The 121,896-nt window shown below is 39.0% G+C and overlaps 1 protein-coding gene across 1 annotated transcript; it reads left to right on the top strand.

The window, feature by feature from the left end:
* Nucleotides 1-254: 254 nt before the first annotated feature.
* Nucleotides 255-65,832, top strand: cbln1 (cerebellin 1 precursor). The gene is made up of 3 exons (XM_041796127.1): nucleotides 255-977; nucleotides 2,239-2,358; nucleotides 64,464-65,832. Exons 1-3 carry the CDS (start codon nucleotides 720-722, stop codon nucleotides 64,659-64,661), a joined length of 576 nt encoding a protein of 191 aa, XP_041652061.1. The 5' UTR covers nucleotides 255-719; the 3' UTR covers nucleotides 64,662-65,832.
* The last annotated feature ends 56,064 nt before the right edge of the window (nucleotides 65,833-121,896 follow it).

Raw genomic sequence — 121,896 nt, 5'->3', positions numbered from 1 at the left:
AGAGAGAGATGGAGAGAGAGAGAGAGAGCGAGAGATACGAGGTAGAGTGGTGGGGCGGAGAGGGGGCGGGCGGCACGCAGTGATTGGAAAAATATCGAAGACGCGCACGCGCTAATCCGATGATAGGTCTCCGTTACCGAGGGGAAGGAGGGGTCTGCAAAAAAAACAGTAGGACCGGGGCGGGAGCATCTTGCGCCCGCGCGCTGCGTCCCTTCCTCTCGAGCCTTTTGTGTTTGAAACTCTCATATCTCACATATCAATAATTCAAGCCCGGGAAAGAGAGAGAGCAGACGGAGCTCCCCCCGCGCGCTATGAGTTCTGCTGCCTCGTCACTCGTCCAGGGCCCCTCCGCACCGCGCGTGAATCCCGCGTATCGTGTTTCCAAGTGACAGAAAAGCTGCTGAGAAGTGAGAAAAGAGGAAGAGAGCAGGTGAAAACTGGTGACACGAACGGAGGTACTGGGTTAATTGACAGAATTTCGTATAAAAGGAGAGTCGCCTCAAAATAACGGGTTTGTTCTCCTCAAGAGACTCCGCGAGGGAGAAAGTGTTTTCCGTAGGCTAATCTGTCCAAGCTGTCGGAGTGGCGTCTAGCTGTAGTTACAGAGTACTTTAGGCTCGTCGGGGGAACACGGGGAAACTCTTGCCACCTTACTTTTTTAAAGGGGAATAGACCCGGGCTTTGAAGGCGAGAGAAGTTGTCCATCGGTCTGGTTCGGTATGTTGGCGTTTTGCCTGCTGAGTGCCGTGTGGCTCACGGTGAGCCCAGCTCGCGCTCAGAACGAGACGGAACCAATCGTCCTGGAGGGGAAGTGTCTGGTGGTGTGCGACTCCAACCCCACCTCGGACCCCACGGGCACGGCGCTCGGGATTTCGGTGCGCTCGGGCAGCGCCAAAGTTGCGTTCTCTGCAGTCCGGAACACCAACCATGAGCCCTCCGAGATGAGCAACCGAACCATGGTCATCTACTTCGACCGGGTAGGAAAACTACTCTGTTCTATTTTATACTGTAATTTAAAGTACAATATAAATAATCAGAGAATGGTGAAGTTCTAACTGTGTGTGAAGGAGTGATCCAGCCTTATGAAGGCACACAGGAAGTTTTACATTGTGCACTAGAGGCGTGTAAAACCCACGTAAGAGCAGGAGTGAAGGCAAAGGAAGCCACGAATGGATCACAAGTCAATAAATAGACTATCACAGCCTTTTTAATGTGCCTTTATCTCCTCTGTATTTGAAATAAAAGAAGAAACACTTCAAAGTCTGTTAAATTAAGAGTGAATTCAGCCTTTGGCTACAGCTGTTACGATATTAAAAAGCCAGTTTATCTAGGAATGCAGCTTAAATAAGGCATAGAATCGAGGCTTCTTGGGCTGGACGCGCGCGCAGCTTCTGGTTATGGTCTCGTGGAAAGCAGAGAGCAGCTCCTGAACGACTTAAACTGGAGCGGAAATGATCCGTCTCCGTAACGATTCTTTTTATAGGCAATACGTTTCCAAAGTGCCTGCATGAGAAAGTAAAGCTTGGTAGACAAGCCCTTTGAATATTTCAACTTTTTAGAGCTGCCAATGTGGAATACAGCTAAGTGACATCTCGCCAAATAATTTAGTGACGGCGGGTCGCGAGGGCGAGGTCCTCCCGTCTTCCGTTAAAGGTTAATTCTCCCTGAAACTGCCGTTCAATTACACGCCATAGTTCGCCTCCCTCCATAAAACCAGACATTTGGCTGCAGAAATGCATAATTAAAAAATTCATTTGAAAGATTGATTAAGTTCCCTTTCATTCCCTGGAAAGTTCGGAAGTTTGACAGGAGGAAGAGCAGAGAGTTATCTCTGTACAACACTGGATCTGAATATGTGGTTCAGGGCCAAAAGGTCCCTTTGGAGTGATCTATAACACAAAAGATACGGTAAAAGACGGGATAAGGGTATCTAGAACTACAGAAATGAAAGTACAGCAGCCTGTGGCAGGAGGGGACGTTTTAAATAAAATAAGTCTAAACTACATCATTCAAAAGTAGACAGTTCGTTGTAAAATTACTGTAAAATTCACGTTAAAACATTTTTATAGCATACCTGTGTGTGAAGATTTGGTTTACGTCTTTATAAAATGGCGTCAGTGCCTCTGTAGCTAATGTTTGCCAGGACGCTCTGGTTCGGCCTCTCATGTTATCGCCGTAACTTTGAAGTGCAACTATTCTGAAATGCCTCCCTTTGTCTTTCTCTCCTTCTTTGTTTAGGTTCTCGTGAACGTTGGGAGGAATTTCGACGAGGAGAGAAGTAATTTCATCGCGCCACGCAAAGGGATTTACAGTTTTAACTTCCACGTAGTGAAGGTCTACAACCGCCAAACTATACAGGTAGCACATTTTCATGTGTGTTTGTGACATGTTTGTGTGTTTATGAGCGTATTTACAACACTACGCGCTGTTTTCCCTCCTAAAAGTTGAATATCCCTCGCAGTGGAAGTCATTTTGTAGTTGTTTGAAATGTCTTTCCCGCGGGAGACGACGACGAGGGCGGGCGTTAACAGATGAAAGCGAGCCGCCCGCCACCCGCCGGCCCAATCATAATTAATCAATACATGCACAGAGGATAGAGCCAAACGAAGCGCGTGCAGCCGGCAGGGTGCTTGGGTAAGGGGGGGGGGCACGCGACTTCAGCAGCTTTACTTTTCAGCACCATGGACAGCGACTTTCCCTTCTCTCTCCCTCTTCTCATATAGAGAGAGGCAGCAGGCAGACTGAGGTTTTTGATTATTTAGAAGATTAAAACATTAAGTACATTTTGAACAAAGCAAACACAGGCAGGCATTTTAATTTTCTCTCCCTCTTTCACACAAACAAACAAGCACTCACATGGGTTTTTATGTAGAGATAACGTGTTTCCTGCTTATTTGCTTCTCACTTTCTCTCACACACACAGCCTGCAGTGTGCCCCATCTCATACCTCCTTTTATCCTTGTTATCATCACGCCTTAGATGCCCTCCTCTCAGTCTTTTGATGTGTCAAGAGAAGCTCTTGAGCAGTCTTAAGCTCATTTCCAGCGTTTAACATGCACTTGATGAAGCTTTACAAGCAGCATAGCGTTAATTACAATGTATCTCTTGCAAATTAAACTGTTGTGTAATTATGCTGTTTGCTCCCTGCGGCTTCCGCATTATGTTTTGCTACTTATGCTTTATTATTGGAGTCTTGAATTAATTAGCAAGGCAGCGACAACAACATCAACAAGTAGGGCGGGCGATATGTTGGAGGGAAAAGCTATGTCAAGCCCACCGCTTACTCCCGGTCATCTTTGTGTGACTGAATGCTACACTTGACTCATAGCTCTGCAGTAATTAAATCTGTCAAATGGCGCAGAACACAATGGTGACAACGCGTGTCACACCATCATTAGTGCTGCTGTTTGTGGTGATTTGTTAGGCTTGCAGTTAGAAACACTAGAATTAGAACCTGTTATTTTAGCTGCCAAATCAGAAAAGAGGGAACAGAGGATTTTTCAAACTGATGGTTGCTTGACCAACAGACTTCTGACGGCATCTTAAGAACGCCGCCTTTAATGGGAAGTGAGTTCAGTAGTCCTTATTGTCCAAAACACTTTCTAACAAACTCAGTATTTTCAGCTTATGACTAAAAACCACTGGCATAAACGACCCAGGCCTAGACACTAAAAAATGGTTTGAAACATGCAAAAGGCCTTTAATTCATAGGGCTGGAAACACTTAAGATGCACAAATAGATTTTTCATTTTTCTAGCCCTATAAATCAAAGACCTTTCACAGTTTGTAAGCTGTCTTATGTGCCTGGACCTCGATCATTTATAACATTGTGTTTTTTGGTCTCAAACCCCCCTTTTGAACCCCCCCCATTGTGCACTGGTGGTTTCTGGGATATCAGAAGCATCCTCATTGTCTCTCGTTTTCAAGAATACCCCTCAATTCTAAACCAGAAATTTGAGGTTTATGTGCGGCTAGAGAAACCTGTGCGCTGTCACGTTCATGACATGAAGCAGACAGGTGTACTGTAGGTTGTCCTCTCTCCTCCAAGCATTCAACCTGCATGCTGCTCACCTTCAACCTCTTCCTCCCATCCATCCAGCGCATCTGCTGTGTTGAAAACTCCCACTGTTTGATTGCCTTAGAGGCAGCTACTGCAGAGCATGCAAGAGATGAGAGACAGAAGGGAAAGGAGGGCGGCAGAGATGATGAGGAGTGGAAAAAGAGGAGAGGATGAGAGTGAGTGAGAATCAGTGGAAAGGAAGAGGTAAAAATAAAGAAATCAAGTAGGGGGCGTGAGTGAAAAGGAAAACAAAAGGTGTGCAAAGTAAACAAAGTGAAAATGGTGTGTAAATGAAGAGCTGAAAGGTGGGAGGATTGGAGAGAAAGTCAGGAAGTAATAGAAAAAAGAAGAAGAGATAAAAGGGAGAAGTCACATAAGAGCAAGATGGATGGATGGGGAGAGAAAGAAAAGGTTAAGGCAAAGAGAGAGTCAGAAAAAACAACAGACATTGTGAGGAACTATTGATCAATAGATGCTGCTAGATGTACAAAGGGAAGAATAACATTTTATCATCTCTCATCAGTAGTTTCCAGTCTAGGGATCCGTCTATCTGTTTGTGAGGAATGTGAGAAGTGATGTGAGTGTCAAAAGTTGTACCAGCCTAGCACACTTTACTTTTTTCCCTGCCAATTACACTCAGCTATTGTAAATTCAGTGCAGCTCACTCTGTGATCCATGGGGAAAACTATCAAAGAACCCACAAGGCCACCCATCAGCTGTGACTACTTCCACTAATGGAACGCTTTCTTACATTACACTCGACAATATACATATCAAAAACTTCCTTCTGTTACAAGCTTCATTTCAAGTGCAGCATTCCCTAGATGTAGCTGTGCTGTCTAGTCTAAATTAAATATAATCAAATGAATTCCATTTCCGCCAGTGAGCGTTTTGCACCCAGAGTTTGCAGTTCAGAAAGACCTTGCACAGTGTGGTAGGTCTAAGTCTTCAGAGAAGAATATTGAAAAAAGATTAGGAGAGGGATATTAAGGTAAAAGACAAGTCATAGTGCTGTTTATTTGGGTTTTTCTTATAAATAATTGGTATTTCACTGTGTTTTTGAGATTTTGAGCAGTCTGAATTGGCATTCATGAGGCCTCAGGTCACAGCAGCACCGTAGGAGTGAAAGCTTTACAAGGAGCACGTCTAAAATGCTGCATGCTGTGTGTGTATTAAGCCTTTCATTTTCCCATCAAGAGAAGAAAACCTGGAGGCACTGCCTCAAGCTGCTGATAGCACACTGCTCTGATAATAACTTAGTTTACCTTCTATGCTGCTGCTCTTTGGTTATAAAAACCCCTTTTACATTTTGACTCAGAGCAGATGCATCCTCTTTCTTACAAAGCAGAATCCTTTCAGCTGATTCACCGCCAGCCCAAGTTTGTGCTTCGACTTCCAATATACACATTTTTATTCTCTAACTCAGGTCACGGGGTCATCCCATGTTGTAATGAGATATTTCTCTCCTGAGAGAGAGCAGACATGCTCCTTTTTCAAACGTTATCTAGTTCATTAAGAACAGCAAATACTATCTCTGTTAATTGTAGAGCATAAGGATGGTAAGACAGAACAAATAGTCGAGTATAATTTCAATTTACTACATGTACAACATGATGATCAATCCTCATTCATCAAACGCTCTGTAGAAAAAGTTTGTTCTTAAAACTCACTAAGAAGATTCTGACATCCACCTACATTTCCTTATCTTTCTCAGAACATGAGCATTCTACACTCTTTTGAGTGCTGATATGACCGGAAAGAGGGATAAATTGGTACTTATCCTCGGTTAGATATTCCACATTAAGAATGGCACAATAAAATGTCTTTTTAATTATATTTTACTGTTTTTTTAATTCATTTGACAAATTTATATTATTAAATAACAGGTAAGATTACTTATATTTTATAGGGTAAATTTTTAATGTAACCATGCAATGCTTGAATTTAACTACAAACTATTAAATTATGAATATAAACCCAGAAGTTAAGTGGGAATTTTTCATTGAACTCTTACTCAAAACAATAAAAATTTACCTACACACAATGTTCTTGAATAATGTTCAACCAGGTTTCAACCAAATTACATTTACTTTGCAAAAATATGACACATGGTTTGTGTCACTCTTTTCATTCCAAGTATTTCCCCCAGATTTATTTTTTTCTCCACATATTTTTATTTGACTTTTTCCACTTCTGACACATTCAAACACTTTAAACAGTACAAAAAAACAAGTTCTTATCTAAATCCGAGACACATATAAATGTCACAGTTGTCATTCCCTTTCACACCAAAGTCACCAGTCTTTTACCAGTATATCTAAAGAAGGGTGCCCAGCATAGGGAGGGGTGGCTTATGGGGCTTAAGCCCCAAATGTTTTCCCAGAAGCCCAGAATCTTTTAGGATGGTTAAAAGTATGTTGCTTATACATTTTATAATGTATAAATGCAGAGGGTGATAAACCATTGGGCCTTGCTGGTTACATGGAAATTAAATTCTTAAAACCAAACTTTATAATATTCATAAAATGTATTAATTTTTTTTTTAACCATTAAGAACTTATGCACTTATTGCAGTATAAAAGTACTTTTTACATTGCTCTACAAATACAATTTTTCAGAATTTTTCAGAAAAAAAAATCAGTATTTGTGACTTCATATCTGCTTTTAGCATTCTTTCTTGAAAAAAAAAAAAGTTGCAATTGTTATCCTTTACATCAAATTCCTACCCTACCTATATAATGCAACATAAAAAAATAAACATCGAACATTTTAGAAAGGCTTGATGTATCATGATTTAGAAAAATAATGTCTCTTTTTGCACAATTGGATTTAAAAAACTGATGGAAACACATGTTTTGAGGTTGAACTGCTTCACTTTTGCCTAAATGATGTTTAGATTTGTCAGCATTTTAAATCAAAATTTCTGTTTATAAATGTATAAAAATAGTGCATACAATTGCCTGATAAGCAAAAGATATCTGGGGAACAGCCCCCCTGCACCTTTCTTTGTTCGGGCTTAGCCTGGGATGTTTAAAACATCTGGCTCTGGCCCTGGTGCACAGATTTGGAAAAAGTCTTCAACTTTGCACTTGAAGCTGTGTGGAAGATACTCCTTTGGTATGAGATCAAAGATCAGTTTGTGTCACCCTAGGATTGTAGATGGTGTATCATCAATCCATCTGATTAAAATATTTTTACCAGCAACGAATGTGAGGATATTAAATAACTTTCTTTGATGAAAGCCCTCAATCTGAGGACTAGGTAAACCCAGGAGATTTAACTTTTTCACTTCATCTGGTGTGTGTTCTGATTACAGTATGATGTGCATCATTTCTGAAGACAGGGCTGTCTGAACAACTGATAACAAATGATGTTTATTTTACATATGTCATTTAATTAGCCAGTTTAGATGTAATTTGGAGCAGCACTACATCCACTTTAGAACTACTGCAGTATGTCTAACTCCAGTGCATAATCATTGGAATTTGAAACCTATTGCATCTTCCTTCTTCCCGTTCTTTCTACTCTCTCTACTTCTGTGTGGCATGTGCACACAGCCCTGAAGTCTTATATCTTTATAAGGGCATTAAAGGGGCGTGTCTTTATGCTATTAAGGAAAAACATGCACAAGCTTAAAACTTTGGAGCACAGGGCATTCATTGGTTTAAAACACAGGGGACAACATTTCAGCAGTAAAAGAACATGCCATCCAACAGAGATGTCTCTTAGAAACTTATTCAAACAAATTTAGAAAAATCTTAAGAAAACACTTAAATGGAACTGGTGAATAAGGCCCTTTGTGTAAAATTCTTAATTGGTGCATCACCTGAGGTTAAATGATGAAGTTGGTTTTATAAGGCAAAAGGGAGATTTCACAGCATTAAAAAAACAAGTACAGTCACTGACTTAATGGGAAAGTTCGATATTTTACATTTCCATTCTTTGGTGGAGGTGGCTCTGGGGGAAGACCTGCATGAAAATCAACATTATTTTTTATTTCTATTTAACTTTTATTTAACCAGGTTAGTCCCACTGAGATGTGGGATCTTTTTTGTCACAACATAATTTACAGTTTTTTAAAGGTGGTTAAAAAATGCAAGAGTATTCTTAGCATAGTGTAACTTTTTTAATACTGATTGTACTGGAAAGCCTTTATTGAATGCTTTGTGACTTTGACACATGTGCCACTTCCCTGGTTAAAGCAGCCATAATGCTGTCAGGATCTACTTTTGCCATGTATGCACTACTTCATTAAAGTGTTAGTAAAATCCCTTTAAAAAAACATTCACTTTGAAAGATTTATTTGTAATGAACCATTGAGATAAAACTAAGAAAAACCCACATCCCTTATAGACATCCTTAAATTTTAATCAAACAGCTTATTTAATTTAACTTGATTCCCTTTGCAGCTTTCCACAGCATGCAACAGACTGCAACACACTGGCTAATCACAAACTGACAGATTTTATGTAAAATGAAAGAAAATGAAAGCTTTTATGTAAAAATGAAAGGAAAGCACACATGTATTAATAAAATCATTGCATTTGCATATTGTCATAAAGCAAAGTGGAACCCATGTGTATTTGGTTTGCATGAAGACCCTAGATGATGCTTGTTTTCATGAAAGGCTGACTTGCATAATTGGTCTTGAATCATTAATCCTAATACCACTGTCCAGCTCATGCTGCTGTTCGTTTTATTGGTTCTAGGTGGTACTGAGGCTGGGCATTATGGAGCAAAAGTCACATCTTGATGTCTACTGATTTGCAGACATCCCCGATCAAAAGTTATCTCCTGTGTCGCTACTTTAAGGTTACATTCACACTGCAGGCCTTTATGCTCAATTCTGATCTTTCCTCAGATCTGATTGTTTTGTTTGCCTGTTCACACTCCAGTCAACTTCAAAAAGACCAGATACGTACCTGATTTAGACCACATACGAAAGTGGCCTGAATCTGGTTTAAAAATGTCAGATTCAGTGTGACTTGTGCTGTTCACACTGTGGTAAAAAAAAATCAGATTCATGTCACTTTTAACTGCAATGTGAACATAGCTCAAAACGCCGTAAAAAGGCCCAATGCTGCTCAAAAGCACATTCTTGTGCTTAGTACTTTTGTGACGTCACTAAGATGAGTTTTGTGCATACTCGTGAATGAAAACTCGGTCATGGGGAATAACTTAACTTTTCAGAGTAATAAAACACCAATAGAGAGGGTGAGACACAAAAGAGGAGGCAGACTGAGAGCAGAGGTGAGCCTACAGTCAGTGTGTGTCTGTGAGGGGGATAAGGAGGATGTGACGTCACAGATCAGATACAGATAGTTTTGAATTCTTCATTAATTATTTTAGAAAAATAACAAAATACGGACAACAATGTATCATCTATACATATATTTAAATTTATAATCAATTACAGACATGGTTATATAGAAACCTTCCTGTAATGCAGTCATGCATATATGCAATTAATCATGATTAATTAATCACAAAGCCTGGAACTAATTTGATTTTTTAAATCTCTTTAATGCACAATTCCCTCTTTCTCTCTCTTTCTTTCTGTATCTATCTCTCCATCTATATTTTTTAAATCAGATTTATTTTATTTATCTTTCTTGAAGGTTGTTTTTATGCCTTTATATATTAAGAAAGAAAGTAGATGGAGTCAGAAAAAGGGATGATAGAGTGAGAGAGAGACATGAGGGAAAGTAGCCACAGACCACACCTGAACCCGGGCCGCTTCGTACAAGGGGTGACCTTACTTATCTGCATCCCAAACTTTAATAAGATTCTAGTTAAAATCACATGATGTTCAACCTATTTCAGACCACAAAAAGAAAAACAGAATCTTGCCAGTCAAATCTTTGGCTTTATTTTTAAAAATTGCGGAAAAATTCTTACACACTGTCTAAAATGTAAATAAAGGAAATAAAGGTAGCATATTAATGTCTTATAATACATTTTAAATACAGGGGATTTCAAAAAGATGAATTCTCCATTATTTTAATGATCAGTAGTATTAAAAATAAAAAAGCTTGAGGATTTTCTGTCATATTTTGTAAAATGCTCCTTGCCAGTTCCTGCACATTGTCCATGAACTTGAGCCCAGTAAGCAGCTGGCAATGTCAAATTTTGAACCAATACAGATCAATTTGATGAAAAAATGCACTTTTTACCTCCGCCAAGGAGGTTATGTCATTGACAGGGTTAGTTAGTTAGTTAGTTTGTTTGTTAGCAACATAACTCAAAAAGTTATGTATAGTTTTTGATTAAATTTTCAGGAAATGTCAGAAATGGCATAAGGAAGAACTGATTAGATTTTGGGAGTGATTCGGATCACCGTCTGGATCCAGGAATATTTCAAAGGATTCTTTACTATGGGGAGATAGGGCTAATGGCAGAGGTCTGCGCTCTCTGAGTGTTTTTCTAGTTATTCATTCATTCCTTTTAAATTTTGCAACATGACAAAAGCACATCAAAAACACAGCAACAGAACTGTATTTGAACATAACCTGAGGTAGCAGAAATGTTTTTTCACTTGAATAAAAATAAAACAAATAGGATGGAGAAAGAAAATGAAATTCTGTAAATAATCATTTTGGTCACATCTTTCCCAGGCATATCTTAAAGTGCATAAAAACTAAATTTGCACAGATGTAGCTACAGTTGAAAAGGACATGTTTTATACTTCTGTCAGCATTGCTAGCCACACTTCAAACCAACACAGTGCATTGTGGGTAGACTGTTGCTAGGCTATGTGGAGTGTTGCATTCACAGTCTGAAATACTGTGGGAATTTATGAAAACTTGCAAAACTGGTTGCCCTCTGCATCTCTGGCATGACCACAGGCTGGGCCACTTGGGGGTTGGTTCTGGGCCGCATGTGGACCCCAGGCTACTAATAGAATAGGCCTGTTCTAGACAGTCTGCCAGAGTTTTCCTGCTAGATTTGATCAATAAAAAACAATGAAACTGAGGAAGGTTTTCTGCTTTTTTGCTGCCAGGGTATCAACCAGATATCAGCATCTTTTGAATTTTACTTATTATTTCAGTGCCCTTAAGTTAGGTAAGATAAATGAAAGAATAACGACTAATTAAGGCTACACATTCATTAATGGTGTTTTGTCTGTGGCCACCTCAGTACTACTCTTAAAGACTGTCAGACCAGTGATACACACTAGTTATGATTCTTTATTAAACAAATACTACAAAGTGTCACCACAGAGCGTACAGCTGTGTATTTGAATGGAGTGAATGGCCAGCAGTGTGCCGATGTGTTATATAAGACGAGTGAACACAATGAGCAGCCGGAGCTGTGCTAAAAAAACAGAAACCTCTTTTCTAGTGTTATTGGCTCAGACAGTGCTCATCCTGTACAGTGGAGATGCAGGGAAATGAGAGGCAAGTCAGAGCCACATAAATAAGTCCCTTATCTGTTCCTGTGTTCTCCTGCCTTTGAAATGGTGGAAGGAGAAAGGCGGAAGAAAAGACAAGATAATGGAGTTGGTTTGTCTGCAACTGGCTGGAGCGACAGTATATTCCAGGAGTTGTCAGGTTTTTCACAAGACAATGCATTTCAGCTGTTCCTCTGTACGCTTGTTTCAAGGACAAGTATGAACAATTCTGCTGTGGGGATGTTATTTTGTATTTCCTGGAAGAGTTTTAGGGACTTTAGGTAGATCAGGTGTCATCAAATGGTGGACGGTGGCCCAGGTCCAGAACCAGTTACTATTCTATGCAGACCAAGGTTTATTCTGCTGAGAGTTTCTAATACAAACAGCTTATCACTGTAGTCTATATTCATTTAGACAACTTCTCTTACATTTATGTTAGTTATTTCAGCTGCCAGGTGGGTCGTGTTTGTCCAAAATTATCCGGTGACACTACTTAGCTAATGAGATCCTTTACTCAGACCAGGGACTGCTAGTGAAACCGGCATGTGTGGGATGAAACAGAAACTCACAGGACGGCCAGAAAGGAAGGAAGAAACACAGTGGGAGAAATTATGTGAGTCAGGGAAAAGAAGAAGCATTGTGTTTTTAAATAAGAAAATAAATTAGCTTTTAATCTAGAATGACTCTAAAGCATTCATTCTCCCCACAGACAGTTTGTGACAATACAGCCCTGATCACTAAGAATCATTATGAGTCTCAAGTCTTGCAAACTGAAATCAGATCTGAGGACAGAAATTGAATGAACTAAGAGTCTTTTTTTTTTTTTTTTTTTTTTAAATTTTTTTTTTAATTTTTTTTTTTTTTTTTTTTTTTTTTTTTTTTTTTTTACATATGCCAGAAAAAGCCCCAAAGTTTAGGCAGACTGTGGTGGTCCTAAACTCTACCTATTTGGGCCGTTGGCTCCAGCACCAGTGTTGCTAAAGCTCTCAGAGTGAAGCAGTGCAGGTCTAGGAGAGGATGGGAGTGGTCTCTGAATGGTAAAGTCTGTTAGAGGTGGTAACGTTCTACCTTTTATATAAAGTCTGTGACATAGAAACCCACTGATAGTAGGTTTCTGTCACATAAGCATTGCCTTTATAGAAAAGATATTTTGTAAAGCAGATGTCTGTTTGAGCTAATTAAAAGTCGTAAAATGTAGATTTTTTATCAGTTTGGTGCAAATATCAGAAATAACACCATCACTGATGTGTTTTATCATAGTTCAGTCAGATACCTCAGTGTACAGCTGAAAATTTTTTAAAGTGTACGCTTCTTCTTTAATGATTCCATGATCAGTGCCCGTCTGTTTGATGGGCACTGATCATGGAAGGACTAAAACACTACTGTATTTATTTTGGACAGAAGTTCTGTAAGCTGAGTGGAGCTTGTGTTTAAAAAAATAAAGGGCCTCAATCTTTTATCGATTATATGCATTTTATATTTCTGAAAGAACAAATATTTATCATCCTTACAATTAGGGATGCTTGTGAATAGCCAGCAAAACAGTAAAATTCAGATCCCCCTGTTGTTGGCACCAGGATTATGAGTCGGTTAAACCAATTAACATTTTTTCAGCTCAGGCTCAAATCTGCTGTCTAAACTAGAGCTGTACACCTTTGCTGGTCTCGTGATTTGATTTGATCATGATTATCAGGCCAAGGTTTGTTTTAATTTCACGATGCATCATGACTAATCCATACATGTAAACATGAACTCCCAATGCCAACCTGAATTTCTTTACAAAAACATATTTTTATCACAGCTTAAGACAGAATGAAATTAAATAATTTAATTTAAAAAGTAGTTAAAATAATATTAATTTATTATTTTAAGTAAAAAGTCAGCATGACTTCTAGAAAAGGAATGATAAAATAAATTTGACATTATATATAGGGTTTTCTCTTTTTCATATTTTATAAGTTAACTTGTTTTATAAAACATTTTCAGTAAACAATATTGCATATTAAAAGTCCTAAAATGTCCTAAATATGTCAGGTAGCCTCCTGTGTCATTAAAATGTTTTTTTGTAATGACTCAAACTGCTGTGATTTCAAAGAACATTGTTGGTACGTTGTTAGGCAGCGTTTGATTGTGTCAGGCTTCATTTAAAATGAACATAATGGGCCTGTTTATTTCCCATGTCACTGTATGGTACGATCACTCCACAGACGTGTGTGTGACTTGTAGTAATGCTCGACATGACTGTATTTAAGGAAAGCAACTTTAACAAAACATATGAGACACACTGGTGTTCAACTGTTGGTGAGAACAATGAGCATAACAGTCATAAAAGAGTCCGTCCATCCTCGATTTAAAACGTCTTTTCACTGCCATCTCTGCTGTTCTCCCTGACTTGTGCTCTTTCTCCTTTTTCAGTCAGCAGACAGCACCCATCTGCATTTGTTAGGCCGGTGTTAGAACACTTCCATCTCTAACGCTGGCCTTGTAATAACACTGGAGATGATAGGTTGAGAAGTGGTACATGCAATTGGTACTACCGCAGAGACAGGAAAAGTTGTGCCATTTAAAATAGACTAGTGTTGATATGCACTGAAAGCAACCTGGTATGGAAGAGAAACAGGGTCATTTCTAGAGTATTTACGGTAGAGCTACATGCAAGAACACAATAGCTAAGCTGCATCCGTCTGCATCGATTAAGATCTGCCTCTGCTTTATGCAGAATTATCTACGTCCACATTCTGATGCATTTTGGAAATGATTAATTTTAACACCACTAGTCTAAACTGTAGTGCACAGCAATGTGGATGTCAACCATCAGAAAGGGTCGAAGGCCTGCAGTGCTAGTACTGCTAACGTTAGCAACAAGTGGTTTTTCTGTTTCTGGTGTCTATACAACTTAATGCTTCTTAATTTTTGTTGCAATGGCTGTGTTTGTTGTGCTTCCTCCTTCCATCAGTTTACTCTCTGATTGGCTATTGCTCCGTTCCAAATAACAGTCCTGCTCATGCCTGCTTGGCTGTCCTTGGTAACTCACTGCACATCAGGATATCTGATTGTGAATATTTAATATTTATGATCATGGAGCGTCTCTGATCGTCCTCCAAACAGATCAGACATGGAAATATCACTCTTAACACATGTCATTTCACATTCCAGGATAATCTGACAAGATAATCTTCAGAACCATTTGATAATCGGGCTAGTGTGTGCCAGGACTAACACAACTTTTTCAAAAGTATGGAAGTGCTTGACATAGACTTCCTAAGCAGATGAGAAGCTGAAGCCATTGAGGGCATGCAACTCCAACAGTCAGAGTTATTTCTTCTCCCTTTGGTTTAATTGGATTCATAATGCTGATGTACGTTGAGCTTATGACTTCATCAGCATTAGCTAAAGTGCTCCTTATTTGTACCTCTCATCGCCCCGTACTCTGACAGACAGCACAGTTCCATGGTGCAGACGACAGAGGAGGAGAGAGACAGCGATATCTCCTCGTCTCCAGTCAACCTGCAGAGATCTTCCACATCTATCTCAGTAAACAAACCAATGCTGCATGCGGTCTGGACATTATTTACTATGACATTAAAGCACGATTATTGCGAAAGGTTTTAATGATAATTAAAATTTGAGTAGTATAACTAGCTGTGAGGGAATATCATTGTCATCATTAAATTAATAACCGTTTCCTCCCTAACGTATGACCACATGCCTTTTGCCATCATTTTCTCTTTATCTAGTGCTACTATCACATAAAATCACTCTTGCAATGTCCTACTTGCAGATTGAATCTATTATTTTATGGTTTTGAGAAAACATTACACCAAATGCTAAACAGAAAAGATGAATAAAGTCAACATGGCAATATTGTCATCTTGCTTTTCAACATTTTTTGGTGTTTTATCTTGTGTTGTAACCCTCCCTCACATCTTCTTCCCTTTCCTTTCCTATAAATAGAGATCTTGACTACAAAGAATGATTTTTCTGTTAAATCTGTTAAAAGTTACACTCAAAAGCAGTCTTATCAAATTGGTCAGTTTTCTGTGAAGACGAAGGATTTTTTCTGTTGTTTGAAAAAAAAAAAAACCCTCAAAAGGTCAAGTATAAAAGCCCTCCTCTCATCTTATATAATAGCACCGTTTCTTTCCTCTGATGTGACATCTTAATGGATCTACTTGGGGGAAGAAATATGGCGGTGACCATATTGGTGATTCATTCATCAAAATCATCTGTTGTAAGAAGTTGAAGGATCACATTAGTGAGAAGTATGTCTTCTTCTTTAGTGAGGAATATAAAATCAGGATGTTAAGTAGAGGTGGTTTTATTCCTCGACATACCGTTTTTGTTTGTTTTTCTTTCCAGCAGTGTTTCAGTGGGATTCATACATTCATGTAGAGAAGCCTCTCTGTTGCTTTTGTTCATTGATTTTTGTGTCCTGTGGTTCACTGAGATAAAGCCTCTAATCGCCTGCTTTTAAAATTGATGCTATCGTCTGCTCCACAACCACACCTAAACACCTAAAATAAAGCATGTAAAATATCAGAGGGACTGAAAGACAGAGGTTTAGTTTCATTCAGTTAATCTTTGTGCATGTAAGACTTGAAAGTTGTAGTTTCCTTATCTTATATGAAAGAGGGTGTGAGGGGAAAATATCAGAGAATACAGTGCATTCAGAAAGCCCACTTGGCTTTCATTGGGAGTTTTTTTGCAACCTCTGAAGCTTTCATTTGGGGTGTGAGCAGGGCCGCCCCTCAAAGGATCATCACTTGCAATGATGAGCTCCTCCATTGTTGCTTTGTTTACTTCCGTATGGTGTGAGCGTCCTTAGGTAAACGGCTACGTATGCAGTGATGTACTGATGTTTTAAGGTGACGCATGACTTGGCTCCTTGCCGGTGGAAAATCAAACTGGTTCTTATGAAGAATGTAATTAGAACCAACTAAGCACTAGCACTAGTACTAGCATCGAACAAGCACCTGGTTCTTTTGATGGAAAAGGGGTAAAAGTGAAGCCCAAAGCAGACTCTGGTATGAGGCCCCCAACACTAACCCTGCCCCCCCCCCCCGACATAATCACTTAACATTACTTATATGAAACAACATTGACATGTCTAGAAAAATATAATACTACAATAATAAAAAGATCAAGAACAAGATCATTCCATGTAAGTCCAAGTGTCTGAGTATATATAAAAGAGACCAAATATCAGGCCTCCTGTTCAAACATTCTGACATTATGTCTTCACATGCCTGCCCAGGTGTCTCACTTTGACAGTTAGTTGGGAGATAAATATAAAAAATAGTTAACCGGTCCATACTTGTAACTTTCCTGGTCTTTTTATCCTGATAACAGTAAAAACTGTGTCCAGCTCTGTTTATTATCATGTTTGTGGGCTCAGACATTGATTATGCCACCAAATCAATCATTCTGAACAACACGGTTATAAACCCTGGGAATAAAATGGGCAGTCAATACCGTGATAACAGAAGACTTCCCTGAGTTTCAACTAAGAAAACTGTTCATGTTTGGTTCTGTTTGTGCTACGTTTAGTATTAGCATCTAAGCTAATCTTTAGCTCTGCCATCTCAGAAGTTGAGTTTTATATGCTGCCGTTGTACAGGCGGACATTTGGAAAGTTGTCCTTCCTTCATATGAAGTCCACATGACTTGATTCCTGAGGGAGAGAACTGTAACTGTAAGAGGTTTTGGTGATGACCAGTGAAACACATCCAGCTACCTTCCAAGCACCTACGACTACTGTAACTCTTGTGTAAAGGTGAAAGGTCACTGCGGGTCACCCAAATTAGAGACGCTGATCCAAAGCATGGTGGAGCAGCTATGATAACAAGCAGCAGAGCCTCAGTGGACAGGTCCAAAGACAGATTCATGCTCCATTTTTTTAGCTCCACAAACTAATCAGTTCTTAAGTCAGGCTGGACATTAGTCCAAAGTTTGGAGAAAATCCACGAAAGCGTTTTTGAGCTATCGATTTCACAGGCATAGGATAAAGATAAGGCCCAATAACCTTGACCTCTGACCTCCAAATTCAAACCAGTTCATCCTTGAGACAGAGTTGACACTTAAAAAACAATTTGAATAGAAATCTTTTAAAGCCGCCTTGAGATGTATTTGCAAACATGGTCTGGACTGGTATCCGTTAAAAATGCCACCTCCAATGCAAAAATTACTTTTCACTCTGTACTTGTAATCCGAAGCTTAGTTCTTAAAAGTTATAGACCACAAATGCAAATAAAAAGTCAGGTCTGTCATTTGATGCACATATGTTGTGCAAATTTTCTTTGTATACAAAGTTAAGAGTGCATGTTGTAAATCCAGCTGCAGCTGAGCAAGAGGATTTAAATATTTTGTCAGATGATTATTGTGTAATTCAATCCATGTTCAGGATATCAAATGTTTACCAGGATGGAATATGAAATTATCTGCTAATTAATCCACCTTACAATGTTTTTGATAAGAAGTAATGTCGGATTTAATGTAGCATTACAATCTTAATGCCTTGATTATTTTTTTAACACTGATGCAGCATAAAGAATCACAGGAGCATCTGGTCTAACAGACTTTCTCAGCTGACTTATCAACATTTGGCATCCTCTGAAGTTTAAGATTTTCCTTCAATATAAGGAGATGTATGAGAAGTGAAGGCTGTGAATAATGTTGACTAATGATGTTGTTCCCTGAGGCAGTATTGATGAAGACTGGTAGATCTTTGACACTTTGTCATTTATAAGATCTGTGTTTGTATCTCAGTCTTTAATATAAATCTCCCTTTTACACCCTTCACTCCTTATGTGTACACTGATAGAGGAGGTTGCTATTGTATTGTAGTATTAGTTCTTTCGTTTTGAAACACTTGTAACTAAATCCATCCAGTGTTACTGCAGATATGCTTGAGGAAAGAAGCCTATATATAAGCTTTAGTATGCATGCTGGTGATAGCGAGGACCAGAGGCATTATGTTTTAGGTGTGTCCATATATATATATATGTGCCATCTTTGTGAGGGCAATGTGTCAAAAATGCTTTAAGGGATTTTCTTCAAACTTAGCAACAATGTCCACTCTGACTTAAGGATGCACAGATCGGATTTAAGAGGTAAAAATGTGGCCAAGTGGGTTTGAGGTGTGTCCCGTGTTTATGAATGTGATATCTCAAGAATGCTTTGAGGGATTGAAGGAGAAACTGAAAACATTTTAGAGGTGCAGTTTCAATGTTACTGTGACCTCAAATTGTGTGAGCAAAAAGTTACAGTTTTATACACAGGCTGTATTTAACACGCAGAAAATTGCATAAAATGAACATAGTCACCGACCGCTCATGCTCTTTCTGCTCCTTAAAAACAATTGGCTTGTTTATACATGTGCTTTGGAAATGTCCCCCTGTGGCAGCGTTCTGGAAGTCAGTTGCGTCTCGCCTCCACAATATTTGGCTCGGCACTGCCCTGTTTACCTGCTGCTCTGATATTAAATGACCTCCCACTGGCTGGTATTGCAGTTTGCAAAAATTGGGCATTACTGGCTGGGCTTACGGCGACAAAAAAGTTGGTGGCTACATGCTGGAAACCCCCTCACTCTTTTTCTTTAGGGCTTGGCTCCTTATTTACTTAGATATAGCAAATTTAGAGATATCCATCGGCCACATTCATGGAGCAGAAGACTGTCATCGAGATGTGGTCTACTGTAATAAACGACCTCCAAAAGTGTCTAAAAAATAGGCTTTCTAAAAGGATTTTTTTTTGTAAAGGGGCCTGGATTGATGCGGGATTGTGTTTTTGGTAATTTTATTTCTTCATTACTCCTGCTGCAGAGTTTTTGTGCTTACGTTAATGTGAGTGGAAGTTCGAAATGCTTCAGCTATGGAACTAACAGTGTCAACGACTTTTCCACACCATGCACCTCAGCAGTCGTTGACCCCTCTGTGATTTTACATGGTCTTCTGCTGTGTGGCTGATTTACTGTTGTTCCTAAACGCTTCCACTTTCTAATAGTGCCACTTTCAGTTGAAAGTGGAATCAGCAGGGATGAATTTAACCGTCTTATTGCAAAGGTTACATCTGTCGCAGTACCAGGCTTGAAGTGACTGAGCTCTTCAGAATGACACAGGTTGTATCACAGATGTTTGCAAATGGAAACTGAAGTCTAGGTGTTTTATTTTGTAAACTTGTGGCAGTGGGTCTGATTGAAACACCTGAATCCAATTATTAACAGGTATGGCTAAATACTTTTGTCCGTATAGTGTATTGGTAATTTTAGTGAAGTTTGTCTAGAATAGTTCTCAAATACACTATGGCCATGATGTTAAAGTGCATCATCACTGTGTATGCTATTCACAGATGGGCATGGCCTCTGAACATTTCCCATGAGAACAGCAGAATTGTTACTCCAATGTTATATAGGATTTTTCCTGCCAGCCCTTGGCTTGGGCACAAAGAACTACTTCCAAAATGGACTTCTGGAGTCCCTGGACGTCCTTAGCTAGCTACTTTTTCAAACTGGCTGACTACTCCATATGTCTGTGGAAAGCCCTGTAACATCTGTCAATATAGACTCTGCATTCAAGGGAGAAAGTAAAGACAGTATGAGTCAGTGTTTAATGGAACAGAGCAAATTTGTGGGAATATAAACCGCACTACCAGTGTTGTGGTCTCCTGTCTGCAGCTAGCAGAAGCGGCAGCAGTGAAGTTGTGCTGGTGCAAAACACAGATGAGCTCACCTTCACGTTCACAAGCCAATTCTTGATCCACAACATATTCCCAATTTGATACAAAGAGAGACTTATTCCAGGATCTGCTCCAGTCTGCTGTGCACTAAGGAGCTGTGTATTATTGACATTAAAAAGGTATGTTTTTTTTTTCTAGATAATGCAGCTTTCAGTGTATTTGCAGTGTTTTATCAGCTTATTAAATAAATGTAAATTTTCATTTAGCACAAAGACAACATTTATTGTGCTTAAATTAATAATCTAACATGAATAAAATTTACGAGCTTATGACCCAAAAACCCCAAAATTATCAGAAACTTAGTGGCCTGAAAAATGATCATAAATGATAATTCTAAATTTACTGTCTTTTAAATGAAGCTGTTGATGGATCTTTTTATTTCCTTGTCTATTCATAGTTGATAGACCCGTAATGATAGTCTGCAGATTTAGATGTTGTTGGTTTATGAAGTGAACTCACACTTTTGACTGGTTCCTGAACTGCCTGACTTTCATTCAGCAGCCTTTTCATATTAATCAGGTCATGCTTCCTCTTACCAAGGGAATTTTAGAATCCACAGCATCTGAACACTTCCTTTCGTGAAGAGGGACAGGATGAGTGTCCCACAGCTCCATAGACACTGAACGTCGGCATGTCAGACACAGCCATGGAAACATTACCAACTCTGAGAGCTAGCGGTGCTAATGCTAACAGTCCAGCTAATGAGGCTGACACACCTCGAGCAGCAAATGTTTGTCCCAGAGAAGATGGAGATGGTCCATGGTGGAAAACATCAGTAGGGGTGTTTACAGTACTAAAACTGGCTTCTGTTGAAAATGTAGTAAGTATAGTATGTTTTAAAAAGCAATTTCTGGACATTTTAACCTCCTTAGACCCTGCATGTACACATGAGGACATTTTGGTTTTCCTGCAACATAGTCATAGATTCTGCAATTATAATTTTTGGTATAATTGTCCAGAATAGGGCTGGCAAATCAATGGAAATGGAGATTAAATCACAATACGCCCTACTGGAATTTACAAATCGCAGAAGAAGCAATATTTCCTTGACGTGAAATGTGTCTCAAAATACCAGTTTATTACTTTTATTGAGGCATAGATGTTATGCTCTACACATCAAGAAAACAGTAAAGTGTCAGTTTTTATTAGTATAATTTTCACTTGTTCATAATGATCATGATTAGATTTTTTTTTCTTCAAAATTGTTCAGCCTTCGTTAAAATGACCAAATATTGTGTTGGTGTTTGTTATATATAAATATATATAAATATAAACTGCTTGTTTGTTGAGATATACATACAATAAGGACAATCACAATATTCGGGGAAAAAATTAGATTATTTTCCCAAATTGTTCAGCCCCAGTCCAGAATTCCAGTCAAGGTATAAGTATGTTGTTTGGGATGTCGAGAGAATTTCCTCTTTTCAGGACATTTTTGTTTATTTTGGAGAGTTTGAATCGAACATTTTCTCTGATATTTGTGTGTACCTACATGGTAATTTCAGGATTAATGTGGAAGATTTGGGGAATTTGATTATATTTTATTTATTTCTGGAATTTAGAAATTTTAGATCTTTTAAAAATATATTTTAAGGAAATTTTCCGGAGTTTCACATGGACTCATGGGGAAATTTATCGTAAACTGTGGGGATTTTGATTGTAAATTTTGTGGAATTTTCATAAAAGTTTGGGTAAAAATTTTATTCCAATATTTCAGTATTTTCAGAAAGTTTCACTGAAACGTTTGGAATATATTTTAGGAAAATATGGGGTATGTTTAATGGGATTTAAAAAAAAAAAAGTCTTAAGATTTTTTAGGAAAATTTTTGTCAAAGTCTTGAAAACTCTAGAGATTTTTTTATTTTTCGAAATCTCTAACATTTTCCAATAAAATTTTCCAAGACCTACCGAACTTTCAGTGGAATTTTGTTTTTTACTTGGCTTTAAAAAGTTCTTGTGGTCCATCATCAGAAAAATGACAACACCCTCAGTCTCTTAATGACTGACACCATTTCTTACCGACTGAACGTCCCCTTACCAACTGGCTGACACACATTTCTCAGCGCTGTGATGTTTCTGCAGAAACTGGGTCTTCTGGAGATGTGGTACTTTTTATGAGTTTGTCTTGGAGCCATCTTTATCACATCAGAAACATTTTCTTTGTGACAATGACTTCCTACAAGTAAAGGAATAGTTTTGTTTTGAATTGTACATTAAAATTAGCTCGTTGCCATCGTATTCAGACATGATGTTTTGGTTTAAACTACTTTCCTAACAAGGGTTAGGTTTTATACTTATCAGGTCCTTCTTAACCCAGATAAGTGGGAGAAACTAAAAATGCATTCCAAACAAAAGCTCGGCTCTCAGGCAGTTAAATCGATTCAGAATTGTAACCCTAACCCTAATGAACAAATGTGTGATTCTAATGTGAATAGATTTGCCTCAACTCTTAAAATAGAAAATGGAATTGGAATCAATTATCAATAAGAACTGGAATGATCAAGTTGAAAATCAGAACTGCAAGCAATAAAATCAAAACGGTACCTGACTCTAGCCAGTAAGTTATGCTGATGTAGGAATGCAGCAGAATCTATTCAGGAAAATTCACAGTGAATGAGTGGGAGGGCTGGCTTATATCCTGTGAGTGTTGCTGTCAGACTCCAATGAGTTGTTCCCAAATTCTATATCATCTCTTTATGTCATCTCTTGCCCTCTGAGACCCCCCATCCCTCCTGTCTGAGTTGCCGTGGGGCGACAGTGGCTCCGTGGGGGGAGTCTGTCGACTTGGAACTTGGAAGTTGAAGTTTTCATTCCCTAGCTCCGACCAATGAGGGTTGTTTCTTGTTTATTTTCTCTCTTTTTTAATCATAAAGGTCCAGTCATAATAACGAGGGTTACAGAGAGAAAGAAACATTTATTGGATGCATTAAAGTAAAATGAATATTCATAGCTACTATTGCCTTTAATAGCAGATGATTTAAAAGCTGCACAGATCACTCTGGCACTGATGGAAGATAAGTTTATGAGTAGGAAGAAGAAACTTGTTTTCAGTTCAGGCTTGTGATGGGAGTGTCACATCCAGTATTTAGGGAGAGTAATCTCATCCAGTGCCATGCTAACTTTTCTGGATGGTACTGCTGGATTAACAACAGCTTTCAGTGAACAGGAAGAGCTATGTGGAGTTGAAATAGATTGATCAGCTCCTTTTTATCACTTACAGGATGCATTCACTGAGGCAGTGGTGTTTAAATATGTTTGAAAGTCCTCTTAGGTTTTTTCTATTCTCTCTGCAGTGATAATTTTAGATCTCTGTTATTACAGAGAATTACACTGCTGTAGAGCAAACTCTTTCCATAGACACAGAAAGCTGGGAGAATTTTCAGCAATATAATAGTTGACTCCATCTTTCATGTACAAATTTAACTAAGTTGGAAAAAGTGCTCATTAAAAAAGAGTTACAAAACCTAGAGATGTCCCACTGAGAGTTGCAGGGTGGTAATTGCCTTTCTGGATTGTATTTCTCGAAAGCTTCTTTTATGTGTTTCCTCAATGTGTGCTTAAAAGGTGCATCAACAAAGACAGAAATCTGAAAATCAAAAACACCACATGAACACTCAGAGATGACCTACATAAAGTCTCCTGGCCAGCACAGATGTTCCACATTCAAATAATGAGTGTCTGCTGCAGGAAAAGACTGTTTTTCCTTAAAATGCAGAGCAGACTACAAGAAAATATGACATTCCAGCTTGCTGGTAGCTGGTTGTTGGTAATAACAGACATCACTAATGTTTACACTAATGATGCATCAGTGCATCTGTCTGACATCAGTATCGACCAAGGAGCATTAACAAGACAACCATCAGCCGATGTGAATAATGTGACATGATGGAAAACAGACAGCTCTTAAGTGCATACTGATGAGAGAGATAACACAAAAATATGACAAAAGCGATGCAAGTTTTGGCTGGTTAGTGCACACCCTACAGCTAGCTGTGGCGTTTGCAGCCACTGCAGCATCTTGGATGTAGTTGCAAATATAAAATAGTGAGATTCTTTAAACATTCTCCCCTTGCTTACTCACGCCTGCAGGTTGTGAAAGTACAGGTAGGAATGAAACCGTAAAGACTGCAGCAGGGCGTCTCAACCATGTAAAATAGAACATTTTACATGATGCAAAGTGTCTTGGAACAAAAACGTGCTTTCGACACATGCCTCAGAGTACGAGCTACGCACAACTTTAACTGCACAGCAGTGTGGATAACTGAAAACTTTATCACACTTCTCTCTCCATTAGAACAGCTAACAAGGGAAATAAGGGCATCAGATTCATTGGATGCTGATGTGATCCACTCAGTAGGAGCCCTGGAATGTCTTTTACACAAGGTGGCAGCCACTGATCATGGTGTTTGAACAACAAAGACTACTTTGTGAGAGGCTATTAACAAAAGGTTTGGGCAAATAGAGTCGGATTTACTTTTCTGCACCTCCTCCTTATTAGATCTCCATTGTTAATAGCACTATTTTGATGAGGATGTGTGCAATACCAGCTTGATGAGCAGCTGATTAGCATGCTCACGCTAGTTCAGGGTCTGCTTCTCACATCCAGGATAAGAAGAGAAATGGACTGAGCTGCAAACAAAGCAGAGAGGCTAATCTTTGTGGAGCAAAACCATACATGTAACCAAGATGTAGATTTTGGGGCAGGGCTGGGCAAAATATATATATGCAGAAGAATTAGACGTATTTAGACTATAAGGTAGGGCTGGAAAAACACAGATTTTGTTTTTAATTATGTGCAGCTGTATTTTTAAATAAGATATGGGGTAAATAGGATTGTTTATCTATGTCTATGCTGCAATTATTATTTATTTATTTTACGTATCTTTCTTTGTGAAATAAGTTGAAGTAAAAAGTTGTCCATGGTTGAATTTGTCCCCTCTAAAGTAATAAAGAACAGAATTATACTATTTTACAAAAAAAAAAAAAAAAAAAATGGGGATACTTCAACATTTCGGCAAATTTGCCCATTGCCATGATCCCTATTGTCTTAGTAATAGGTTCGTTACCTTTAGTTGTCAGTGCAAGCTGTTTTTAGATCGACGGGGCTGAGATGTGAGCTGCTTTGCTAACGCTATGGAGACATATGGTATTTCCGACTTTCCCTTATCAAACTCATGGAATACACAATCCAACAACTCCAGAACGCTCTTGTGGACAAGTTATGACCTGCACATGCACCACGCTATGAAATAATCATGGAACATTACCAGGCGGAGTTGTTTTAAAGGCAAATGCAAAGCCAGAACTACCAAATAACTACGGCACTGCCTGAGGTGCGCACTGTGTCACTCACAGTGGTCCAAGCGGTGGTTAGAAATCCACAGCCCCACATCATCCATCCCGCTGGCGAGGGGGCAGGCACCTGGGGAGAAAGAAGATTAGTACGACAGGTTTGTGTGGGGCTGCTCTTAGCCTAGCCTGCAGCCCAGCTTGTTTGCCCCACTTCCACCTTTACACACAATGCCATCGCTGCCTCCTCCCCTCTGGCTGTAAGTGTTGTGCTGCTCCACACCCTCCTCCTTTCATTCTCTTGGTGCCCCGTTCTCCAAATAATCTCTGTTGGGACAGTTGTAAACTCCTTGGGCACACTGTCAGTTCTGGTGTAAGTGTAGGGCTTTGATTTGCTGCTAGTGATGGAGTGCTGGGCCGCTGCGTTCGTAAGCGCCGCCCCATGCTACCTCAAAAAAATTCAAAACTTCAAATACCAATACTTCAATCACCTAAAAAAAATAGCATCGATCACAATCACTAGTTTAAACCGGTAAAGTAGAGAACTATTTTGCTGTCCAACTGTTTTGATTTTTATCATAATAAATGGAGAACATTAAAAACTGACATACTTTGGCTTTACAGAACAATTACCTTTAAATGCAGAGAGTTAAATACAGATCAAACATTTCAGTCTACTGATAACATGTCAAATCAGACCTAATATCATCTTATGAAAATCAGGTCATCTTCAAAAGAAAAGAGGAATCCACTGCACCAAAATAAAGACACTGAAAAGCTAGTCTGCACCAGCTAACGCTAGCCTGTGCTCTGTAATTCTGCAGTATTAAAGGCTTATAGCTACGGAATCATATAGCACTCACATAAAAAAATAAAATAAAATTGCTCTGTTTTTCTGAGTTGATCTTTATCTTCATCTTTATCTCTGAATTATAAGAAAGTATTTCATGAAGACAAAGAGAAATAATTTTCTCATGCGAATGCAGTAAACGTCTACATATGAGACCGTCAGGCCTAATAAATGAAGAGGTTACTGAACATCTGTGCTACTTTTGGTGCACGGGTTAGAGCAGAAGGCTTGAGTTTTTTCCACATTGACTACATGAGCAGCAGAAAACCAACACTCACTGTCAACACTAGTACAGTGTTTCCTGCAGAGCTTCATGGTAATGGTGGATGCATTCTCAGCCTTAGCTACGATTCTAGAAAAGACCAGAGCGCTGTTCGGAAGTGTGTTTCAAGCCATGGTGCGTGGGTGTATATGAGTCGTTATCACTATTAAAACATCTTCACACACATGCAGTGCTGTATCTCCCAGAAACAGAGCCATATTTTCAAGGCATTTATAAGAAATGTTTGCCCATGACACAGCACTGTCCTCATCACGGTAATTAAAGCAATACTTTGGCTATTTTTTAATACCACATGATACAATATTATCATATTACTGCCCATGATCTCCAGGTTAAAGCTTGGCCTGTAGGCTGTGGAGCAGGCACTGAACACCTGGTCCAATTTTAGTCTGATTGAGGTGTATACGAGGGATGCAATGATACCAGGTCTGCATACTCCATATCATGTTAAAGCATTGTTAGCCTCTCATTATGTGAGTACCAGGGTGAGAAATTAGCATCCGGCAGCAGCCAAATGTGGGCATTTTTGAGCAGGGTCAAGTGAATTTGCTCAACCAACTGGCCACTGTGGCCAGTAATAGAAACATAACAGGTTTTCTGCTTGTTGCTATTGACATCTTGATCAGAACTGAGCAGACCTACATGCTTACCGACCAAAGAGCCCTGCCTTCTCCTCCCTGCGTCCCTGTCAAAAGTTTACAGATGACTGTGTGCTGGGATGGTTTGACTCCATATCATATAAGTACTTCTGCAGCTGGTGTATCTGCTAATGGTGCATTTTAACCAATGTTTGGCAAAGATAGGCCCGAAATCCAATGCAGGAGATTGCAGGAATCATGCACAGAAGATTTTTTTTTTTTGCAAGTCAGAAATGCCATGGAAACTTTTCCACTTCATTGAATAGCCTCAGACTAATTTAAGTCTTCATTCTATCATACCTCATCCCATTATAGCGATAGTTAACCCTTTAAAACGTACGGGAGAGCTGGTGCTCCCATTTGCATATAAATTTTAACCACGGCTAGAATTGTAAAGAAAAAAGACAGAGCAATAATTCTTTTTGCATATGAAACCAGAAGAGTAACACTAGCATATCACACATTCAACATTGTCCAGAGTACTGTTTCCTTCTAGAAATATCCTTCCTTCTTTTGCAGAAGTTAAGTACAAAGCACACACATCACAAACTATATAATATAATACACTCTGGGCTAGAATCGTGTATTTTTCTTGCAGGTCCCGAGTTGCACTTGTTATTGTTTGAAGATGGTCCTCTGCAAACATTTGTAAGCTCAAAAGTATCTGGCACACTTAGAGATTTGATTGTACTACTGTAAATAGTTTATACTTTATAAAGATGCTGTCTTTTTGCAAACTGAGCACAATTTTATTTAATTTTCGTTTTTGGCCCCAGTTTATAAAGATGAGTGTATTTCAAAAATGAAGTTATGAACATACTTGAAATAATTTTTTGTGGTTTGGAATGATCTTGTGCAACTTTTTTACAATCACAATATTGAGGGGTACAGATATGACATCTCTGTATTTAGAAAAATATGTTAAACAAACCAAAAGGTTTTTATTCATTTTTATTTAATTTTTTTTACACTTTTGAGTAAGTTATTTGTTACTATGGACTTAATACATACATATCATTAACATTTGGGTTCTAAGGGTTGTGTTGATGTATAGCCAATTCAAATACTTAAAAAAATGGCCCCACAGCATGTAAATATGTACAGAAATGCTCTGGTGGACTTGTTTTATGGTAGGTCATAAAGGGTTAAAAGGAGATGGCTGGTAAATAAAGTGAGCAGATTTTTTAATCCAGCAGCCACTGTGGCAGGGAGGCAAAAAATGTAATTTTCAAACTCTGGTGAGTACGTAGTCAAAGTTGGAGTCATGTCTGCTGTTTGTTGATGTTTTAACATAAATGAGGAGAGGTAGAGGAGAATGAACACTATGCATTGATAAATTGACAAGCGGTCTTTGGTCTGTATTCAGTTATGAATAAAGTGTTGTCGGTGCATCCCTGGTGAATACATGCAGGAACAAATCAATGCCCAATGATTTGAGTGTGTTATTCCAATTTTGACTAGTTCAGCTTAGTATGATTTAAGTCAGAATGAAAAGCCAGCAACAACCACCTCACAAATTTCAAGTTCAGTCACGGTGGGGAAACAGGATTTTTGTTTCTCCAGTATTAGAGAAGACAGTCCTGGGATTGACAGACATCGTCAAATCAAAAGCACAAAAAGAATCCCAATATGAATGTGATAATCTTGCGTGTGTCTGAAGAAGAGGAAAACTTAATCATGTAAATATTAACAAGAAATTGCCTACCTCATTAACTGTTTAGAGTCTTGCCTGCTCTTCTGTGAAATCAGTATTCTCAAGGATTAAATCCTACATGTCCAGAAAGGAATCCTAGTTGATGTTTCTCCTAGTTTTCTTTGTTTGCAGTTCTTTTGGCCTGTTGTTTGATGTACAAGCCTGACTAGATTAAAGTAGCAGCATTTATACCTAGGGTCCACGACTGCTGCAAGGTAGCACAGCAGCTTGGCATGGATGTGACTGAATGGCTGGTTAAGTGCTTGTAAAAACGAGCTCTTGGAAGTTTCTGCTCCCTGGTCTGTTGCAGCAGTCCTATCCAACAGGGGTTTTAAGGGTTTGATAGAGGGGATCATGTCTGCTGCTGTGACTGTACCTGAGCTGATATCTTGAATCAGCTGTTCAAATGGGTTTAGGATGGTTGATGAAAACACAGTTGGATACTCGTCTTTGCCCAGGACAGCTTCATTAGCTGGATGCCACAAAGTGTGAGGCACATAGCCCAGGCTGTTGACACCATACTCTCAGCTATATTTCTTGGATTGCTTCCTAACAAAACATGCACTCTTTCATTTCTAGCCTCCTCTACCTGAGGATGGTTTAAAAAGTGATGCAGACCAGAGCAGTCCTGTGAATGCGTTAATGTCTTTTCCATATTAATGTCTAAACCAGCCACAAGGCCATCTGATCATTCTGTACTCACTGGACAATGGTCTGTAATCTAAACTGACTGATTCTGCTGTTTATCAGACTGTGACTGTGTGTGAAGGCAGACCACAACAAGCAAAACAAGCATGGATGCAAAGTACCATCCCTGGAGACCATACCTGGGCTGTAAGTGTGCTGTTAGCTTGATGAATCTTTGGTCTTCAACTACAGAGAAGGATTGATCATGAAGTGCAATAAACTCTTATTTTGTCATGAAATATTTTCTTATTTTGTCATGAATTATTTGAGCCTCTGGGCTGTCTCTGGCAAACTTTCTGCTGTGTTCAAGTCCCTGTTGAACTGCACTAGCTCAACTTGGGATAATAGCGGCTACCATAGCTTTGTATTTCTTTAAGATGTGATAATCTCCTAATGATCCAGAGAGGTAACCTTGCCCAGTTAGAAAGTGACAGGACCAATCAGCGTCCAGGGGCAGTAATTTGTGGCACAGCAGAGTTGTGATGTAAGCAAGCAGTGAAAAGAGTCCGGTGCATTTGACCTATGGCTAAGTCCTGCCCTCAAACGCGATGAGCCAATCACAGTGCGTATACCACTCCAATACACTTGGACATCGGCTGCCTGGATGTCCATTGAAATGAATGGGAGAAAGTCAGTTTTGTCCGGTTTTATGAGGTTTTTTTTTTTGAGATTTTAAGTTTTAAAATGGTCAAACAGTGTTCATGGGGTACATGCGACTCCAGCACAAGGTATCCTGAGAGGCTGGGCGATGGAGTGTATTCTTTACCCTTTCCTAAGCCACATCTAAACCGAGAAAAGTGTCTTCTTTGAATAAAAGTTTTGCAGTAGACCATAACATCAGCTCAACGTGGATAAAATTAACAACATCTGTTCTAAGGTAAGCCAACATCATATTTGAGGCAACATATTGTCACTTTGCTGGAAAGGAATATAAAGTTATCTTTAACATCTCTAACGTTAGCTAAAGTTGGCCTAACATTAGCTCCTAGCTGCGTTGTTTTGGTGATCGTACATCATTGTTAGCTGTTGTCCAAAGCGCTCTAGTTAGACTAACGTCAACTTCTGGAGCTTAGCTTCGTTAACTTATCTGTAATAGGGGAGATAACAAAGGTTGGCAAATATTATGCTAAATGATTCAGTGTAAATATTGTAGCACCAAACTACCGTAGAGACACTCTTAGTAGAGATGGTAAAAAGGCCCTTATATTTTTTGTCATATTATGAGCCAAAAACCTTAACTTCAGTGGTACTGTGATTCTGATCCTCTATCTTGTGGTCTGACATTGTGATGGCAACGAGATGAGGTTTATCACATTTGCACTGGGACCTGTAAATTTGGGCTTGTAACTGAAGCTTTTTATCGACCTTCTCGACGATAAAATGATTAATGTATCCCTCCATGAGTAGTTTAGACCCTTTTGGTGACTTCTAGATGATATGTGATCTTTCTGTCTCCAAAAATCATCAATGGCCTCCAGTGAAATGTCTCCTACTGTGACAACTGCAATACCGTCTGTCAGTGAATGTTCATTGTTTGTCCGAGTGAGTGGAGGGGGTGTGGCTTAACCATAGGTCAATTATGGTGGAAGAGCTTAGCGTGGATGCTGCTGAAGTGCCAGTTTTATCAGAACTTGATGACAATTCTTCATTAAAATACAAACAAAGACCTGAAGACTTCTTTCCTCCTTTAGGAATTCTTGCAGCACATTTTTTAAACTGCCATTGCGTTATCCTCTGATAAAGTGAGAGGCATCCTCAGGGGTGAAGCCATGTTGACTCTCTCATAAACTTGTTGCAGCTGCACTTATTAGTGTTCTTCTTCTTCAGTGTATTTGATGATGCATCACATATTTTACCACCCACTGTGTCTGAATGCATAGTCTTGTGATTATTTAAATCCACATCAAAAGACAGACAAACTATACAGTTACATTTATATCAGGGCTGTCAAAGTTTTACATATTTTATGGCATTTAATCCTAGAATTGTGATAGTTATTGTTCACCTTTCAATGCTTTTATGAATCCTTGGTTTTGCTTTTCAAAACACACAATATAAAGTCTATATTAACTATGTGACGCAGCTACTACAGTAGTCTTGATTTGGGAGTGGTTATCTTGAAAGGAGTTCTTTAGTGCTTGGACTTTATGGGAACATTTTTTGACAGAAGAATGTCAGAATAAATCCCCCATGGAGTCCAGACACTGCTGCTGGTAGCTGAAGACTTTAAGAGATGGGTAGGTGAGGGCTTCATGGCTGGTGATTCTGTGAAGACGGCCAGTGATGGAAAGGTTAAACATCAAATTGAGACACCTAGGAGCACAGAAAGATCATATTTGAAATGGAAGCAGAAAAAAAAATAATTATAGGCCAACAGTGAGGGAGATGCACTCTGTTACTGGTTGGAAGAGGCCAGTTGATTTCTTGGTGATAGCCCCGGACAATAACAGCCTCCAGACTGACAGTGGAAAAGTTTGTAAGCATGCCAGAGAGTGACTGACAAAAGAACTATAGCTGTGAAAACAAGTACTCCTGACAGAACATCTGCAAGAACTTCATTTAATGATGTTGAGTTTAAGATTTATTTTAATTTAGATTAGTGCCACGCCTGTGTTATCTGAAACCATGATTTTTTTAAGTGCTCAGTCTGAGAATAAAAGTGTTTATTTTAATTCTGAAAGGAGAACTGTTCACAAAATAAACTCCATAACTCTACTGACTGAGTTATGTGAGGTAAACAAAAGAAAAACTACTGATGTTACTTCTAGTTCCTTTTGATTGCACACTGATATCCAAAAATCCTAGGATAATTTGCATTTGCAAATCTTTTGTTGCTCTTTCTGTATCATAAATGTCCTGTAGGTTTGTGCAACTACTAACATACATTAGTCCCAGGTCTTCCAACACGTTCACTGGCCTGCAGTCTGTTGCCACCCATCTAGCAAGTGCTGGAATTGACTTGAGGACTTAGTTTCATTCACAAGGGCTTAGACAAGAAGCTATTGCAAACGTGCAAAAAAATGCAGTTCCTCAAGTGTCCACTAGAGCAGTGGTTCTCAACTGGTCCAACCTCAGGACTCACCAGTCTGCCTTATGACAAATCACAGCCCAAGTTTACAAAAGTTTTCCAGCAATGCATTTTAAGGTGAATACAGTATTCATAGGTAAGATGATGTCTGCGTGTTGGCATGGTGGGTGGTAAGAGCCAGCATAGAGGGGGGTGGCTCTGGGACGCTGGAGATCACTGTTCAGCCTTCTGGAGGTGTCGTAGGACTAACTGGACAAAACACTGAAGAAGGAGGGTTCCCACTTGACAACCCCTGCGAAGTGCTGGTTTCTTACTACCCATGGGTCTACATGGTTGACTTGCGGGGGCAAATAGTGATGGATTAGGGATTTCTTCACTGAGCGCTGATCCTCTTTATAGGGCACAAGTATCTTGTGTTTCTTTCAAATTCATAGTATGATACTATGTTGCAGTTTGGAGCATGACTGGACCCTCTTTCCCCATCATTATGTGTACATTTTTGCTAGTTTTCCAGAGATCTTGAGAAACTACTTCAAAATCATGGGAAAAATAGCTTTTCCATTGCAAGAAAAGGAGATAAATTTGTTGAAATATTGATCAAACATTTAAATTTACCAAATTCCACAGTAAAACAGGGTAAAATAAAAGGTGTTGATGCATGTTCACTAAGGATTTCAGGACTTCTTGCCACCATTTCTTGTATGGTCACCTAGTCAAAACCCACTGAAAACTGCGAGAGTCCTCCCTGGCAACTCTTGAACACACATTTGGAACAGGCTAGCGAGTGTGCGTAATTATGTCACATGACAGGTCATGCTCATATACACAGCGGCGGCAGAAATCAAAATGGGAGGGGTACTAACAACAACTTTCACAAGTTTTACCCTGCGCCATCTAATAAGCTTGTGCCGTTTCTCATGCTGAGGTATGATTAAATTATTTATTTGATTTATTTTCCGTCTTTTTTTTTTCATGCAATGTCACTTTTGCCAAATTAAGTGCATTTGTTTTCATCAGAATGAATGCATATTGGTTCCAAATATCAGTTATTGGTCTCATGAACTACAAATAATTGCCATCAGCCCTGAGAAACTAATTACGGTCAAGCCCTATTAAGAAGATACAAGTTAGGGCATAATTCGACCAGAAGGTAGCATTTTGTAGTTTTTTAATCAGGAAGCTTGAGACCCACCTCAGATCCACTTCTCAATCTATTTCTAAGTTGATCTAAAGTTAGTTTTAAACAGCATTTTTAATATGGCAGCTTCCACAGGTTGGACCTGAAAGACTCTTTTAGTATCCAAATGGCTGAGGTCACCCAGGCTTCATCCATTATTTTCAATTGTTCATTGACTTCACCTATACCTAGTATCTGAGGTCATATTTCACTGGAATTCAGTTAAGTTTTTAAATTCCAACAAAACTGTAAAACTTTAACCTTGCTAAGATGATGAATTAGCCAGATTTCATGTCTGTCATCAGGCAGATTGAGCAGGGGGCTGGGGCCTTTCCCTGCTGTCATTGGACGAGAGATGGGGTACACCCTGGACTAGGGCTGAAGGATTTGCAAAAAAATCTACAAATTCAAGCAATAAATATATGTTTTTTAAGTTATTTATTTTATTTTATTTATTTATTTGTGACAAGGGACAATGCACATTAATAGACAAGAACATGTAGGTTAAATGTGCCAGATTGTAGCCATAGGCTAGTTTCCATCTGTAATTCCTGGCAGGTTGATGGTATGTACAACAAAGAGTCTATTAAAAATCTTCATAAAAATCAGACAACACCAAAATCAGACAACATGGACAGTACAATGCAATACAAAGGATACTTAGCTTAGGACAGACCAGAAATAAAGTGACCATTACAGTTAAAGTGCATAAGGCAGATGATAAAGTGCTTTAGTGCTAAAGTGCTGATATATTGCACATGATCATGAGTGTGCTTAAAGAAAAAATTGCACATCAGCCTTGGCCTGGTTAGTTAAAGTGCTAACATTATTGCACATAGCCCTATTGCACATAGTTAGCATTACAGATGTGTAAATAAGACCGTGTGCATTGAAAACAATGAAATTATTTCAGATGCAATTAATCCATAGTAGCATGAATCTGAATATAGGGCTGCAACAAGCTTTAAGCTATAAAAGAGGCAGCTGGGGTGGTGGACGTGAGGCTGGCTACCAGCTGAGGTATGACTTTTGTGAAGTAACACTAGGCTTCATCAATTTTATTTAGAATGAGCTATTTTTGCTCATATTGCAAATGTGATGTCATTTGCTTTGTTTAATGACATTTATTAGCATTTTTATGTCACTCATTTTGATTAAGAAAAACACACAAAAGCACATAACCATTTTTAAAAAATGACGAATGTTTGCATAATGTGCATAAAATCTCTGCTGCTGCAGTAAAGGATTTATTAATTATTAATTTGTATATTGCAGACCGTATTTCGATTTAATCTAATTTTCGATTAATTGCCCAGTCCTACCCTGGACTGGTCGCTAGTCAATCATAGGGCTGTCATATAGAGACAGACAACCAGGCACGCTCACACTCACACCTACAGCCAATTTAGAGTCACCAGTTAACCTAATGAACATGACTTTGGTTGTGGGGGGAAGCCGGAGTACCTGGAGAGAAGCCACGGGGAGAACTCCACACAGAAAGGCCCTGACAGGAAGCAAACCAGGAACCTTCTTGCTGTGAGACAAAACCCCTGCGCCACTGCAGCCCCTGTAACACGCAACAGCTACATATATTTAACCATCCTAAAAGATTCAAGGCTGCTGAGAAAAGATTTGTGGCTAAGCTCTCTAAGCCTGTCTTTATCTATGGTTTAAGCTCTGCCGTTTTTGGTGACATTTTTACCTGCTGGCTTTAGCCTGACCTGTGGTACCTGTATGCTTTACTTGTAGGTTGAAACTCAAGCTCCAAGTCCTACACAGGTATTTAAATTCTGTCTTAAATAGAGCACATTACTTTGGACTTGTTAACAGAGCTGTTCAGTATCTTTTAAAGGGGAAATGTGCATTTTAAAGGCACATTGGTGCCATTTTTATTCATTAGCAGTAGGAAGACTGCTTCACGACAGTACAGCCCCAAAAGTGACAAAAAGACTGCGTTAGATGTGCTGAAAGGGACAGAACATGACAATGCGATCATCACATGATCACATCAGTCTGATCCCAATCAACGCGATAACACTGAGGGCCCTAGTTTATATCCAGTGTGATTTTTACCAGACTGTAAATATGGATGCAAAGTTGTGGGAGAAGGTAATACATCAGGATAAAGAAGAAAGAGTTGGTCCCAAAGAAATGAGGAGGGATAAAATATGGAAAGCAGAGTAATATATAGATGTTAAATAAATTAAAGTGAACTTGACTAAAGAAATAAAACTGGACATAAAAAGACACAGACGAAGATAAAAAAAAAAGGATAATAACTGTCATGTCAAGACAGCCAAAATGACAGAAATTGATGATGCAATGACAGGATGTCATCATGATGTTGGCTTTAAGTGCTGCACTCAGAAGACAGACAATTTATATTTACATATGAGCCACATTTTCTTTCCTTTCTTTGTCCCCATCCAACCTTCCTCTGTATTTTATACCCTCTGTAGCTCTCTTTGAATACCCCTCTTTCTCTCTCCCTGTACGCTCTCTGTTACTCAGCCACTTAATTGGTGCTTATGCATTAATGAACGCGGATCGATCGAGGCCTGACAAGAAGCTTGGCCCTATTATCATGCTTTCATATTTATGGCTGGTAATTGTACGCCTCTTGCTCATGGTGTAAATGTGTGCACATCTCTGTGTGTCTGTGGCCGACAGCTGCACACAGGCATAGCCACACCATGCTCTCCAGTCACACAGGTGTGTGTGTGTGTGTGTGTGTGTGTGTGGATGTGCCTCCATGTGTGGTGACCACAGTCTCATCCGTTCAAAGCCACTGTCATGGCTTTATTAGAGCCATACATCACTGGGACAGTGCACACGCTGACCCGCTGAGGCTCTGTGTGTCTGAGCTGCACAGAAGAAGAGAGACGGTTAAAGTAGACACAAAGAGAGATATCTGATCCTCTTTCAGCCTTGTACACTTTTCTTTAAATGCCCTCTGTTTACATGTTGAAATGATGTTGGAAAGATAACATAATTTTCTGGCAATTTTCTACAATTTTAGGTAGTACCTGAAGCGGCCTTAGACACCATAATAGATTCTAACCAGGAGGCACAAAGTTACACAAACTGTGTTTTGACCAGTGCCATCAGTTTGAAGCAACGGATTTGACTCTGAGGAATGGCTCATAAAAAATGAACTTTTGTAAAAAAAAATAAGGCTTTGGTGTGATGCCAACATGGAAAAAAGAATGGCTCTGTGTACCAAAATACTCTGTTTAGGATGTTGCGCAATCTGCCTTTAAACATCCTGTCTTCACAAGAGATGTGCCAACTGTAAAAAATGACACAAGCTCTTTTGCTTCATGTGATAAAAGTCTTGTCATGTTTTAAACCAGTCTTCTTGGCAATTCTTTGCAAGAGACTTTTGAGCTTAGATTGGGCCCAAAAGTTCCAGCCTGACTCTACACAAGCCTGAGCAAGTTCTCCATGGCCCAAGCATGATTTAAACCTGACTGTTTTTAACCAGTTGGCTGTAATATTCAGTTAACTTAGCGAGCATAACAAAGGAGCATGTGGTACATGTGGCCTATTTGTAGTTTGTGCTAAAAACAGAAGTGAGGATGAGGAGCAGACGCGCAGACATCACTGAACGCTGAAAACACAGAGCTTTTTGGAGCGCATCAGTCTCTGAAGGACTACTACAGTCTGTACTGCCTTCATTCTTTCATTGGTAAAATGAGTTGCATAAGAACTCCAACTGTAGGTAACCCCTGCTCCTGTTTACTGCTGTAAAATACTGCATTTATTCACTGTGTGTTTGTGGAATGGAGCAGGCTGGTAGCATCAAATTTTTTTTTAAAATCCCCCCAAGAATCAGAAAAATCCATTCCCTCCCTCCCTTTCTTTTTCCGTCTTTCAGAAAACGTGTGCTGAAACAAGCCATTCTCAGATTTCCCCCTCATGATGTCATGTGGGGAGTTAGCACCGCCCCCGGGTTTGGTTGGCCCTCCCCACCTGGAAGAAAGTTCTGCCTTCCTCACCTGATCTTCCTCTCTGCTCTCAGCAGAGAGCAGGATCAGGACAGCCACATCCATTAAGCCACACCCATTTCCAGAGAGGGGCGGAGTCAGACAGCTCAGTAACATTTAAAGCCACAGACACAGAAACAGCTCGTCCTGAGCAGGGCTTAAACGGAGGGGTTTTCAGACATGCAAAAATCCAATACTTGAGTGTTTTTTCAGCAACAACTTACCTAGGCATGTTTTGGGGACCTCTGAGACCAACATAAACTTGTCTTAAAAGGGTAAAATATGTGACCTTTAAAGAAAACAGTAATATAACACTCAGTATATTAAACCTTGGTAGGAGGCTTGATTTATAATGTCACTTTAATTGGTTTTAACTGTTATAAGGCATTATAAGGTGTTTTATGAAACATTAAAAGTATACTTATGTTATAATGCGTTATAAAGAGGGGCATTGAAATGACACTTTAGTCAGTAGCAAGCAGTGAACTTAAGACGTCGCTTATTAGAGACTTGCAGCAGTTGTGAATACCCAACCATGACACTTGGTGTGACTGTGAACCAGGTGGTTTGAAACTGTTAAGCCTGAGCCTCTTTTATTAGGCTACTGCTCGAAATTTCCAGCCTATCTTTAAAGGAGTATAACTCTGTAAATACAAGGTCTATTTGAATGATCAAGGTACCATTATGAAGAGGGAACTTGTGAAATTTGTTCAGAAGTGTAAATATGTGTATATATGTTACTGGATCAGAGAGAATGAAGTTGGCAAATGAAAAAATTTCATTTTCGCCTTTTTTTTTGTTTTTTGTTTTTTGTTTTTTTTGCAATTTTTGCATTTTATATCTCATAGAAATAATGCAGTTAAAGCCCAAAACTCTCCAGGAGGCCAAAGCACCAAATTTTGACATTACCTCTTTCAAATCTCATGCCATTAGGGGATTATCAGGACAAAATAAGAGAGATTTTAGTCAAAAATATCCAGGCGAAATCCCCTCTTGTGCCATTTGGGCACAATTTGGCCTAATTTGGCACTATCTCTGCCATTTGAAAAATCACAGATATCAAAGGTTTTTTTTTTACTCATATGCCAATATAGGTGGTCACTGCATCATGGAATCATGGAAGTTACAACCTAACTGGTTTCAGTGCAGGGTTTTACTTAGCTAACCTAGCTGGTGCAACAGGCTATCAATGCAATCACCGAAAAGTTCATTATCTACCCGGCATCGAAGAACAAAAACACAAATTCTCTCGACAAAAAGGTGCAAAAGAATTCCAACAGAAAAAAAGCCTATATTACTTGTATACGAGGAAAAAGTAAACCTTGTTCTGATCCATGAGAAACATAACTCTTTGGTCAGTTTTCCTTTTTTTAATTTCCCAGCCACAACATCCGTGTGAAAGGAGTGGATGGGAGACTCCTTCCACCTTGTATACAGCTTATTGGTTTGGTTATTTTTGCCTTTTATAGGTATTTTTTAAGACAGCTTGCTCCACAGTTTTTTACTTTCAGGCCCTTATTCAGTGGTACGCCTGATCCGTTGTCTCCTCACGGTCACTGGGCTTCTCCGCCAAGACATCCTCCCCGTATCTCTTCTCAATCAATACGTCATTTTAACCATAGCAGCAAGCACCAACATACACACACATATAGCTACTGGGAATTACTTTTTTGAAGTAAGCAAAGAAAAACCTGCCGTTTTTTATGATTATCCTTCAATTATATACTTTGACATCAATCCAATTAAATTTATACTTTAGGTGACATTGACAATGATAAACATACCCATGGGGGCTACAGGAGTGGAAGTTTATTTGCCATCTGAACAACATGAGCACAACATGAAAGTGACAACTGAACACCAAGACACTCTGTGTGATCGGGCCATGGACTCTAGATCTGTCTGTTGCTTAAAAAATCAAGACAGCAAAGCGACATGCGCATTACTGGACTTTAAAAGAGATTGTGCATGTAATGTATACATGAATGCAGAAAAACACAAGGGTTTAGGGAGACATAGAGGCTGAGTAAATGTGAGTTCCACATGAGTGACCTTGCTGTCTGGTGGGATGGGTGAGAGTGTGCGTTTTGACGGCATGATTTGTGTGTATTTGAGGGTAACAGTGATGTAGCCATGCTGGCTCGTCTTTGCCTGCTGTCTCTGTCTAGCATTACATGCACACTGGAAAGGAACCCTCCCAAGCCCGTCCCCTCCACCATCACCACTATATCCCTGGTTCCCTTCTCTGTCGATCTTTTTCTCCCTTTGGTAAAATCCCCACCTCTGTTTTTTCAAGTGTTTTTTTTCTCTGTCACAGTTTTCTTCTGATTATTGGCAACAACAGAGTAAGCTTTCCCCTCCATTACAGAAGTGAGAAGTTAATTCTGCAAATAACTTATGATAAATTGTGTTTTGGGGGGGTGTCGGTGTAGCACAGTAAATGCATCAAGCTACTGAAAGAAGAGCATGCCGTATGGGTAGTTTAAGTTTAGCCTGAGTATGGTTACATCCATTGACTTCCATACTATAAAGGAATGATTGAATGATAGTTAGCATGGACAACACAGTTGTGTTGGTACAGACTGCGTGTTGGTATTATCTCTTAAGAAACAATGTCTTTAACTGGGGGAAAATTACTGCTGTATGATGCTAATTCTGTTAGACTGCCAGTAGCAATTTCAACTATGTATTACCATCAAGCTAACAGACTGAGATAGTCATCCTGGTCGTTTATGAGAAATAGCAGACCCCCCCCTCCCTGGAGGGTTAATGTACCAGCCACTGCTGTTTTTCTCTCCATCTATGCTGGTGTCTCCTGTGCTTTCTCTCCTCCTGTTATGTCTGTTTTTCATTCTGATCTTGAGGTCAATGAGGTTAAGTAGAAGTCCTCCTTTCTACATGTAATGACCTGATTAGCCTGACGGTCTTTTATGGACATTACAGAAACATTAGCTCAGCCTTATAATTTATATTTGTGAGGGAATTCTGTCATCATAGTCGTACTTGATGCTGGATTTTCTGCAGGAGGAAAGTCAATTTTAAAAAAGGAATGTAAATGTTTCAGTACATTTATATACGGTGCCATGAAAAAATACCTGCCCCCTTTCTGATTCCTGATTTCTTTTGCATATTTATCACACTTAAATGTTTCAGATCAGATTTTAATATCTCACAAGACAACACAAGTAAATACAAAATGCAGTTTCCAAATGATGGTTTTATTTATGAAGGGAAAAATCCAAACCTATCAGACCCTACACATCAGATCAAAACATCACAAAACACTTTCCTTCACACCCCTCAGCTACAGACACAGCTACTGTTCAATGGTAGAACAGTGATGTTTTATACCAAACATCATGCAAAGCAATCCATGGTTATTATACTGAATAATTGTGTAATTGTATTTTGCTGATTTCATAAAAGCCAGAGCAACGTTTAAAAGTTTATAGCTGAAAGAACCTGCTCTTATTTCTGTGCTACAATGTCACAATGTCATTTAGCAGACGCTTTTTTTCCAAAGCGACCTACCTCTGGGGCAGGTATTCCTTGCGTTAAGAACCCTGCCTAAGGACCCTCACTGGACACGGGTGCTCTGACTGGGATTTGCACCCCCAGTCTCCCATACCACAGTCAACAATGTAAACCACAAAGCTATCCAGCTGCTATTTTTGTGCTGATCAGAAGATCCAGACAAAAAAAAGAGCTAGCATTCCCCTCTTTAGCTGATGGAATATTTGTTGCTACTTAGCTGCGAGTTGTGTTTGCTGGTGATGCTGTATGTATGTGTACATTTGGGACTGTGGGAGCCATTTTAGTCGCTGTCAGTAGCTATTTGAGTCTTGCAAACAACATAACAGACCTGACTTTAACTTCTGTCTTGTACTCTAAAGGAATCTTCACTGACATTTGCCACAGTCTGTCTTGAATTCCCTCGTACATCTCATCCTACAGTGTTAGGATTGGTGAGCGTTGGTTGTGTGGATTCAGGAGTCAGTTGCCCAGTGTAAGCTGACATTTCGTCACAATTATTATAATGTTGGCTTACAATCTCACCAGTACTCCCAGCTTAACCCTGATTCTAGACAGAGCTGATTTTTTGGCAAACATAGATCACAATGACATGCCTTCACTTTAATCCCTTTGCTAATTTGTATTTGGATGTGATAGAGCTTTTGGCAAGGACCTCACCACATAAACCACTGAGAATACAGGTTATTGTTTTGCAGAGTCAAGACTATTTTATTGAAAATTTGTGACAATTTGTTGAAAGCACAATGTTTTCACAATGCCAGAATTTTGAAACTCAGAAAGAAAATAACAAAAATCAAACAATATTATCACTTGTTTTGATAGAATGGCAACAAAAATATAAACTGTGAGACCCCCAAATTGTGACTTTTCATATTGTTTTTTAATTATTAACGGCGATGGAAAAACCCACAGAAGAAATGCTAAATCAGTTCTGTCAGTGCTCATCAGAGACCTTTCTTCCCCTTACTCGGAGCACTGTAGAGACTGGTGAGCTAAAAACAGACCTTTGTAGTAAAAACTCGGACTGAACTGTAGCTTTGTTTTTGGTTATGAAACATGACAGGATAAAAACGCTAGAGGTGGACTGTCAGACATTCAAAATCCATTATATTTCCTCTGCTGTGTGTCTTCTGTGTCCATCAAAATTCAAGCTAGAGTACAGAGAGATGTGTGTGTTTGTGGGTCAAAGAATAAGAGTAACAGAGATGAGGAGCTGACGTGACAACAAGCTTTTAATATTGGCTTGGTCAGGCAGTGAGTGTCATCCATAATCTCTGAGGTCTCTTGTCCTAAAGATGTATTTAAAGTTTTTTGATTTGTGTGCCACGAATGGTTATCTGCCCAAATAATCCTCAAGTGTGTGGTGACCGCCAGGATTGGATGGCATTAATTTTTTAACACTGTTGAACCTTTAACGACACCTGTTGAATGACATCACATGACCCCTATCCTCGCTTCCCTCCACTGGCTTCCTGTTACTTTTAGAATTGATTTTAAGATTTTACTGATCATTTTTAAAGCTTGTATGGGTCCAGCACCAGGTCACATTTGTGAAATGCTGACTCCTTATGACCCAGTGCACAACCTTAGATCCTCAGGTGGGGGCTTCCTGGTCATTCCAAAGTCGAGGCTGAAATCTAAAGGAGACAGGGCGTTCGCTGTCAGGACTCAACCTGCCTGAGGAGACAAGGCTGGCAGATTTGGTGAAATCTTTTAAATCACTCCTTAAAACTCATTTTTACAGTCTTGCTTTTATGTGATGTCCCTTCAACCATCTATCTACTTTATTTCTTCTCTTTTATTTACACTGCTACTCTTATACTTTTTAAAATCTTATGCCCTTCTTTATTATCGCATGTTTATTTACTTTATTATCTCGTGTCTACATATCTAAATTTTACTTGCCTGTCCTCGTTTCTATTGTATTCCCACACATCCTACAATATCTTTCAGAATATTATCATACGAATCATTTTATTTTTCACTGACTCCATTATATTTTAGATTTTATAATCAACTACTGTAGCTACCATTCAAGATCTACTTGTGTTATTTTCATTTCTTTTATTCTTGTTTGTTTTCTGTGTCCACATAATGTTCTTTCTTTCTTGTTTGAATTTACAGAGCTTCTCTTTTGCTCTGATTGTTGATGTTTTTTTCCCTGGATTTTTGCTCTTGCTGTGTGTAAACAACTGTTTTTTTAAAGTGCTATATAAGTTAAGTTGTTATTATATAAATAAAGTTATTATTTAAGCGGACCCGTATATACGGTATCACAGACAGGTTTTAAAAAACGCCTTATATATATATATTTTTTTTTATTTAGCATTTATTTGACATAGACACACAGTAACATTGATGCTGTGACATTTAGTCATACACAGGCCCCAGATGCACTGCTGTAAGTGTTTATGGCAAAGAGCTTGCAGGTCAACACCTGTCCATGGGAGGTTTTTAGAGATTAAAGTTGTAAAAAAGGGAAATATTAGAAATTAACAGACACCTAAAACACAGTACTTTAGCAGATACATCAGAGTTAAAATATCCAAGACAGATAAAATCTACAGGTCAAACAAGCAGTTGCCTGAGTGCAAGGACAGCAATTAGAGTGCACACCTTTACTTCATAAACTCCTTTTAAAAACGTCAAAAACAACAACACTGAGGACGCTTAAGACAGAGGTGCTGGAAGTGATTTACAGTATTTAGTGTAAAAATACTGCAAAGGACTAGTGGTTGACAGTGAACTGGTATCAGTATCGTCACCAGTAAAATTTCTGCCATGGTATCTATTTTTGCACCGGTTTAAACACTTGTTTTGTGTTGTGTTGTCGTGCACACATCAAGCATAAATGCAGTTAGCATAACAAAGTGGTATGTGACAGACAGTGTTGAGTGTGCTGTGTGCTGAGTGCTGTGAATGAATGAATACTGTTTAAACACCTGCAAAGATATTCTACTGCCTGGACGTATTTCTCTATCAGGTGCTGTTTTTTTCTGATTTTCACAACTTTGTTGTTACCTTTTTTGTAGTAAAGAGCAGAAAGGAACAGCAACTATCTTTTGTTGACTTTATTAACACGGCTTGACTGAACATAACATGACAGACACACTCCACTGCTGACTAACCTCTCATGGAGCACATCCACACAAAGTCCTGACTCATAACATCATTTCATCACTCACGTATCCTTACACCTTTGATTGCGTAAAATAGTGCCACTAGATTATATCAAATTGATGTGGGAGTGTAAGGTTTAGGATTGTTTTTTTATTGGCAATTAAGTTACAGAAGATCTCAGGTGACAAAGAATAATGGAAAAGTAATGTAACTGGTAGTGCAATCAGTTACTTTTTGCTTTGAGTAACTAATGTAACTCATCCCTTTTTTAGAAAGTAACTAGTAATGTGTGATGGATTACTTTTTTTGAGTAACTGTCCCAACACTGGTGACAGACAGCAGCTCAGTCTGAGTCCAGTAGGCCAGATAAGAAGCCAAATGCTCCCTGATTTCTGTCTGTGTGATAAATGTAAGGTAAATAAAGTAAAAGTTGTGTTCCCCCAAAGTTTGATGTCTGTAATAACAGCAACATGAAGTCAGTGTTCACTTTCCACAGCATCTTCAATGTGCATACTGTCTTGAGCCCAGCTTTGCAGTGATGGCCTAAACAACTGTATAAAAGTGTGTTTAAACTGATGATTGATTTAAGTCAAAGTAGCAGGCTGTGGCATTAAATGAGGTCGGAGAAGCAGTCCTGCTGCTAAAGAGCAGTCAATGATAAACATGGTACCACTGACCCATCCTTCATATTTAAAGACCATATGTTATTTTCCCAAAGGGCTGTTACTGTGAAAGCCACATCAGGAAATATAATATTTTCAGTAGCAGATTGACAACTTCATACAAGAACAGATACAGTTATAAAGAAATGAACACAGAGAGACTGATAAAAGTATTTTCCTGTGATCTTATGCTCAGACATGACTTTAGTGTGCCATCACAGGTTTATTTAAGAGGGAGATGGAGGTTGTAACTTCTGAATATGCATTTAAATATATATTTTAGTTTTGTAACACTGTGATATAAAACCATTACCAGGCAGGGAAAAATAAATGCCGTGATATGATATTTGAGCCATATCACCCAGGCCCAGTTGGGACCAAGAGACAACCTCCGGTCCCGAAAAATGAAGCCAATGCGAAAGTGCAATAAACTGCAATACTGTGAGTGTTCACTTGAGGCTGGCTGTAGGAACACAGGGAGTCCAGTACACAACACAAGTTAAAAATCCACTTTAGCTCTAGAAACAAACTGGTTTACAGCCTGATTAAAAAAACATGTCTCATTAGCAAATGTCTTCATGTGCTCTCACTGTACGGGGATGATTTGTTTTTGGACCTACCTTGTTTTGGAGAGGAGAAACCTCACTGCGCAACGATTGGTGCGTCTCATTTGATTGACAGATAGCTTGATAGGCGGAAGCTACGTTTCTGCCAACCAGAATGCTAACTAACTAGATGACAGGAAGTCGAGTTAGTGGGCGGGCTGTTAGGTTGAGACCATGATTTCAATATAAAAGCTGCCGTGGATTGGCTTCAAAAGCTGTTTGAGTCGGCCTATTGTAAGCAGACGGCTGATGTCACACAGGATTTGCCCAATTCTTTTACAGTCTATGGTTGGGACGAAGTGCAAATGAAATGATCAGGTGATTTTCCGTCTCTCTGCCTTGTCGGCTTGTCTCTGCCAGACTTGTACGCTGTTTATTTCAGTGAGATGGTGGAGGACTTTGCAAACATCTGTATTTGCAGAAATTTAAACCTTCAGTCAGTGTTTGGGTTGTGTCTGACAGAAGGTGATTCAGACACACACTCACAGTGGGTAGTATGAATTGTGACGCATGTGGACTAAATCAAATTCAGTCCATGCTGGTGTAAAGCTGTCGATGTGATTTTTCTTTTTATTTTATCGAAAAAAAAAAAACCCTCCTTTTCTTTTTTCATTCAAGCTTTCCTTTCTCAAACTTGTTTCCCTTTTTGTATGTCACTTTTCCACTCCTGTCCCTTTCCGACTCCTACAGTGTGTGTGTGCATGTGTTTGCATTACAGACACCTGAGAGGGCTTATTTTAGTGCAGGCTTCACACTTTGAATGTTGTAATACCTTATCCTGGGGTATTACAAAACAGCCACAGTATTGCTTTATTTACCGCCATGAAGACGGTGCTGCATGAAAGATGTCCTCAGAGTATGTGTCCATTTTAACCTGCAGTCACACTGTGTGTAAAGATGCTTTACTTATGATTAAAGAAATTCTGTCACTGATGGTCTTCTCTTGTCAAATTGCTAAAGCCAAACCGTAACCTATTTAACATGCATCAGTGAATGTAATGTGATCCAAGACACCTGTGAGCTTGCCTGATGAACACTGTTTTTTTTAGACTCAAATCATTTTGATAGAGGATTAATGAAATGCTGGTGGAGGTGCTCGCTCTGCTTGTGCATCCACGCTGTATAATGAGATTTTTGAACACCTGGTGGTAATACCATATACCCCAGTAAAATCTGAAGAGGATACGTCAGTTTTTTAAAAATGAATACCACCCTTCAGTTGGTGGGTCAGTTGATGAGCTCTCATTCGACCCAAATCTAATTGGAAGGACATTTGCAGAGAGAGAGGGCTTCGTGCAGTGGGTGATCAAATAGAAAGAGAGAGAGTGCTGGTGATTGTAAACAAGGCAGTGACACAGAGGAATAAGGCAGTATTTTCTGACTGTTTCACAGCGGTTCACTTTTAAGAGCATAGAAATACTAACTTTGTAAAGCAGATGGCCTGGGGCCCTTTACCGCATGTCTCTCCCCCACTCTTGATCCTGTTTCAGACTCTATCCACTGTCCTTCTCTATCTAATAACGGCACAAAAATGCCCAAAAATAAATCTTAAAAAAAAAAAAAAAGAAAGTGACAGGACCAATCAGCGACGAGGGGCAGTACTTTTAGGCGCAGCGGAGTCGTGATGTAAGCAAGCAGCAACAAGAGGCCACTGCAATTATGGCAGACGACGTTAGCGTGGATGCCACTAAATCGCTAGTTTTATCAGAACTTGACGAAATTTCTTCATTGAAAGAAGAACAAAGAACAGCAGTGAGTTGTTTTCTTTTCAAAAACAACAAAAGTCGAGTACTTACATGTCTATAGTTGCCTGTTTCAAGTTATTCCTCAGTAGCTGCGCATGCGCAGCTCGATAGTGGCTATGTCATGTGTTTTGTTGCTCTTATTGGCCCGTAGAGATGTGACAGACAGAACGTTCATTCAGTCACACTCTGAGTTTTTTTCAAAGCCTCTGCCTTTTCTCAAGCGTTTCCTGTTGAAGCTTTACCAGATGGATGTGTGAAACACATCCATCTGGCGTGTCAGGTTATAGAAATGCATCAACAACACCACATAGGAGCAGGATTATATTTGTCTCTTCTCCTCCCTCCGTTACAGCCTAAAGTCTTTACAACTGGTTCATTCACAGGTGGCTTTTACGTTTTATCAAGTCCCTTTATTGTCTATTTAAAACTCTAAAGTTAATGTTAGTGTCTGTTACAGATAAAGAGCAGACCATAGAGAGGGTTGAAATTATTTGTTATGGTCAAAAACTTATCTTAAATTTCATGACTGTTGTACAATAAGGACATCATCACAGATTAGGTTGATCTAGAGGTAACATGTGTTTTCTTTTCTTTTCCTCCACCATCCACTCATTTGGTCGGTGTGTGGGTCTGATTTCAGTTGACAGTGTTTTTCTCTGGTTGACTACAGGCCTAATCCAAATTGATGAAAGAAGGAGGGGTTAGATTTGAAATCAGTAAAAATTACTGAACCCTCCAAACTCACTGAAATGCTGATGACCCCAAGCGGTAGTGCATGAATTGTTTACAATATTTCAGGGACTGTAGGATGGATCTCTGTGGATTAAATTGTGATCAGAATTCGGTCTACTGAGGGCTCCTCGTGTTTGTATCCACTCCAGAACATTTTTAATCTAGGCACAAAGCGTGGAATTTATGTAGAGCTTTGATACTACAAATCCACATTAGTAAAACCATGATAATATGACTCTTTATTACATTTTTCAGGAAGAAAAGTTAGCACTCTTGCTATCAGTCCCCTATTTGGACACTAGAAGTAAAGAGACAACAGCCTATCAGCCAATCATGATGCTCCATTTCCTTCTTTCATTGTTAACTCTGCCATGGTAACCAATCAGGACTAGCCAAAAATCAACAAGCGACTCAATAGTTATCTGCTAGTTTGGAAAGGTAAGAAAAAAAACATTCTCTATGGCCCAAATAATGAAAAAAGGATGTTTGTGCTCACTAAATGGGATTTAGGCACACTTTATGCTCTGGAATATCACATGTGCCCAACACTTGAACTTGACAGAGATAGTTGATAGTTCCTGTTGTGTGTTTTATAAGTAAGTAAGTTATAAGTAGTTATTTATTCTGATAGACAAGGCCTGTGGATAGAGCTGCTCAGTGCAACATATGTCACCTAGGCTGCAAGACAATTGGTCTGTGCTATGAGGTTATTCATCTTGTTGCACCAGTGCAATGAAAGAGTGGGAGAGAGAGAGGTATGTGTGTGTGACTTTAAACCTAACTTTAATTAGCCTCTCAAAGACTCAAGACTCAACTTGGAGTTTGCGATGTGAGACTTGTACAAACTCTTTTGATTTTGTGTTTGCAGTATGACATGAAATCAAGCTGTCAGTCCCTCACATCATGTATAACTCTGCACACGGAGAGCATGCAGCCACTGTGAGGATAGACGGGCCGGCTCAAGGCATATGAACATAGGAAGGCTAGTGTTGTACTCAAGACCTCACTTTCTGAGACCAGAGTGCACCAAGACCAAGACAAGACCAAGACTTTTGGGGGTAGAGACAGAGTCTAGACCAAGACCAAGACAAGACCGGGACCATAGAAATGAATTTAAAAAAAATATGACAAGATTGAACAGTTAAAGAGCATTCTCTCTTTAATTTTAGTTTTCTTTTTAAAAAATTTCACAGATAAAAACAAGGTTTCTGCAACTCTGACAAAGCACAACATGCAAAAATCTCAAATCTTAACAATTTGTTTAACTAAGTTCTTGTAAAAAATAAATCCTAGTATGTATTTAAAAGCCACTGAAAAGTCCTGTGTTATATTAAATTTCAGAAAATGAGATGTTTATCTAGATTTGTCAGGTGAATGAGGTCTAACGTAAGTGTTCAGAGGTATTTCTGACTGGAAATAAGATAGACTGATGTCTGAGTTTTTGCAGGTGTAGCTATTTGTTGTTTTAGAATGTGCTTCTCCTTATTATCACATTAATGAAGTAGAAGAATAGCAGATCAGTGCTGGTCTAGACCTGTCTTGATGGAAAATCCTGAGTCCGACCAGTCCAAGACAAAGACAAGACCGAGTAAAAATGCTCTCAAGTCCAAGACAAGACCAAGACATCCAAAATGTGGTCTCAAGATCAGGACCGTTCTCGAGTATTAACAACACTAAGGTAGACGTCAGGTTTAAGAGGAGCGCTGCCTGAAACAACCCCAGAGTGATTTTATTAAGGTGCCTAGGCGAGGTGATGTTAAATATGAATATCAGCCAGCATAATCTCTGTTGTCCTCCGCTTCTCTCTCTCTCTCTCTGCAGCTTGCTCAACCGACCCCTCGTTTTTGGCCTGTCTCAGATATCAGTTGGTGAAATGACAGAGTGCTGGTTGAAGTATAAAATAACACATTTTCTCTTCATTGATATTGCGTCTGCATTTAACGTAGATGTCCAATATGAGTCACACTGACAGACAGACAGCAGTATGAGATGCAGAGAGAGAGGGAGGTGAGGTAGAGATAGTGACAGGAGTTGAACAATGAAGCACCGTGCTGCATGAACTGTAAGCATATACAGTAGTTAGAGTAAACACAAATTTAGATTACAAGTTTATCACAAACCTTGTGACTTTAATTTTACCTTATTAAGTTACATAACTATGGATTTAAGAGAGATTTGTTACTTTACATTAAATTATAAGTATTAGTCAAAATATTGTGCTACAAGTTTTTTGTCTCGTGCTACAAGACTATCAACCCTGTAGCTCCAGTGCTATGGGGATAAAAAATTCAACAACGTACAGCCCTGCCTGTAGGAACGAAATATAGATGTGAAAAGGCTTAGTCATGCTTAATATGGGTGTAATTTGTATAACGTATAATGTTCTATTAGATTCATTTTCACTTTTGTTGTTTTTGTTAAATAACTACTGATGCATTTATCTGCCATCATTGCAGCACACATATCCTGATGGGCAAGGTTGTCCTGAAAATGTCTAAAACTTGATTGTTTTTGATAGGGTTGAGATTCTACAGGCAGTTTTGCATAAAAAATTCAGGGGGTCCAAAAATAGTAAAAACTGTCTTGGTGTTTCTAGGGTTAAAGACCCAAACAAGTAAAAATATAATTCACTGATTAAGAATGAATGAGATTTACATAAAATAGACTGCATTTATTTGGTATAAGTTCCTTTTTTATTGCCAAAAAATGCAACATATATCGCAAAAGTAAAAACATTGCAATGTCACTGTTTTCCCCAATATCCCTCAGCTCTTTTCTGCTGGTGTAACCTTGTCACACAGAATCACAGATTTTTACACAATATTTTCACATGATTTTAGCTTTACAGGTTAAAATCACACCATACTGAAAGCTTTGTGATTCCACGGCAACAGAAAATGATCTACTGGGCACCAAAAACTGCTTTATTTGGTTATTTTCTTTACTTTAACACATACACATAAGAGGATGTAAAAGTAAAATCTTTTTGAACTGAAACGGTCAAAAAAGGAGTCAAAAAGTCAGATCCTGGGGTGCAGGTGGCCTGGTGGTTTAAGGCGGTTCTGATGTACGTGGTCGGCCTGGGCTTGAATCCAGCCTGTGGTGCTTTCCTGCGTGTCTCTCCCCAGCTTTCTCTTCCCCGTTTTTAATTCTCTTCACTGTTCTCTTCTGTTAAAAAAGGCCTGAAAACCCCCCAAAAATAATTCTTAAAAAAGTAAAATCCTTAATTTTAGACATAATTGTGAGCTGCAATATTGAAAATATGAAAAGCAAACAAATTATTTTCCTTTCCCTCATTCCTGACTTTTTTTTTGTCTGATTATTTTTATTCTTTACTTCTTTAAATTTTATGACTTAACAAGCGTATTTTGAATAATCAAAGATAATTTTTTATACTGAAGGAAATCTGCAGAGCTCATCCCAGTTTAACAGTTATAGTTTACCAGTTAAAATAAACATATGATGTGATTTTGTGGTCTGGGTGTCAAGGTTATAATAGTTTGGGATTTTTCATTAGTTTTTATTTTTATTTCGTTTTCACTTTCTGTGTTTCATTTCAGTTTAGTTTTTGTTAGTTTTGACTGCTGGTTTGTTATTTTAGTTCAGTTTTTATCCTGCAAAAATGCTTCATTTTAGTTTAGATTTTATTAGTTTTAGTTTTTTATCGGTACATGTCGAGGCTGAGTGAATGTCATACATTTTTAAAAACATATTGAAACAGGCCACTCTTCACTTATCATTTTATTTTCTTAATGATGAAGTTTGAGTACAACTCCAGACATAAAACTACCACTGTCATTTTTTAGTAAGCCTTAGTTTTTATTTAGTTTCAGTTAACTAAAATGACTTGTAAATTTTAGTTTTAGTTATTTAGTTAGTTTTAGTTAACTATAATAACCTTGCTGGGTGTATATCGGTGAAGGCCAAGGTGCACCAGGCACCTTGGTGGCTTTTTTTTTTTTTTGATGTTGGCTTTTTTTTTATTCCTGCCTGCTGCCGTTTCTCTGACTTTTTTCTTCGTATAATTTATTTTATTTTTTGCCCTATTTCACTACTTCTGGCACAAAAAAAAAGCTGAGAAAATGTTTATATTTTTTAATCGTAGAATGCTTGGCATAGTTGTAAACAGCTCAAAACATGGCCTTTTTGGTGAATTTTTCTATGTAGAAATCACGTCTTCACCCATCAATATTCTCTGCTGCTGCATGACATCATCTACAAAGAACCTATAGTTATAAGAAGAAAATAAATGAGAAATGTATAATGGAGGGCCTTCCTAAAACCATACATTTTCTCTGAATCATCATAAAACCAGGTGTAGTGTCTGCAGTGATTCAAATATTTTCATGTTTAGTTCGTTTTATTGGTGTCAGTGTTTGTGCACAGCTGTGCGCCGTCATCGGTCCATACGCTGGGATATAAAGGAGAGAATACATTGCAGTCTTTCTCCACTGCTCTCCATTCGTCTGTGACATTGACATGTGCATTTCTATGAGATGCTAAATGAGACTTAATAACACTAGACTAAACTAGAACAGTTTGAAACTTGCTGACTGGTGATTTCTCCTCCATATTGAGCAGCGTGTCATTCCCCTGTGTGAGTTCCTCATTCTTTACTGCAGAGAGAGGACGACCGTGGATGAGAAAAGGGAGAAAAAGCTGCCAAAGTGAAGAGTTTGATGCTGTTAAACTTGTATAAGAAGGAGACTTATTTTCTCTGTGGTTCAATATGGGTTCAACAGGAGCCAAGTTTAGGTCAGGTTAGCCAAAACACTATTCTCTAACCTCACACATGCCTCATACTGTACAACACTAACTCTCTCCGCGGATGTGTCGTGGGCCTAAATGACTTAATTTTCAGCATTTTCAAATGTGTATTCTGCCATGACCCCAGCTTTTGATAATTATAAAAAATTGTTTAAGTATAGTCTGAGTGTTCTCATCAAATTCACAGTCTGGCTGTTCAGAGCGCACACACACTCAGGGACACACACTTTGTGTGAGTCAGCCTGTGTGGATGTGTTCAGTTTGCTATTAAGAGGAGAGCCTGGCCAAGAGAGCTCTTGACTCTGACAGGCTCTCCATCTCGCTCTCACACACAAATACACTCTCTCTCCTGACCATTAGCTAGAATGAGTTGGATAAGTGTATAATTATGGGATGTTTATGACTGTGTTTCATCAGCTAGCATCACTTTTACAATTACTGACTTCCTGGGTGTGCAGAAATATTTTGACAGATGTAGTGCTCAGGTGTGAGAGTCAGTCAGAGCTGCTGCTGAACTCCAAAACTCAACATGGTGTGTGAATTATGAAAAGGCAAAAAGTGTTGCTTAAGTGACAAGAAAGTGAGAAGGAGGAAGTACTATTCATAGAAACTTCTGTGAATAACAGCTCACGTGTTTAGACTCATTTAAATCAGTAATAACAAAGTGCTCTCTCTGAGCAACATGTAGCTTAGAGTAGTGGTTCCTAACTGGTGGGTGGGGACCCAAAAGTGGGTCATGAAGCAGCTTTCAGGGTCATGAATATGTGTCTGGACAAAATGATGTTGTATGTGATAATGGGTCAATTTAAATGTTTTATTCATTCACTCATTTTACTCATTTTCTTGCTATAAAAATCTGCTTTTTCCATGTTAATGAAGTCATTTCTCAAGATCCCTGGAAATTAAAATTTACACATCATCAGGGGGAAAGGTGATGCATGTCAGTTTTGTCCTGTCTTTTTCCTGTCATGGATTCTGCTCCATCCAGGATCTTAAGAGCAACATTCTTATTTTCTAAACGCACATTGTTGGACAGTTTTGGAAATCTGGGTCATGATTTGTTATCAAAGGTATTGGTGGGTCCTGAGGCTACACTGAAAAAGTACAACAATGCTGTTGTTGGATTGGTGTAATTTTTTTGTTTAATAACGGCCTAAAATTATTGATTTGTTCATTAAATCTAAACCTTCTAAATTATCTTAATGGTTGAACCTCTATTTTTTATTTAAACTGGCAGCTGGACACCAAATTAAATTCTGTCAATGTATTTTTATTGCATTAAGCCTGCTGTGCACATGTGCATTCGTAAAAACATCCCATAGGTCCCGAGTGGATTCAAAAAACACTTGATGCAGCAGCAGCCGTCACTTTCTGAGTGGCTCTCCCTCTACACTCCAGCACAGGCATCCAGCGAACTGACTGCGACTGAGAAGAAAGTGCCAAGTTGGAAACAGGAAGGAAAAACATAAGCTTTTTGTGCAGTTGATCTAATACAAATATAATTCATCCTTAGCCTTCATGGCCCCCTCTAAGAGATTGCGCTTATTGCTGAGGTTTATCTCCAGAGGTTACAAATATGACAGCCCAAATTCAGAGACTGTCAGCTTCTCGTTTTCTGAGATGTTCTTGTTCTTACATGATTGTAATTTCACTGCAGTATTTTAAAGGGGACATATGCAAAAATCCCTTTTTCAGGTTTTTCTAACAAAAATATGTGAACTCTCTTGATCCTCCTCTCAGCTACTAGTAGAGATACTGGATAGCTCAATGGGTTACCCTGCTGACTTTTGAATGGGAGATTGATGGTTTGAATCTCAGTCTAGCCCTAAACTTTGAAAAGAAGTGCCTGAAACATCAGGAGAGTGACATCCATTTCCTGCAAGAATCCTATACTACTGTTTTTCCAGCAATAAACTTCACAGGCATGGCTTGGGGACCTCTGAGACCAATATAAACTTGTCTTAAAGGGCAAAATATGTCCTGTTTAATACATTTCTGCTCTCCCATCGGGCCAAAGTAGCAAGAGTTTTTAGGAAAAATGTGTTGAGTTGACTTTCAAGACTTGTGGGAGACACAGCAGCGCAGTGGCAAGCACTGTTGCCTCACAGCAAGAAGGTCGCTGGTTCACTTCCCAGTCAGGGCCTTTCTGTGCGGGGTTTGCATATTCCCCCCATGCATGCGTGGGTTCTCTCCGGGTACTCCGGCCTCCTCCAACCTCCAAAAAAATGCTCATTAGGTTAATTGGTGACTCTAAATTGGCTGGGATAGGCTAAAGCCATCACCACCACCTGCAACCCCCAATGGGATAAGTGGTATTGAAAATGGATGGATAAAGGATTGAGTGCTGTATTCTCTACTTAAAACATTTTTTAGAAAATTTAATTTGCTTTACTTTACATTTAAAATAAAAACAACTATTATTTCTTAATTGAAACAACCTAAAAAATTACATTTCTACAACCTTTATGAAATGGTTGTATGAACTTAAACATTTTAAGTTCAAATGAGGGGAATATTTATATTGGGTGGGAAATGAAACATTTATTTTTAGTTAAGGACAATTTAAAATAATTAGGTTTGCTCAACCTTCAAACATAGTTTCTTTGCACTTAAAAAAATTACATTTACCTAATTTAAAAAAGATAATAATAATTGATTCAATTCAAAATGTTTCGTGTGATTGATTACTTCACTTTTTTAAGTTCAACCAATGTTTTACTTTTTTCAGTGTACCTAAAAAGTGACTGTGTAAATCGATGTTTTGATTATCTATCGATCTGAATGGATTATCAATCAACTGATCGATGTTATCAATATACATCGATTGATCATTACACCCCTAGTCACTATGGGCGTGGCTTTGATGTACTGCAAGCCTGTGAACAATGGCAGCTTTTTAAGAGACGACATTTCTTAAGTCAAGAGCAAAGAACCGCACTGAACATTTTTTCGTGGTGGAAAAGATGTTTTTGCTCTTCTCCTGACTCTTTTTTATCAACTCAAACTGATAGTGAACAGCAATAATGACTGCCTGTCAGGATCCCTATGGATTTTATTCTCAAGGTCGGGGCTGTAAACTAAGAGATGCACGCCTACCAGGGCTGAAAGATTTGGCCAAATAATCTAATTACGATTTCTAGCCACAGTATTATGATTGGGATTTAATACTATACTGTATACTATACCAGTGCTGCAATCATTCCAGTGATGACTGTAGGTTTATTTGGTGCAACAGACATTCTCAGATCCTCAGTGCAGTTGTGAGACTGCCACTCTCAGCTCATGTTTAATGTCAAGTTTTGATCTGTGTGTGTCTTGATAGAGGCAACAGCAGAAAAAGCTGTCTCACACAGGTAGGATGGTGCAAAGAGGAGAAGTGTGGCCAGGGTTCTCCTTCCCAGTAGTGAGGACTCCTTTTCCACTCCAATCCAAATTGAAGACCACATCTTGGGCTTGAACTGGAACCACATCATTGAATCTGAGGAAGCATCAATAAACGGATCCTCTTCTATAGCGCTGAAGTCAGCAGATGGTGGCGCTTAGTCTTGCCGCACCCCCCTGGGCACTCCCACTTTGGGAACAGCCCACTGTAGGTGATTGTTCTTGAAGGTCCTCATCTTATATATTTCTCAATAAACAAGCAATAAATCAATCAATATAATAACAAAAGATATTTGGTAGATTCAAATAAGGCTGAACTATTTATATCTAAGCAGAATTATTGTGACTGATTGCAAATTCATTAGGATTTTCATAATGAACTAAATAATGATTTCATGTCTTCCTCATTTCTGATAAGACAAACATTTACAAAAAAAAAAGAAAAGTAGCATTTTTACAAATTATTCTGGAAAAATTGACCCTTGAATGTTTGCATGATGTGTTTGTCATAACATCTTTGCCTCAGAAAAGCTCTTAAACTGGTATTTTGAAACATATTTAAGTCAAAGAAATGTTGCACCTTCTCTGCTTTGAAAATTGCAGTTGGAAATATTGCATTTTGATCTAAATTTTGATTAACTGCCATGTTCTAGTGCCTACTCCAGGATACATGTTTTTTTTATTGTCATCAGCCACTCATTTTTTTTTTTAAAGATTCCTCCCTTTCCAAACACTGCCGGTGGGGTGTGACATACAGTGCTTAACAAATTTATTAGACCACCCTAACCCTAACCAAAGTAAGGTTTATGCCACAGCTGCCCTAAATTAACAGCATTGGTAATTACCAAAATCATTTTTGATGTTTCTGCAATGGTTAATACACCAATATATAGAAGCTCTTTAACCCAAATGATATTTTTAATGCTAAAATATCATTATTATTGTTAGCCATGAATTTTCAAATTTACTGATTTATTAAAAAAAAACTGACAAAATAGTAAAGTACAATATTATTTCTTGATGAATATGTCAAATGATAGTTATTTTCTTGCATTCCTGAACAGAAAAACGAGTTTTAGTGGTTGAATGTTATGCTTGATTCATTTCTGACTTCTCAGAGAAGCCCAGTGAGCCGGCTCAAATTTGGGTGAATTCAGTTTGTAATCCCTCATTCCTGTTTAAAATGGTAAAACGTGGAGAGCTCACTAAAAGGGAAAAAGTCTGCATTAAAGCACTTCATGATGCTTGATGGTCTCTGAGACAAATATGACAGGTGGTCTAATAAATTTGTTAAGCACTGCATATCCCAGGACATGGCTATGTGAAACAGTCCATGTGGGCTGTCAGGTTATCTGTTCATGTTGGTGAGTAAAACTATTCTAAGAGGAAAGACAGCACTAGTTTTGTATGCGAGCCCGTGTCTAAAATCACATGCTATTTACTATATTTTAGTGCCTTTGTCCTGATTCAATTTGATCTCAAGTCTTGGATGTCAGCTTATATCGATTATATTTTATCACAAATCTATTCATATGATTCAGAAGGAACCATCTTTCTTAGTTTCATGATTCAATATCATTATTAAATAAAACAATAGGAGAAATAATATTGTGAATAATGTTTTCAAAAACACTGCAAATAGCCTTGAAGTCAGTCAATCTTTGCTACTCCATAGTCTATTTGCTTTATATACTATTGATCAAACACTCAGCAGAGAAATGTTTCCACAAATTCATTTTCTCTGTGATGATCTGATTTTGCCTGACAATGACTAAACCAAGACAGCTTTGTCATTTTTGTTTGTTTTTAAAAGTTTATTTACTTCATAAAGTTTAGAAGTAGTCTACATTTTAGATACGTCATGCTTAAAGATGTGATAAGTGGGTCCAGCATGGCCAGATAAATGTTCATCCTTTGTGTGTATGCACACAAAGTTCATGACACTCATGTTGAAGTGTGTTTGCCCTCCTCTCCTCTTGCTAGTCTGCATTCACTTCAAGCCCAACCAGGTCTGAGCACGGATATCTCATCACACCATAATTTGACCCAATCACTTTCAAAACGTGCAGTCCTGAAGTCAGCACAATGGATAAATACTTTGTTAAAACGACTTTACTCACTGTGTGGCTTATTTTAAGTCTGTTAAATTCATCCGGTAACACTTGGCCAGTGTTTAAAACGATTGTCAAAGGAAACTGTCTTTCTGGCTATGCATCACATGGATATTGCACATCAATGCTTGGGTATGTGCATGAACAATCATGCAGAATCATGGAGAAAAGCTGTTAAAAGGTGTCTCTGTCAGTCCAGTTTAGATGTTTCCTAGTATGTTTTGAGAGGTAAAGTTGCTGTCATGGTCATACAATCACTGGGGTAAATTTCAAGATGCCTTCAGTGCGTGATGGTGACAGCTGCACAGGGTAGTGATGGCACACGTCTCAGCATTTTATGCTGGTATATTGCTTGCATCACAGCCTCCCTCCTTAAAGGGGGCATATTATGCACCGCCCCCAGGTTTGGTTGGCCCTCCCTAGCTGAAAGAAAGTTCCACCCTTCACATCAATTAAGCCACATCCATTTTTCAAGTATTACAGAGCGTCATGTGTGATTCCATTATCTCATGTTCATGCAGTAAAAGCTGCGGTGCTGACTTCAGTGTCTGTCTCTCAGCTGTTTGAATCTCTTGAGATCATCAAAAAGTTTGCAAACTTTGTAAAGAATAGTGTTGCTTGTAAAACTGTCTGTTGACAGACAGTTTTACATGGCCGTGATCATGGAGTCCATGATCACGGCAGCGAGATTTCATCATCCGCTACTTTTGTCATGATAGCATGAAAACAAAGTCATTTTGCATCGCAATCACTTAGTGTGGAGACCGTGATTTTTGAGCTTTCTTTCCATTTTTTGTTTAATGTCATTAATTTGACACATAGGGGACAGTGGACCATACTAAACAGGACTGGCACTACTATTTTTTCACAATTTTCGCATTTTGTAATTAAAGAAAACAACAGCAACAAAAAACACTATATTGCCTCGAATAAAAAAATTTAAAAATCATGTTTTTAGGGGGGTTTATAGTTTTCATTTCTTAAAGTTAAGGTAGTGCAGAAAAAAGAACCAAACATGAGCATGGTTTACATTTTCTGGTTTATGTTGTCAAAAGACAAGTATTGACAAGATGGCAAATAGCCAGTGAACCTCTTAGGGTTCAGAAAGACCAGAAGCAGTTACATATAAGTAGGGCTGGACGATTTTGGGAAATAATCTAATTGCAATTTTTTTTTTCCAATATTGCAATTTTCATTTGATATGCAATTATTCCTTAACTTTCTTTTGTTCCTAAACAAGCTCTGAACAATTCTTAAAAAGTGTCTAATTCTTATGATTCTGACTCGTATTTCAAATTGGATATGAATTATTTCAGTTAAAGGGTTTTTGTCATTTTTATTTTTATTAAGTAAAAAGTAAGAAAAATGAGGATGTAGGATTGTTCTGAAGACTATTCTAAAACTATAGCACCTGAATGATTGCATAATATGTCATGCATAACATCTCTGTTGCAAAAACAATTGTCAGCTGGTACTCTGACACAAATTTCAGGTCAAAGAAATATTGCACCTTTTGTAATTTGAAAATTGCAGCAGGCCATATTGCGATTTAATCTAATATTCGATGAATTGTCCAGCCCTACAAGACTGTCAGAGTTCTTTTTAAGGATGAACTCTTAAGTTTCATTTTCAGCTATCGATCCCTCTAGCAGTTCGCCAATAAATTCTGTTTTGTCACGATGTAGGATCATCTTTTCAAGCACCCCTAGCTGGAATACAATAACGTAAGAGCCACCTCATGTAACTGAGCATCTGCCTCGAGTGTCATGCTGGTGTATCTGTGTTGGCAGCTGTGTCAGCAGTACTCTGTTCATTTTTACATGCTGGAGAAACACCAGCTCTACATGCACAGGGCTCAGTCCTCTGACCATCAGCAGTAGATTAGTCAAGAAAACTGGCACCTTTGAGTTCCAACAAACAACACTGAAGTTGCAGCATCACATGTTTCATGACAAATGTCACATGTCCTGTGATGTTTGCATCACAGTCACACCTGAGAACAATAAATCATTCAGCCTTGCTCTATACTCCCTCATCCCCTATGTAGGGAGTTGGTGAAAAGAATGTAAGGTTGGGCACAGCTCAAAACTGAGTTCCTAAAAACATGTTCATGATAAATTAATACAGCAGTCTTTGTATGCAAGAACTCAACAAAAATACACAACATAGTGCGAATCATTTTGTTATAATGTAGACAGTCCGGGGAGAAATTCTCCACACTGTTCCTTTAACCAATCAGAGTCCTTCCTGTGTTGGACATTAGTAATAACCACAGCCTGGTGGTGTCAGTTAAGAAGAAAACTGAGGAGTCTTGGAGACTGAAATCTTGATATTTTTTTACCATAAATTTCCAGTCTTTAAATCAAAGACTGTGAAGATGTTGAGCTTGAAAAAAAAAACAGAGCCAAAAATTGTGAGCATATTTGGCCTCTTCTTCATGCTCTATCAGCCTTCATGCAGTGATTGTCTTTACCACCACACCTAGACATGCAGATCACACATCGTGTGTTCTTTCTCATGCCTTATCCAGGAACTAAGTTTGCTCACAGGAAGGCAGTAATCTCACAGCTTTTATAAAGTGTGATCCTGCATAAACAGACATTTCTCCAACATTCATCTCAGTTTGTTTTAGTTCTACACTGGTGCCAGGGTAGGATAAAATCTTTTTTCGTGTGAAGCATACGGGCCAACTAATCCAGCAAGCGCTTTTGTTTCTGCTGTTTCTCAGAGAGAAAGGATGAAAGTTGCTGGGTGGTGTGTGTGTGTGTGTGTGTGTGTGTGTTGTCTGGTCTGGGAAGAGAAGGAGACACATCACTGACAGCTCCTTCTCTGTGTAACAAGATGTTATTCCCTGTTGAAACATTTGTTGAGTCAGACACAGTGTGGGTCTGCTGTGTGTGAAATTTTTTTCTCTCAGGCTACGAGCCTTCGTGTTCTTTTCTTTGGGGTGTTCACATTATTTTTTAAATGTGGCATGTATCAGACTCCTGTGTCAATAGGTCAACGTCCTGAACTGACCTGCATGCTGCACAGAACGACAGAGACATGCTGGTGTGAAGAGAGATCATGTTATTATGCACAATTTAATAAGCAGAGTTGAACTACTGTAACCTCCTTTCTGTATGATTTTCCATTTAAGAAAATATAATAATGAGGATATTAATAATGCTTAACACGTCATACTACAACAGACTATGCCAAGCACTGCAGCCTTCTATTTTTTGAACATAAAAATAAAAGAGGAGTTTTTGTTAACATGTTAATCGAGGTGACATTAAGGCCAAGAATTAACACATTCAATTTTTAAAATCACATTAATTTTACACTATTTTGTCCTGAGGTAGGTGCACCAAAGTTAAGCTGCTGTGGTGGTGCAGCAGTTGGATGATCCTCATCAAAGTGTATCTCTGCTCTCACAGTGACAGAATAAAGAGTGCTGCTCCTATAAAGGTCACATATTTTACCCCTTTAAGACAAGTTTATATCATTAGTTCGTGCTGGTGTTAACTCCCCACATGACATCATGAGGAGAAAACCAGCACACATTTCCTGAAAGGTAGTAGAAAGAGAAGGGGGTCTGGATTTAGTGGACATATTTTTGTTAGAAAAGCTTGAAAAAGTGTGTTTTGCATAATATGTGGCCTTCAAGTGTCTCATCTCACTCACAGACAGCTCAGTGGACAAGTCAAAAGCTATCTGATAACAAATATTTCCTTTTTTTTAACTGTTCCCTTTAGACATTTTTATTCACTTTTCAATCTGTAGCAAGTCCTTTTTTTCTTTTATTAACCAGATTTCATCCCATACTAGAAGTTTGTTTTTTTATTTCAAAATAAAACATGTTCAGTTGAACAGAAGGTTTGAGGTTTGAAGGACAGTCCAAATTACAAAATGAAAGCACAACAAAGAACAGCTTCTTGAGAAAATCTCTTTATTGAAGTAACTTTGATGTAAATTTTAATTAGGAATTGGAAGTTTTCATTTTTCTAAATTGTCCATCCTTCACCAAACTCCCCCGAGTATAAACGCTATTACTGTCAGGTGTTAAGAAACCACATTATTGTTTACAGATGTGAACGCACAAGAACAGTGAGCAGAGCGTGTGCTGCTACAGGTGTTAATAATAATAATAATAATTTTAATAATAATAACATCTTAAATTTATATAGCGCCTTTCAAGAAACCCAAGGATGCTTTACAAAAAACAGATAAGACATGGACAAACTATGTGAGAGGAAGGATGAGAGTAAGGGGTGGTTTAGTGAAGACTGTTGGCTGTGGTGAACAGGTGGTGCTTGAGACGTTTTTTGAAAATGTCCAGAGATGGAGCGCTACGGATGTCTGCAGGAAGAGAGGAAGGTGTTAACAAATGCTTCTGCTCTAAAAACCCCCGACATTTATAAGACGATGTTTACTGGAGTGCTGGACGTTATTTGTAATTGAAGATTGTTTTAACCCCTTACAGGTAAACTGAGTTACAGTTTACTGAAGTTTCTCTCCTTATATGGCACATAGTCGCTCTCTTCTCGTCCCCTTTCCCTCCCTTCCTCTCAGAGATAAAATGAGTAATAACTTTCCAAAACTATTATCATAGGGTGTGGGGATGTGCAGAAATGTTCCATGTGCTTTTAAACAGATACGTTTGGCCTTTAACATTTTTCATTTCTGCACTGTGCATCAATGTCGAGCTCTGTCCAAGCTGTAAGTTCACCTAACAGGAAGCTTTTAAAAAGTTACAGAATTCGTCAGTGCCTTAAAAAAACAACAAGTAGCGATTAACTTCTTCAAATATTTCACATGAAATGGGGTAAAGGAACATTCAAACATTTTAGTTATACCTAATGTTGCTTCCGCAGCACACTGCAGGTATGTGATTTTAGTCTGGGATATGTTTACTTCTTCAGATTTTTCTAACAGTGTGCTTTCCTCTGAGTATGTAAACTATGTTGAACTGCTAATGACAGGTTGTTGTTCCACTGATATAGCACATTTCCTGCCATTGAACCTCTGATGGTGGATCAGGGTTGGGATGACTTCACCCCATCATTCTGCCTTTTTTTCTTACAAATAGCACACAAAGCATAACAGGAGCACAAGTGTTCTGTCTTCAAATGGTTGTCTGAAAGCGCCATGTGATAAGTCACATCTAGTCGGGCCTGGCTGTTCAGACTGAGGTTGCACTGCAGAGGCCAGATCTGTATCTGATTTAGGACTATAAATGTGAGTAACCCAAGAGGTCAGATTCAGGCACTGGCTTGGCTCAGGTAGTAGAGCAGGTGCCCTTTTACACAGGCTACAGTCCTTGATGTCTTCGCCTCCTCTCTACCTCCATATTCCCTGTCTCTCTTCAGCTGTACTATCCAAATAAAGGCAGACAGGCCAAAAATAATCCTAAGAAGAAAAAACAAGGTCAGATTCCATGTTTGGGCTGCATTGTCGTTCAGTATTTAATGCTGTCAAATCACAGCAAGAAGGTTCCAGGTTTAAATCCTGGGCAGGGCTGTTCTGTGTGGAGTTGGCATGTTCTCTCTGCATGTGTGGCTACAGTCTGGGTCCTCCTGTTTCCTCCCACAATCCAAAAACATACTGATTAGGTTGATTCGTGATTCTAAATTGCCCGTAGGTGTGAGGGAGAGATGTCTAACTCTGTCAGCCCTGTGACTGACTGGCAGCATTCCAGGGTGTACCCCGCCCCACCCACTGACAGCTGGGATTGGCTCCAGCCCCCTGAAACCCTAAAGATGATAAACTACTGTAAGTAGTTGATGGATGGAGATCCCAGGTGACCTGTGCTGTTCTTTATCCTGCAGTATTGACAAAGCCTTAGCCACTGTAGAATCTTAAAAAAGCAGTAATAAAAACAAACGAAGGAGAAAAATTGGGGTGAGATACTGACTGTGCTCCATGCAAATAAACACTCTGTTACAGGTCATAATTTCACAGATTTGTGCATATGTTTCATTCACTCTTTCTCCTCTTCTTCCTCATCCAGGTGAGCTTGATGCACAACGGCTGGCCGGTGATTTCAGCGTTTGCAGGCGACCAGGATGTGACACGCGAGGCAGCCAGTAATGGCGTTCTGATCCAGATGGAGAAAGGAGACCGGGCCTACCTCAAACTGGAGAGAGGAAACCTAATGGGAGGATGGAAATACTCCACCTTCTCTGGCTTCCTGGTGTTCCCCATGTAAAGGAAGAGGAGGAGGTGGAGCAGGGGATGGAAACAAAAAGAGGAGGAGCTGATGAAAGAGTGTGATGATGTAAAAAAGGCAGATGGAGGAAGACGAGGGGTGTAAGAAAAAGAAGAGGACTTGAATAAGACGGTGGAAAAGGAGAAGACATCAGAAGAGGGAATGTGACAACAGACTCTGATTGGACACTGCAGGGGGAGGAGGGAAGAGGAAGGATGAAGGATGTGAGAGAGATGTAAGCGTGTGGCACAGAGTGATTATAAAAGGATAAAATGAGAGATTTACGAAGGGAGTACATGAAAGTGTATGGCCAGCTTTTTCACTCTCCTCCTTTCATCCGTCCTTTTATCATCCTCCCTCTGTTTTCTCTGTGGCTTGACTGCAGCTTTGGACAGCCAAAACTTTTTTTATTCTCTGCCGAAAGACGCAATTGATCATTTATATGTTCCAGAGTGTTCTAAAGCCCGAGTGTAACCCCCCTCCCCCTCCACATTCATTCATTCAGTCATTAATTCATTGACGTCTATCAACACAAGCTTTGAAGAATGTTTCTTGAAGAACTGCTCCCGTCATCCCCATTTAACTGTGGCCATGTTTTTGTCTTTTTTTCATGCTGGAGATAAAAAGCACTGATTTGATTTGATCAGCCTCAACTGCAAAGCCAAACCAGATTTTTCATAAGGGATACAAATCTGTTATCACAAAATCAGATGCCAGGAAAAATATGCAGTGTAATGATGAATTTTAAAGACATCCCAATGAATTTTGGCTTTCGAAAACTTTGTTTGGAAGACTTATCTGTCTCCTTTATTCTCTCATATCCATGTCTCCTGCATCCACAAATAACATGCAAGTATGAACCTCATATCATGGTAAATTGTCTCCCAGAGAATATTTTAATACCTGATTGCAGAGCAAATGGCAGTTTGTTGGAGACAAGCTTTGCATTTTTTTCTGTGTTGCCACAATTAGCAAATGTGAAGTTGCAAATTTGCCAAGTCACAAAATGTTGAAACTGAATGCATCACTTCACAATAAGCTATACCAGAACAAGAGGTGTAATGGAATTTGTATTGGTGATGGTTCAGCCAGCAAGGTTAGGTCACATGATCAGTATATCTAAACAGAGGAAAAAAGACTGATGCGCACAACCTCTATACCACTGATCATCAACTGGCGGCCCAAGGGCCAAATCAGGCCCCCCCCAAAGCTTCCTGTTTGGCCCCCAGAAGATCATTAAATCCAGAGGAGGACAGGAAGATAGTGTGGTTGTAAGAGTGTCTTTAAAAAAAATCACATTGAAATATTTTGAGAATGATTAACATTAGATAGGTTTTTATAGAAATTCCCTTGTAAGTCGTTATTAGTAAATGTTAAAAAAAACAATGGATTAAGACTGGCAGAAGTGTTGCAAAAATGGCCCAATTAAGTGATGAAAATGGGTTAGAGAGTGGCAGAAATAGGTGATAAGCGTCAGAATGGCTTGTGTAGCGACACAAAGGAACACAAATTGGCAGGAAAAGTGGTGAAAAGAGGTTAAAATGTGGCAAAAATTGGTAAAAGAGGAAAAAGGGGCAAAAAGTTTGAGAAGGGGTTAAAAAGTGGCAAAAACAGATGAAAAGTGGAAAAAAATTAATACAAGATTGTCACAAACATGCAAGAAATGTGGTTTGAAAGGGGATAGAGAGTAGAAAATATTGGGTTGAAGTGGCAAAAAGTAAAAAATAGCCTGGAAAAGGACAAAGGAATGAAAAGGGGTTAAAGAGTGGCAAAATGGGCAAAAAAAATTGGCAAAAAATAGGTTTAAAAGTGTAAAAATGATAAAAAAAAATCTGTCAAGAGGGGCAGAATGTTGCAGAAATGGCCAAATGAAGTTGTGAAAAGGGGTTAAAAAGTGTCAAAAATGAGTCTACTGTGCTTCTTAATCACAGAAGGCCCATTTTATGGGACTTTCAAGGGCCCAGCCAGTTCTATGGGCAGAATTGTCTCTTTGTGGCCTGCTGCATTATAGATAATAAGGATAGATCTGGTAATGCCTAAGAATTGTCTGCATTTTGAAAAGATATACAAATACTGATACCATCCATAAATAAAATATTAATTTAGCTTTCGTTTATTTGAAAGTCCGACCCCCAGAGTCTGTGTCAAGACTAAATCTGGCCCTTTGTGTAGACGTACTTGATGACCCCCTGCTCTATACGTTGCCAGCACCCAAATCCAGGTGGCGGTAATGCTCTTTGCAGTTTGCTAACTGATAATAAACAACAAACAAAGAAGCAGCAGTCATAACAAAAGACATGAAGAAGAAACTAGCTAGAACACAGCAGATCTAGGAGACCTGCTGGCTTCATTTACCTCTCTGAAACTGTTTTTTAAAGCCTCTGGATATGAAGGTAGAGAGGGTTGAAGACAATACCAGTGCAAGTAGAGGCTTTCAGTTTATATTTAAAGTGCTCGAGCCTTGTCACAACTTTTCTTTGTGTTTCCGTAAACCAATATGCCGTCTGTTACTTCCTCACAAAAGCAGTGATTTAGCATGAATAACCTGTCAAGTTTCCTGATGCACATCCATAGACATTACAATGTCAAGCTTTTGTCAAGAGGTCGTCTCTAAAATCTTCTGAATGGAGGCTGGGCCCACCATTTCTGAAATGTTTCATGTAGTTAGAGAATCTCACTGCTTATTGACTTTAATACTGTTGTGCAGCATTGTTGCTGAAGTTCCAGAGTTTGATTTGCTGCTCTTTAATGCATATGTATAGATAAATAAATCAGATGTAGAACACTGCTGATGTGAGCTGGTAGCTTCTCACAAAATCTCTGCTGCAACACCTGTTCAAAATATTTGTAATTGAAATATGCAGTTAATACATGATTGTTATATGACTAAAAAGAATGATAATTTATCTGCAGGTTAGTAACATCTTAAGGAGAGAGCTTAAGAAAAAAAGGCAAAGTCAACAACAGTAATAACATAGGGATGACTGACCAGTTACAACTATTAGGTTAGACCTCTTATCACAGTGTTTCTTCCCATTTGAAACAAATGAAAATACACCACAGTTTGACTTTTATTTATACGCAGGGTGGGAATTGCCAGGGGAATTTCCTTCCTTCTGCCTCTCATATCCCCCTCTGATAAAACATTTTCATCTCTGGAGGGCACAAGTTTCATCCTTGCCTCTGCTCAGCCTGAATGCATCTAATGCTTTAAGATTAGAGGTCTATTGTCAGCATTTGCTGTGAGACGGAAATGTTTATACCACCCATAATTGAGTGTGCTCTTACTATGACCCGAAAGTCACGAAGGGCGTGAGTTCTCACACTGTTGAGTAAAATCTCAACAGACTGCAACAAATGTCAAAAAGTTTCCCTTTTAAAGTCGCATTCATGTAAATTTCAGTTGTTTCTTTTTGCTTTTACAACTAGCAGTTAAATAATGAGCAGTGCCATCAGCTGTAGTGATGGGAGTTTAGCTCTTTTTAGTGATCCAGAACATTTGACTCAATCCTCTCAGCTCCCAACCACTTCATCTGGTACCCAACCACTTTAGCTTTTATTAAATCGACCAAATTCAGCAATGATTTGACTCATGATTGATTTATGTGCATTTATGAAACTGAAATTTTGAATTTTGAGAATCTGCTCATGGCTCTGCTCTCACTGTTGAGGGGTGTGCAGCCAAAATATCAGACATGTCAGAAAATCATCCATGTCAGGAGAAGCTAATCAAACTGAGGTTGGCTGTAATGTCCCCAAGAATGAAAAGATGCACAGCAGAGCAGTAACAAGACTCATAAATCAGATCAGAATAGGCTTGAAAGCACAATGTGTATACACGGCTATAGATAAAAGGCCAGTTGCAAGATGCAACATTTTTTTATTAGCTTGCAGGCCTTGGCCCATTCTTGATTAGCTTGCTGCAATTTTTAAAAATTAAATGAAATATGGCCCATATTAGAACATGAAGCTTGTGCTTGTCTGTAGTGTACTTCTTAGTTTCAGCACTAGGCTGTGCTAACATGCTAAGTCTGTAAATAAACATTTTGATGGGAAGAATTTACTGACAGCCACACAGCCCCTGAAATCTGGTTGGCCTCTTAAAATTCTTCAACACAATCATTTTTTTGCTTTTTCAGCTGGTCACTAGCCATTTAAGCATATCTAATCACTAAGCATATCTTAACCTACATTTTACTACCTCTAATATCCTAAAGCTTAGGCATATGAACCCACCATCCTCATAATTTTCTGTATATGGACCTCAGTGGAAAAAAGTTTGTGCACCCCTACTGTAGGATAACTCCAGATCCCTCTAAACATGTTGAAATCATTTTAAATCTTGTCAGTGCCTGCTGCAAGTGATGTCACCTAGCATTAGCTCTCCTCCTGCTGTAAATTAACAAAGTGCTGGATTTTTAAATAATTTAGATCTGGGCTTTTGCGTTTAATGGATAGGACAGCTGAAGAGGGACAGGAAACATGGAGAGAGAGAATTGGGGAAGACATACACCAAACATGTGCCGATCCAGATCAGGAATTGATCCTGCAACAAGTCCGATGAGGACTCAGTAATGGGCTCCTGCTCTACCAGGTCAACATAATAATAAAGTTAAACAGACCATCACACTGGTCAATGTTAAAAATGTTTTCTCTTACCTTCAAGCATTTATACTTTATGCTGATAGATGGCTTGAACTGCCAGCGTTGTTCTCCATAGAGTCAAATACAAAAAGGCATTTTCCACTAAAATGGATAAAAATACTTCCATATTTCAACGCGAGGTGCTCTTAAGAGACACCTCAAACATACCTTTAACCATGAAAAAGTAACAAAATTAAAGCATGACTTAAGTGTGACATGGTCTGGGTAAAAGTATGCTAACCATACTTAGATTAGTAATGTTTGCCATGGGAGGGGGGCCTCTTATTGGTGGGTCAGTGGACCAATCAGAGAGCCAACAAAGGGTCCATTTAAATATAGATGATCCAAATACTTTCTCCAGTCTCCAGTCATGAACTCAGTACTTCACCGTGACTTTTGTAAAGTGTGTAATGAACCTCAAGCTGGTGCTGATCCAAATCACACAGAAAGCATTGCTTTACTTCAGAGACGCTGACGTCTGTCTGGCACCCTGACAAACATTCGACCTCCATCCCCTCCATCTACATCTTCATCTCCCTTCCTCGAGTCTGTTTATTCTTCCTCTGTCACTGCTGCTGTTTTTCAGACATGTGCCCCTCCCTCTACAGGATCCTCTCTTTGACTATGCTGTTTACCCACAAGTGCAGATTTCTCTCTATCTCGTCCTATTTTGTACACGCCTGTTATCCCCTCACTCAACTCTCTTTCTTCCTTTCCTTAAAGGTCCACCCCCCTCTCCTTCCTCATGTCTGTACTTTATCTGCTGCTGTACTTGTTTGCCTCCCAGCACGGATCCTTCCTTGCTTTTCTTCAACGATGGACTTTGGGACAATGAATCCAACTTACAACCACAAACTCTATAATATAAATATATATATATACACATGGTATATATAAAAATGAATATATAAATATATCGAAATCTAAGCCACCATTTTTATTCTACTGATATTATGATGATGATAATGATAATACAAATATTGAAAACTGAATCTGGTTGATGACTATAATATCTGTATTTCCGTACTTCAGTGTTATATAAGAGAAAAATATTCTAAGAGAAACTTACTAGTGATTGTGTGTGGAAATCTGAGGCTGCTGTCCTTCTCTTCTGATTAAAAACATGCTTCTTGTTTTTGTTTTGGGTCAAACCAAGTTGTGGCAAAAAGTGGAGACTACTTCTAGAAAAAGATTCAGCTTTGGAGGACTTTTATTTTTTATATTATTATTATTATCATTATTATTATTATTATTATGATCAAACAAATCGGTTTATCTACTGTTTTCTTATTTATTTGCTCTGATGAAATCAATAAAATTCAAATGGTTCTTTTATTTTTCTTAAACCTACTTAAAGCCTGGCCTGGCACTTTATTTTGTTGACGCTGGCATGACTACTGAAAGCAGCAGACAACAAACACAGCCCCAGGTGCGTGGATGTGCTCATGTGTAACAGGGTGGTGTCTCCTCCTTTCTTCATCTCCGTGGATCTTTGCTCAACATCTCCAGCATTTCCTCGTTACCTTTCCATTCCTCCATCGCTTTTTCCTTCAAAATTCACTCGACGAGTTTCCATGTTCCACCTTTCTTTTCCTCCTGGTCCCTTGAAACGTTCGCTCACATTCCTCATTTTCTGATTGTTAATTTTGTATTTTCTTTGGATCCCCCGCCTCTCTCTTTCTCCACTCTGTTGGTTTTTAAGGTTTTGTGGTTTGTTTCTCTCCAGACTCTAATGAGCTCCAGGGGGAAAATTAGAGCTGGAATAACAAGCAAACATAAACATCTTCTCCCCTCTTCTTCTTCCTGTTCTTTCCTCCTTTTTCTTCCTTTTCCCTATCATCCCACATCGGTTCTTCTCTTTATGCTTTGCTTTTATGCTCTGCTATTTTCCCTCCTGTCCTTCCTTTTAACATTTCTTCTTGAATTCTCCTCTGTTTCCAGTCTGGTCTCTGGTTTGCTGTCCTCTTCCACTCAGCTCACACCTTTGGTGTTTCTTTTTCTTCTACCTTTTTCTACAGGAAAAAAGCGTTTTTCTCTAAATTAGTTTTTATTACGAATGTCAACAGGACTCTGACCTACAAAGCCCTTTTACATCGCTAGTTCAAGACAGGAAATGTAAACCCCCGTAACGTCTGGCCTTACATGTTAATGTCAAGGAGGCATTATGGCCTCTTCCATGACTGCAAGAGAGAAAGAGACAGAGGAAATTACACTGAAAGAAAAACCAGCAAAGATGGCACTTTTTATTATTCTCATGTGTGATTTTTCAATAAACAATTCAGTCAACAAGGCCCGTTTTCTAAACATTAAAACAACATTTCTGTTACATAGATACATTTCACAAATTGAGGGTGAAAAAATATTAAAGAGTGGCGCCGCCTTCTGATGCACACACCTTCAATGTGTAAAATCCCTTCATAAAAGGGAAATGTTTTGTGTGATTAGTAAATACTAGGACTGTCTGCATTAATAGATTAAACTTGATTACTTTAGGCTCATAGATATTGCATCAATTTTCAAAATTAGGATTAATTATTTGCTTAATTGTCCCTTTGAGCCCACTCTGGTTAAGCCACTGCAACTTCTCTCTGCAGCCACAGTGATGTAAAATAAGTCTACCACTGCTCCTTAATATTTAATTTTACTTCATAAAGTCACAAACAGCAATAAAAATCAAAAAGAATATGCACCTTGTTTTGTCAAACATTTACTTTTGTACTGTTCCCTTATTTTTTTTTCTAGTCCTTCAGTCTACCTGAAGTCCCTTTTTGTCTTTCAAAACTAGAATGGCTGTCTGAGGCGGTAGACCCACGCCTAAGCAGCACCACCGAGGAACTCATGCTCCCATTGATTACTATGGTGTTCAAAATTTCGAAGTCTGAGAAAAACCCAACGGGTGCGAGGATCATCACCAAAATCTAATCGATTCTTCCCTGTCACCATCCCAATATTCCCTAAAAGTTTGGAGAAGATACGATGTTTCGTTCTCGAGTTATCTTGTACACATACAAACAAACAAACAAACAAACAAACAAACAAACAAACAAAGATATGGAACCCTTTACATAACCCCCTGCCGATTTCGTCGGCGTGGGTAATAAAAGCAGGTCTCAAAGCAGCAGGTCAATGACCCTTATTTGAAGACATTAAAACAAACCCAGATGAAACAAAATCAATATTAAATGCAAACGAGTGGAACTCACAGAGGGCAGTTTTTATTTTAAAAAAAAATCCTGAATCCAAAAAAGAAAGTATGCTATGATAGTGAGCAGAGTGAGTTTTATGAAACTCCCACTGATTTTGCAGCATTGTAACTCGACCAGTAATATGCAGTTGCAGAACTGACGCACAAGTGCAAACACCACTGCTGCAGGATTGCAATCTGAATGGGACAGAGTTGTCTCAGTGCTTGGGGTAGTAACAAAAGTATAACCCGGTGAGACTGGATCAGAACCAAACATAAGAGCTGCTGGGACACAACTAACCTGATAGGCTGTTCCATAAATCCATCATGAATATACTTTACATTCATCTAAGAAACCTCCCATACAAAGCATTTGAGAAGGGCAAGACTTTTCAAAAAATCTAAGAAGGTGATTGGATGAACATTGTGTCCGTCACATTCATTACGGGCCAATCAGAGCAACTAGACAGATTTAGGTAGAGGGCATGCACAGCTGTTATAAGTGGAGCTCATAAGAAAGGCCCTGCTATAGTTTATCAACAGCTTGCCGGTGGATAAAGCTCAAACTGAGGCCTGTCAGGAGATTTACGAAAACATCTTCCTTGCCAAAAGAAGTTTTCAGTGTGTCTCTTTGCTCTTGTCTCAATAAAGAAACGGGACCAGTTCTAATAAAATTGCCCCCAATGTATTGCCACATCTGAGCTAATCACTACACCAGCAGCATCCATTGCTACCCCAGTACAACTAAATCCTCCTGAAGTGATGCTGATTAGTTAGGTCCGTTTTCAGACCAGGCACAATTATTTCAGGCTGGAGCTTTGCATGATGGATTTTCCTGATGACAGACATGGAATCTGTCTAATCCATCTGCTTTGTGAGGTGTAAGGCAGAACAGCACTGTATGTGCATATCTTACCCCTAAAAACCAAAGCAACCATGAGTAGCTGGATTTGTTTTTTTGCTCTGTTAAAGTCTGCCATCATCTATCAAGTCTATGTCTGAAAGTTGTGTGAGAATGGGCAAGTGTTGACTGTGTGATAACTGCAAGTCAGCTTTGGACCACATTTTTGCGGCTTTTATGCCAGGTTCATGTGTGCTGTGTGTTGGCTGCATCGCTCTGCCATTCTTCAGATGTATTACCTCAGTAAAGATACTGACAATTGTCTTTATCACTGAGTGAGGAAATTTTCAGAATAAAAGCTACCATACAGTAACCTGACATGCCAGATACTGTTCCCCATATCCACTGCATGGGAAACATCTCACATCCATCTGGGCACCACCCATAGTCTATGTCTTGTTTGGGAAGGGCAGAACCCTTGAAAAAAATCTTTGAGAGTGAATTGGAAGACCTTTCTGTCTGTCTCATTCATTGCATGCCTGTCAGAATGGCAAAACATATGCTACAGTGGGCATGCACAGCTTCAGAGAGTGAACTCTATAGTAGATGCTATTAGTGGAGCCAACTGGTGAAACAAATTCATGCCAGAGTCAGTAGAAAAGCAAAAACATCTCCTGTGCCAATTAAATCGTTCAGTGGGGTTCTTTGCTCTTCTTGAATTAAAAAAAAAAATGTTTTGTTTTGTTTTACGTTAAAAAGCACAAACCTGAAGAGTAACCACACTGTGTTTATCTTCCCTGTGACACCAATGTGGATGTACATACCTGCTAAAACAAAACTCTCTGTTATAATTCTGTCTATATTTGCCTAGAGACATAGTCTTGCCTGCTTTACATTGTTAAAAAACAAGAATTCTGCTCACAAGATTCTTGGAGTGTCAGATGCTGCATTCAAGCAGGAAGTCCAAAAGCGCTGAGATGTTAACATGCTCACCAAAACGAAAATCGAGCAGTGACACAGCAGTTACGCAGCTGTCACGCACCCAGTCATTGGGAAATCACAAGATCATGCTGTGAGCAAGAGAACAACACTCTACCTTTGCTGTCCATTCGGTGCCTGTTTTGACTTGCTGTAGTGTTTACATAGCAGTGAAATATACAATCTGCAGTTTATATTTTGAAATTGAATGGATACTCTGTGTGTTTCCATGTTTTATTTCATGCCAGGGTTTATCTGCTCGGTTCAGCTTGGTGTGGTGGAAGCAGGCTGTGAAAGTAGACAAAAGTAGACTTGTCATGTATCTGGAGTAGAGCAGAGTAGCACTACTGGCTTCTGGATGGACAGCAGCACGTGCTGTGGAAACACATGTTGACTTTAGCGGGTGAGATTAGCCAGCACACATAGCAGCTGTAGAAAATGTGGTTCAGTGTGTTTATATGTGTGTAGCTGCCTTTTGTGATTCTACAACACTGTAATGCAATATAGATATCACACACTAGGAGGCTAATATTATGCCTTTGCAGATTTGTTGTGAAAGTACAAAGGTGGAAGGACAATTGAGCATGAAACTGCAGCTGCAGACGGTTAAGCTAGAAAAGTGCTTTTTCTCCTTCCTTGTGTTGATCTCACAAACTTTCCCATTTTGCTTCTCAGTTGGCACCCTAACGTTAAACTCAGCATGTCGATATTGATGCTGCCAATCGACCAGTGTAAGAAAGAGAAACTAATAGTGTGCTGCAGAAACATCCTTTTTTAAGATTACTATTTCAAAGACTCAAAGCTTTTCATGACAAGGACAAAAACCCTAAAGTGTTTTAAAGATGATGAAAACTTTTTAACATCCATTCAGATGAGGTTCAAGTGTAGCTAACAAGCCAGGGCAGCATAGACATTAAACAGAATCCAAATGACCAGGATGGCCAAAGACAAATCATAACCTTCAATTTCCACATACTGCAAGCACGCCGTGATCTGCTCGTTAATCATACTGCAAGGAAAATCACTTCCTCTCAGGTCAATCAGAGCAGTTCCACAGCCTGTGCTCCAGTCTGGCAGCAGTGCGTGCCTGGAGCACTGCTTCACTCCACTTTGTTCGAGATACCCTGCAGGTCTAGTTTCAGCGCTGGCCGCTGCCAAACCCCGTCAATTCTTGTTGATCAGAATGCTCCAAACAGGAAGTCACAAGTGTATAATATCCAGTTCTTTCAAAATACAACACAATGCATGGACCCCCGATCATAAATCCTCACTATATCAACATTACATCTCATCCTGCAGCGACAGCAAAAGGTCACTGAGAGGTCAGTGAATTTTTGAGGACAGTTAGCCAAAGAAGTTAACATAAAATCACAGATCCTTTAAGCAAACATTAACCTTTTCATTTCCTAATGTACTCAATAATATCATGGACTTATATCAGAAAGGATGATGAATTAACCCCAAAAAGTAAAATAGCGTGCTGTTGACATACTATTCCTGCGTTGACTCGCAGTTCTCCTGTGATCTCTGCCCGCTGATCAGAGCAATGCACCGCAGTGCAGCACTCTAGACATGCTTCCAGTGGGAGAAGTCGCTCGCCTTTGGTCAGAGCAAACCCACGGTGCTTTGATGCAAGATGCAGTCGTCCTCTGTGGCAAGACGCTTAGCTAATATTGATGGCCAATTCTCCATAGAAACTTCTGCCATCAGTGTATGACTGGGTAGATGTGACCTTTGGTGTAAAAATGTTTTGAGTAGTCAGGTGACAAGAAAAGCTTTATACGAGCTGAATTCAATTTACCATTTGATTCTGCAGAAGAAATACCAAAATGAAGCAGCAAACCAAAATCTTAACAAACGGAGGCCTAACAAACGTTTCAAAGTCTAAGATGAAGGCTTCCAAGTGTCTGAGTAAAGTTTGATCAAGATGCTTATCATCCACTCCTTCAGAGTTTTATGGATCTATACAAGTGAGGAGTTTTATAAGTTAAACTGATAAAAAGAGAAGTAAAACTGGATATCATCCCAATAAAAATTTATGTGAAGAAGTGCACTCTAATCTAGGAACCAGGGAAAGTAGAATAGGAAGAAGATAAGAGGACAGAGGATTGAGGCCCGGGGATACACCAAGTGTTAGCTTATAAGGAGACACATTAAATGTAGTCACTTTTGTATACCCACCTGCTGAGGTCTGCTTAAAGAATTTGATGGTCTACAGTGGCAGAAGCTGTCCCTGGACCTGATATGGGCTTTATGGCTGAGTGGCTAGATGGAAGTTTTTGCACTAGTCAATGCTGGCTTTCTTTTCTTTTTTTTTTTTTTTAAGTAAATTTGCAAGAATTTCTAAACTCTGTTTCCACTTTGTCCTTATTCTTCAGAGACAGTTTCCATCAATATAAGTGAATTTGTGCAGTCATACAGTGTCTATTTAAAAGTATTCACCCCTTTGGATGTTTGACCCTTTTTTTGATTTTATAAATTAATCAAGGTCGATTTAATTAGGCATTTTGACAAAAGAAAATTACAACAAAAGCTCTCTAATGTCAAAGAGAAAACAGATTTCTACAAAGCAATTTAATTGAATAAAAACCTGTAATGTAAATTAAGTGACTGATTAAATATTCACCCCTGATGTCCAGCCAGTTGGTGCTAGTCGCACAATTAGTGAAATGTCACTAGTTATTCAGTATTCCCGGCTACCATTACACCATGAAGACAAAAGAACACACCAAGCAACTCAGAGAAAAGGCTATTGAGAAGTATAAGTCAGGGAATGGATGCCAAAAAATATTTCCAAGGCACTGAACTTCAGTTAAAACCATCATAAAAAAATGGAATGAATATGGCACATATGTAAATCTGCTTAGATCAGGCCGTCCTCACAATTTGTGTGACTGGGCATGAAGGAGACTACAGTGAGAGGGGCCACCAAGACACTGAAGGAGTTACAAGCTTCAGCAGCTGAGATGGAAGAGACTCTGCATACAGCAACTGTTATTAAATAGTGGCAGACAGAAAGCCACTGGTGAAGGAAACTCAGATTAAATTTCAACAGGAGTCTGCCAAAAGGCATGTAGGAGACTCCATGGTCAAGTTGAAGAAAGCTCTTTTGTCTGATAAGACCAAAATGGTGCTATACGGCCATCAGACAAGACGCTATGTTTGGTGGACATCAAACCACATCACCACAAACACACCATCCTCACTGTGAAGCACAATGTTGGCAGTATCATGATGTCGGGATGCTTCTCTGCAACTGACCCTGGAAGGCTTGCAAAGTTAAGAGGGTGAATTAAATGTGGCAAAATATAGGACAATCCCGGAGGACAATCTTATTCATTCTGCAAGAGAAGTACAGCTTCAGAGAAGTTTTATTTTCCAGCAAGACAATGACCGTACAGAGAAAGCTAAACAGATAGTTTAAAGACATCGAGGTGAATGTTCTGGCATGACAGAGTCAAAGCCCAGACCTCAGTCAAATAGAGACTTTGTAGCTGGACTTGAAAAGGGCTGTTCATACCTGATCCCCCTGCAACAGAGCTGGAGCAGTTTTGCAAAGAAGAATGGAGTTCAGCTGCAGTATCCAGACTGAGACCCTTCCACACAGACTCAGAGCTGTAAATGCAGCCAAAGGTGCAGTTACTTATTTTGCATTAGATATTTTTTGTTTAACTGACGACTTTGTAGAAATTTGTTTTCACTTTGACATTAAAGAGTTTTAATGTAATTTTTGTCAAAAAGCCAAATTATTTTGAATAAGATTGATTTATAAAATCAATAAAAGGGTAAAACATGGTGGGGGGGTACTTATATAAACACAGTATATGTGTGTGTAGGTGTGTGAGGCTATGGTGTGCTTTTGTAAGAGAGTGTGTTCTCCAGAGGCCTTGTCCTCTAGCAGTAATTTGATTGTGGCAGAACAAGGGAGACATAATTGCAGCAGGTCACTGCATAGCAAACAAAAAAGTGTCTACGTGAGAGTATATGTGAGGTGTTTGTTCTGGCTTCTGTCCTCCAGACCAGTGTCTCTTTCACAACAGTATACACTCCTCTCAATGTCAAGAGAAAGCTGACAGTTGGGTCTGATGCAGCATTATATTTTCAGCTCTATGAAAATGTGTGCACACTTATGTACTGTTGCCAACAGCACCCTGTCCACCAATACACAAACACACTTCCTGCTGCCATACACACTTTTGCCCCTTTGCCCTCTCATTCAGCCAGATGGGCATGTAGGCTCTTGGACAGCCAATGAGAAGGGGCAGCAGAGTGGGAGTCAGACTGACAGATAGACAGACTAAAAGAACAGATCAGCATTTCTTTGGTCCCAATGACAGACAACCTTTGAGCCCTAACAGCCTCAACCACTCCTCAGGTCACACATTCTCACACAAGTGCATACATATCCATGAACACTGGATCCCAACCGTTCTCAGATCATCTGACACAGAGTCCCTAATGCCCTCCCCCTTCGCCTCTTCCTGTGTCACTCAAACGACACAAGAATACACACGGTCTTCGTTGTTTGGCCTTTAAAGCCAAAGTGAGACTATATTCATTCAAAATTCCTTTCATGTCACAACAGAAAAGTAACTATGGCAAGAAAAAGTTATTCAACATGCACAATGAGGCAGAGTTGATATGTACACAGAGCATGGGGTTGCTTGTTTTCATGCAAGAAAAGCAGAGTAAAATATTCATGTATTGCAGAAACAGCTGTTGCATTGTTCTGTGTGGGAGGTGGGGAGTTAGTAGCAGACTTACTGAGATATATATTTTAGTTCATTAGCTTACTGCTAACACATAGCAGCATTTGCCATTAACAAGTTAACAGACTTAGCATTGTGATTCTGACAGTACTGACGTGTCTTGGGCTAAAACATGGTCATTTTACTTATGTGCATGACTAGTCGACTAAACAGTTCCACTTTTAAATTCCCTTTGTTGTCACTACCAGACTTACAAGTCAGCTACATTTGAATAAACTAGGCTAGGGGTGTAACAGTTCATGGCATGAATGGAAAACCAGTAATTCCTGATGATGACCAATATAGCTGACAGTAACCCTTGTTAGTGATAACTACTTTAATGCAACCAACAAAGAGGAAGAAACCGACAAAGGAAAAAAATAAAGAAGAAATGTTAACTATGGGTGCAAACAGCCAAAACGTGTAAATAGTAATCAAGTTAATCACATCACTATGCTGTAATTAATCATGATTAATCACAGCATTTCTTTAGTTTTAGTAATTTTTAGATTTTCAAATGTTCTTATTATCAGGTGTTTATTTACATTATTTAAACTTTATGTACAGCCCTTTGAAAGTGCTTTTTACTAAAAAATGTATTATTATTATTATTATTATTATTATTATTTGTATAACTCTCTATAAATTAACATTCTACCATTTACTTGAATTTTTGGTTGAGATAAATTAGTACAAGTATGGTGTTTAACCCTTTACCTATGGAGCCAGATGTGTTGTGTGATGTGTTTTATATGTCTGGAATATTATTACCATAACTCTGTCAAAGTTTGTCCGATTTGAAAAATTCCAACGGCGTTTGAAAGCTGACAATTGTGGGCATGCACACATATATGGTTCACAACCATATTACGTGGGCATTACATTACAATACACCAGAAGTTTGGAGAGACAGCTACACAGATTCTCAACACCGTAACTCCTCGGAAGTTTGCTCAATTTGAAAAATTCCAACTCTGACAGAGAGCTGAGAATCTGTGCTTTCCAGCAATATATGATGTGTGGTATATACATTACAGTAATGTCGAACAGCACCACAAAAACGGCAGTTTTGGCAGAAGACGAGTGAGAAAGGAGGGTGAAGGAAGAGAGTAAAAGGAGAGCGAGCGAGAGTGGTGTTTTGTTTTCAAAAAATAGATAGTAGCGTTAGATAGAGGCATTTGTGCATGTCTGTGTCTTATTACACACATTTATAATGTTTGGAAGACCATCAAGAACGGTAAAACAGCTGCTACAGTTCATAGAGGAGGACAGCGATTTGGAGGATGCATCTTCTGACCTGAGGTATGTGAAGAGCATATATAGTTCTCTTTTGCACACCCAGAGTCCTAGACTCAAAAAATGATTAGTGATTGTTCTAAACATGTATAGGTTTACATTTCAAATGTCAAATCAAAACTTCATGAGCAATAACAACATTTCCTCTCAAAAAAGCCATGAAAAACAAATCAGTTTTTCTTGTTTTTCTTCTTTTAAACTGCTGACAATTCCATATAATGTGCAATAATCATTAACCAGATGTTGAAAAGTCAAGTTCAAGTACTCCTGGGAAAAGGGAGCAGAGCTCTCAGACTTAGGGCATTTCCTGACTATGTAACAGCCATGATAACAAACTATGTCCAAATCGCCATTTTTAGCCTCAGTAGGTAAAGGGTTAAACGAAGAAATATTAAACAAACTAGAGTTTTTAAACATATTTGTGGTTTGTAAACCAGAGTGTCTTCATTCACTGAGCAATAATATTTATGAACTGCAAACAAGCCCAGCAGACAAACACATCAGGTACAAAATAACTTGTGCTGTAACGTGAATGATCAGGTGTGCTGTTACACCGGGGTAGCTGAAGTGACTGATGGCCAGTGGTCTCTCGTCAGTGTAATAAATGAAGCTCAGGCCAGCTGCTCCACTTTAGTTGTCTTTTTAGCTGTCATACAGTTCATGGATTCTTGTGGCAGTAGTTCTCATGGGTGTTCTGTGGTACGGTCATCCACCTGGATGATGTCTTGAAGCCCCATGTCGTCACCGATGTTGATGGGTTGCAGTTTCTGGCGACCCATTAGTGATTGCATTAGTTAGCTTAGATGTTGTTGTTTAGGGGACAAATCCAGGCCTGCTGGACTTGCGCTGGTGTAGCTTGACGTTATGGCTTGACCCCGTGTTGTTGTTAGCGTCTATGCTAACATTAGCAAAATGAGCTATCATGGCTTAATCCTGTGTTATTGTTAGCATCTTTGCTAACATTAGCAAAGATACGTTTTGCCCGGAGGTAGTACTTCAGACTCATTGTGCTTTGGTTAAAGACAGTTCATCACTGCAGTCTGTACACACAACTTTTGTTTCATCCAGACTTCCATTAACCTACTGTGATGCTGCTCTATCCGTCCCATGAACTGGAGAAAGCACGGTCCATCCTCTGCTTGCTTGTGCTCTTGTAGCTGTCTCTCTTTGTGCCCAGGTGAGCTAACATCATTGGTATGTTTATATTTTCTAATAACTCACTCATTATTCATGTATATTTCCTCAGAAAACTTGATTATGTTCTTTCAAATGTTGCCTTTTCGATCTTTACGTACATTCTATAGATACTTCATTACTTTTTATTTATATCAAAGATGGACTACACTTTCTCTACATTGATATTTGCAATATTATTTAGCTGCAAGCAGTGATGAGTGTGACATGATGGACTCTCCAGTGTGTGATGTGGCTGTATTTTCACAGGCACAGTCTGACTGTGTTGGTTTTGTGTTATGAGCCGAGGTGACGGGGGAGTGCAGGTGAGTGAGCAGAACACAGAGTAAGAGACAGATATAACACAGAGCTAAGAACAGAAAATAATGAACACTGACAGATTCTCAGTGCTGCCCAAACTGTATGTAGCAATGACTTTCAAACTCGACTGGCTTTATGTTTGTTTTTAATAATACTAAAGCTGTGGTAGCTCCTCTTTTTTTCACACAGTGTCACGTACGACATGATCGGTACAGTTAGTGCTGTAAGACTAAACCTACAGTCACACAATCCTGTTTTTATTCCAAACACAATAATTCAGGCTAATCATTGGTTGCTCATGAAAATGTCTCGCTGCACAATAAGAGTCAACATGTGTGGATCATTTGGCATATGGTGACCTGAGCAGAGTACTGTTTAAATGTGTGAATGAGGCAGCTGTAGTGGCTGTGTGTTTGTGCGTGAACAGTGAAATCATAACAAATCTGTGAAAAAACACTGTGGTTCATTTCATTCATAATACTGCTTGACAGTATGCCTCAGCAAGGTATAAAATTATCTGACTGTTAAAGTACAGTGGTGGGTATATAATGCTTCTCTGTGTTTAAATACTTAAAGGCCACATATTATGCAAAAATCACTTTTTCAGGCTTTTCTAACAAAAATATATGCCCCTGGCCTGTCCACAATCCCCTCAAGAATCAGAAAAGTCACCCCCTCTTTCTTTCTCCACCTTTCAGAAAAGATGTGCTAAAACAAGTCGTTCTCAGACTTTACCCTCATGATGTCATGTGGGGAGTTAACACACCCCCCAGGTTCGGTTGGCCCTCCCCGCTTGGAAGAAAGTCAGTCCTCCTCTCCTGATACTACATCCATTAAAGTGGTAGTGATCACTCTAACATTTTTTTTCAGCTGTACACTCAAGTATCTGACTGAACTATGATAAAACACATGCTGATGTTATTTCTGACATTTGACCCATACTGATAAAAATCTGCAATTTATGGCTTTTAATTTGCTCAAAGGCGGGGCTTATGTGACGTAGAATCCTACCATCAATAGGTTTCTTTGTCACAAACTTTATATAAAAGGTAGAACGTTACCACTTCTAACAAATTTTACCATTCAGAGACCACCCCCATCCTCTCCTGCACCTGCACTGCCTTGGCTCTGAGAGCTCTGGCTTTGGAGCCACGCCCCAAAACAGGTAGTGCTCAGGACCACCATGGTCCACCACCACCACACTACAGCCTGCTTCATGGGACTCTGGATAGGGAAAAATCCTCCACCTCAAAAGATCGCTCTGAGGCAGCAGTGCTGCGGTACTCTGTGTCACTTTCTGGCTAGGGGAGTCACTGTCCCTCCTGCCTCGTCTGGAAAACCCCGTCCTTTTCCCCTCCCTTCTCTCAGTACCAAACTGCCCAGTTTTTGTGCGTCTTTTGAATTCCTGAAGTGTGCAGAGTTAGCTCTGAGCTGGGGGGTTTACTTACACTTTAAGGTCATGCCAGTCAACTCAATTTAATTTAAGTCAGGACTTTGACTCAGCCACTCCAAAACCTTCATTTTTTTAAGCCATTCAGAGGTGGACCTTTTCCTGCTGCATAACCCAAGTGTGCTTGGGCTTGAAGTCACAAACTGGTAACTGAACGTTCTCCTTTAGCATTTTCTGGTAGAGAGCAGAGTTCATGGTTCCATCCAGGTCCTGAAGAAGCAAAGCAGCCCCAGACCATCACTCTACCGCCCCAACGTCTGACTGCTGGGATGAGGTTCTTTTTATGAAATGTTTTGTTAGCTTTACTCCAGATACAACAGTTCTAAAGATTAATGTTGTCTTGTCAGTCCACAGAGTCATCCAAATGTCTGGGGATCATTAACCTGTTTGTTTTTTTGGGCAAATGTGAGACGAGCCTTTGTGTTCTTTTTGGTCAGCAGTGGTTTTGGCCTTGGAACTCTCCCATGGATGCCATCTCTTTCTTATTATTGAACCAAGAACACTGACTAGCTGAGTCAAGTGAGGCCTGCAGGTCTTTAGATGGATTCTTTTGTGGCTTCCCAGATGACACACTGATACACTTTTAGAGTAATTTTGGTAGGGTCTCTTCACTACTGTTCCAAGTTTTCTCCATTTGTGGATAATGGCTCTCACCATGGAATCCCAAAGCCTAGTAGTGGAAAGCTTTGTAACTCTTTCCAAACTGGATGTCAATGACTGCATGATGTAATGCTTTTTAAAATCCTTCTTCCTATTTACTTTGTCAGACAGGTTTTATTTAACGGTGTTTTTGATTTAACAGGACTGTTGTTAATCACAGGTAATTTGCACATTTAAATGTGCAAATGCAAAAAATTAAGCAGGAAGAAGGCAAATACTTTGTCTAGCGCTGTAGATCAAGAGAAGACTAATCAAGTGCACAACTTAGATGTAAAATGTATATAATCGGTATTCATTTGTTTGTTAGGTTTCAATTCCCAAATGTATCATTGTCATTTATTCTAAAGCAATTTTATGAAAGTAACAGTGAATATCTTCTTACATATGACTATCAGTCATGCACACATGAAGTATGTTTTCAAAAAGGACAATACATTGGCAGTTTACACAGTGAGAAACAGGTTTTCCAAAGTTTAAAACCTGAACGCGCTTTAAATCTTTATGTTCTTGGAGACCAGCCAGAACATGACATAGGGTTTCTGTTTTCAGATGAGTTTGTTGTTGTGTTAACTAGCATAACTGAGACTTTGTCAAGAGAGGCAGAACCAAGCAGAGCTATGTAACCAACTTCAATTAAAATGCTTTAAAAAATACCAGACAGCTCAGCTATAGCTCTGGGCTTTGCATAGTTCCAAAGACTAAAGAGGGACATGTTGAATTTCTGTTAAGTGTCCAAAAACATGTAAGATAGAAATTAAAGGGCAAAGTAGCAAAGAAACTGCTAAACTTGTTTTAATTAGACAAAAATAAACCGTATAATTTTCAGAGATGTAATGGGTGAAAATTTTGTAGATAAACAGTTTCTTGACACTCCAGACCAAGACCAATAAATAAACACCTGAGCTAATAAACTTGGTTTATAATTCTTAACATTTTGGTGGTAACTGCAAAAGTTTACAGCTGTGGGGTGCAGGTGGCCTGGTGGTTTAAGGCGCGCCCCATGTATGCGGATGGTGGGGATCAAATCTGGCCTGAGGCTCTTTACTGCATGTCTCTCCCCCACTCTTGACCCTGTTTCCAGCTCTATCTAACAAATAAAGGCCCAAAAATGCCCCAAAACAAATCTTTAAACAAAAAAAGTTTACGACTGTAAGAGCATCTAAAAGATCATGATAGTGATAAAAAAAAGAAAACCATGGATGAGCTAAAAAAAAAAAAAAAAAAAAAAAATTAAGTCTAACATTTACACATTTGTGTTTTGTTGCTAATTTTTTCTAGGCATGCAACTATGTTAACACCCACAGCTAGATTTGGTTCCAACATGACCACCACCATCACTGGGCTTCTCCTCTCTTTACACATGAATGGGTGTATCATTGAAACTCAATCCATTTTAATGTAATCTGTGGACTTCACCCAGGTATAAAAATGCACAGAATCTGACAGTCCAATTCCAATTGGCAGAACTGGGAAGAGTGTTATTTCAACCAGACCAGATTTGTCCTGCTGGTTCACTCCAGGGAGCAGGCAGCATTACAGAATGTGAAACTTGTATCACTCCTACGTTTTAGGCTCCACTTCAGTCTGGAAACACACTGTGTCCTCTCCTACCTGCTCATCATCTGTGAGTGATCAGAAAGAAAGTCATTCACTAAAGAATGCAAGTGCTGATGTCTCTCCTCCAGAATCAAATGCAAAAAGAGCAAATTGCACAGAGCAGCTGGAGTGAATGGCTGTGTTTATTTTGAATATCATCAGTCAAATATCACATTTACATCTGACCTTGAGATGGGATGATCATGCTTACATGCCTGTATCTGACATTCTGATGAACTGCCAGCACTGTATATGGATCTGTGAGACACTTAGCTCTCTCTGTTTACATCAAAGAGTTGGGCTGAAGATGAACTAGTGGTTAGGTCTTGCCCCGTGTATGTTGTCAACCTGGGTTCAAGACCGATCTGCAACCTCTGTCTCCCTCCACTCTCTCATCTCTATTACTCTATTAGCTGTCCTTCTTTCTACATAAAGGCATACAGCACCCACAATATATCTTTATAAAAAGGGAAGTACTTCAGGGATGAGTTAAAAGAGTTAGCACATGTCATCCACCTGTATTTCAAATAGGCAGGACAGAAAGCCTCTGTGTTTGTCACTGTTTTGCAATGCAAGCTTTAGCTACTGGCTACAAGCTCTTCTGCCTCAGCGTATCTGTTCAACCGCTGATGTGAGCGTATGAAAACTGTAGCCTGTCAGCCATTAGAAGAATAAAGACACTGCTATAAACCTACCTGTATGGCATTTTCTGGTTGGGGTCAGTTTCTCCAATTTGTCTTTGGAAAGTTGAAGAAGGCTGGTTAAACAGCAGCGTTCAGTATGGTAGGGAACTCTGGATGGGGAGTGATGCAGACTGCAGGCATCTGTGAGCCACTACTTTATGAACAGAAATTTCATGGAGAAGAGTTGTGAAGTCCCAAAGCAGAAGCTCTTCGAGATCTTGGGCACAGGCATCTCACACACATCTCACACACCTACACCAGGCGACTTGCCCTCCAGTTTTCACTGTTTCTCTTCCATCTATAACCAAAATACACAGATAGTATTCTGGCTCATAAAAGTATCCCCTCATATCCACTGTGAATGGAACATCAACGTCACTTGAGTCTAAATCGCTCATTTTGGTTTGGCTTTAGCTCAGTTTGCTGTTGTCTCTGTCTAAACCGCAGACTAAAAAACCTGATCAGGAGATGATGATGCACTAAGGCGGAAAAACACAATAGTGCCAAACACAAGAGGCTTTCTGTGGGAAAAATAAAACACTTCAAAACTTTCTGATATAGCAAACAATTGGGCAAACATTCTCTCTTGGCCCATTTTTACCTTAAAGACCCTGTAAAGTAAAAATCAATCTGTATTTAGGTTTGTTGTATGACAGGTCTCTGTGCTATGTATCCCCAGGTCAAATTTCAGTCAAAGAAAACATCTCTAAATTTTTAGAATTAAGCTTTCATGAAAAGTGAGGCAGTCAAATCTGCTCTGTGTGGTTTGAGCATGTCTGTTTAATGAGCTGAAGCCACACCCACTCAGGAGAAATACAATCCTCCCAAATTTATAAAAAGCTACAATCTGAATGGAGGACAGCACTCACGCTATAAGCCTGCCCCTTGACTTTACCTTGGCCTTATGATCAGAGTGCAGCTGCCTGGCTCTGGTTCAGAGAAGAGACAAAGTCTGTTTTCTGGCTCAAATATCTGTTATATGATATTTTTAATGATCCATAGGCTGAAACAAAAAGGCAGTGGCATCAGCTAATAACAGACTGTACTGAGATGAACTGCTCTGTGATTTTATAATGTAGTGTTAGGGGGGCAGGGTTATTCCCCACTGTGGGCTGGTGACATCATCAGCCCACACATTTGCCCCGCCCAAATTAACCAACCAGGAAAGAGGTGAAAAAAAAACTTTCTACTGGGCTTAAACCGAAAATCAGTCACACATAGATCTTAACGTTTTCACATGTTTACAGCAACCCTATTCCAACATATCTAGTGTGTTAAGACACAATTTTCGGATTTCATGTTACAGGGTCTTTAAACTCTGTAAAACAAGGACCATGTCCCTGTCTGCTATGCTGTACAGCCTGGTTTCCCTGTTGTAACAACTAGTAAGTCTTCTTAAAGGAGAAATGCTCACTGAAATCCCTGGAGGCTAATGCCACTCCTGTTGCCGAGTACCTCTAGGACCCAACTTCAAAAATACATAAATATCCTTTAAAAAAGCAGTTTTTTCTGCTCTCACCTCTACAATGAGTGTTTACCTATTTGAATGTGTGCATCTATGATCACTGTCACTCTTACCTGAATCAATCAGATGAGACTCATTCCTAGAAGTCAAGATCAACAACCTCACTGGGCAGGATCAATGACCAATTACAGTCGAAGGACTAAAGGATGCAGCAAATCAAGACAAGTCCAAAATCAAAGCCAAATTTAAATCAGACTGAGACTTGAGTTTGACAGTCAAGAAGAAGATGGATGTTAGAAAAAATGAAGAAAAACCATGTACAGAGTGATATAATGATGAGAGGAGATGTGAGACATGAGTAAGGAGAGTGTGGAGTAGAGGAGAGAAGAAGAGAGCTGCAGTAAGAGGCTCTCACACCAGACTAATGTGTTTTGCGGCATCCAGCAGGTGTGTTTCTTGGACGGACGCCCGATCTGGCTGTTTAAGTCTGGAAGAGAGAGAAACATGAACAACTCTGGGCAGCTAGTGTTTCCTGAGTAACAGTCCTGTTTATCTTCTGCATACACAATGTCAGGTTACTCTCAGGCAACACCTCCAAGGTTAGAATTGATTTGACATTGAAATAAAAGAAAAACAGATCAGCAACTCCTATCAAGGTCAAAGTATGTGAAAGGTTTGGGATGCAAGTCTGTTTACAGTAAAACAAGGAGAGAGAAAAGCATTTTAGTCATATTTAAAGAAATGGTTCGTTCTCAGCCTTTCCCCTGGAGTCCCCCTTCCTTAAACGTGTACCTTGAGACATTCATATTGATAAAGCATGAGATAATGTGTCCTCGTCTGTCCATTTAAAGTGTGTTTCAGCTTTGTAGGAGAAGGAGATTGCATAACCTAGAAGGAAGTCCACATACAAACACGGTCTGACATGGACACAAACACAGCGCTGTGCTCCCCCATGGGCTCTGCTGATCCTGTTCTTACTTCTGTTTTTTACTTTCTCTTTTGGCCTTTTGCCTTTGCTATGAACACAGCAGAGGCAATGTGCTAGTGAAGGCAAAAGGTCACAGGGGCGTAAATATCACGGCTTTAAATGGCACAGTGAATTGGGCTTTAAATTAGCTGAGCCCCCCAGGATCCACCTCACAAAAAAGAAAATAGAAACATTGCTGACTAAGAATCCTAACTTGTTTGGCTAAAGATGCAATTTAAAGCAGTTTTATCAACATGCATTTGAGTAAACTGTGATGGTGGGTTCTTATTATTTTATGCACAAATAAAGTTTGGAGTCTTATAGCAAACAGAGCCTCATTCCACCCCTTAATCTTTAGTTCCCCCCTAAGAAGACTGGAACCCTAGGTTGGAAAAGAATGTTATGGGATCCCAGGTTAGGCATCATTGTTAAAGGGAATGAGTGATATACATTTAAACAAACAATAAGATGCTATGCTTAAGCAGGAGTCAGATTCAAAGCCACTGTTCACCACTTTGGTTTATTTTGCACAAAATAGCTGATGTTAGATGCTTTTATTAGGTGTTCGTTTTTTATGAGACAGGTTAAATACATTTAAAACTTTAGGAAAAATTCAAGCCTTCCCACTGGATCTACGACCTGGATGTTGTTAATCCACATGAACAGAGACTTACTTCAGGAAACTTGTAATTATGACGATTCCCTAAAGACATAAATGCAGCATAATTGTAAGGCTTTGTCCACACAGAGATGAAAACGATACATTTCCGTTTCGTTTTGAAAAAGTTTTCCATAAACACGGGATCGTTTCAGGAAATGTCTGCGTAAGCACGGAACCACAGAAAACAACTGAAAACGCTGTAGTATATATGCCAAACCTGTAAATAGCGCCATGGAACCGCTGCCATGGAAATGCACCAAAAGAGAGAAGAAGATTACTGAAAACTGCCCAAAACTTTCTCCTGGTTTCCCTTCTGGTTGTTCTCTGCGGTGGATTTAAGAACATCTGGTGTATGCTGTTCGTGGCAGTGGTAAAGGAGCATCACTGGGACACTGGGCCATGGTTATGATGGAAAAGAGCCTTCCCCAAACTGTTGCCACAAAGTTGTAAGCAAAGCATTGTCCAAAATGTCTTGGTACATTGAAGCATTGAGATTGACCTTTTCTGGAGATAAGGGACCAAGCCCAAACCCTGCAAACCATCTCCATATCATTATCCCCCCTCCACCAAACTTCACATTTAGCACAATGCAGCAAGGTGGGTTATGTTCTCCCGGCATCCACCAAACTGAGACTTGAACATCCTACTGCCAAACAGAGAAGTGTGATTTGTCAATCCACATAACACATTTCCACTGCTCAACGGTCCAGTGTCAGTGTGCTGTACCGATGCTTGGCATTGGACTAAGGCTTTCATTCAGCTGCTCGGCCATGGAAACCACAGTTTTTGTGTTTATATAGATGCCAGTGGAAGTTCGGAAAACTGGAATCAGCAGAGTGTTGGCGACTTCCACACCATGTGTCTTAGAAGTCCCTGACCCCATCCTGTGATATTACGTGGTCCTCCACTTTGTTGCTGTTGTTACTTAATGCTCCCACTTTCTAGTGGTATCTGTTACAGTTGAATATCCAGCAGGGATTTAATTTCATTAACTCACAGTACCATGCTCAAAGTCACTGAGCTCTTCAGAACGACCCAAATTGTATCACAAATGTTTGCAAATGGAGACTGCATGATAGGTGCTTAATCTGTGGCAGCAGGTCTGATTGAAACACTTGAATTCAGTAACTAACAGGTGTGGCCAAATATTTTTGCCCATATAGTGAGTGTGAGTATAAACCAACACAGCCTCTGGACAAGTTTATCTCTTCCTTGCTAGATCAAAATAGTCCTAATCTGCGATGTTCCTATGAGATGCTATCAGTTCACTGTTGTTTACGTCAGATTAAAGTGATTGTAGCAGCAAGAAACTAGTTATTAAGACATGATGACATCTTCCTACAGATGGGGCTTATCTGTGTTGCTTTTGCCACTGCCGATGCCCAGTACTGACACTGAAAATAAAATTTTGGGTCGTGGAATCCCAAAATATAGATGCACTTCTTCAGAGTAGTGTGCAGGAAGACTCTTCTCTTTCTGTGCTCAGGAAGATTAATGATATATTTTGTCAAAGGAATTGCCTTTAGTCTGCAAAGTAACCACTATGTAAGAATTTTGGCAACTCCATATGCATTACTGATGAGTTACTCCAGACCAGGCAGCAGCAAAAATCATCGATGTTTAGTGTGTTTTATTTTAGGCTTTGGTTCAGTTGCAGCTGTATCGATCTCAGAGCCAGAGAGGTAGACTGAAAGAGATGAGACAGGTGAGAAAGAGAAATCAGAAGCAGAGGCAAACAGAGGAGAAAGGGAGAAAGAAGGAGAGATGTCATGCCTTCTGGCAGCGCTCTCGCTCATGCTCAGATTTGGCCCTGAAAGATCGGTGGCAGGAGGACAAGCTGGGAAGTGTGTACGTACATCTGTGTCTACTATTAAGGGAGGGGGGAGGAGAAGCGAGCAGAGAGGAGACAAAGGGACTGTAGGGGAGTAACAAACACAAAGAAAGGTGCTAAGGACAAAGGGTGAGGAAAGGAAGGGGAAGGTGAAGCGAAGACGAAGAGGTGAGAAATGTGACTGGAAGAAGAAAGAGAGTGAGAGAAGAGAGCTTGAGACGCCATATGGCATCACTTCAGGAAGGAGGGCTAGCAAGATGATTGATTGAGGAAGAGGTGACTGTGTGCACATTCAGGCCAGTGGGTGACCATCAAACAAAGAACCCACTCAAGGCCGGATGGGCTGTTTATTACCCAAAATAATAAGAGGAAAAATGCCCATTAGAAAACACATTTAACTGTTAAATTCAGAAATAATGACACCAGAGGAGTGATCAGCATTCTTTTAAACCCACTCCAACCCTTTTTACAGCTCCTCCATTTCAACTAATGCCTTGTCTGTTTTTCATATTATCTTAAATTACAGGATTTTCTCTTTTATTTCCTTGCCCATAATTTTCTCTTTTCTGCACTGAATGAAACATGGCCATTTAATCACTGACAGAAGAAACAGCTGCATCCTTTTTGAGTCGGTCTTTTGGATACTAGAAAAAGTACAGTAGTCTGCTTTCTTCTTCTACAAATAGAGAAGATGTGTAAAAAGTCTGGAATATTTATGTTGATTTGAAGTAGCTGTACTGCACAGGTGGCTGCCTCAAACAAAAAACTGAAGAAATTATTTATATCTCAGGATTGATTGTCTTCATTTTTGCTTAGCCATAGATTAAAATGTGTATCACAGTAATCCTATCAGAATGTCCTGTCATGTGTGAGAGAAGACCCAATTTTCCAAAATTCCTGCAAGTTGTAGTGATTGAGTTGACCTGATATAATTCATACACTGAGCAAAGGGTCACTTACAGTGTTTTCTGTCATTTAAACTTTCACTTTTCTCACGTCTCAGGCATACGTCCACAGCTGCTGTTGTTTTTCTGCTGGTGGCACCCATGTCATCAGTTTCAGAGTGCCTCTTACTAGTGTTGCACTCAAGACCACACTATCAGAGACCAAGACATGACCAAGACTTTTAGGGTCAAGACCAAGACAAGACCGAGACCGAGACAAGACCAAGACCATAAAAATACATTTAAAAAAAACATGAGAAGGTTGAACAGTTAAAGAGCATTTTCTCTTTCTTTTAAATAAATTTGATAGATAGAAACAAGGTGTCTGCAACTCTTTCGAAGCACAACACGCAAAAATCTAACCTGACATGCCAGATGGATCTGGTAAACCTCCCATACACAGCGTTTGAGAAAAGGCAGAGCCTTTGGAAAAAAAAAAAAAAAAACTTGGAGGGTGACTGGATGAACGTTCTGTCGGTCACATCTTTACAGGCCAATCAAAGCAACAAAACACATGTCGTCGTAGCCCCTTCTGAAGTGCGTCGCTACCGAGGAGTAAACTCTATAGATACCTGCATAACGTGAACCATGACGACTGTAGACATGCCAGTACACGACTTTTGTCATTTTTTGAAAAGAAAACAACTCACTTTTGTTCTTTGTTCTTCTTTTAACGAAGAAATGTCGTCAAGCTCTGATAAAACTGGCACTTTAGCAGCATCCACACTCATCTTTCTGCCATAATTGCACTGGCCTCTTGTCGGTGCTTGCTTATGTCAAGACTCTGCCGCACCCAAAAGTACTGCCCCTCAATGCTGATTGATTGTCACTTTCTAAGACCGGAGCTTTGCAAGATGGATTCGCCAGTGAGAAACATGGAAACAGGAGAATCCATCTGCTTTGCAAGGTTATCAAAAATCTCAAATCTTAACAAATTTGTTCAACTAACTTTTTGTTAAAAAATAAATCCTTTTATGTATCAAAAAGCCACTGACAAGTCAAGAGTAATTTCAAATATCTAAAGTAAGATGTTTATCTAGATTTGTCAGGTGGATGAGGCCTAAAGTAAGTGTTCAGAGGTATTTCTGATGGACTGATGTCTGAGTTTTTGCAGGTGCGACCAGTCTTTATGGAAAATCCAGAGTTCGGTCAGTCCGAGACTGAGACAAGACCGAGTAAAAATGCTCTCAAGTCTGAGATGAGATCAAGACATTCAGAATGTGTTTTTGAGACCAGACTGAAGACCAAGACCGTTCTCAAGTACTACAACACTACCTCTTACCACCATTTCTTCTTGCTAGGCTACAAAAGTTGACCTCTGCCTCTCTCTGCATTAACCTCAGAACCCTGTCCTCATAGGGGGTGGAGGAGTTGGGAAGGCCAATGTCTGACAAGCGAACACACTTGTTTTGAAAAAAGTGCACACCTGGTCTAATCATACATGTTCATGTGAATGTTTGTGGAGAAGTGAGAGCTGCCAAGAAACACACTTCCCATTGTTGTCAGATAAATATTCATGAATCTCTTATGGGGTTTGAAATGCCCTCGCCCCAGCTTCACTGTCTTGTATCATGTCTTTTCAATCAGATTATCATCCCACATGTTTTTTACTAACTACTAGTGTATCACTATATTCTTTGAATGATAAATATGATGCAAACCACAGAGAAAGAAAAAGGAACACACTAGAATCAGCACCTGCAGGAAGGGGACTGCTCTGTGTCCCCTCCCTGACACGTCCCATTGCATATTTTGAAGATATTATTCTGTTACACAAACAGAGCTCATCTGCTAAAACAAAGCTTTCTATCAGCTGACTATCCTGGTAAACTTTCAAGTCCGGGTGACTCTTTCTAATCTTCATACATTTTACATTTATAGAACTGTTAGCCAGCCTGTGTCACTTAGCCTACATTTCATGACTACTGCTGTATGTTTTCCGATCATATTGCATCAGATAAATCAGTGTTTTAAACTGACGAGATCAATGCATGGTTTGAGAACCAGATGAAGTTTAAGAAATCTCATGGCGTTAATAACACCCTTGACACTGAGATTGTCCCAACATCTGACACTAAGGAGGAGACTCACATCCTTAATGTGGAAGGCTTTCTGCTTTACACCTACAAACCTTTGATTGACATCCTGGACCAACGTTACTTTATTTCCATCCCTTATAAAGAATGCAAAACGAGGAGGTGCTCTAGGAACTACAGGGCGCCAGATCTACCCGGCCTATTCAATGGTCATGTCTGGCCTGTGTATTTGAAACATAAGAACATCAGGACTGCCCCTTATCACCGAATCTGTTTGTGATTTTCATGAATTGGAGAACAGTTATGCAAAATTATTTTTTATGTTCTTTTCCTTACATTGTCTGAACATACTCCTTACTTCCATGAATTTTTCAGGGTACTATCACACACAAGTTTCCATCATCAGTAATGACTGACACTCAAATGGATGGACCAACACATCAAATACAGTTTTTTTGGTGCATATCTATCATAAATAGGTAAGACTGATGCAAGAACCACAAAGGAGCAAAAACTGTCTGACAGCTTATTTATTTTAGTGGAACTAAAATCAGCTGGAAGTGATGTTGCTGTCAGTCAGCCTTCAACTGATAGTCAGAAGAAAAGTTCTGCAGAGGACTGCTTTTTTAAATTTATACTTTCATCACTTCATTTCAGAGCATTTCTGTTTCAAATCAGTAGAGGAGTTTGATCTTGACTACATCTCTTGGGAAAGGCATTTTTATTCAATGAACTGTACATCTAAGAAGGGTTTGTATGTTTTACTACTGTAAGTATGGATAGCACTGCGGTCAGGCACAAAGAGCTTCTTTAACAGAACTAAAAAACAAATTTCGATATAAAATAAACAGATTAATGTGGTTTGGTCACTTCTGGTGCTTTGTTTTTCCTATGATTAGACCTTAGGGGGACAACAATGGAGGCTACGTAGGATAAATTCAGGTAAACTAATTACTTTAAGCTAAGCTATTAACTGCAATTAGTTTCACATTAGCACCATTAGCTCCCAGTTAGCACAATAGCTGCTACCACAACTGACCATCCTCCACCTAAAACACCTACAAATCATCCAAACAAATAACTAAGCAGTGCTCCGTTTACTCTAAACCAGTGGTTCCCAACCAGCAGTCCCAGACCTCCTAGGGGGGCCGCGAGGCTTTGTCTGCTCTGAGGTTGTTAAAATAAGAGTTGCAAATATTAAGTAAAATCATAATGAAGCATTAAATAAACATTTTTATATAATGGTCTTTGGTGAGAAACCTGTGAAGAGCACTTCTTAGGGTTTTATCAATGAAACACTTAAGTTTATGTTGATTTTGGGCAAAAATATGAAAATTTGAATTTTTGTTTGAGTCTTGGGGGCTCAGCTTGTCTTTGAAACAAGTAGGGGGGCTCCAAGTAGAAATGGTTGGGAACCACTGCACTAAACTGTATCAAAACTCATTGTTACCTCTGCCAAGGAGGTTCTGTGATCAGCAGGGTTTGTTGGTTTGTTAGTTAGTTTGTTAGCAACATAACTCAAAAAGTTACAGACAGAATTTGATGAAAAATTTTCAGGAAATGTCAGAAATGGCATAAGGAAGAACTGATTAGATTTTGGGAGTGATCCAGATCACTCAGTTGTCTCACACTGGTCCTCATGACAGCTGCTGTTAAAAAAGAAATGAGCCTTTTTTTTTATTTTTTATTTTTTTTAATTTTTTTATGAGGAACAGCTGGAAAATGATTAAATGAATCTGACTGATATTTAATCAACTGCTATGGAAACTTGAGTTCTGATACTGCAAGTAATCGTTTTAACCATCTGTGTTCCAGACAGTATGAAATATTCTAGCCCTTGGTTTGTTGTGACTATTTGATTTTATTGTTACTGTGGTAACAACCAATAAAATAAATGATGATTTCAACTGTAAACTCCACTAAAACAATAAATCTAAACATTGTTGTTTATTTAGAGTAGACCTGAAGAAAGACAAAAGTGTCCACTGTGGATAGTTCAGTCCAGTCTCCTCTCATTGATGGCTCTTCCCACACTGCTGCTGACTAGCCAGGATGCCCCGTGCATGAACACCAGGCTACGGAGAGATGCCATGGTGCTGGCCATCAGCCCCTTATTCTGTGTTGAACACAGTTCCACTATCAAAGAAATTGGTCATAGATTTACTTACATATCGAAGTCCACAACAACTCTGCTTGCTGCTGGCCTGTCCTTGTATCGGCGACTGCATTAGTGTTTATGCCACTCAGCTGACTGCAGTTCCCTTTCTTTCGGCTTCTTTGTCACCTGCAGTGACGATTAACTTAAAATCCTTCCAGATTTTTTAACCTTTATTTAACCAAGACAACCTCACTTAGAATAAAGTCTCTTTTCGAGAGTGTCCTGGCCAAAATCTCCCTGCCTTCAGTACCTCTAAACTCCCCAAAAGGAAAGCTTTATTGGATGTCATCTGCACTGATAACAATTTGACTACACCACACTGAACGTGTGTTGTAGTAAAATTTCTTTGAGTTTATATTAAAGGATTGTTGCAACATGTCTTCTAGCAGTATATAATATGATTTACATATTTATCAGCTGGGTTTCCACTTGTAAAACCAGCCAAGACCAGCAAATGTCAACAAATGGAAACTCTGCCACTCTTTTCCCAGCCTACTTTGGCTTGAGTTTGTGACAGCTACAGGTGAGATTCAGTTCTACTGCAAGCCATGAGTTTGATCCACCAACAGGCTCCACCATTCATAAACTATGGCAGCACCTTACTGTTGAGCTCATGTTATTAATGCCCTCCTTAAACCAGAGGACTTTGCTAAAACTCTTAGAAGACTCTGAAAAGACTGACACCTGAGACTCTCAAATCTAAAGACAATTTGTCAGCAAGCCAGTGAGTTTTTAGTCTGAGACTAAGATCTTGCAAAGTTCGGTGGTCACTAACTGCAAGAATACAATTCCTTTTAAGATTACTTCCCATCATGCGTCTGGTTGAAATTTACAACAACAATTTTTGAGTAGAGAACAATATGTAAAAGAAGATGGAGACCACATTTAAGGTAATATCTCTTAAAATACAATTTTTTAAATTCGTTTACATCGAGTAGAAATGACAGGAAAGTTAAACACAGAAGCGACTTTGCATGTTACAGCAACAACTGAGGAACAATCCCGGAAACACAGAATAAAAGTACCATATGGAAATGCGAGTCGTCTCACTACAGAAACAAACTGGTCGGGCTTTTACTTTGAAAATCCAAGTGGTGGTTTACCGTACCTGTCATGTCAGCCTGGAATGAATTGACAGACAATTCACACACACAGGTGCAGAGATCTGACTGCAGCTCTGAGAGGAAAGGTTTTTAATCTCTTGAGTTCTGAGCGGACATTCAGCAGCTCTAGAATGATCTACGCTTATGTTCATATTTTGAAGAATGAAGTGAATTAATGTGGTTACACTCAACACCAGCTCCCATCGATTGTGGACACATCACTGAGAAACACAATTTGCATACGACCAGACTTAAAACTTACGTTGTGATGCCAAGACTGAAGAAAGACCGCCTTAAAATGGCTAAAATCGAGTCTTATGACCGACTTACACCTAACGACTGAGACAACAGGAGCGAGCTGCAACTTTAGCAAGACTCCCATGATTTTTCTCTAACTTTTGAATTTTGCCTGTGACTTTCAAATGAGAGAAACAGCCGTTAGATGTAAGGCTGCCTTTACCAGAGATGCGCACGCCTACTTCCTCATTGTGTCTTGTCTTGATTAGCCTGTAAAAAATATGACAGACAGAATGTCCATCCAATCACCTTCTGAGAATTTTTTGAAACATCTATCTGACATGTCAGGTTGCTACAGTAGGAGTGGGTCAGCTAACCCAGTGGCTCAGCTTACCCCACACTCCCCTACTCTTTTGTATTTTAAAGAGGTGTTAAATTTTTACTCAGTGAATGAAAAAAAAATACTCTGCTTGACTTCACTTGTCAAAACTTGAACAATCAGTGGATCCAAACAACAAACAAGAGAACTTGACACTTGAGAAGGACAACTGTGTCAACACATGATGCACTGACAGACAGCATCCTGCTGTCTGAGCCGCTCTTTATACTGAGCATTCAAAATGACTGGAGCTCTGCGGCTGTGTGTGTGTGGGTGTGTGTGTGTGTGTGTGAGAGTGTGTATCCAGTTGGTATTTGGAAATTTTCTCCATAACTGCTGATCCATGAATAGCCCAGCTAGCTGCTTCACCACATGTCCTGTCATTGAGTGCCTAATTGGCAAAAACATACACACTGTTGCTGAACACACACACACACACAGGGATGAATAAGTATGCCTGTGCACATTCACACATAACTGCACTCGCAGACACGCACATTTAGTAGAAAGAGGTTTTGTTGTGCAGCCACGCACACAGAGTGAAACAAATAAAAACACACACTGCAATCCTGCAAAGGGAGAGGAAAACACAATTAGAGGAGAAAAATGTCAGGTCTACTTCACAGTGTGCCGACTTCTCAAGTGCCCCCCTCCCCTCCAAACCCTTGCTGTGCCGGGAATGGGAATTAACGGGACCCAGTAAATAAGGAATGCATTCCTGGGAGAGTTGCCCCACGGTCACCGTGCTTCCAAACGAAGATGCTTTTAATCAGAAACACTCTTGACACTCGTGGAAAAACGGAGCCTTCACTGTTAGAAGGGAAAGATAAGGCGTTACTGCTCCTTTTGAAGTAACCTATTTGATCACTTTGCCATCAAGATCTTTTATACTGAATGGAATAGCAGCAAATGGATGAATTATGGGCTTTTGTGTTTTCCTTTTTTCCTCAAGTTGCATCTTGATTTGTTATTTTCTGAAACGGCTGTGTTTTATCTTCTCCAATTAGTGTGATAAATTGAAGTAGCAGAAAGAAAGACTGTGTAAACAAATGTAGGAGCATAATGATAATGTTGCCTGTTTCTAGGAGTGGACGCCTTGTAATCCATCTAATGAGATTTGTTGGTTGTAGTAATACACTGTTAAGCTTGTTTTACTTTAGGTAAACTGATTAGGATAATTTAAAGATAATGAGGCTCACAGGTGTGGATACAAGAGTAAGACCCCCTCCTCCAAATCAACAGCAAGAACAGGAAAAAAGCTCTCAAGCTGAGAAAGTCATTGTGTCAGCCTTTTTACGCTGAGCTAGCTCCTCTCTCTCCCTCTCTGTGACGGACTATCATAGCCAATTTTACAGTAAATTACTTCCTAAACAAGCTCGATAGAGACAAGCCCAGCAGTCTGGCACCCGGCGCTCGTGTGTAAACATGATTATATCGAGGAAGTGGCTTCACATTTTCCAGCACGCGATGACAGCCAATTAGGGCCTGCGTTAGTGCGGCTAATTCTTCAAATGCAGTATTGGTGAGGAGCGATGGATGGAGGGAGAGCAGAGGAGGAGGAGCAGGGAGTGATAGAAAGAGAAAAGAGCAATTAAAAGGGAAAGCAGGAGAAGCAGCACGGATCGGGTTGTAATTACTGAGTGTGAGACACCATATTAGCGCTGTTTATTTTGACTCGGACGCTAACAGCAGAGAGTGTATGTTTGTGACTATGAAGAGTGTGAAATTCAATTATACCTGCCATTTGAGTCTATTGGCTGTCTGTAGAGGAAAGCTAGATAAATAAAAGTTATTCATTTTTTCTTTCTGCTGACAAAAGGCAGAGAGGTTTGTGACACCACTCTGTCAGTGTGCATAAACTCGCCGTGGAGTGCATCTGCAGGGAACAATTAGGCCCAGTCCCATTCATGTGACAGTTTTTAGAAATGCACCTATAATTGCTCACAGGGAGGATCTCATTGCTGCCATCAAAAAGGCCACGAGGCAATCAGCGTAATAATTGGAGGAGCTCAATTAGTTTGTCCTCTCTCCTCCCCTTCTTTCCTCCATGTCCATAAACAAAAAGCGCATTACGCATCGATCCCTGGGAGTTGCCGCGATAACAAAGCGGTGGTGGGTCTTTAATGAACTGTCTCATGCCAGCGGCTTGAAAGCGCTCCTCTTCTGATTCTGATAATTAACTTAGTCCAAATCAGATTGAGGGGAGTGAGCGTTTTACAGCTATTTTCACCAGTCATTTAATTTAGCAGCTCTCTGGCCACGCTCTCAGGGGACGGAGTTTAGGCCTTTTCTGGGCTGTTTTTCTTCTTTCAGGTGACCAGGGATTCCCCTCTCATTGATGACCGTATGGCCTCCTCTCTTTTACAGAGCAGTTTCCTCCAAAATAGGTCCCACAATAAATAACTTACAGGTTATTTGTATTCTTCACTGTTTACTGATGAGGCTGTACACAGGGCCAGTCACAGTTTAGAGCGGAAAAATTCTGCCTAATTCTCAGTTTGCCCTTTCAAGGCTAATTTATGCTCTGTATTTGAAACTCATAACCTTGCAAAGCAGATGGATACACCCGTTTCTGTGTTTCTCAATGGTGAATCCATCTTGCAACATTCCCGTCTGAACCGTTTGGGCCCAGTTAGAAAGTGACAGGACCAATCAGCGAAGAGGGGCGGTACTTTCACGGTGTTGTTACACAAGCAAGCAGCAACAAGATGCCAGTGCAATTATGGTGGAAGACATTAGTGTGGCTGCTAGAAAAGTGCCAGTTTTATCAGAACTTTACATTTCTTTATTAAAAGAACAATAAAGAACAGCACTGAGTTGTTTTCTTCTCAAAAACAACAAAAGTCATGTTCTGACATGTCTACAGTCGCCATGGTTCGCGTTTTGTGGTTCTATATGGAGTTTACTCCTGCGGTAGGGGCGCAGCTCGGTAGCAGCTACGTCACGTGTTTTGTTGCTCTGATTGGCCTGTAAAGATGTGACAGATGATGTGGCATGGCTCATGTTATGCAGTTCTCTGTGGAGTTTACTCCTTGGTAGCAACCATAGACTGTAGAAAGAACTGGACAAACCCTGTGTGACGTCAGCCGTCTGCTTACAATAGGTAGACTCAAACTGCTCTTGAAGCCAATCCGTGGAGGCTTCCATATTGAAATCGCAGTCTCAACTGAACGGCCCGCCCACTGAGCACGACTTCCTGTCAACTAGCTAGCTAGCATTCTGGTTGACAGAAACGTAGCCTCTGCCTGTCGAGCTATCAGTCAATCAAATGAGACACGCCAATCACAGCGAACTGAGGTTTATCATAAATATAATCTAAACATTTATGGTACAAAAAAATTCACCCCCCGTACAGTGAGAGCACAATAAGACACTAGCTAATGAGACACGTTTGGTTTTTGAACCAGGCTGGAAAACAGTTTATTGTGTCAAAACTGGCTGTTTAACAGGTGTCCAGACGGGAATTCCGGTGTTCCTGCAGCCAGCTTCAAGCGGACACTCGCGGTATTGCAATGTTTTGCACCTCCGCTTTGGCTTCATCTTTCAGGACCGGAGGTTGCCGCTTGGTGGCGATGCACTTCAGCAGGGGCTACGACCTCACGTGTTTTGTTGCTTTGATTTGTTAAAAGATCTAACAGACAGGACGATTATCCAATCACCCTCCAAGTTTTTTTTTTTTTTTCAAAGGCTCTGCCCTTTCCCAAATGCTGTCTATGAGTGGTTTACCAGATGAATGTGTGAAATAGATCCATCTGGTGTGCCAGGTTATGAAACTCAAATAGAAGCTACAGAAGAGGATTAGAACCAGAGGTAAAAGAAAATATAATGCTGTGCACTTCAACATTAAAGTCGAAATGTTGAGAATAAAGTTGAAATACAATGTCAAGAAAAAGTTGATATTTTGAGAATTAAGTCAAAGCTTATCACTATAAAAACCAACAGATCTTAGACTGTGTTTATGAGCTAAAAGAGAAAGAATCTCTTTGTTGTTAAATCCAGTTCTTAACTCTGGTTTCACATGTTAAGGCATTTTTTAGAGACGGTCATGATTCCTCGTTTGTTATCATCTTAAGTAGTCCTCTTCACACAGGAATAGCACTTAATTATTACTACCTTTGGACTGTTAATAATTCATAAATTACCCCGTGAAGTTAAACAAAGTCTGTGTGAACAGATTTACTGACATTTTTTATGGAAAACTAATCTTGCAAAGCATGTTTGCACGTCTGTCATCAGGCAAATCCATGTTGAAAACCTCCAAGCCAAAACATTTGTGCCACACCAAACACTGTTCGGACCAATCAGCATCATTTGAGTAGAACTAGCTGGTTGATATGGGCAGAGCTTAGATATGCTAGCTATTTGCAATGGTTGCCTCTAGTGTGGTGATTAGTTTGGATGATGCTATTATGTAGCGATGGTTTTATCAGAACTGGACCACGTTTCTGTAAAAATTAAAGAATTAAACAACACTAAAGCTTCTGATGATGGAAAAGATGTCTTTGCTCTCTGCTTTGGCATAAGTTTTGAGATCATTACAGGTGGGGTTTGACGGTGTATCCAATGGCTGCTATGGTAGCTATTAGCCCAGATGCAGCTGTAAGAAAGCTGCAGTTTAATAGGAAATGGCGCACATTTTCTTTCAGAACAAGAGCAAAGTGCTCTGTCAAAAGCTTTTCTTGGCAGAGGAGATGTTTTTGCATGTCTCCCAAGTAGTCTTGGCATCAATTTTATTCACCAAGGAGCTCCATCATTCACAGCCACAGCAGTGGTAACCTGTCATCTCAGAACAAGTGTGTTCACAAAACCTTATTTTCTCTTCTCACACTAACTGACCTTCATGAATGAGACGGACAGAATATTCCTTCAAATTACCTCCTGAGAATTTTTGAAAAGTCCTGCCCTTCCTAAACACTTTTTATGGGATCTTTCACCAGATGAAGGTGAAATATTTCCATGCAGTAGATATGTGAAACTAGACTATCTAATGTGTCAGGTTAAAGGAAAACATAAAGCAGCTGAATGACAGGAGAAATGAAAACACATAATAGCACTCGTCTCTCTTTTCCTCGTCCTTTCCTTTTGATCAGCTGTAGATGTTCTCACAAGTTATAAGCTTTGTCTTTATTCCCAACATATCATGTTGACCTTATTCTTGAGCTGCACAGCATTATTTTATCCTTCACCCACGGCCCTTATCCTCTACCTTAAGATACAGACAGAGCTTTTGGTCTGTATTTTCAGTTATTTTGTTCATATCCCTGCAGCTCACCGGTACAGACCAAAGGTTTTAATACAGCTGTAACTGTTAGGGCGATATTGAGCATCATAGTTGGCATTTAACAAAGAAGAATAATTTGAAATAAGTCAAAACTTAACTCAGGCTTTCTGAAGGAGTATTGCAGAATGTTGTGTGATTTGTTAGAAGCTACAGACATATATATGATGTTAGCTCACCCGGGCACAGAGAGACAACAGAACAGCCGAGTGGAGGAGTTGTGGATTTATGTGGGACTAAGAAACTTCAAATGGATTTCTTTTAAAGTCAACATCTGTTTTAAAGGAACTCTGCATGATAAGACAAATTCACCATATTGGATAGAATGTAGATTGAACAAAAACTAACCAGATATCTGTATTTTGAGAAAGTTTTACATAGAATTTAAAGTCTCACCAGGATGCCGCCACGTTCTAACCTGCTGATGATTGCCAAGTGGCTCCTTGTGTTACAAGCATACTCCATCACACTGTCTGCATACTTTTTTTGGGGTTGTCCTTCACCTTTTATCCTTTCTCATTTCTTGAAAACAGGAAACCAAAATGCTTCCTGAGTTAAAAGTCACTGTAGCCTCCACAATCTCAAAACTTTAGACTGTTTTGACCTCAAACACTTCAAAATTGACAAATCAGAGTGAGGCCGAACCAAGCATGTTTTAAAAGAGTTTAATTCACTTTTTAGTGCAATTTTGTTTCCAGGAACACATTTGCAACCCACTGAAAGGGCTCTGTGCCCCTCTTTTGGGTCCTAACACACCAGTTGAGAACCACTGCCCTAGAATGAGGTGGACATCACATGGCTTTTTTTTTAAACATATATACCTTATTGACTGTAAGACATAAGTAAACTTGAAATCGAGGTCCAAAAACTTGCCAGCATGCATAAAGGCATTATTCAAGGAATTATTTTCTCTGTTAAGCTTCACCCAAGTGAAGAAACAAACAATTTTCGGTATATGTCTCAGGCACTTTGGCACTTTCTGAATGAAGTATGTTGCGGACCAACACTAAGATAATTGTGCTGTGTTGGCAGGCTAAGGGTAATCCAGGCTGGCTGATCAAGGGTTTCTCAGCTCACACTGGCACTGTGAGAAAAGCTAAAGCAGCACTAGCAGGCAGGCTAATGTAGAACAAGATTTCACTAAATGTTTTTGTTATACATTTTTTGCCCTGGGCCCTCTACTGATCCCAAGCCCTGCCATTCGCCCAGTTGCCTCACTGGTTAATTAAAGGGATACTTCAACATTTTGGCAACTTTGCCCATTGCCATAATTCCTATAGTCTTACTAATAGGTTTGTTACCTTTAGTTGTCAGTGCAAGCTATTTTTAGATCGGTGCTGCCAAGGTAGGAGCTGCTCTGCCAACGCAATGGATTCCTATGGTATCCCGGATTTCCCTCATTCAACTCATCAAATACACAATCCAACAACACCAAACAACACTCTTGTGAACAAGTTGTGACCTGCACATTCAGCATGCTATGAAATGATAACGTATAATTATGTAACATTACAACACATGAAGCAATGAGTAAACCACTGGGCGGAGTGACACAGTGCAGCAGCCATGTCTGGAGTGTAGTTTTGGCTTTACGTTTAACTTTAAAACATCTCCGTCTTGTAATGTTCCATCATTATTTCATAGCGTGGTGAATGTGCAGGTCACAACTTGTGACGAGAGCGAGAACGTTTTAGAGTTGTTGGATTGTGTATTTGATGAGTTCGATCAGGGAAAGCCAGGATACCATAAGAATCCATTACTTTGGCAGAGCAGCTCCTAACTTGGAACTGCAGATATAAAAAAGGTTGCACCGACAACTAAAGGTAACAAACCTATTAGTAAGACTATAAGGATTATGGCAACAGGCAAATTTGCAAAAATGTTGAAGTATCCCTTTAAGCTTTGAATGTGGTGCCACCGAGTGATGTAGTGGTGTGTGCAGAAGTGGGTATACTATAGCTTTATTTCCCCTTAAGAAGTGGAAATACTCTTTGTTTTTAAAGTGGGTATACTCTATACTAAACTCTACTCATAAAATGAGTGGATATTCATCATATGCCCATGTATACCCTGGACTACACCACTGGTGCCACCATTTTTTAGCTAGAATTTCACTTATTTCTAGAAATCCTGTACAAACAACACTCATCTCGACACTGAACACTACTGTTAACCTGTATGATAGACTTACTGCAAAAACAAAGGACATTTGTGTTCAGAAATGTATTTCTTTGTTGCAACAATGCTTTTTGGCAGTAAATCTTATAACCCTTTTAATGGTGCTTTGTTTGTAAGGAACATGCATTTGTGGGATGAGCAGCAAAGCTGAGTATTTAGGTTGCGCCCATGAAAAAAAATTTGCACCAACTCTTCTCTGCCAATGCCTGACTGACACCTGATTGTCAGCACCTGTAAGCATTGACCCTGCTACAGTGGTCAGTAGGTGTCCATTACAGAAATCAACATGCCATGTTTGACAAATCTGGATAGGGCCGGTGCGATAGGGCAACTTCAAGCTGGTGTTCCAAAAAACCAAGTTGCAGTGTTATTTTGAGTGAACCCTACCATCTCCAAACTGAAGACCAAGTTCCATTTAACAGGGGATGTCAGAGACAGGCGTCCCAATTAGATGATGAAGTTGGCGTCCCAAGTAGATGGCACCCCATGAAGACTGTTCCCTTACTCTGACAGCACTTGCAGTCAAAGTTTGCAGGACGATATGGTTGTTGGTGTGGAACTGGGGAGGGATGTAAAACTGCACTTCAACAGTTCTGGAGGAAACAGGAAGAGAGAAGCATAAGGTGGAGTCGGGGGGTCACAAAGGATGTGGAGCAAAGTGACCATTTGATTGGTGTATCTGACATGGCAGCAATTTGCCAGAAGAAGGAGATAAGCTTTGTTTTACATTTTGAATTATAGCTGTGATACTTACAAAAGACTTTAGGAAAATAAACAAAGCATAAATCTCTTGTTTTTAAAAAATGCTAGCGGTGACAGCCGTCATGCTGTCAAAAAATGCAGTCAGAACTGATGTATGCAACCCTCAAAATGTAACCCCCAATATTCAGCCTTAAACTCCAGAAGATATAGGTGTTAATAAAACTGTAAAGCTACAGTACATGTCTGTCTTGAAGCCGGGTGTTTCTCCTCCTCCCTTTCCTCATCCTTTGTGTCTTACTGGCTCCCAGTGCAGCTGTTTTTAATCTTGTCGAAGCATGCTGCACCACACTTATGTGTGTAATTCTCATAATTCCCATGTTAAACGGAGCATAATCACACTAGCACTGAAAGGCAATTCTGCCCGACCTCAGAAAATGAAAGGAAATGGGGGGAAAAATGACCCTGCGCAGGTTATTGCTTTCTGTTGAGCGTGCATCAACAACTCTTGAATTTAATGCATTCCCGCAGCGTTGAGCAGCTCACCGGCCCTCTGGGGAAATAATAGCGTGTAGCCATTAGGGGATTATGAACACGTAAAGGAAGAAAAGGTGTTGAGACATATACACTGTAAGACTGTATGATGGAGAATTGAGTGTGCAGGCCCTGAGGCTTTATCGATGTACAGTCCACTCATGATTTATCAAGTCTTAACATGACAGGACCACCACACACTGTTCTATCAGTACTGACAGGCAGATCATGGGTGCAGATAATTCTTTTTCTCTTACACACACAGTTAAACATCCTGTTTCCATTAAAGCTAAGCTTACACTGTATGACAGAGTGAAGTTGGTCCTGAATTGACCCTCTCTAATATCTCTGTAGTCCATACTGTCCTGTTTTCACTTTGGAAAGATGCTGCATTCCTTCACTATCAGCCTGTTTATTTACAATCCCTGTTTTTCTCTTAACATGTTGTCACCAATGTTCCCTCTAATTTTCAAAACTCCTGAGCAGACTTTTCAACTCCCCTGAGCACCTACTTCAACTGTGGGCGAAATCTGATGCGTACGCTATGTCTAAATGGCAGCACCACGGCATTGCCTATCCAACCCCAAATATCATTAGAAGTGACTTTAACTATGATGATTAATAATCACTGTACAAGCCATAAATTTCATCATTCATTCATTCATTTATTCATTCACAAGCCACTCTCAGATGCAGCTAGCTGCACTTTTAATGTCTGGAAATCCCATTTACTATAATCAAGGCTGACTATAGCATGCTAAAACTGACACTGAACTGTGAATAAATATGAAGGGTGACAACTAGGGGTGTAATGATCCATCAGTGTTTTTAGATAAATCAATTGGTTGATTGTTATCCAATCAGGAAGTAAAAACATCATTCTACATTGTCACCTTTCAGCCATGCTTTTATTTTAAATCTCTCCTGCATGACAGCTGACAATCACTGCCACTCTGTGTCCTCAACAAGTTACTGCAAACTGTTAACAGTTAAAGTGAATATCCGCTCCTCTCTTGGCTGTGTGGACATATTTCAGAGTGCTGCAGAGCTGGCCCCTCACGTTATTTTACTGACTATATCTGCATTTTTTTCTATACAGAAACCGCCACCGTATTAGATTGTTTATTGATTAAAACCGCTCTCCCCTCATGTGTGATGTCTAATACAGGCTCTACGGATAAACCGAGAGGGAAAGGTCACTGCTGAAGGTTATTACAGTTAACTAAAACTAACTAAATAAAACTAAAATGTTGAAATAATTTTAGTTAACTGAAACTAAATTAAAACTAAGCTTTACAAATAAAATGAAAACTAACTTAAACTGTATTTTGTGCTTATGAAACTAACAAAAATGAAATAGAATTAGGGATAAAAGTTTTAGTCTTTGACATTAGCATACTGACTTGAACACCCAGGTCTGGACAGTAAATCTGCCTGATTTGATTGAAGACAACTTCACATGTGGTCCAAGCAGGAGAGATGTTCACTCTCAACCTCCCTTTCCCTCTTTTTGTCTTGCTATGAGGCCACTCATAACAACAGAGATCAACAAAAACTTTGTCCGAAGCCCTCGATTTATCAAAATCAAGATGGCAATAAATCAGAACATTCATTCATGTTCATCACAACAGATCCACAGATTAAATCTCATCTAAATGTATTGTAAAATGACAAATTTAGTATATTTAGTAGGCTTCTATGTAGCGTATGAGGGACTATAATAGAGCAGAAATAACTATTTAAGTCCACATGTGTAAATAAGTTCATATTAATGTGCAGTTACACAGCAGGAGAATGTTAAAGCTTTACCAATCTTTCTATTTTTTTATTAACAGAGAAATGATATGCACTGATCAATGGGTTTGTCATAAAGATGAACCACCAGTTAATTATCATTGAACCCATTAGTTCTCTTCAACTCTTCAGAGCTTTTAAGTCTATTCCACTTCATTGTTTCTATTTATGACCCACTCCTTTATTAGTCAGGTTTGCTCTCACCTCTCTCATAAACTTGTTTCCAGTCACTGCTGCTTCAGCATAAATCTCTGAAAAACCCACTGTACGCTACCTGCAAAGCACTTAATGCCAGACGGACAAAGTTAGCATTTAGCTGAAGCATGTGGAGCATGTAGCACCATAAAACACCATATTTCCCTGAGGAGTTGGTGGAGGTGAAAACACAGCTCATATTGGACCAGTGAATATTGAACTTGCATTGATTAGGTGGACACAAGCACAACAACACATGATTGTGTTGCTCTGCATCAGCTGGATGAGGAGAAAGGATTTGCCGAAATGCTTATCTATCCACTGTGGACAAATTCATTTGAATGATTTTTAATGTAATCTGCAGTGTAGGTCATAAAGCATCTCAGTGATAACAGACGGGGCAGAATTTAAACTATTATGGTAAAATATATATTTAACCTTGATTCTGCTGTAATAGTCAGAATCAAGCTGATTTACGTCAGAGCATTCATCTTTCTAATTCTTTTTAAAATTTGATATAACATAGACCACATAGAATGCCATGATTGATAGCTCTGTTGAAAAATGCAGCTCTGTAAAGCCCTTTCATGTGGATGAGCAGAGTAGAGGAGAAACTTGAGAGAAGATTTTATGAAACTAATAATACAGTCATTGAACTCTCCATAAACATGAGTGTCTGCTTCAAACTGAGGTTGGGTAGCAACACAGTAATACTGTTTTCTCAGGGTATTAAAAACAGCAGCAGTATGACTAAATGAATGGGTCAAGACGCCTTTTTTCAAAGGATTGGAAAAAATGTTTCATTTGAAGGTTTAATGTGTGCTGCAGAAGAGGTTCCATGGTCTAACCCGGAGGTCTGGAACCCACGGCTCTTTTGCTCCTCCCAAGTGTCTCTCTGCAGCTGTGCCAAATTTGAAAAAAGGGTTTTTTTTTTTTTTTTTTTTTTTTTTTTTTTTTTGTACATTAGAATATTTTTTGTAATGCTATATAGAGATAGTTTTGTATTTTTTAAATCAAAAAATGTATCTCTTTCATTAACTTCTAACCTCATTTTTACAATTAAGCCTATATTATCAACTTAATATTCGTCATATCGTGACAATCAACTTTAATTAGTTTCAAACTAAGCCGGTGCGTCCGTCAGACCCTAAGAGGACTAAAGTAGTGTCAGCGGAGAATGTGAACACTGATAATGTTAATAACAGCGTGAAAACTCTGCTTTTACTCTGCTGCTGTGAAGTCGATATTATCATTTAGAAGACTGATACATCGGATGATTATATAAATATATTTGCATATAATGAATGAAAGGTTCAGTGTATGAGTGTGTATTTATGATGTAAAAGATCAAATTGTTGATGTTTGACCTGAAAATGTAACGTGCGTTAATGTGGCACTGTCCATAGTGCTGACATGTGCCACTCATATAATGTGATGCTGTCCATGGTGCTGACATGTGCCGCTCATATAATGTGACGCTGTCCATGGTGCTGACATGTGCCACTCATATAATGTGACGCTGTCCATGGTGCTGATATGTGTCACTCATATAATGTGGCACTGTCCATGGTGCTGACATGTGACACTCATATAATGTGGCACTGTCCATAGTGCTGACATGTGCAACTCATATAATGTGGCGCTGTCTATGGTGCTGACATGTGACTCACAGAGAGGAAGAAATCCAGAGCTCCTCATCAATCCAAGTCCTTAACAATTCCACTATTAACTCTTCTCTGTTGTTCGATAAAGACAAACAATGGCCTATTTTTAACAGAAATGATATAAGTATTGAGTTATAAAGCTAGAAAGGTAACAATTTCATCTTTTTTTTCTCTGTCATATTGCTGAAAAAACAGGCACATTTCTCATCCTCATATCTATATTTATTCAAGTTTCTCATCACAAAATGAACTACCATTTTATTTATGTGACAGTTGAACATATGGCATTTTATGAAGGCTACATTTGAGGAATCGTATTTTCTTACTGTCCTTGAACATATCATAATATGACAGTGAGGGGCTTATGATAAGTGAGCTATTCTGCAAACTGGTTTGTTTGGGGTTTTTTGTTCATTTTGATTTAACTTGATTCGTAATGCCCATGTGTTTTAAAGTTATGCATTGGTTAGCCGTTGGCTAGAGTGATCTTTAGGCCTACTTGTTTGAGTCTCTGCTCTGAAGTCTGACAGTCACAGTAAGTGGAGCAGGTGAGAGGAGACATGCTGGCTTAGTTTGGCTATCATTAATGGCTGTATTGACAGTAACTTTTGAATGAAATTTTCAGTATATTTCCCTGAGAAAAACAATTAAGCTGAATTGTTCACATACTGAATTTATCTCACCATTTAATCGTTTAATGTGAAATCTCAAGCTTCTATTTTTTTTTTTAAAGTAATATTTAGGGCATACACAAAACAATCTGATATCTAGGGGACATTTGGCTGCCCAGAAACGTGTCTGGCTCTCCAGTAACATGACAGCTCGGCATGGACCAAAAGACAACATGGTTACTTACTTTAACTAACCATACAAAGAGATAATTCTTGTTTGCATAGGACTTAGGTGGGAGAAAAATGTATTCGAACCATTTCTTTTACTATCCGTCAATGCAGGAGGTTGATATGTAGTAGTCTGATGTGGTTGGGAGGCACAGAGATAGTGACCCAGCCGCAGTGTAGACAGTGGTCTCTTGGAGGTGGGCATTCTTCTCTGCATGTGAAACGTCCACAGGGCTGACCCAGCGGTACAACCCAGCAGCTTGGTTACACATAAACAACCCAAACCCCTAAAAATAACCCAGAAAAATGACCCAATAAGACTAACTCAGCGTTTGAGTGGATGAAATAATCCATCATTTTTAGGGATGCAGGGAAAAGCATGCTTTGCATTTAATCTCATATTCATAATCTTGTATTTAGAAAAAGGACTGTTAACACTTGTGATTAATCTTGAAACCTTAATGTGTTAAAAAAATAATAACGCAATTTAATCGTATGACTAAGTTTGACCACAACTTGCTCCTGTAGTCCTCCTGCGTGGATGTTTACATGCCTGGGGTTGAAGAGGTGAGAGGCGGGTCAGACACAGCCAACAGTGATGAGTGAGGAGATAGACCCAGGTCTGCTTAATGGCAATATTCTTTTAAAAAAGGCTGGTGAATGTTAGTTAAGATAAAACCAAAGCTTTGAGTTCATGCTGCCTTTACTGTCTTTCCACCGAAGCACAACAAGTCTTCGGTTCCACCTTCAGGCCAAGCACATCTTTGCTAATGTTAGCAATGACATTAACAACAACACAGGATCAAGCCATGGTCATACACTCTCTTCAGCTGCTTCAGGACAGTTTTCATCTTCAGCTGCTCTGATAAATGCTGAAAGGTGTTCCCAAGTTTTAAGCAAGTCATGTTTGTTAATAATATTAATCCATCGTAGAAATCTGCAGTGGAACTGACAAAATTGAAGTTAATTAGCAAACTTTACTGGCTGCAGACTGAAATATGATGCATTCAGGTAACCTCTGTAAATTAGAAAACTGTATTCTATATGTTATGATGTGTTCAAATGTCACATAAAAATGGGACAACTTAGTTTTTGATGAAAAACTTCAACAATACAGTGTGAATACGTGTATATATTTTGTCTTTTTTTGTCTTTTTGTCTGCCCTTATTTTGTCTTTCCACCAAACCATGAAACACTTGATAATAACAACCTTTAAAAATCTAAAAAAAATAAAAAATATACTTAAACTATAAAAAATGCTGTGATTAATCATGATTAATCACAGCGTAGTGACGTGATTAACTTGATAATTTTTTAAAATTGGGTTAAAGCACTAATTTTAATACAAAATCCACCACAAATGGCATCAACTCCTGATTATATTCAAGATGTGACGCTCTTCAATAACACCTCCAAATGTACAACGTACTGCTTCTGCCAACTTACCAACTCAACCCTCAACAACTACAATGCTCCAAAAACAACCAAACTCACCAGTACCAAAACTTCTAATTGGACATCACACCTGGTGCTCCAACCTGGTGGAGGGAGTCTAGAGTTTCCGAATGATGCCAGGGTAGACACTGCTGATGATGGAGTCCTGAAATGTTGGTCTTAACTTTTCCAGTGCTGGACCAAAAGTAGACCACTTTCAACCCAACATCAATGGCATATAGGTCAAAATCAATAAACAGATGTCCAAAATAAATATTTAACTGCAAGTCCTGCCACCATCATGCTCAAGTTCTGGATAGAAAACAAACTATTATTACTACCTATTACTGTCTACCCTCATCTCACCATTGCAATGCCATTTTTCTGTCTATTTATGCTCTCAATGTTTTAAATATTGTGTTTAGCTCTGTAAAGCACTTTAAATAACATGTGTATGAAAGGTGCTGTAGAAACTTGCCTTGCCTTATTGTTAATTTGAAGAAAGGGTCCATGGTTTGACTCCTCATCAGATTTTTATATGAGACAAGCTAACGGTTAAAAAAGTGTTTACAGCAGTGACACTTTTAGTGAGCGTGCACATACACTGAATATGCTGCATTGTTTAACCACAGTATTATCCCTGACACTTTCTCAGTATAAGTGCTCTGTGAGCGTGCTTGTATGAATGCGTCTGTGCTATGATTTGTTTCTGATGCTAAAGCGCTCCTGTAATTGGACTCAGATAAGCAATACTCAACATCTCCTAAATATTCACTCATGCACACATACACCATTACAATAACACACAGTGTTAGATTATTAGGTTTACAGCCCAGTCGTTTGTCAGAGGGCTCTTTAGGGGCTGTAAAACTGTCTGAGTGGGGGGATTTGTCATCACCACAAAGGCCTGCTGCTTCCATTAGTCATAAAATATATAGAGAGGCAAATACGGCCTGTGATCAAGACGCAGCAGTGAGACGGAAAAGAAAAAACAGTGTGCTGGAATCGGATAAGTCAAAGGCAGATATACTGACGCTAAGTTGTTCACTGAAGTCCTGTGATTTTGTTTAGTGAACAGGGGGAGACTGAGGGGGAATAAAGGGAAAAGAAACAAAAAAGGCTGAGTGGTATGAAGTATATACTGTTCATCTTTGGCTCTTGATGTCTCTCAGCCTCTCTGTGTATGTGTGTGCGTGAATGTGTGTTCGCCCTTTGTTGAAAGCTGTAATTTCCCATTTTCAATACCCTGTTCTGTTTCATTCTGTTCAATTGTATTCCCTTCAACTTCCCTGCACACACACACACACAAATACACGCAGACAGGGAGTGTTTCTATGAAGAAAGATGACGCCATTGAAGATGATGACAACTCCCATCTGACATTTACTAACCTTTTGAGCAGAGAGATGGAGATGGAAGAGGGAAAGAGAAAAGGAGGAGAGGGGATGGACAGATGAGAGGGACGATGCAGTCAGAGTGGGGGAGGAGTGTATGAACGGGCAGGGGGGTGTATGCAAGAATTCCTATTTCCTATCTTTTCCACCCTCAGACTGTGCTCAGATCTACACAGAAAGCTTTTGTCTGCCTGCATTATGTCAGGCTGATGGTGTACTGTGTTTTATACGACCAAAGCCTGTGTCTTTTAGCTGGCAGAAACACACTTTGAGGCTCTGTGTGTAGTTGTTTGTGTATGTCATAGTATTTTATCATATCTGAAAAAAGGGACAGTCACGTTCTTGCTTAATCAATCTTTTGACAAACATACCAGAAAACAGTGCCTATAAAAAAGTATTCACCCCCTGCCTATTTATTTAAAAGAATAATAATGGTCAATTTAATTTGGCTATTTGACAAAATAAAACTCTTTGATGTCAAAGTGAAAACAGATTTCTACAAAGTAATAACAAAAATATGTAGTGTAAAACATGTGACAGCATAAATAAAGTCAGGATAGGAGAGTCAGTGGACAGGTCTCAGTCAGGCTTGCACATCTGCACACCGTAATTTTATTCCATTCTTCTTTACAAAACTACTCAAGCTCTGCCAGGTTGCATGGGGATCAAGCATGAACATCCCTTTTCAGGTCCAGCCACAAATTCTCTATTGGATTGAGGTCTGGGCTTTGACTTGCCCACTCCAGAACATTCTCCTTGTTGCCTTCTGTGTAGCTTTCTTTGTACGCTTCGGGTCACTGTCTTGCAGGAAAATAAATCTTTTCAAGCTGTAGTTCTCTTGCAGACTTATTAAGATTGTCCTTCAAGATTTTCCTGTATTTTGCTGCATTCAATTCACCCTCTACCTTTACAAGCTTTTCAGGGCCGTCTGCTGAGAAGCATCCCCACAACGTGATGCTGCCACCACTGTGCTTCATAGTGGGGATTGTGTAATCAAGGTGATGTGCAGTGTGTGGTGTCCACCAAATATGGCATCTTGGTGCCAAAAAGCCCCATTTTATGCAGTCACTTAATTGAATTTTATTTTTTAATTAACATTACTTTGTAGAAATCTGTTTTCACTTTGACATTAAAGATGTTTTTGTATTTTTTGGTCATTATTGATTTATAAAATCAATGAAAGACCACAACCTCAAAGGGGTTGAATACATTTTATCTGCACTGCATCAGGCTGAAGACTTTTCTGTACTTAACTCATTGAGTGCCACTGACGTATATATACGTCAAAGTGGTTTTTTTTTTTTTTGGCGCCTGGCACAAGGGGGCGCTCTCACGCTCCCTGTGAGTAATTTTGGGGCTTCTGGGATACGTAGTCAGATGTCTATGGTCGGAACACGGAAGAGATGGTAGATCAAAGCCACAGAGATAACAGGTGGAGACCCTGGGGTAAATAGCAGAGAGATCGGAGGTAATCTAAGCTAAAAGTTCTAAAAGACGCTGGAAGAAACTTTAAACTTTGCCTGAGAAATCGCTTACTCACTGAAACCAACACTGAACTTTATGACAGCAAATCCAGGGATCAGCATAGCCATTCATCTGCCCCGGCCAGCCAAGAGGCTAAAGAATGCCACCAGATCTCCCCCACATGTCAGAGGAAAACAGCAGCTGCTCGCCAGATGGATACATATAGCGAAGACACTTCAGAGATAGACTTTTCTGACCCAGACTCTGAAGAATGGCTGCCAAGTGAGCGGAGCAGATCTTGTTCTCTGTCCCAGAGCGATTGAGGTAAGTTAATGTTAGAAACCCACTGATTATTCAGCCAAATTTATAGAATGAAACCATCACTCATGCTCCTGTGATTTCAGAAGCAGACTTGAGAGAAGAGCAAGCCCCACGCAGTTCTACAACACTGTCTGTTGGCAGAAAAAGAGGTAAGAACAAAAAAACCCTATATTATATATATATATATATATATATAATATAGGGTTTTATAGGGTGAAACTAACCTCTATTTAACTTCAGATAAATCAAGAATTGAACAAGCTGCAAACAAATGTTTACAGCTATTTGGTGTTTTCAGAGTCATAGTACAAAATATTCTGTGGGTCTTGAAAGATGACTCAAAATGGCCAAAAATGCCAGCACAAGCCACTTTCCATTTTATAAAAGGGCTGGCACTCAATGAGTTAACGAGATTGGCAAAAATACTATCAAGTAAAAATGCTGATAAAACTATAAGGGGTCTGTAAGATTTTACTTTTATCAGTCCCTGTGTTTTTTTGGTTTGGTCCACATGTTTGATGCCCTTGCAGGCCAGATTTGACTGTCTGTTAAAGCCTGATAGCATAAAGAGTCACAGTTATTTGTATTGCATCATTCTTGGCAACTTCATTTAATCTCATTCATACATGTGTTATTTTTATTTTAAATTTATGATCAATATGCCTTTGATACCAAACATGATTCCTTGTTTTTGATTTTAAAAATGTTTGAATTGTTTTTTTTTTTTTTTTTTTTTTGTGGTGATCAGAGGTGTATTTGATGATAGATGATCACATGGAAACTTTATGTATTTGTTTTCATCAGTGGCAAACAGTCACTCCTGTCCTTGTTGGAATGCCTTTCTTAAAGGCATATAATACTCATTCATTAATTAGATGCAGCAATGCCTGTGAATTGTCCCTGACAAATAAACAAATAAACGTATGCAACACTTCCAGCTCTGGCTAATTTACAGTCCTTATCCTTAGGCTTTAAAGAATACACACACATCAAACAGCAACAAAGTAAAACAGGCAAAGAAGACAGACAATTACAGCAAACATAGATGGGAAACAACACAGATGAATTAAACCAATAACAGCAAGGCAGAAAGACAGGCAGGCACATACATGTGTAAGAGCTAACAGTAAAGCAGACATAAACATGTGGACCAATGATAATGATTTAAGATAACAATTAAGAGCCGAAAGTGAAAGAACAGCTAAGGAAAACAAAGAAAAAAGAAATAAAAGATGAGCAATAACATGTGGCTTAGATATATGTTATTGCTCATCTTTTCATCTCTGATGGGAGAATATTCCACAATCTATGATATATTCCATTATCACTTGACTTCTGTTTGAGGAAAGACCATTAACACACTCAACAGTGAGAAAGTTGTCAAATTGTTTAAAGATTAATAAAATAAATGGTGGAATTTTACAGTTGGCCAGTCCATTGGCTTCTGAACAAGTGCTCTGAGAGTTTGTATTGCTGATAAGGTAGAATGAGAAAATATGGTCTTTAATGTTAAATTTATTCTCTTAATGACATCATTTTACACTTCTTTCTGAAATTCAAAGTCAATATGCCTCATTTATATGAAATGCAACTTGTTTTAGTGTTAATTTAGCAGATATTGTGAATTATTTTGGCTGTAGTAATACCATCCCAGGGTCATTTTTGACCTGCCAAGAGAACAAACGATACATACATGGTTCTCAACCGGTGGCTCAGAACCAAAAAAGTGGGTCATGATGGTTTTTCCAGTGGGTTGCCGACGTATGACAGGGAAAATGTGCCACAAAGTCATTAATGCACAAAGCCCTACACTGTAAAAAAAATTCCGTTAAATTTACGGTAAAACGCTGGCAGCTGTGGTTACCAGAGATTTACTGTAAAAATTACGGTGAGAATGTATGAGAAAAAACGGTGTTTTCATTCTACAACTGTAAATATTACAGTTCAAACCTGTTTTTTTTTAACTGTAAATTTCTGTTAAAAAAATACAATATTGTAACCGTTTATACAAGGATTTGCTGTAAAAATAACAGTTATACTGTAACCATATTTACGGTAATTTGCTGTACAACTTACTGTAATTTGATGTAGAAATTACAGCTCTATTACAACATTTTCTACAGGGATTGGCTGTAAAAATAACGATAATGAAACAAACCTGTTTACGGTAAATTACTTTAAAAACACCAGAAATCCTGTAAACCTAAATACAGTCTATCTCAGTAATAAAACAGTCGACCCGTATAATGTTTAACGGTATTTTATTATAACTACTTAAATTTTACAGTAAATTACTGGCAGCTTTGGGTACCAGAAATTTACCGTAAAATATACAGTACAAAACATGAGATATTACAGCTGATATTTGCAGATTTTTCGGTAGTAGCAAAATACTGCCCAACGTTAAATTTTACAGTAAATTTCTGGCAGCTGCGGTTACCAGAAATTTACCGTAAAAATACAGGACAAAACATGAGAAATTACAGCTGATGTTTGCAGATTTTACGGTAGTAGCAAAATACTGCCCAACTTTAAATTTTACAGTAAATTACTGGCAGCTGTGGTTACCAGAAATTTACCGTAAAAAATGCAGGACAAAACATGAGAAATTACAGCTAGATGTTTGCAGAATTTACAGTAGTAGCTTAATACTGCCTTACTTTAAATTTTACGGTAAATTACCAGCAGCTGTGGTTGCCAGAAATTTACTGTAAAAATACAGTACAAAACATGTGAAATTTCAGTTAATTTGCTAGATTTTTGCAGTAGTGCCCTAATACTCCTACTTTTAACAAAAGATTCAAGCTGAATAAACAACAAGAAACTCTGCAGTTATATGTTTGAAATAAAAACCTTTCAACACATCTGATAACTTTTCTGTATACTCACAAAGCAGTTTAGATCTTGGAAGAAAAGCTTGTGTCCATATGTATGACAGGTAGTCCTTGGTGTAATGCATGAAGATGAAACAAAGTCACTTGCCCCTAAATGATTCAAGAGTAATGAGTCCAGTCTTGACTGAAGAAGGCCTTCCACTTGGGAAGCTTCACGTGGCCAAGAAACTTTATCTTCTTGAAGACTCGAGCACAGTTCATCAGGTGTTCTACTTTGGACTGGCTCCATCCTCTCTGCAGGAAGTACATATACAAAGCAAAGTTAGAGTGATTCAGTGCTTCAGTTTAATGCCTACACAGATGTAAATTTGAGAAAACTAGGCTCTAATAAGCCATGCTTACAATCAGCACAACAGAATAAAATAAACAGTGTGTACAGTACATACAGATCATTTCTATAATAGAATATGGTGAAGAAACGCAAATGTACCCACAAGTGCCAGCTATTAAGTCAGCAATCACCTAACAACAGCCAATTACTTTTTCCGTTATTGATTATAATGAGACAGTTATGACATATTAATTGCAATTTGATTTTCGTATATATTTTAAAGCTGTGGTGCCCAGGCTTGTATCCACTGAGCTCCCCCCTCCTTCACATATCCAAGAAGATATGGACCCACACAAAAAAGTGACATAGCTATTGCTGTAAAAACTAAACATAAATTTGAATTGATGTCATTATTTAAAGCAGTTTTAATTTTGGCAGATATTTTTAATTTTAGTCTTAGTTTTAGTCTTTAAGTGAAATGAATTTTAGTTTCAGTCACATTTTAGTCATTTCTGTCCATTTAGTTTTAGTCCATAAAAGTCCTCACATTTTAGGTTTTACTTTTAGTCCAAGCATTTATTGTCTTGCTTAAATCTGGTACCAAGTCATAGTGGGATGTTCTCTGCACCCTGCCAAACCTGGGGTCCCTGCTTTCTACAGCTGAGAGACAGAAGAGCTACAGCTGCATTGTTTTTTGACAGAATTACCCACAGTGGAGAGATATCATGGATTTTGAATGTCCGATTTAAAACTACATTACATTCTATTCAAAAACTAAACTTAGTTTTTGTCAGTTTTAGTCATCACAGATCTATTTTTGTTAGTCTTAGTCTAGTTTTTGTCATGGAAAACAAGGCTGTCGATGAACATTTTTAGTCATAGTTTTAGTCGACGAAATTAACACTGATTTAAAGCTACACACAATAGCCCAAACCACAAGTGTTAGCAAAAGACCTTGGTATGAACCATTCATAAGGGTTATATTGTGATTTTAGGTAGTTGAACCACAAGATAAATATTTGCAAACTATGCTCTTTATATATATATTTACTTGTAAGACCACCCAAATAAATATAGAATTTGCTTTTACATGTAAATATAATATATAATTTTATATATAATTTCTATATAATTTCCCTTCGGGGATGAATAAAGTTATTATTGTATTGTATTAGGGTAAGCCTACCCATTAAGCCCAGGCACCATTTAAGCCCACTGGTGACTTTGAAGTCAATTTAAAAAAAAAAAAAAAGAGGGGCCTGTCTTATGCTATACATTATTTGGTCCAATCACACAATTTCTTAATTATATGTCAGTTTTTGTTTGACACCAATCACATTTGTAGATATTGAAAAAGGCCCGCCTACATTTGTGCAGTCTCAAAGAGGCTCAGATAAAGTCGCCTAAAAACTTTGGTGTTTTGGGACCCCTCAGAAGGAACCTCTTTTCAACCATTTTCAGCCACTGACTTGTTAAGTACATTCATATTATGTAATTTGAGAGATTATTGATTTGTTTTTTGTGTATAAACAGGTAGTTTTTTGTAATTTCTTACTATTTAGTTTTATGTGAAAAGATGAGTCATGCTAGCTAGCGTAACGAGCTAATCACTAGTCAATACATGTAGCCCTACTGACAGATACACTGCTTAATGATTAAAAATGATAAGTACACAAACTAAGTGTTTTCTGATTCATTTTACATAAATCTTACATAAAACTTTGAACAAGAATTCCTTGATAATTCGGAAAGTTTGGCAGAAGAGGAATAACATTGATGGCAAGTTTTACAGCATATTTAGGCTACAGGCATTTCTTTAAACATTTGTTTAATTTTGGTGAGAACATATTATCTTCATTTCCCTGGTAGTCACTGTAGTACCATTTAAGCCCAGTGTGTTCCATTTAAGCCCATCTTATGTGTTTCAATATAAAAAAATGAAATTTTGAGGTTTGATAGCTTTTCGCTGTAATCCTGTGTTGGATGTTGTTATACTAACTTCATTAACACGAGTACATCACAGATCACACACTGCCCAGAAGAATTGTTATGTCAGTTAATTTTGCATAATTATTTGTTTATAGTGAGAAAAATGCCAACAAAAAAGAGGAATTACAGCAACTGTCCTAAAATCATCATTGTGACAGCCAAACATTAAATCTAAGTTCAATAAGATATTGTTGATGCACTGTAATGTCATTTAATACTTTTAAAAACAAACACATTTTTTTATTTTGTCAATATTGAATCAAAGTTTGTCAATATTAAATAAAATGTTCAATGAAATGTTAAATACTGAAGCCAATGAAAATTAGTTTTAGGCCTACTTAGTCATGTTTGTGGTGGTCCATTGTTACAAGCCAAACATTAAAGCCAAGTTCAAAAAATAAATTGTGTTTAACATGTATAACATGTTACTGAATTAATATATGTTTACTACTTGAAAAATGTAATAATTTTTTAAATTTCTGTCAATAAACGTGGTTGTGGGCTTATTTGGAACACACGTGGGCTTAAATGGTACTTAGGTACCAATTAAGGCCATGCCAGACTTTTGACTTTATTCATAACATTTCTTTAATTTGTTCTTTAAAATATGCATAAGTAAATAAATATACCTTCAAATGAGGGATTAATCCTTCAATCTAAAAAATTATCAATATTATAAACCATCATAGTATCTATGAAAAACGTGAACTTAGATTTTGGTGGGCCTAATGGGTACACTTACCCTAAATGCTTTGGGGTGCAAAAGGATTTTGCTGTAACAAAGATGATGGGCACTGAATTTTAAATCAATCATAATGAAAACATATGACTCACACAGAAAACTGTATTGGCCCCCATATGGTGTGATCATCAGAACACTGAGAACAAGCTGGACAAAGCAGTGGCATGGCAGTATTCTGGGTATTTCTAC

Source organism: Cheilinus undulatus, linkage group 9 (genome assembly GCF_018320785.1).
Source record: "Cheilinus undulatus linkage group 9, ASM1832078v1, whole genome shotgun sequence".
Classification (NCBI taxonomy): domain Eukaryota; kingdom Metazoa; phylum Chordata; class Actinopteri; order Labriformes; family Labridae; genus Cheilinus; species Cheilinus undulatus.
Note: the sequence above shows the minus strand (reverse complement) of the source record. Positions and strands in the feature narration are given on the sequence as shown.

Coding starts and splice junctions, on each gene's coding strand:
- cbln1 (XM_041796127.1), top strand. CDS start 720: ATGTTGGCGTTTTGCCTGCTGAGTGCCGTGTGGCTCACGGTGAGCCCA. Junction 978..2,238: donor TGGTCATCTACTTCGACCGG/GTAGGAAAACTA, acceptor TTCTTTGTTTAG/GTTCTCGTGAACGTTGGGAG. Junction 2,359..64,463: donor ACAACCGCCAAACTATACAG/GTAGCACATTTT, acceptor TTCCTCATCCAG/GTGAGCTTGATGCACAACGG.